A 141,347-nucleotide genomic window follows, 5' to 3' on the forward strand; every position below is an offset into this window, starting at 1 on the left:
TGTTTCTGGTCTTGCCCTCCTTCCACCATAACTTCTTGGTGTCCCTTTGCTTTTTGCTTAACAAGCCTTGGTGAGGCCAGGCGCGGTGGCTCACACCTGTAATCCCAGCACTTTGGGAGGCCAAGGCAGGCGGATCACCTGAGGTCAGGAGTTCGAGACCAGCCTGGCCAACATGGTGAAACCCCATCTCTACTAAAAATACAAAAATTAGCTGGGCGTAGTGGTGGGCACCTGTAATCCCAGCTACTTGGAAGGCTGAGGCAGGAGAATCACTTGAACAGGGAGGTGGAGGTTGCAGTGAACCGAGATCGCGCCACTGCACTCCAGCCTGGGTGACAAGAGTGAGACTCTATCTCAAAAAAAAGGAAGCCTTTTGGTGAAAGCTTCTTTCTTTAATTAATATTTTCAGAGATCTAGATTTTGAATTTTGTTGCCATTTCTGCTACTTTTGTGTTTGTTTTATTCCTGCTGTAGAGAGACAGCACAGTGCAGTGGTTAATACCCCAGGCTCTGCCACCCCCGGGGCGTGACCTCTCTATGCCTCTTCTATAAAATGAGGATAATTGCACCCATTTCATGGGTTACTGTGAAACAACAAAGTAGTGTGCACAAACATTGCAAGTATTCTTTCAACATTTAAAAAACAACTTAGCAAACTAAGGTGTAGTAGTCCGTTTTCACACTGCTATGAAGAACTACCTGAGACTGGGTAACTTACGAAGAAAAGAGGTTAACTGACTCACAGTTCCGCAGGCTTAACAGGAAACATGGCTGGGAGGCCTCAGGAAACTTACAATTATGGTGGAAGGGAGGGGGAAGCAGGTGCATCTTACCAGGGCAAAGCAGGAGAGAGAGAGCGCAAAGGGGGACGTCCCACACACTTTTAAACCATCAGATCTCCTGAAGACTCACTCCCTAGAGGGAAATCCACCCCATGATCCAATCTCCTCCAATTCAACATGAGATTGGGGTGAGGACACAGAACCAAACCATATCATAAGGATAGAAGAGAATTTAAATATTTACCAAATCTATGCAAATAATGTGCTTGAAGGTGAGCTATCAAAAACATTATTTTGCCAGGTGCAGCGGCTCATGCCTGTAATCCCAGCACTTTGGGAAGCCGAGGCGGGCAAGTTGCTTGAGCCATGGAGTTCGAGACCAGCCTGGGCAACATAGTGAAACCCCGTCTCTACAAAAAATACAAAAATTAGCCAGGCGTGGTGGTACACACCTGTAGTCCCAGCTGCTTGGGAGGCTGAGGTGGGAGGATCATCTGAGTCCAGGAGGTGGAAGTTGCAGTGAGCTGAGATTACACCACTGCACTCCAGCCTGGGTGACAGAGCAAAACCCTGTCTCAAAATAAATAAATAAATAAAACTCTTTTTAAAATTAGAAACAAGGCAAGTGTGTTTATCTCAAGTTTACATGACTAGGAGGTCCCAGCCAGCTCGGCAAGACAAGAAAAAAAATGAAGGAGACAGGTCGGATTTGGTGGCTCACGCCTGTAATCCCAGCACTTTGGGAGGCCAAGATGCGTGGATTACTTGAGGCCAGGAGTTCAAGACCAGCCTGGCCAATGTGGTGAAACCCCATCTCTACTAAAAATATGAAAATTAGCCAGGTGTAGTGGCAGGCACCTGAATCCCAGCTACTCAGGAGGCTGAGGCAGGAGAATCACTTGAACCAGGGAGGCAGAGCCTGCAATGAGCCAAGATCATGCCACTGCTCCCCAGACTGGGCAACAGAATGAGACTCCATCTCAGATAACAAACAAGAGAGAAAGAGAGAAAGAGAGAAAAAGAAGGGAAGGGAAGGGAAGGGAAGGGAAGGGAAGGGAAGGGAAGGGAAGGGAAAAGACAATGAATGATTAGGGCAGAAGAATCTAATTTGTCATTATTTTCATATGACATGATTGTTCTCTGTAGAAACCTGAAATAATCTATAAACTATTAGGATTAATAAGAGTTCAGCAAGGTTTTTCTTTTTCTTTTTGAGACAGGGTCTTGCTCTGTCACTCAGGCTGGAGTGCAGTGGCAAGATCATGGCTCACTGCAGCCTCAACTTCCTGGGATCCAGCAATCCTCCCACCTCAGCCTCCCAAGTAGCTGGGACCACTTGTACACACTCACCATGCTCAGCTAATTTTTGTATTTTTTGTAGAGAAAGGGTTTTGCCATGTTGCTCAGGCTGGTCTTGAACTCCTGAGCTCAAGTGATCCCACTGCCTGGGCCTCCCAAAGTGCTGTTATTACAGGTGTGAGCCACCATGCTGGGCCAAGAGATTAGAAAGGTTTCTAAATACTAGATCAATATTTTTTTTAATGCATTACTTTAAAAGCCAGCAACAAACAGAAAATCAAATTTTTATAATAGCAACAAGAAATATAAAACACCTGGCAATAAATCTAAAATAGGATCTGAAAGATCTCTGTGGAGAAAGCTATTAAATGTTACTGCCAGAAATTTTAGAAGACCTAAATAAATGCAGAAATAGACCATATTCCTGAAGACAGAGACCCATGAATTTAAAGATGTCAGTACTCCTAAACCCAATCTATAGACTCAATATAATTCCAGCTATGGCTGTGTGTGTGTGTGTGTGTGTGTGTGTGTGTGTATGTGTAACTTAATAATCTGATGCTAAAACATTTATGGGAAAGCAAAGACTCAAGAATTGCCCAGACACTCCTGAAAAACACCATCATGGGGGATTGTCTTATCAGATATCAGCATGACTTATAAAATTCCAGCAAACCAAACCCTGCTTCAGCAGTCCCACTCCCAGGCATCTACCCTAGAGAATGGTAAATCCACATCCACACACAAACGCGCACGCAGATCTTCAAAGCAGCTCTGTTTACAATAGCCAAAGAGTGGACACAGCCCAGATGTCTATCTGCTGATGAACAGATACACAGAATGTGGCCTATCCAGACGATGGAGTACTCTTTGACCACAAAAAGGAATGAAGCATGAACACAGGATACAGGATGGATGCGTCTTGAAAACCTTGCGCTAAGTGACCACATATTATGTGGTTCCACTCATAGGAAATGCCCAGGATAGGTGAATCCATAGAGTCAGAAAGTAGATTAGGGTTGCAGGGCGGCTTGAGGGAGGACTAACAGGGAGTGACTGTATGGTGTTTCTTGTTTGGGTGATTGAAACATTCTAGAATTGATTGTGGTGATGGTTGGATTCCTCTGTAAGCCACAGAATTACACACTTTAAATGGGTGAATCTTGTGGTGTGTGACCTGTATGTCCACTTTTGGGGAATGAGTCCTATCGGTGCAGAATTAGGCAAACAGACCGCAGCCTGCTCCAGAGGCCAGGTCCATGGTGGGCATGTTCACCAGGCCCAAGGCAGAGTGCAGTGTCTGGTTCTGCAGCAGACTCTGGGTAAATATTTGTTGCATGAATGCATGAATAAATGAACGAACAGGGCCGGTGGGTAAATGGAGAAACTGGGATCTGAGTTCTGGTTGTTATGCCCTCAAGCTGGCCTCCTCCAGCCCCAACTCAGAGGAGGCACACTGGGGTGAGGAGCTGGAGGAGGGAGGGAGGGGGGTAGGAGGTGCCCCGGTACCTGCACCGTCTCCATTGACCAAGGCCTGGGAGAGCAAGGGCCAGCGGGGAGGGCTGCGTGGTGCGGGCTGAAGCCAGTAAGTAGGGAGCAGCCTCAGGCTGAGGAAGAGAAGCAGCCGCCAGTGCCCCCTGGCAGTGCCTGAACAGCAGGTTAGGCTTTAGGCTGGGAGCAAGGGGGACACCGGAGATCAGGTGGCTCATGCCAACTGCTGTGGTCATTTGGAATGGCCCTCGAGAATAAGTGCCGAGACACAACCTGGGGACAGGGCCACAGGCCTCCCCGGTGGTCCTGGGTTCTCTCCAGTCCACGCTGGGGGTGGCAAGGCTGGGGGTCTTGGGGTCGAATGAGCCTCCCCCTTCAAACATCCCCCCAGTGAACTCCCAGGCGGAGAGAGCCCCCAGAACACACGCCTTCAGGGACCACGTGGCTAAGGAGGCCTCGGGGAGCAACAATTAGCCAGAAAACCTCGCCTCGGCATGGGGTAAGGTGAGGGGGCCCTGAGGTTCTCTTCTCCTCTTCCCTCACCCCCTCCCAGCTGGGACCCTCTGGCCAGGCCTCCTTCTATAGAAAACCACAGCTTAAAGATGATTATGGCCTCTGGTTTCTGCTGCAGCGGAGGTAGGGTGCCCAAGCTCGGGAAGCCCAGCTGCTGTGGGGAAGGAGGGTGCTGCCGCGGTGAGAGCCACCCACACAAGCCTGAATGCAGGTTATTTTTGGCAATGAAGGAGACGCACACATGCAGTAGACAGCAGGGACTCTGAGATCCCACAGACCTGGGTGCTGCCTCGACCGTGGCAGGGCTGTGGGGAGACCACGTGACTCTGTGCCTCAGTTTCCTCATCTCGGGCTCACCCAGCCCCTGCTCCTGCCTGGGGCTCCCTGCAGCTGGCCAGGCCACCTTTGGAGCCTGAACAGGGCCCAGCAGGGAAGACTCCCTGCTCCATGAGGAACTCACAGGCTTCCACCGGCCAGCCTCGAACCCCGAGATTCCCACTGTGATTTCTACCTGTGTGTCAGGAGCGGTGTCTGAGGCCAGGGGTGGATTTGAATCTGGAGCGTTTCAATTTAAAGCCTGGGCCAAGACAACATATAGATGGTAACGCGCGCAGGGCCCCTGTCCTCCCCTGACCCCACACACCTGTACACATCTCCACAGCAGACGCCCCAGCCTCTTTCAGAAGGGACTTGTCCTCACCTTAGAATCGCAGCCTCCCAGGGACCTCCAGGAACTTCTGAACCAACCTCTTCATGTAGAGAGAGAGGCAGGCCCTGCAGACACCCCTGGTTCTGCAACACACCTGGTTCTGCGAGGAGGCCAGGAACCCTGGCCCCATCCATCTGGGCTCGCAGCCAGGCCTGCTGGCTCCACTGCCCTGACCTGCAGGCTCTGCCTCTCAGCTCAATGTCCCCTGCTCCCACCCCCGTGTCCCCTGCAGGACTCCTGGCAGCCCCAGCGCTGGCTGCCATTTCTTGTTGGACTCCGGTCTGTGCTGATTGCTAGTGCATTGATAAAGCTTTCCCAAGCTCCCATCAATCTCTCCTCCATAAATGCTCATTACAAGATAGGCTCGCTCAGGGAGTCTCCACCTGGAGGGGTGCGTCCTTCCATCGATCGCCTTGGTCGGGCTTCAATTAACACTCCACAAGCAGCAGGCCCCTCCCGGGGAAGTGAGGAGACAGATCAGAGTCGGGCAGGGGCTGGGGTGCGGTCACTTCTCTGCAGAGACCACTGCCCTATTACAATTGGTTCACCCGTCCCTAGGGCTCTGCCAGCCGGGGGCCCTGGAAGGGGCATTCTGTGCAAATCCAGCCCTTGTCCCTTCCCGGACCTGCCCTGACCCAGGTAAGAAGGGAGTCTGCCTAGGCACCCAGCTCTGTCCTCATGAAGAAGAGTCTGGAAGAGTTTATCACTTTAAACAAAAAAGAGCAAGTTGTCTCCCCTGCATTTGCTGTATCGCCAGCCTCTGGCCCAGGTTATCGGGAGCTCGTGGAGGCAGAGAGCCCACGGGGGCCAGCACCAGCAGGGCCCAGGGACGAGGGTTCCTCCCACTTCCCTGTGCAGAGGCCGGTGATCTCTCTGCCGCTTCTCCAGGACGATTCGCCCGGTGTCTCCTCTGCCTTTCCTCCCCATCCCTGGAAGTCAGCTCGAAGAACCATGACCCTCCAACCTTGGGCACGCCATGCCTATCATCCTCTCTTCCTTTAACCCGATGGGAGCCCCATCCTGCTCAGGGTGGAAACATGCTCAGCTGAGAGGAAACGAACTCCACACCCCCACACAAGCCCTTACAGCTGGGGAGGAGCGCGGCAGGGTCCTGCCTGCCGGACAAAGAGTGGCGCCACAGCAGTGCCTCCCGGAGACTTGGCTTTCCTGATACTTGAGGAAGACCTAGTGATCTAGACAGACTTTTTTCTCTTCTTCCTTGTTATGGATGGAATTATGTCCCCCCAAATTCCTAATCCCCAGTATCGCAGAATGAGATCTTATTTGGAGGCAGCCCCTTTACAGAGAAGTTAAGATGAGGTCATCTGCTCCTCAAAAGAAGACACTCACGTGGCCAACAAACATGCAAAAAAGTTCAACATCACTGATCATTAGAGGAATGTAAATCAGAACCACAATGAGATGCCATCTCATGCCAGTCAGAATGGCAATTATTAAAAAGTCAAGAAACAACAGATGCTGGTGAGGCTGTGGAGGAATAGGAACACTTACTCTGTTGGTGGGAATGTGAATTAGTTCAACCGCTGTGGAAGACAGTGTAGTGATTCCTCAAAGACCTAGAACCACCGATTGATCTAGCAATCCCATTACTGGGCATATACCTGATATGGTTTGGCTGTGTCCCCACCTAAATCTCATCTTGAATTATTCTCCCATAATTCCCACATGTTGTGGGAGGGACCCAGCGGGAGATAATTGAGTCACAGGGGCGGTTTCCCCCATACTATTCTCGTGGTAGTGAATAAGTCTCATGAGATCTGATGGTTTTATAAGGGGTTTCCCCTTCCGCTTCTGTCTCACTCTCTCTTGCTGCTTGCCATGTAAGACGTGTCTTTCACCTTCCACCATGATTGTGAGGCCTCCCTAGCCACATGGAACTGTGAGTTCATTAAACCTCTTTTTCTTCCCAGTCTTGGGCATGTGTTTATCAGCAGCGTGAAAACGAACTAATATAATACCCAAAGGACTATAAATCATTCTATTACAAAGATACATGCTTGCATATGTTCATTGCAGCACTATTCACAATAGCAAAGACACGGAATCCACCCAAATGCCCATCAATGATAGACTGGATAAAGAAAATGTGATACATGTACACCATGGAATACTATACAGCCACAAAAAGGAACAAGATTGTGTCCTTTGCAGGGACATGGATGAAGCTGGAAGTCATTATCTTCAGCAAACCAACACAAGAACAGAAAACCAAACACCATACGTTCTCACTTATACAATGAGCTGAACAATGAGAACGCATGGACACAGGCAGGGGAACAATACACACCGGGGCCTGATGGGGGATATGGTGAGGGAGGGCACCAGGATGAATAGGTAATGCAGGCAGGGCTCAATGCCTAGGTGATGGGTTGATAGGGGCACCAAAGCACCATGGCACACGTCTAACTGTGGAACAAACTTGCGCATCCCGTGCATGTATCCCAGAACTTAAAATTAAATTTAATAAAATGAGGTCATCAGGTTGGGCCCTAATCCAACATGAATGGCATCCTTGCAGAAAGGGAAAATTTAGACACAGAGACACACGCACAAGCACAGCGCCTGGTGAAGATGAAGGCAGAGGTCAGGGCGGTGCTTCCCGGAACCAAGGAACGCCCAGGGCTGCCGGCTACCAGGAACCGGGGAGAGAATGGGACCCAATCTCCCGCACGGCCTCAGGAGGAGCCAGCCCCGCCCACACCCTGATTTCAGACTTCCGGCCTCCAGAATGTGAGATGACACACTTCCGCTGTTTAAGCCCTCCAGGCTGGAGTACTTTGTCATCATGGCTCTTAGGAAATCAACAGTTCTCCCCCGTCCCACCCCCACCACCTGCCCAGACCCCAGTGGCTGGAGGCATAGACACCATCATGAACAGGGCCACATGATCCCACACTTAGGTGGCGGGGAGGAGGAACTCCACCCCTACTGCAGCAGGGAGCCCCACGCCAGCCTGGGCACCAGCCTGGTTGTGTGAGAAAAGCACCGGGCTCGCTCTCAAGCGCCTGTGGTCAGCTGCCTGAGCATAACCTTAAGGGAAACATCGACCTGCGGGGCTGGGTGCTGAGTTCCCATAGCCACAGGATGCTCCTCTGTGATGCCCCCACTCCGGTGGTGGGCTTCCTCCCGGCCTTTCCTTACCTGGTACAGCATGGTCTGTCTCCACATCAGGTGTTCACTGCTGTGTCGCTGATGTCTTGGACAGTGATGGCACCTGGTGGTGATCAGTTAATACTTGTTGAAGGAATAGAGAAAAGTGGGTAGGAAGGAGGGATGGAGGGAGAGGGTAAGAGAGGGAAAAATAGAGGGAAAGAGGGGGAATAATGGGAGGAAGGGAGAGAAGGAAGGAAAGAGGAGAGAGAGAGGTAGAGGGAGAGAGGGAAGGGGAAGAGAAGGGCAAAAGGGAGGGAGGGAAGGATCAGAGGAGGGAGAGGGCCAGGGTGGGCCAGCCAGCAGCGACCATGACCAGAGCCTGCCCTGGGCTTGTTGATGACACAGGCAGACGTCAGGCTCTTCCCAGCTGGGGTCACACTCCTCATTCCAGCTTAACCTGAGACTTCTGCGTGGTGCATCCTGCGGCGAGCCTGAGATGAAGGAAGCCCAGCCTCCGCTTCCCCCTTGACAGGAGCCCTTCGTGCATCTGCTGAGATCTTGCTCTGCTGTGGGGACATATTGTTCTGGGCCAGGTCTGAGGGAGCAAAAGGGAGCCAGGCCAAGGGGCGGAGGCAACAGGGGTGGCAAAGTCCCTCCAGGAGAGGAACTCATCCTCACGATAGCCAGCTCGGAGGCTGTGACTGTTAGCCAGCCTGCTCTACAGCTCTACTGCCTGAGCCCGGCAGTCTGGCTTGGGGCAGAGGTGCTTTCCTCTTTTGGCCTTCTCATCCCAGGACCAGCTGAGGAGGTGCTCAGTCAACCCTGCCTGGGGACCCAGGCCCATGGTCACCTTCACGACGAGGACACCAAGGCTGGCAGAAGCTGGGAGCAGCCTTCATTGGCTGCCAGCCCGCAGGCTTTGTGCAAAGCTGGTGCCCCAGGTTCTAGCCCTCAAGCCCCTGGGAAGCCACAGGCCATGCTGGCCACGCCCGACCTGGGGCTTCCACCCAAAACAGCTGTCCTTCCCACTGGGCGAATCAGGCATCCTCACCCACATCTTCCTGGGAGCTGGGGTTTCTGTCCCTCTCTTTCTTGGAGGACAGCCCGCTTGGGTTTGAATCGCTGGATCTAGGGATGCAGAAGGATCTGCTTCCTATGTTGGCCACACCAGAGCTGGGTTGGGCAGGGGGCATTCTGCTCAGCAGCCAGGAGGAATCTACCCTGGGCCCTCAAGGCCAGACAGGCAGAGGACTCTGATGGACTGCCTGGGCAAGAAGGCAGCCGTCAGGGTGGAGGAATCCAGTGCAGGCATCAGAGTGGATGTCCTGGCCACAAAATACTCTCCTCCCAAGCCCCACCAGCCTCTTGCCCTGGGCTAGACCACGGGCTTCTCCCCGGCCTGACCGGGCCTAGCTGAGCCTGAGGGCTGGCTCACACGGGCTCATTCCCTGCAAGCTCCTCCCGTCCCCTCCTTCCTTTCCCAACTCTCCAGTGGTCGAGAAGCTCAGAGAAGCAGGTGTCCCTGAAGCATTCAAACCCTCACTGGGGCAGGCCTGGGTGGACGTCATCTCTGCTCCCACCCCAGCCTCCTCTCGTAGGGGAGGAGCGCTGGAGGTGCCGGATGGCTGCAGGCAGTGTTGTGAGTGACAACCATGCACAGATTGTACCATCAAGGCTGGTCACCAGCACCCGTGCACCCCACTATGTCCATCTACCAGGGGTCCCCTAGGTGCAAAAAGGGGTTCATGGTCAAATAAGCTGAGGGGCTCCGGATTAGAGTGAGCTTGTTTCCTTCCTGCAGGGCTTCTCAGAGGCTTTACCACCATGGGAACCTCCAAGATAATCCCGGAAAACTTACTTGACCGAGCGGCCCTCTTTGTTCTGTGGGGCATCTCAAAAGGCCTGCTCCTCCATAGCACTCCTTTCTGGGTGAAGAGATAAAGCCAGCCAGGTGTGACAACTCACACCTGTAACCCCAGAACTTTGAAAGGCCAAGGCAGAAGGATCCCTTGAGGTCAGGAGTTCAAGACCGGCCTGGGCAACATAGTGAGACCCTCCATCTCTACAGAAAAGTAAAAAAAATTAGCCAGGGGTGGTGGCATGTACCTGTGGTCCCAAGCTACTTGGGAGGCTGAGACAGGAGGATCAGTTGAGCCCAGGAATTTGAGGCTGCAGTGAGCTATGATCGCCACTATACTCCAGCCTGGGCAACAGAGCAAGACCCTGTTCAAAAAAATAAATATTTTAAAAAAGAGATACAGCCCAGACCCCTCGGGCCAGTTGAGCCAGGTCCATCTTGAAGACACTCTCCTTCCTCTGCCTTGTCCGCCTGGCCTGTGAGGAAAGAGCAGATCCAGGGAAGGCCGAATGAGGTACACCCAGGCACGTTGTCCATGAATGCTCTCCCCTGCTAGTGCCCTGGGGAGCTCCAAATGTGCCTTCAAGGTCCACTCTGTGCCTCCTCTTCCCAGAAGCCCTCCTTGAATGCTGCACTCCACCCGAGGCAGAGGAGCTCACTCTGCTGCTGTCCAGTGACGGCATTTGACCCCGTCCGCCACAATGCTCTTCATCCTCTCCTGCCCGTGACTGCCCTGACCCCCAGCTTAGTTATCACTGTGTCCTTAGTTGCCAGGGTGGTCCCTGGGACCACTCTGAGTGCTCAGCAGGTGTGTTTGACGAATGAGCACAGGAGTGGAAGGACAGATGGACATCTGGGGAAAGGAGGACATTCCCACAGTGGGGAGGGTGTTTAGTGATGACTGGCTCAGACGTCCCCCAGCTCACGGGGTTTTATTGGCATGAGACCTGGTTGTACATTTCCTTGTAAAAATATCGGAATGAATGTATGATTTCAAAGCCTTGCCTTGTTTTGCTCATTTCTAGTTTAAATCAGTCCCAACTTGACGGTGGGCACACAGATGGAGGGGTGGCTTCTGTCTCACTCTCTTGAGAAAGAGACTCTGAAACTTACAAAGAGTGATTTGAGCCAAGCCCAGTGGCAGCAGTGAGTGTTATCAGCAGCTGCTATTGTACCTAAGGCTAGGATGTGAAGAGGAAACGCCTGATGAGATTTTTATACCAGTCGAGGGTTAAGGGAAGAGGCCTTGCAATCCCAGCTGGAGCCATTGACCAAATAGCAAAGCCAAACCCTTCCCGCCACCTCCCGGGATGCGCGGGCCGGTGGACCTGCCTGCAGCGCGCCTCGCGGGCTTCCTGGATGAGGAACGGAACCCCAAGGCCGCACGGCTTGACCAAGTTCCTCAACCGTAAAACAGGGAGAGACACCCCACCCGGGCCTGCTCCCCGGTCACAGCAGGGGCCTGAGACTCTGGCCACACTCAGGAAAGCCTGATGAAAGTTGGTAAAACCTCAGTATTGTCACCGATGGTCAGATTCTCCAAAGTGCCCTGGGAAGCTGTGAGCTCCTCGTCCCGGGGCTGAGGGCCGCGTGTGCGGGGTGAGGCGCAGTGGACTGAGTCCTCCACCCCACGGCCCCAGCCCTCGGCGGTCAGCCCTCCCCTCCCTGGAACTGCGGCAGGTGGGGGGCTGGAATTGTGGGGCAGGCGGGCAGCGGGGCCCCGGGGGCCCCGGGCAGAGGCTGATGCTGATGTGCTCTGGCAGCCGAGAGCAGCTGCAGACAACTTTCTCGGGCTTTCGGAGTAATGAGTCCACTCTGACCGCTCCCCTTCCCCCAAGCACAGCCAGGGAGTCCCGCTGGCCTGGGGGAGGCCAGTAGCCAGCCCATTGTCAGCCTGTCTGGGCTGCAAATATTTGACCCTGGTCCTCCCTAAACCTTTTCTCACACCTAAAGAGCAGACCTCTGACCTGGGCCTGGAGAATGCAATCAGCGCCTCCAGGGGTCTGTTTATCTTACATATTAATTCTGGCATCATGGGCTTGGCCCGGAGACCGCCTGACCCCAGATTCTGGGCCGATGGGGCCACTGCTCTTTCTGTTCAAACTTCTCTGCCGTCAGTCACTCGGGACAGCCTCATGGGCCAAGCCCGACGCGAGGCTGTGACCAGCAGCCCCATCCTTCCCAGCTTCCTGACTGTTCTCATTGCGTATTCAAGGCCGCCTGCTCCAGGCTGGGCCTCGCGCAAGGAGCTTGCTCGTAAGAAATTCTGTGCAAAGAGGCTGGGTGGATCCAAGGCTTTGAAACCCACGCGTTCCGCCACTCACATTTTAGTCTTGAGCAGGGCAGGATCAGAGAAGCCGATCGGATTTCTTACCAGTAAGGTGAGACTGGCGATGCCTGCCACGTGGGCTGTGATCAGGTTGACAACAATGCATAGGTGAGCGGCACAGGGAACGTGGATTCCCCGCAGGCCCCACAGGCTGCTCATCCCTGAATCCCCAGCACAGGACACCTAGGAAGGTCCCCCATCCACATCTGCCAAATGCAGTCGGTCATCACCCACTCTCTCTTACCAGTTGCACTCGGCCAGAATGAGGAGGCCATCTTTCCTGTGCATAACTGAAGTTGCAGATGGGGGACTCTGGGACTCACACAAGGATCCTTTCTCCACCTGTGGTCTGAAGCCCACGTGCCTGTGTAGGGCTGTGGCCTCTACCTGGTTCTTACCTCCGACTTTCTCTTATTTTTCCCTTCATGTTTTCTCTTTGCCTGACTTCCATCACTTATTAATTACATCCTGCCTTATTGCAGTGTCTCTATAAGCTGTGTAGGACCTTTTGGGTTATGGGATCAGATACTTTCAAAAGCCCATGTATAAATTCTCTGTAGGCAAGCAGATCTCAACTGTAAACTTGAATTAAATGAAAAACGAATTTAAGCCAGGGCCTCTGGAGGGTGGCCTGCGGCTCCTCCTCAGCTCAGCAGTGCGTCTCACTGCGTCACAGTGCCTTCTGCTTATGGCGGAACCTGCCTAGCCTTGGCGCAGATTCTCCCCATGCATTGGATGCAATGCTGATTTCATAGATGAACACGCTGAGGTTCAGAGAAATCAAGCTCCTTCTCTGAGTTGCCCAAAAAGGAGGGGAGGGGCCGGGTTGTGAACTCCTTGGATAAGTCAGGTCTTGCCCACATCTAAACCATAGACTGCCGACGTCCAGCCAAGTTCTGACTTTTCCATGTGGGACACCTGGGCCAGCCGAGGACAGGCAGCTCCCTCAAGACCCCCTGAGGGTCCCCAGCTCAGGTTCCCCACTCAGAAATAAGCTGACTTTCTCCAAATCAATGCTGAGTCCACTCAACCATCTTTCTCCAGATTCAAACTATAACCAATGCTCACCACAGAAAATTTGAAAAAGACTAAACATTTAGAGAAATGAAATGAACACAGCCCATGTGATGACAGCCCAGGGACAAGTGTCAACAGCCCTCTGGGGTGGCTGTCCTGAGCGCCTCGTGCTGGCAGCCCTCTGGGGTGACTCTCCTGAGCACCTCTCCTGGCGGGTGTTTGCCGTGAGTCATTGGTGCTGCGTTTTGCTGCCACAGAACCCATGAAAAGGCACTTCCCCGGCACTAACCTTCTTCCCATGCACACCGGCTCACGGCTGTGTCTCATGGCATCCTAGAGGCTCCCTTGCGGGGAGTGACTGGGACTCGCCACTTGGGGATGGTGCAGAGGTGAGGCTGGATGAGACCCAGGAAGACCCCCGCCTGGCGGAGGTGAGCATTTCACAGACATCAGCTTCATTCTTCAGTATAGTGGCTGGGATTGTTGTCTCCTCTTGTGGAATACTAAGTTGTTGGGCTTTTAAAAAAAATAATTATTTAGGCTGGGCACAGTGGCTCCACCTATAATTATGGCAATTTGGGAAGCCAAGGTGAGAGGATCACTTGAGCCCGAAAGTTCGAGACCAGCCTGGGCAACCTAGGGAGACCCCATCTCTACAAAAATTGTAAAAAGTCGGGTGTGGCGGCGTGCACCTGTGGTCCCAGCTACTCGGGAGGCTGAGGTGGGAGAATTGGTTGAGCCTGGGAGGTGGAGGTTGCAGTGAGCGGAGATCACGCCACTGCACTGCAGTCTGGGTGACATCATAATAGTAATAATATGAATTTACAATTGTTATTTGCTAAACAATGCCCTGGCCTTCCTGTATGGCGGCTGTCATCACACAGTCTTTCAACATTTCCCTCAGCATCTGATGTCTCAGGAGGCCACAGCCCAGGGCAGGCCCGCTGTTCCCATGTTTTCCCTGCCTCTGTTGGCGCCACCAGGGTCCCTCTGTGTGAAGGAGATGTTCCGTAAACACATGGCCAGCAGCTGCACCCACAGACTCGTGGGGAGAGGCTAGGGACAGCACTGGGAGAGGCTCGGCACAGCCCGGCTCCACAGCAAACTCTCTGAGCAGTTTTAGTGTTCTGGGTCCTGGAGGGGCTCACCTGGGCACATTCTCACCAGCAGTGGGTGGGCTGTGGCCTGCCGGCCAGGACCAGCCCTTCCTGAAACCCGGCAAACTTTGCCCTCTCACAAGCCCGCCGCCTGCCAGCCACGGCCCATTTCCACGTATAAATCAATTTGTCTCCACTGAGGGGAGAGAATTGCAAAGCAAACAAATTATGCCCGCCCCATTGAGCTCCAGGCACTCTGGCCCGGGCTTAGAGCGTCGGAAGGGATTTTTTTTCCTCCACTTCTCTCATAAAATGACCACCCCCCGGGGAGAGAAACAGAATGCTGTGTAGCTCCTGAGGAACCACTCCCAAGTTCATCTCTCCTCAAACGGCCACCTTGGCAAAAACGCACAGAGGCCCAGCCGTCGCCTGGTAGGGTCTGTGTGTGTCTCTCACGGCTGCTGGAGGACGCCCCACCAATGGGGTGCCCTCAATGGCAGACATTTATTTTCACACAGTCCTGGAGGCCAGAGTCCAAAATCAAGGTGCTGGCAGGACCACAGCAAGATGTTCTTCCCGGCATCTCACAGATCCCAGCGTCGCTGGTAAGCCTTAACCTCCCTCGGCTTGTGGCCTTTCCCTCCAGGCTCAGCCTCAGCTATCACCTTCTCCTGACATCTGTGCGTCTTCTCTCCTCTTCCCATAATGACACCAGTCACTGGTTAGGGCCCACCCTAAATCCCAGGTGACCTCATTTAACTTCATTACATCTACAGTGGCCCCTCGTTCCAAATAAGGTCACAGTACCTGGGGCTGGACTTCAGTATTTTTTAGGACACCACAACCCAACCCACAGCAGGATCCAACCATCCTCATCAACAACACGGACTGCCTTTTCTGAGGCTCAGTGAGCGCCGGCCCTGCCTCACGTGGTCTCCGCCAGGAGGGGACATGCAATTTTGCCTCTTTCCCTGCAGACAAGGTGCTGCTGTGCACAGGAGCACCGGCCACACCGCGTGGCCATGCAGAGTCAGGGTTCGTACTGCAAAATTCCACTCTGACATCTGTGCCATACAGCTCTCGCTGGCACCCTGCTGGAGGGTGGCTGTCACCAGTGTGGAAGGGGGACACTGCGGCCCAGGAGCTGCGCCAGGCACACAGCACCACCCTGCCAGCCACACCACACTCCTCCCCAACACACCACATCACAGTGGGAGCCACCATCTCAGGGGCCTACCTGGAGCCTGGTGTTGACCCCAGAAGATATTTGGGGCACAGTACCCAACCAGTCACCAAGAGGCTGAGCCACTGTGGTGAGTCTCCAAGCCCAGGCCTCAGATTCCCCTCCCGTGATGTGAAGATCAGGAAGGACCAGGGATCTCCAAGGCCTCCCACCATCTCCACCTGGGCAGCCCCCATCCCAGCACAGTGAAGGCACTAACTTCTGCCTCCCTCCAGCACTGGGATATCCAGAGGTGTCCTGTTGATGGTGATTCACGCTGCACAGGGGCCGGTTGTCCCCACTTCCCTACACCCACACACGCAGAGGGGAGCTGCCCCTCCTTCTCTCCACCATGGCTGAAGACATGGGGGCTGCAGCACCAGCCTTACCTCTCAGTCCCCGTAGCAGCCCGGAAGGATGATCGTATCATCGTCCCACGTTCTGGATGAGTACACAGAGGCAAAGCATTTGAGTACCTGCCCCAGGGCTGGCAGCCAGGAGGCAGTGGAGCTGGATTCACACCCCAGAGTCTGGGGGGAACCTGGGAGCCCGAGGCCCGGCACCTCCTCCTCTTCTGTCCTCTAATCTCCCACTCAACAGAACTCAGTGAGCCGTGGTGCCACGCTGGCATTGCATGCAGCCTTGCCCATGATGCACACGGCTGCTTCTCTGGGAGACCGCAGCCAGTGTGCCAGGATCCTCAGAAACCCACCTCCTTCTTGGGGTTCAGGCCGCTGACAAGGAGCGCCCACCCCTTGGTGTAGAGTTAGCACGGATCAGGATAGGGGGTGGAAAGCCATCACCTGCTCCATTCCCTGCTGGGGACTTTTTCCTCGGCCATGTCCCAGGGAGAACTAGGAGGAAACGCCGGTAACCCTGGGGACAAAAGCAGGCACTAGGGGAGAGGCCCAGCAGCACCTGTTCCGGGGCCTCCAGGGGTGCTGCCCCAGGGAGGCTCTTGACTTATGTCCCTGCAAAAGATGTTAAAGTCCTAACCCACAGTGCCCAGGAATGTGGCCTTCTTTGGAAGTAGGGTCATTGCAGGTGTCATCAGTTAAGAGCAGGTCCTGCTGGAGCAAGGTGGGCCCTGATCCAGTGGAACTGGAAGAGGAGATGGGGACACACAGACTGACTCAGGAGGAGGAGGCCCGGGGGCCACCAGGAGCCTCCCCGGAGCCATAGGAGGGAGCCTGGCCCTGCTTGATGTGGCGCTGCCGGCCCCCTGGCCTGGGATGGAGCCATCTCTGCTGTTTTAGGCCCTGGTGAGCAGGGCTTTGTGACAGCAGCCACAGGAATCCGATGCAGGCCTGAGGCTTGGAAAGCCCCTTTGCAAGTTGCTAAGTCTCCGTTTTCCAGCTTGGAAGACTCCACGATTCTGACAGTGCCAGCACGCAGCCAGGCAGGAGCCTCGCCCACCCTCCCCGCCACTCCAGCCTGAGGCCCTGAGGAACGAGGGCCGGGCAGGGCGCAGGGCTTCCACGGCAGGCTTCAGGAGCCAGGGCCGAAACGCTCCTGTTCACAAGTCAGCAGCCGCCCTGTTGGGGGGTGAGACCAGGGGTCAGGTGGCCCCTCAGGACAGACGCCTTCAGCTGCACAGAGGCCGCCCCTACAGAGCCAGGGTGGACGCTGCTGCCAGTCACCGGGGTCAGCACTTGGTCAGGCTGGGATTTACCACTGCCTGTGCAGGTGGCACCTGCAGGGGGACATCAGATGCCCTCCGCCCTGCCTGTGCCTTACGGGCCAGGTTCGGCGCAGAGAACTCCAGTGCCAGATACCTTCCGTGTGGCCAGCGGTGCGAGGCCACCCCCCGGGGGTCACCTTGCTCTGTCACCCTCAGGAATCCAGGTCTCTTAGCTCAGGGCTGCCATCACAAAATGCCACAAACTGGGAGGTTAAGCGACAGACAGTTATTCCTCTCGGTTCTGGAAACCACAAAGTTCAACATCAAGGTTCCGGCCACGTTCTGTTCCTGGCGAGGCCTCCTTCTGGAGCACGGATAGCTGCCTTCTCCCTAAGGCCTTGGGTGGCCTTTCTTGGTGCCTGTGGGTAGACAGAGAGAGAGAGAGAGAGAGCGTGCTTATGTGTTCTGGATAGGCAGGGATCCTGTCAGGAGGACCCCACCCTCATGACCTCATCTAAACCTGCTCACCCTGCGGAGGCCTGGTCTCCAGACACCGTCACACTGGGGCTCAGGGGAGATACAGATGTTAAGTCCAACACACCAGAGACCGCAGAGGGCCGCGGAGGCATCTGCAGCCCAGGTGGGGCCCTCACCCTGGGTGCACCTCCGCCTCTAGCTGAAGCAATGTGGTAGCTGTGACACCATCTCAGCGTCTGCAAACAGGAGCTCACCATTCCTCCTCTTTGTCTTTACGGGGTTGAGGGGGGCTTTTTTGAGGCAAGTGCTTAGAAGTACGCTTTGCAACATAGGTGTGGTTCTTCTGATTCTGTCTCCAGGGACTGCTGGGGAACCAGCTCCTTGGAGGGGACTTTGCAGGAAGCCCGCAGAGAGAAGGCTTATGGAGGAGGGGCACCTGCACTTCTCACCTCCTGAGAACACTTTTAGAAACGGTGGTTACTGAGTGGGGAGCTCCATGGAGCCAGCCCTCCTGCTAAGCACTTCACATGGGTTATCTTATCTAATCTCACGGCAACTGGCTGCGGTAAGTACTCAAGAGTTGATTCAGTAATTTGGAAATGATTGGGGCACTAAGTGCCCAGTACTAAATGCTGAGGGTGCCTTGGGGACAACAAGAAGCAGTCCTTCCTCAGGGAGCTTGGAGTGTGACTGTGTGTGTGTGCGTGTGTGTACACAAGTGCACACACATGGGTGTATGTTATTTCTCTCTTTGTTCCAGAAAGGCTTTCAGAGAGCTCCTGGTCTGGGCGGGCAGGGGTGGGTGACAGACAAGAAGGCAAATGTAGGTGGCCCAGGAGAACACAGCACACCCACAGCAACGGCCTGGGAGGCTGCGGCTCCAGCTGACAGCGGCATGAGGGTGAAGAAGCCTTCCCAGCAGGCAGGAGAACTCGACGGTGGTTGTAGCCCTATAAGTGAATGTTCCCCTCCAGGGAGAGAGGAGAATAGCAGGACAGTGTTGGGGGGTACCCTGTGCCCCCAGCACATAAGACTTGAACATGAAGAAGACTAAGAAAAAGCAGCGAGAGAGCTGGGCAGGGGTCAGGAGGATGACGACCCAAGACCAACAGAGACCCCAATCCAAGGGAGGAGGCGTGGCCAGCAGCATCAACACATAAGACCCAGCAGGATAAGAACCAGGAGTGGAATGACTTGGTAAGAAGCCACACAGCGTTGGAGAAGCCAGATTGCAAGGCCTGGGGGCCAAAGGGCTTGGGTGAGGCACTCCACCGTGGCCCTGGTGGTCCTGCACATTCATGCTGGGGTGCCCGGAAGGCAAGACCCTAACCACCCTGTCCCCAGACCATCTCTCAGAGTTGGTTTGTAGCAGCAACCTTGAAGGATGCAGAGATACTTCTCTCCTGGACAAAGGGCAGGGCTGCTCTAAAAGCAGCAGACGCCCCAGCCCCGTGTTCCTCCGCAGCAAACCCGCTGCGTGTGTAGCGTCACCCTCTGAGTCACTCTTGTGGGACTCAGGGGCCAGGGAAATGGACGGGGCAGTGACACTCCTGTGCTTGCTGCGCTGGGAGTGGTGGCATTCTTTGTCTCTGACCCAGGAGCTTCATGTCTCCTGCCAGCAGGTGTGAAACCGGAACAGGCACTTGTTGGCTTGTCCTGAGGTCAAAGCCCAGACAGGGACGCATGCGAAGTGAGAAAGTGGATCATCAGCGAGGAATTCTCTTCTCGCCAAAGCCATCCTTTCCCAGCCTTTGAGTGTGACGAGACAGAGGAGAGGCAACGCCAGATAGACAGCACCACTGGCCTCCCAGGGTCCTTGAAGACAGTGACCCTGATGTGCTTTGTGAGGTGATGGGTGCAGGTTTCGCTATTTTCTCTTCTTCCTCGTGTTCTTCTCTTCCTGTCTGATAGAACTTAAAGAGAGGTATCAGCTCCATTCTGTGGGACTGGTGAGAAGGAGAAATTGATACTTGCCAGGGCAATGGTGAAGCTGACGTGGACGGGGAGCGTCTGCACGGGGCCTTGAGGGACACCGGGCTTCAAAGGAGCCCCTCTTTCTACTCTGTTTCTTCAGGAGTCTCAACCTGGCTGCAGACATGGCCAGCCTGCAGACACCTCCTAAGCCCCCAGTGTCGGGGCCTGCCGCCCACCTTTCTCCCAGGAAGCCAGAGAGGCACGGTTAGTGTCACTGCACAGGCTGAGCTCCAGCCTTCTGGCACAGGCCCTGCACTCCCAGGATCCTGCCTGCCCTGAGCCAACCACATCACCAGGCGGGAACTTGGAGATGGGCAGGCAGGTCAGCGGTGGAGAGAGGCACAAGCCCGGGTGCTGGGAGCCCCCGCTCTCTCCTGCACATGGGAGGCCACGGCATGCTGGGCTAGGGCCCGCGGTTCCCCGTGCTGCCGTGCTGGGCGCTGTCTGAGCATCGCTGCCATGTTGGTAAAACACCACGGGTTTGTTTCAGCCGAGAGAGATGCAGACTGGTCAAAACAGGCTCTGATTCTCTTTATTGAATTGGGGGATATTGGATTTGTGGAACTCAACTTTCTGATGACAAAAAATTATCTGCGTGGCCAAATAAAGATGAACGAAGCTGAGAGCCAGCGCAAAAGGCCATTTCAGCCGCGGGCCCGCCTCGCAGGCCACTTAGCAAAGCCAGGCTGGTGTCCTCTGCGGGGCTGGGCCGCAAAGTGCCCTTTTGGATTTTTCTTAAGCTAACGTTAGTAAATTGCATATAAATTGAATCTCAGCTAAAAGGTAAAGATAGCCCACGGCCAAAGGGCAGGGCCACCACCCACAGCAATGGCTGTGCTTTATAACCAGTCAGATACAAACTAAGAGGGGAAATACGGTTCTCTCGACTAATCAATTACATTTGGGTAATTGATCGTATATTATTATTGATGAAAGCCCATAATATGTGAGTTAGAAGGGAGAGGGTTCTCCAAAGATTAGATTTGTATACGAAAATGGAAGAGAAAAAACGACTCTCATAAAATCATTTGCGAGTGCTTTTTGGTGTCATGCCTGGTGGAACACGGGGCCTGGCCCTGATCATTCACTAGTGTTTTATGGTGTCATGCTTGGTGGAACACGGGACCCCGCCCTACATGGCTTCTCTCCGCTCCCTGTTCCCTGTCCACCTGGGAGGAGAGAACGGGGCGCTTAGCAGAGAGGAAAGTTGCAAGGCCACAGGATCTGCCCAGCGGTCAAAATGTTGTCACAGGGAAGAGAGAGGACGTGACCAGTGCAGCTGCCGAGGGCCACATTCGGTGGACAGTTCAAAGAAGAAATGGGTTCCATATAAGGAAGCGCTTTTTCACAACGAGAAAAATCCAGGAGCAACAGCTTCCCAAGGGGCTGATCACCCCATTTCACCCCATCCCGGAAGGCAGCCGGCAAGGGTGGTGAGAGGACATTGGGTGGGGTGCAGGTGTGTCTAGGTGAAGGCAGCTGGGAAGGGTGGCGAGAGCAGCCCCCGGGACTCCAGAGAGGGCATCAGGCTGGGTGCAGGTGTGTCTAGGTGAAGGTGGCTGGCAAAGGTGGTTGAGAGGCTCCCCCCGCCCAAGATGCCGGAGAGGACACTGGGCTGGGTGCAGGTGTCTCTAGGTGCCCTTCAAGGTGGTTTCAAAATCAAGGTGGTTTCTCACTGCTCAGAGAAAACAGAGGCCAGGAGGCAGCCAGGGTCTCCACTTCCCAGCCTCCAGCCACCACACCCATTTCACCTTCCTTCCTGCTGCTCCAGCCCCCCAGGCCCGGAGCCCCTGCAGAGGCCGAGGCCCACCTCTCCCCTCCCCCTTATCCACCCCCCACCTCCCTTTCCCAACTCAGACTGGGGGCTCCAGACACGTATGATTTAGAATCGTTTTGATCCCCCTTCCAGAGGATAAGCACCCTCCACACCCCAGTGAGGGCTGGTACCCTGTTTCCCTCACAGATGGCTCAGTCCACCCTCCACCACGCCCCAGAAACGTCTTTGACAAGTCTGTGTGACATCCACACCACCAACATCCACGGCCGGTTTCCAGTTTTCATCCTACTTCTTGTTCATTCATTCATTCATTCATTTCATTCATCCTCTCTTCTCTGCCCGGTGAGCATCAGGGTGGCCAGCTGTCTGCTTGGACCTGGGATGCAGAGGGTGTCAGATGGACATAGCTCACTGCTCCCTCCCGCACAGGCTCACAGGTCAGCAGGGACCCCAGACAGGGCAAGAACACTTTGTGAGCCAAGCCGAGCACCCAGTGACCGGGATGATGGGAAGCCCTGGGTGTGCGCCAGACCCCACATGCATGCTCTCCGCAAATCCCCTTGCCCTCGACGCCGCCGTCAACACTGTCACCTGGTTTCACTTCCTTCTCTCTGGAGACTCCTTCCTGGTCTCTTCCACAGAGACTTCTCCCTGACTCCTTTTTATAAATTGAAATAAAATTCACATAACATAGTATTCACCATTTTAACCATTTTAAAGTGCTATTCTTTGGGTTTTTGTATTTCACATTTGTACAACCATCACCACTCTCTAACTGCAGAACTTTTTCATCATCCCCCAAAACACTCCGTGCCCATCACAGTCACACACCCCCCAGTCCTGGCGACCATGTTCTCATCTCTTCTATGGTAATGAGATGCTCACATCATCTACTTTGTCTTAGGTCAATTTTACCCACTTATATTTATATTTTAGTATATGTTATATATTTAATTCATATTTTTCTAGGAAGTCATCTTTTTTTTTCTTGGTGTTCAACTTTATTGAAGAGTTATATGAAGTTTCTTTAAAAAATATTTTAAATTTCTTCCCATTTTTTAGTCACAACTCTTGTTTTTCATTGTGTCTCTTTTGCTTTCTTTATTTCTTAATCAGGTTTATGACAGATGTGTCTATTTTGTGGTGTCTTTAAAGAACCAACTCGGGGACTTCTGAGTAGTTTCTACCGTTTTCGTTTGCTTTCTATTTGTTTTATTTCATCTTTTCTCTCTGTCACTTTCATCTCTTTTTCTAATACTTTCTTTTTTTTTTTTTTTTTTTTCTTTTTGTTGAGATTGAGTCTCACTCTATAGCCCAGGCTGGAGTGCAGTGGCATGATCGTGGCTCGCTGCAACCTCCGCCTCCCCGTGTTCAAGAGATTCTCGTGTCTCAGCCTCCCAAATAGCTGGGATTACAGGCACCCACCATCACGCCCAGCTAATTTTTGTATTTTTGGTAGAGATGGGGTTTCACCATGTTGGCCAGGCTGGTCTCAAACTCCTGACCTCAAGTGATCTGGCCACCTCAGCCTCCCAAAGTGCTGGGATTACAGGCGTGAGCCACCGGGGGTGGTGCCTGGCCTCTAATACTTTCTTAAAGTGATACATCGATTCCTTTCTTGTAGTCCTTCTTCTTCAATACTGAATGTATTCAAGGCTTTCTTGCTTCTCACCGAGGAGCTTCCCTTTTCGTGGCTGTCAGATTAGTTTCTAATTCCAGCTTTCATTCTCTTTTAATTCCAAGAATGTCATACAGAGTGATTCCCTTCCCAAATCTCCTCTCCCCCCTGTAGTAACAGCAGCCTTGGTGTTTACTGGGTCCACTTCCACCCAGGATAAAAGCTGCATCTCCCAGCATCCCCTGAGTCAGGCATGGCCATGTGACCATGTCTGGCCAATGGGGTATGAGCAGAAGTGATGGCACCCTCCATGTCTTTCTGCTGGGGTATAGGTGTGGTGGTGAGCCACCTGGGACCATATGGAGGAGGACACCCCGTGAGACTGTGGACCAGCAGCATGGTGAAGCCTAGGTGCTCAGAGGGCACCCAGCTCCCCACCCACCACGTAGCCCAGACTTTTGTGTTAGAAATAACAAAAAAGTTATTTTTATTTCCATCATGGTGATCCACTCTTCTGGTTGTTCTCAGCCATGCAGCTAAACGTATTCTGTAACATAAAAAGTGCCGTTTAAGAGTATATTGCTTACTTTCCATGTAGTGAGGGTTTCTGGGGGTAGAGGAGCAAAAATTAATTATTTCTAATTTTTCTAGAAAAAAATCTACCTTTTCAATTTTCTTAAGGTTTTCTTTGCAACTACAAACATCATCAATGTTTATAAATGCTCAATGGGACTTTGACAAACTGTCTCTATGGGAAGTAGAGGATGTTTTACACATCTATTAAATCGAGATTGCTGATTATGTGGCTCAATTCTCTAAAATCTAATTTATTTATTTATCGTCTACGAAATTAGTCTGATTCTGAAGATGGTACCCAGCATGGGACCATCTGGGATCCTGCTTTTATTAAGTTCTTATATTTCTAAATAACTTGGCTTTTATAGAGTTAGCTGCTGAATTGATTCATGTATAATACAGATTTATTTTTTATCTTACTCACTACTTGTTCACAATGTCTTTCCCACTTCACGCTTTGCTCTTCACCTTGCCTCCTCTGTACTAAAGCGTGACTTGCTGTCCCACCTGCGGCTGCTTGGCACCACCATTTTTTTTTTTTTTTTTAGACAGAATCTCGCTCTGTCGGCCATGCTGGAGTGCAGTGGCGTGATCTCGGCTCGCTGCAACCTCTGCCTCCCGGGTTCAAGCGATTATCCTACCTCAGCCTCCCGAGTAGCTGGGATTACAGGTGCCCGCCACCACGCCCAGCTAATTTTTCTATTTTTAGTAGAGACGTGGTTTCACCATGTTGGCCAGGCTGGTCTCAATCTCCTGACCTCGTGATCCGCCCGCCTTGGCCTCCCAGAGCGCTGGGATTACAGGTGTGAGCCACTGAGCCCAGCCGGCATCACTTTATTCGAAGCCTTATCACCGGCCCTTAATCAAGCTTCTTTAAAACGCATGCAACGTGTTTTCAGCCCAGTCGGGTGGTCTTTGAACGAGGAGTGCAGCCTGCGTCCGATTCCCGCTCTGCCGGTTCCTGCTCCTCCCCATTCTTCCTCCTGCGGCCCTTCTGCGGTTGCCTGGGTTTGCAGCTGGCTCAGGCTTCTCTCCCGGTTTCCACCGAGGGCTCTCTCCTGCTCAGGCTCCCCGCGTGCTCCCGGTGTTCCGATGCCACCAGGCGGCGCTGTTCCCTCGCAGCCTCAGCATCAGATTCCCAGTCCTGCGGGACAGGAACCGGAACACCACCCTCCCCCAGGGACTGGGGGCACCTTCTCCCCACCGCGCCTGAGCCCCCGGGGGCTTCCGGCCACTTACACCCCCAGGCCTGGGAGGTCCGCCGTGGGATGCTTCTCTATCGCATGCTTCTGATTCCACACTCAAACCTCACTTTCCGGTGGCTCTCACGTGGCCTGGAATGTCTCACGGAGGTGGGTAGCCCTGCTTCCTCTTGCTCCTGCCGGCTCTGTGCTAAGTCCATGCTCGTCTGCTCAGAGGAGGGTCGGGAGGTCATCTTCCCTTCCTCCTTGCCAATCCGGACGTGTCTTCCTGTGTGACCCATGAATTCTATCTGCAGAGGCAGTGAGAGAGTGGCTGAGAACACAGACCCATCCCAAAGCCAGGTTTTCTGGTTTCCTTTTTTTTTTTTTTTTTTTTGAGGCGGAGTCTTGCTCTGTCGCCCAGGCTGGAGTGCAGTGGCGCGATCTCAGCTCACTGCAAGCTCTGCCTCCCGGGTTCACACCGTTCTCCTGCCTCAGCCTCCCGAGTAGCTGGGACTACAGGCGCCCGCCACCACGCCCGGCTAATTTTTTGTATTTTTTTTTAGTAGAGACGGGGTTTCACCGTGTTAGCCAGGATGGTCTCGATCTCCTGACCTCGTGATCAGCCCGCCTCGGCCTCCCAAAGTGCTGGGATTACAGGCGTGAGCCACTGCGCCCGGCCCGGTTTTCTGGTTTCTATCACTAGTTGTGTGATGGTGCACAAGTCACTTGACCTGTCTGTGCTTGTGAGATGGGCATAATTCTAATATGTTTCTCCTTAAGGAGAGGAAACAAATTAAACAAGCTCAGACAACATTTCAGCTGTGCCTGGATAGGGAAAACTGTCCATGGGCATCAGCTATTATTATATCATTTGTTATTATCATTATTATTATTATCCATGCTGGGGTATAGAGTGTCAGGGCAGAGCCCTTTCCTCTGAATGCTTTGTAAACATCAGTCTGTCTTATTTGTTTGTTTATTTATTTATTTTGGAGACAGGGTCTCACTATGTTGCCCAGGCTGGAGTGCAGTGGCACAATCTCAGCTCACTGCAACCTCTGCCTCCTGGGTTCAAGCGATTCTCCTGCCTCAGCCTCCTGAGTGTAGCTGGGATTACAGGTGCCTGCCACCACGCCTGGCTAATTTTTTGTATTTTCTTTTTTTAGTAGAGGTGGGATTTCTCCATGTTAGCCAGGCTGGTCTCGAACTCCTGACCTCAAGTGATCTGCCCGCCTCGACCTCCCAAAATGTGGGGATTACAGGCTTGAGCCATCGTGCCTGGCCTTTTTTCTATTATATTTTATTTCCCTATTATTTGCATATGGGGCTACTGGATCTGTTCTCAAAATCTCTTTTCCCACATAACTTCCTCGAGGCAGTATTTTTGCTTTATGTTTCAGGTAATTCCTCCATTTTTTCCTCCCCAACATGAATTCAGAACTCAGAGACACAAGCCTCTCCTCTGATTCAACTCGTAAATGGGTTTTTCCTTTACAAATAATGATTTCTAGTTCCAGAAATTGTTCATGCTGCTGTTGAACGTATCCATCTGTCTGTCTGTCTGTCTGTCATGTTTTAAGAGGCAGCACCTCTCTGGCCTGAGACCAGTCCCTTGGGGACCCACTCCTCAGGATCTCAGCTCTGGCTACACAGCCTCCTGGCCAGGTGCAGTTTCTGGAAGGCCTGTGGCTCTTCACGGCACCTTGGTCTTCTCAGCTGCCAGGAATATTAAAAGCCAATCATCGGAGCTTATATATAGCCCTAGTGGGTTATATCCCAGAACCAATGGAACTTGAGGAAACAACTGGAGCTGTTTGCAGTGATTGCACTGTGGGTGGCAGGTTGGCACTGGGCTGTGAGACTGTTGTGTATGCTTTGGATAAAGCAGGCACAGTTGTGTGACTTTCTACTTTGTCCTTCCCCTCCTTTGCCCTGAAATATGGGATTCTCTGCACAGGAGAAGGTCATTCTGGTTTGGAATTGGAAGTAGCAACGTGAACGCTTTGTGTTTTTTATTTTTCTTTTTGTTTTTGAGATAGAGTCTTGCTCTGTCGCCCAGGCTGTAGTCCAATGGTGTGATCTCAGCTCACTGCAACCTCCACCTTCTGAGTTCAAGCCATTCTCCTGCCTCAGCCTCCAGAGTAGCCTGCCACCATGCCCAGCTTTTTTTTTTTTTTTTTTTTTTGCATTTTTAGTAGAGATGGGGTTTCACCATATTGGCCAGGCTGGTCTTGAACTCCTGACCTCAGGTGATCCACCAGCCTCGGCTTCCCAAAGTGCTGGGATTTCAGGTGTGAGCCACCACGCCCGGCCTTGTGTTTTCCCTTTAAAAACAATTGGATATCTAGCTCTGTCCATGGACGGGCCTGGAAGCAGTGAGTACCCCTGGAGCAACAGGCAGCGCTGGTGCCCGGGCACTGTTTTCCCAATGCCATGTCCACACTAGCGTCCAACCGAACCACTGCCAGAGACGCTCTCCAGATGAAAATGAGGTTCGTTCAGGAGTCAGGCATTGCAGTGGAAATACATATGCTGGAGTCCGCTGTGCGTATTCAGGGAGGTAAAAGCACAGAAGCTTTAATGGGAAAGTGAGGAGAATCACATGATTGTTTTGGGATAATTATCGTTGCCACAGGAATCGAAAACATGGGTGGTAACAGCCTGAGGCTGGGCAGGCGTCCTCGCAGAAGTGTTTTTTGTGTGAGGTGGTGATGGACTTTGCTCACGATTGTGGTGTTTGCCGTCTTCTGTGATGGTTTTTTGGGGAATACCATCAGGGCTGTTCCCAGCTGTATTGGTTGGGGTTTTGTTTTGTTTTGTTTTTTAACACAAGTGTCTCCATTTTGATTCTGACAGCTTTCACACTGGAAACCAGGAACTGCGGAAAGTGAGAGGGGGCAGCAGGGCCCAGGCAGGGGGTCCTGCCAGAGGCAAGGACATCACTAAGGACTGCCCAGGTTCTAGCAAAATGACAAGGGGCCGGGTGTGGTGGCTCACTCCTGTAATCCCAGCATTTTGGGAGGCCGAGGCGGGTGGGTCACCTGAGGTCAGGAGTTTGAGACCAGCATAGTCAACATGTTGAAACTCTATCTCTACTAAAAAAAAAAATACAAAAATTAGCCGGGCGTGGTGGCAGGTACCTGTAATCTCAGCTACTTGGGTGGCTGAGGCACGAGAATCGCTTGAACTCAGGAGGTGGAGGTTGCAGTGAGCCAAGATCGTGCCACTGCACTCCAGCCTGGGTGACAGAGTGAGACTCGGTCTCAAAACAAACAAAAAAGGACATGGAAGTGCGGAAGGGCCCCCGCTGGCTGGATCCGGGGTGGTGTGTGAAGAGAATGCTATCTCCTCGTCTCCCCCTCCCCAGCCCCCACTCTTGCCATAGCCCCCACTGCAAAGCCTTCCCCAAGGCTCCCTGACTGACTCCTTATCCCAGTTTCTACACCGGGGGCCTGGCCCTTGGCCCCTGACATGAACTGGGCTCTGGAATGAGTCCTTCCACCCCACACACCCACTGCAGCAGGCTCTTCCCTAGGCAACGTGAATGGGTGGGGACAGAATGAAGTGCAGGGAAGGCCTTGTGCAGGTACCCCAAGGGGGGACTGAGACTGAGCGGCCACCTGCACACCCCGAGTCCTGGGCAACTTGTGCCCGCTTTTTCCACACCCACGTCAGCAAAGCAGGAAGCAGAGGTCTGCTCCACGGGCCTCCCGGGGTTTCAGAGGACCCCTGCACGGTGCCCTGTATGCACTGGAGCCAAATAAATGTAAACCTTCAAGTCACTAGGCGCATGGGTGAATGTAGGGTTCAGGGGCTCAGGAGGCTGTGAGATGTTCCCCCAAACACTCCAGATCATTCTTGCTCCGCAAACCAAGCGCTGCTGTGCCAGTGCAAGACTTGAGGGCTGTAGGCTGCCTGAGCCCTTCCCATGCCTTCCCCCTAGAGCACACCACGCAGCGTCGGGGTGTGCCCGCTCCTCTGGGCTTCAGCTGGGAACCCCAAGGCCTTCACCTCAGGGCATAGCTGCCAGGAGGCAATGGAACGAGGCTGAGGATGCTGGTGGGGACCACGCTGTCATTCAGTTGAGGTCAAGGCACTGCTCAGAGTGGATGCCCAGTTCCATGGAGGGACCTGCCCAGGCCTGGAGCTCTGGAAACCAGGGCGGCCGACAGCACAGCCAGGAGCACGTGAAGAGCCACTGCATGGAGATGCTGCCCTCTCCTAGGGGCTGAACCGTGTCCCTCCCACAAAATTCATCTGCTGAAGTCCTAGCCCCAGGTCCTCAGTGTGATCTTATTTGGAGGTAGCATCTTTGTAAAGGTAACTAAATTAAAATGAGGGTCGCTAGGGTCTTATATTAGGCCCTAGCTCAATATAAGAAGAGGAAATGGGGACAGAGACACACATAGCGGGACGATGATGGGAAGAGTGGGGGAAAGATGACTGCCAACGAGCCAGGGAGCATGCCAGAAGGAGCCCACTCTGCTGACATGGCTCTGACGTCAGCCCCCAGGGCTGCGGGAGGACACACTTCTGCTGTTGAAGCGCCAGGTCTCTGCTGCTTTTTGACGCAGCCCTGGCCGGCTCAGGCGCCTTCTCTGCTGCATTCTCTGCTCAGGCTATGGGACCCCTTCCTGGAAGATCCCGGGGATGACAGACTTTCTCGATGGTGAGAGAAGGGACAGGAGAGGGTCCCTGGACCCAAGTAGCATGATCAGGATGAGGGAGGGCCCAGGAATATCCGTGCCCATGGAGCCAGGCCCCCCTGGAAGCCTGTAAGCCTGAGTGTGGTCCCCCTGACCATGCCATGAGGCCCCAGGCTCTGGCCAGCTCTCCTGCCCTCGAGCTCTTGACCCTACCTTGGGGTCACCTGCTGCCCACCCCCATCCTCCCATTCAGCACCCCCCCTTCTCCTCTGCACTCCAGGACACATGAGCTTCAGCTGCAGGATCCAGAGCTCAGCTCCTACAGAGGCTCACACCCTTGGCCCACCTCAGTTTCCCATCTGAAGTCAGTTCAAGGCTTGGTGGTCTGGGAAAAGCCAGCTAGTCCACCTGGCCCAGTACAGATAGGCTGGAGTCTCGGGCCTGCATTCTGGACCTGTGGGCAGCAGGATAGCTGCCCAGGGTTGCCCCGTGGGGCCCAGGCCACAGCTGCCCTCAGGCAACAAGGGTCGGTCCCCAGCCTTCCCTGGAAAGTGCCTTACACAGATCCTCTCATTCCAGTGGAAAGTGGATAAAAACACTTTAATAAAACGGCAGCGGCTTTGTGGGATGTCTGTGGCAGACAAAATCAAGAGCCAGGAGCCCGGGACACGGAGGTGGGCCTGGGTCTCCACATCCGGGCGGGTGCTGGGTTAGGGGCTAGTACTTGAGCAGCCAGCGTGGCCTGTGCGTGCTCAGCGATGTGAAGTAGGACCACCACCAGGGCTTGCTCCCGTCGGCCGAGGGCTGCCTGCGCGCCCGGAGCGGGTCGGGCTCCGTGGCCTCCCCCAAAGAGCTGGCACCTCCCAGCGGGTCGTGGGGCCCAGTCCTCTGCAGCCCATGAAGAAAGTTCTTGGGTCCCATCCCCAGAGGCTGCAGGATGAAGTCCACACGGCCAGCCCTCTTCATCCGGGTGGGGATGATGACTTTCTTGATGACCTTGGCGTAGCCAGGGGCTTGGGCAATGACAATGTGGACACCTGGGGGCAGCAGTCTCCAGTAGTCGCCATCTGGGGCTGTGGACAAATAGATTAAAAATGATTCTCACGAGGACTGCAGACCCAGCCACAGGGTGATGGGCGATGGATATGAGTGGGGAGAGGTTAGCGTGGGAGGCAGGCGCCAAATGTGCACTTGCCTCTGCGTGGGCCTGGAATATCCTTCCCACCCCTTTTCTCTGTCAAACTCTTATTTATCCCTCAAAACCCTGCGTAGGCACCCCCTCTTCTCTGAAACCTTCGATGAGCACTCCCACCCCCCATACCCAACCCACAGTTAGCAAAAGTCCCCCTCTTCTCTGGACCACATCTCTGCCAGGTAACACATATCACAGCATACTGTCATTTTTCATCGGCTGTGAAATCCCTGTAAGGACAGCCAGAGCCCACACAGGGCTGGACACCCCAGCTTATCAATGGGGTATGAGCTTTGGGATAGAAACAAACAGGCTTATGGGTGGAGGTGGCTCTCCCCGGCAATCTTGGAGAAGGAGGCATTTTCCTAGGAATACAGAGCACACATCCACTGTCATTCAGTAGCCACGGCTGGGCAAGCTCTTCCCTCACCAAATGCTGTAAGGGGACACAGGCTGCAGCAGACGCAGACCCCGGTTCCTGCCCACCCTCCCCGACCCAGCCAGCCTGGGAGGAATGGAGCCAGCCTGCTGAGGGCTGGGCACACTGTGAGTGCCTGAGGGCGCCGGCTGCCACTGTGTGGCATTCTCTTGGCAGACGTGGGCCCCAGGGGACAGCCGGGGACGTGCTCACCGGTGGTGATGTCGTGGCGAATGCCTTTGACTAAGATCCGGGCGTTTTTGACTGGCTTGCCGAATTTGTCCGTCACCACACCTTTGATGCCCCGGTGCACCTGAAGAGACCAAGGAGAGGCCACAGAGATGGCGCGAGCTCTCCCGATGAGCGTGGAGGCCATCAGCTCGTTCCCCATATGCTCCTCAGAGCTCGGTATCTCAGGGGAACCACCCCACAGAGCCCCACTCCGCCAGCCCTCGCTCTGCCATCTTTAACGAGTCAGTCACTCCCCTCTCTGGGCCTCAGTTTCCTCCCTGGCAATTGACCCGAGCACGTTCTGGGCTTTCGAATGACCCTGCATCTCGCCCGAGGCCTGGCTGACTCCATCTCGACGGGCATTGAGCAGAGAACCCTTTCCTGCCAGTCTTCCGACTGATCAGCATTCCTTCCCGCCTTCCCAGACACAGCGGGACTCGCTGGTTCCCTCTGAGCTGAGGCTCCCAAAGGCAGCGTGGGCATCGGAGAGGACGAGGACTGAGTGCTCGGACCCTCGCTAGAGCATCGCAGTTTCTTCATCGTACACGCGGATACCACACCCTGCCTTGGTATCGCTCGCCTGGCCTTGGCACGAACTGGCCCTGAACACACAAGCTCCCTGCACGCCCACAGCTCCAGTGTTTTCACCCTGGAAAGCCCTCGCAGAGCTGCCTGATCCTGTCCACATTTCTTCTAAAACAGTTGATGACAAACCACCCACATGTCCCCTGCTCTAGTCAGCAGAAAACAACTTGGGGTACAAGGATGCTGAAGGTCACGTTGAGCGGGACTGGGATGCCTGTGGGGAGAGGAGTCCGTCCAGCGAGGCTGTCCCCTGCCCGGGCCCTGCACGGGGCTCAGCAGCAACAGATCCGCCAGGGAAAGGGCTCCCAGCCAGACCCTGCTGTGCTTCCAGAAACTATGAAAATGATCTTGCTCCTCTTAAAATCAGGATAAAAGCAAAACATTTTAGGTTGGAGAGACTATTTTCCTCTATATTCATCTTTACGTCGACAGTTGTAAAAGTGTAACTTTAAATACTCTATATGGAGGGAGGAGTCCACAGAAGCAAAGAGCCTGGGCTCACAGTGTCAGGACGCAGCCCTGGCAACAGGAGCGTCCTCCTTCCCCGGCCCAGGGACGTGAGCCCGAGAGGGGCTGGTTTTTCTCTGGACCAGAGAACCAGCTCTGCCCCAGTGACTCCTCACTTCAGATGAAGCTTTGCTTCTGGGTGCCTCAGTTTCCTCGGCTGTAAAATGTTCATGAGGCCAAAGCAGCTCTGGCTTCTGCAGGACCGATGATTTTAGCAAGCATGTGAACTCTAATCCCACCACAGCTACCCGCACCGTGACCGATGCAGAAACCGACTCGCCTGACACACTCGGCCGGTGAGCTCAGGCCCTGCGGCTCCTAACTGCTGTTCCAGGCTCACGCCCAGCCCTCAGTGGCGCAGGCGGCTTAAAGAGGGGGGTGGGCACCCAGTTTAGCTCCACAAAGCACATGCTAGCACTTATCTCTGTGCCGCAGGGATTTCGGGAACCCAGAGCACATGGAATCCATGATGAGCACATCACAGGGTCCCAGCCCTCCTGACGCGGTGGAGAGGGACTGATGGCCACTGCCCACTGCCCTCTGGGGCTCGTGACCCCCACCCTGGATGCTCTTGTCCACACTTTGCTGCTTAATGGAACCGCACTCCTGAAACAATGTCTCATGGACTCGCATTTAGCGAGAGGGAGAGCGTAAAAAGCAAGGTTTTCCTGTGTGAGAGGTGATGAGGAGAAACTGGACAGCTTGAGAAGCCACCGTGCCCCTCAGCCACCCCACCCTGTGGCTCCTCCTCACCCCCAGATAGCATCTGAGCCCTCTCTGCTTAGAATACCCTCACCAGCCCCTCACCGGGACAATTCCTTCCCTCCCTTCAAAACACAGCTCACACTCCTCCTCCTCCAGGAAGCCCTCCCTGATGACCAGCCACACTGGGGGCCTACCCCAGGGTCCCACAGCCCCAGGCTTCCTCTCTGCCAGCCCTGGTCTCACTTCTGCCTCCCCCAACCCCACCTGAGAGCAGGGGCTCTCCCAGGAGGGTCTCTTACAGGAGGCCCTCACTCAGCATCGGCCTGCATTGGATGGATTTTTTTTTTCTGTCCCTGCTCTTGGGCCCAAGGGTCACCTTCACGAAACACGGGGCACATGCGGTTCTCTGGTGAGGAAGGAGAGCTGCCACGCCGCCCCTCCCCTCGCCCCGGGTGATGTAGACTCCCACCCGAGGCCTGGCCAGGATCACTATGAAAAAAGCCTCAATTGGCCACGACAGGCTTGATCCTTATCAGGAGGCTGCGCCCGGCTCTCCTGCAAGACGTCCGTCTCAAGAGCCGGCCAGCGAGCTGCCCAGCCTTCCAAGGTCCACGCTTGCTGTAAATCTTCATATCCCAAGACTTCATGTGTAATATCCAGGAGCAATGCCAGCTACATTCGAGGCTCCTTCAACCTCACGTTCACCAGACAGCCACAAAACGCAGTGTGCACAGGCCTGGTGCGAGAGCTCATAGAAGAATGGGACTCGCCAGCAGCACAACCATCAGAAAGAAACTCAAATGGCAGAATGTTCCATTATTACTTTGTGTGGGGCTTTGTTTCTTACCTATCTCGGCGGCTGCTGCCCCAGGGAGTTCGCTCGATTCTTACTTGGAGGAAGGTTCCTGATTTTTCTAGAAAGGAGGGTGCTCATGGACAGAGGGCTTGGGAACAAGCAGATCTGGGTGACACCAGACAGGCCATGTCACTCTCTGACCCTCTGTCTCCTCCTCTGGCTGTCTCACAGACACTGGGAGCCTGGAGCACGAGCCTATGTGTGGCCCAGAGACCCCAGGCCAGAACCTCAACTCCATCTATAAAATGGGACGGCCCCGTCTGCCGCCCGGCCTGGTGTCGGAACCGTCTGCCCTGTGTGGGTGGGCGCCAACTGTACGGTGCTGCGCCCTCACCCCTCCTTGCTGCTACAGCTCAACCCTCCTTCTGAGGCCTGCTTCTCACTGGGCATCTGTGCTCATATGCAATTTACATGATTCTTGAAAACTCTTGGGAAAAAAATAGCAGAAGTTTCTTCAGAACACAGACTCTCTTCCGTGTGACGTCCCAGGCCCTTCTTGGGGTCCCCAGCACCCTCGGTGTGAGCCGTGCTGGAAGGGGGGCAGACACGGGCACAGAGTCCCCACTCTGACACTGAGTGCTAGGGAGACCTTGGCTCTCTGGGGCAGCGAGGGGGTCGTTTTAGACACGTTCTCGGCCATCCCCGCTCACCTCCCACTCTGCCTGCTTCTGGGTGACCTCAGCCTCATGATAGTAGTCACCCCTCCGTCAGGATGCCCTGCCCCGCCCCCAGCCTCTGCCAGCCACTTCCTGCCTGTACCCTTCCCTCTGAGGCCCCAAAGCCCTGCCTGAGCCACACAGCTACCCCACTGCCCAGAGCCCTCACTCCCGCGCCTCCTGGAGCACAGAGCCCGCCCCATCCCACAGCTCGAGTCCTCACCACAGCCCCAGCAGCTCTCGAGGGTTTCATAGGCCCCTTGGGGTTCTAGCATGCTCCCCTCTGCTGGGAGCTCTCCCTGTCCTGTGGTTTGATTTCTCCTACCCTTCTTCAAGATGAAGCCCTGCAGCCGCCTCCTCCAGGAAGCCCCCCGGCTTCCGAGGCTGGGTCAGACGCCTCGCCGGGATGCCCAGGCCCGTGCTCCCTTGTTTAATTGTGCTGCTTTAGGCCCTGACGTCCTTGCTAACAGGGACTCCAACACATGGCACTGCCGCCCCAGCACCCACAGGGCACGCAGAGGAGAGCCGGCTGCTGTATCTCAAGTTGCGCATGGTGGACAGTTAACCCCAAAACAAGTGGTGGCAAGAGGAGCATGTGTGTATGGGGCAGTGAGGCTGCGGGGGCTGCCCTGGGGGCCTGAATTGACCCACCCCACCCAGGCCACAGCTGGACCAGAGCCCTGGACCTTTGGAACTCACCATCTCCACGAAATTCAGGAGTGACTCCTTGTTGTGCTGCCAGAGCGTGTACAGGGCCTCCTCGGGGGGGAACTTCACACAACCCAGCTCTACCGTGATCTCAAAGCAGTTGGTGTGCAGGTAGTTGAAGTCGGACATGCCTGCGGCACAGAGACAGCCAGGACATCAGGGATGTCAGTGGCACAGAGACAGCCAGGACTTCAGGGGTGTCAGTGGCACAGAGACAGCCAGGACTTCAGGGGCGTCAGCCAAGCGCCCAGCAGGCAGGTGAGTGCAGCAGGTACTCGCCACAGACGCCCCTCCTGCAGCTGAGGAGCTGAACAACTGCGAGGTGGGCCGTATGATCCCCACTTTGCAGATGCACAGATGGAGGCATGAGGCATTTTTAAGGGTCCCGCGACGGGAAGAGGCAGAGCTGCATCTTGAGCTCAGACCGCTTGGTGGCGAAGTCCACAGGCTTCCCCACCCCCATGCTGTCTCTGGTGAGGTCAGGGATGAATCGGTTTCTAACAGAGAAGCCCACAGCATGGGGCAGCTGCACAGGCCCCTGGCATCCCAGCTGCTGGCCTGGAGACCCCATGGTGACAATGTCCATTTACCCAGACGCTGTCCTGACCAGAGTCTAGGAGGGTGGTCCTATTAGCTCCATCTCCCAGGGAGACCATGGGCCGGGCTAGGGTGGACAACCAGCCACCTGGCCAGCTGAGAAGGCCTCAAAGCAAGCTGGGTAGACCCCAGCCATACCCACTTCTGCCCTCTGTGCCATCTGCTCTTGGAGCTTCTTGTTCAGCAGAAGCCATGACCATCTCCAAGGCAGGCCTAGGACGATGGCACCCACAGGGCTGGCTGTGTCGGGGGTCGCAGGGAGCCCACGCCCTTCTGAAGTTCAAGGCTCCTGAGCTGCAGAGCCTGCAGCTGCTGTTGACAGTCCCTGCCCAGACCCCAGTGTAGCCACAGTCACCGTCTCTCTGGTCCAGCTAGCTCTGGTCCCCGGCGTCATGCTTTCCCAGGGCCGTGTCACGTACAAGAGGGACAGAGGCCAGTTGCAGTGGCTCACGCCTATAATCCCAGCACTCTGGGAGGCCGAGGCGGGCGGATCATGAGGTCAGGAGATCGAGACCATCCTGGCCAACACGGTGAAACCCCGTCTCTACTAAAAATACAAAAATTAGCTGGGTGTGGTGGTGGGTGCCTGTAATCCCAGCTACTCGGGAGGCTGAGGCAGGAGAATCGCTTGAACCCGGGAGGCAGAGATTGCAGTGAGCTGAGATCGTGCCACTGCAATTCAGCCTGGTGACAGAGCGAGACTCCGTCTCAAAAAAAAAAAAAAAGAGAACAGAGAGGGGCCTCTCCCAGCTCTGCTCCTGGGTGTCTGTTGCAGACCCCAGTCACAGGGCTATGACCGGGGCTGAGGGCCCTCTGCCTGGGTTCTGGAAGGGAGAGAGGCTGCGCCGCACCAGGGAAAGACCACAGGTGCCAACCGTTGTGCAGGAGAGAAAAGTTTTCAGAGCGGGCTGCGAAGGTGGCTTCAGAGTGTGCAAGAAGTGCCACTTTCTCTGCCCACCTGCACGGGAGGAGGGGTCAGAAGGGGATGCCATGTGGGTCCTGGCTCTGCCACCTGTGGCCCTGGGCCTCCAGCAAGTCCTTCTCTCAGCTGAGCCCAGCGCTCTCATCTGTGTTGTGCCAGCATGGAGGGGTGCAGGCAGGGCCCAGAGCGTGTGTGCCCGGTCTGGCGGGTGCCCCTGAGGACACACAGTGGCATGTGCCCATTATATTGCTCCTGTGCAGCCTCCCCAGGGCAAATTTAGCAGATAAAGATGTACACGCTTAAAGTTGGGCTCCAGAGAAACCACAGATACAATTGTAGTATCAGTCCACCCCATGCGGGTTCTCGTAAGCATATCCCACACATTGGAACATCCTTACGTTGCCCTAAAAACAATTCCTCACTGTCTCTCTGGAATTCCGATTTAACTGGAAGTCCAGCATTTCATCTGGCAACTCCACTTCCCTAAATGTCACAAAAGGATTGGTCATGGGTAGAACCATCAAATGTAAGTGTTCATAAAATAAACTACAGAAGCCATAGGCCTGGGTCCTCCACAACAGTCACACAACAGCTTTTCATCAAGACAGAAACCAAAACTCAAGCCAGCCTCCTCTCCACCAGGTGAGGCATTGCCCTGTCTTCTGATCTCTCCAGCTGGATCCCAGCAGCAGACTGTGGAGTTACGCCTTGCCCCTGCCCCACCCAGCCCCCGTACCCCCCACCCCTACCCCAGTCCCGCCCTGCAGAAGCCGCACCTCCCGTGAAGCTGTACCAGTCCGCCCCGTTGATGATGCTCCCCCTCTTCAGGAAATTGCCTCCACACCTATTCTCCGACCTGTCCATCATCATGGGGTGGACGTCAGCGTAGGCTCTGGACAGCAGCTTGAACATCTGGAAAGAGACCTGGCTCAGATAAGGAAAGGGTCCCCTGCAGGACGTCCTGTGAGCTGGGGTCAATGAGGGGAGGAGCTGTGCGTGCAAACACCTGCATTGCAGATAGGAGAGGGGAATGGTGTCTGCAGGTAGGAGAGGGGAACGGTGTCCTGCAGAGGACACAGTGTATGTGAAGGCCCGAAGGGTCACAGGCAGTCTGGCACTGCTGGAGTTCGGGGCCAGGTCCCGTGGGTACCTGGGGTAATCACCGAGCCTCTGCACAGCTGGCCGGGTAGTGTGGGCTTTCTCTCCTGAGGTTACACACAGACATGGTGTCCACAGGGTGTGTGTAGCTTGGCTTGACAGTTTATAAAGCCCAGGCTGTTGGAGCAGTGAAGGCAAGGGTGGGCTGCATTTTCCCCGACTTCATCTCCAAAGCCGACTTCTTCTATTAATAATCACTGCTTCATTCCCCACCCCGCTCCACCTCCAGGCTGACCAGCATCATCAGAGGCTGGGACTCAGCCTGCAGGAAGCCCCTCCCTGACCGGCCCACCCTCCAGCTTCCACTGCAGTTGGTAGAGGGATAGAACACAGCTCACGGGATCTGCCACCCTTGACATCTTTGGATGTGTGGCTGGGATACTGGGTCCCTCCCCACAGGCTTCCCTCCCCAGCCCAGAGCTTTCCTGCATTGTGCCCATCCCCCAGGCAGAGTCCACAGGTCCTCCTTTGTGGGGGTTCTCGGCCATCTGTAAGTCCCAGGCTGACCCTGGGCAGAGGCTCCTGGTGGGTCAGGCAGGCGAAGGGCTCCCCCTGCATGGAGTTCATCAGGGCCCCACCAAGCAGGACAAGTCTGTGCTGAGGAGGGGGCTCCCTCTGTCTGAAAGGAGGAGTGGAGGACACTGGAGGGTGGACAGGTGGGGCCCAGTGAATGAGTGAGTGAATGAATGAGTGAATGAGCAAGTAAATGAGTGAATGAGTGAGTGAATTAGTGAGTGGATGAGTGAGCAATTGAAAGAGTGAGGGACTGAGTGAATGAGTGAAAGAGTGAGTGAGTGAAAGAGTGAGGGAATGAGTGAGTGAGTGAAAGAGTGAGGGAATGAGTGAGTGAGTGAAAGAGTGAGTGACTGAGTGAATGAGTGAAAGAGTGAGTGATTGAGTGAATGAGTGAGTGAGTGAGTGAAAGAGTGAGGGAATGAGTGAGTGAGTGAAAGAGTGAGGGAATGAGTGAATGAGTGAAAGAGTGAGTGACTGAGTGAATGAGTGAGTGAATGAGTGAATAAGTGAGTGAATGAGTGACTGAGTGAATAAGTGAATGAATGAGTGAGTGAATCAGTGAGTGAATGAGTGAGTGAATAAGTGAGTGAAGGAGTGAGTGAATGAGTGAGTGAATAAGTGAGTGAAGGAGTGAGTGAATGAGTGAGTGAGTGAGTGAAGGAGTGAGTGAATGAGTGAAGGAGTGAGTGACTGAGTGAGTGAATAAGTGAGTGAATGAGTGAGTGACTGAGTGAATGAGTGAATGAATGAGTGAGTGAATGAGTGAGTGAATGAGTGAGTGAATGAGTGAGTGAATGAGTGAGTGAGTGAGTGAGTGAGTGAGTGAATAAGTGAGTGAATGAGTGAGTGACTGAGTGAGTGAATAAGTGAGTGAATGAGTGAGTGAGTGAGTGAATGAGTGAGTGAATAAGTGAGTGAAGGAGTGAGTGACTGAGTGAGTGAATAAGTGAGTGAATGAATGAGTGAGTGAGTGAATGAGTGAGTGAATAAGTGAGTGAAGGAGTGAGTGACTGAGTGAGTGAATAAGTGAGTGAATGAGTGAGTGAGTGAGTGAATGAGTGAGTGAATAAGTGAGTGAAGGAGTGAGTGACTGAGTGAGTGAATAAGTGAGTGAATGAATGAGTGAGTGAGTGACTGAGTGAGTGAATAAGTGAGTGAATGAGTGAGTGAGTGAATGAATGAGTGAGTGAATAAGTGAGTGAAGGAGTGAGTGACTGAGTGAGTGAACAAGCGAATGAGTGAATGAGTGAGTGCTCCAGGCCAGAGTGAAGATCTCTCCCTGGTGGGGGTCATGAGACTCGGACTCCCAGACGTGAGGTTTGGGGTTGGTGAGGAATGGGTCCAGCTCAGAAGTGAGGCTGTACCATCTGGACTCAGTCCCACAGACACAAACCACGGGCCCAAACACAACCCCACTCAGGCCCTGTGGTTCCACTATCTTGTGGACCACTATCTTGCCAGCAGCCCCTGCACCTGTGGGTGGGGCAGCATCAGCTCAGGAGTGGCCTGCCCCACCTCATAGCAGGAAGCCTCACCGGACTTTCCCATCAAGAATGAATCATGCCCAACAAAGGGTCCATCTGCCCAGGCCACATCTGCTACATTCTACCTGTGTTCTACCTCTGACCTGCCTTTATCCATCAGCTTGACAGGGTGTAGGCTTGGAGGATAGGAGGGTGGGACCAGACTGTCTCCAAAGTTTGCTCCTGACCCAACACACCATGTCACCCTTTCTACCCACAAGGCTTCCCTGCCCTACAGTCCCTCCTCCCCGCCCTACAGTCCCTCCTCCCTGCCCTTGCCCTGGGGCCTCCGTCCCATCACTGGTCAGTCTCTAGGGCTAAGGCATGGAAGGTGGCTGCCGACCACCAGTCCCCAAAACCCTGGGGTGCAGGAGCCCAGGTCTGGCTAGGACAGGCCTGACCTGGGAGGACAGGTGCAGGACAAGGACATCAGAGGAGCTGTCAGTCCAGAGGCTGGGCACACATGGGCAAGGAAGAGACACAGATAAATGAAACCAGGTGGGAGCAGGGAAGCTGGGACTGAATGGGGACCCAGGAACACAGGCTGAGGACCGTGGGAAACCCAGCCCACCCAGCTCCTGCCCCAGGAAGCCCTTGGGAAACTGGCTATGCTCATTCCCACAGCGAGCGTGGGCAGAGCCAGAAAGGGCTTGGCAGGCAGCACAGAGCATGAGCAGGATTCGGGCAGAGGGGCAGATGTGGAGCAGCGAGAGGCAGCCATGGCCAGCCTGCAGGGCCTTGAACACTGCCCCCAGGCACTGGCTCTCATCTGTAGGGCACCATGGAAGTTTGGCAAGAGGGTACCTTGGCACACCCCAGCCAGCCCCTCTCATGCTCCCCCGCCAACCCCAGGCCCCTCCTGGGACCCCGATTTCCAGAGATCACTGCCGGCCACAGGGCTGCATGATCACTGCCAGATGATTGATGGCTTGGGAACAGTGTTATTTTCTCTGGCTCTGATGGGACTCATTGGGGTAAACATCCCCCTTGGGGACATCTTCTCACATCTGGTTCTGAGGCTGAGAGACACTGGGCCAGTGCAGAGGGGACGCCTGCCCTACCCTGACAGCTCTGAGGCTGAGACACACTGGGCCTGTGCAGAGGGGGACACCTGCCCTGTCCAGCCATTGCCCCCAAGAGCACAGGGGTGCAAGGACAGGCCAGAAGTGGAGGCCACCCAGTCACCCCTGGGGGCACTTGCAGAGGTCTGAGCAGAGAACCAGACACCTCACTCCTTGCACCCTTGGTGTGCACTACCTGTAAGAGTCAATGAATGAATGAGTGAGGGACGGAGTGCAGGGATAAACAAATGAGTGAAAGAATAAGAGTGAGTGAATGAGTGTGTGAGTGAATGAATGAGAGAATGAGTGAGTGACGAGTGAGTAAATGCGTGAATGAGTGATGAGTAAATGAGTGAGTGAATGAGTGAATAAGTGAGTAAATGAGTGAGTGAATGAGTGAATAAATGAGTGACAGAATGAGTGAGTGAATGAATGAGAAAATTAGTGAGTGTGTGAATGAGTGAATGAATAAGAGAATGAATGAGTGATAAGTAAATAAGTGAATAAGTGAGTGAATGAGTGAGTGACTGAATGAATGAGAGAGAATGAGTAAGTGAATGAGTGAGTGAATGAATGAATGAGTGAATGAGTAAATGAGTGAGGGAGTGAGTCAGTGGGTGAGTGAATGAGTGAGTTAATGAGTGAATGAGTGAGTGAATGAGTGAATAAGTAAGTGAATGAGTGAGGGAGTGAGTGAGCAAATGGGTGAGTGAGTGAATGGGTGAGTTAATGAGTGAGTGAATTAATGAGAAAGTAAGTGAGTGAATGGGTGAGTGAATGAGTGAGTGAATGAGGGAGTGAGTGAATGGGTGAGTGAATGAGTGAGTGAATGAATGGGTGAGTGAATGAGTGAGGGAATGAGTGAGTGAGTGAATGGGTGAATGAGTGAGTGAGTAATGAGTGAGTGAGTGAATGAGGGAGTGAGGGAGTGAGTGAATAGGTGAGTGAATGAGTGAGGGAATGAGTGAGTGAGTGAATGAGGGAGTGAGGGAGTGAGTGAATGGGTGAGTGAATGAGTGAGGGAATGAGTGAGTGAGTGAATGGGTGAAGGAGTGAGTGAGTAATGAGTGAGTGAGTGAATGAGGGAGTGAGGGAGTGAGTGAATAGGTGAGTGAATGAGTGAGTGAATGAGTGAGGGAGTGAGGGAGTGAGTGAGTGAATGGGTGAGTGAATGAGTGAGTGAGTGAGGGAGTGAGTGAATGGGTGAGGGAATGGGTGAGTGAGTGAGGGAGTGAGGGAGGGAGTGAGTGCGTGAGTGAATGGGTGAGTGTATGAGTGAGTGAGTGAATGGGTGAGTGAATGAGTGAGGGAGTGAGCGCGTGAGTGAATCAGTGAGTGAGTGAGTGAATGGGTGAGTGAAGGAGTTAGTGAACGATGAACAAGTGAAGGAGTGAATGGGTGGAAGAATGAGCAAATGCAGGACGAATGCACCGGTGGCCCAGGTGTTGCTGTCACCACCCCTGGTCAAGCAGGGTGCTCAGCTTGCTCTCCCCATTCCCGCTGGGCCACAGCACCCGGCTCCCTGGGGCTCCTCTGGGTCTCTGCCTCCACTTTCTCATCCATAGTGTGGGAAGGGACCAACTCCACGCCGTCCCCCAGGAGGTCGTCCTTAGGTTAGGGTGGGTTGGGAGGGTCCCAGCATCATCACGGGTCTCATCGCCGGCTGCTCTACGAACAGTAGGAGAAACTGAGGCCCGGAAAAGGGAGGGCCTCACCTAAGGGCCCAGTGGACGGTGGAGCCAGAACTCCTTCCCCATCCGGAGGAGCCCAGCACGTGAGAAGCAAGCACTACCCCCGGGAAGCAGGACGGGTGGGCAGCATGCGCGCTGCAGCACTGCCCTCTGCCGGCCCCTCCCGGAAACGCACCCCTCTGCGATGGGAGCACTGGGGACCCCGCCAGGTGCGGGGCGGAGCTCAAAGGAACAGCAGCGCTGAGCCAGGGTCCCCACCCCGGGAGCTCCCAGATGGGGACATGTGAAAGGCAGTGCAGCTAGCCTTGGGGAGATCAGGGGAGCGACGGCTCCTGAGGCCGCAGACTTCCAGGAGGAAGGGGCTTCTCTGCAGAGCTGGGCCTGGAGCAGGCGGTGGTGACCGGCTCTGAGTAGAGGTTCCTAGGAGCTTTGTCTTCACTGAGCTCAGGACTGGAGGGGCACCAGCTCCAAGGGGACCGCGCACACCGTCTCCCTCCCCTGCACACACCCCGCAGCCCTCTCACCTTCTCATCGGGTGTGGGAGAAAACATCTTCTCCTCCTGGGGGTGCTTGGAGAAGTCGAAGGGGTAAGACACCACCAGGTCGCCCCCATGAAGGCTGGCCGAGAGCACAAAGGGTATGGTCTGCATCCACTTCATGATTGCCTTCGTCTCCGGGGCCACCTGCCCAGGACAGACGAGGCCGCCCTCAGGGCTGGGCTTCCCCGCCGGCCCCCAGCCATGCCCTGGGCTTCGGCAGCCCTCTGGGCTCCGATGGTGCAGACCATTAACGGTCTCTACATCAACGCACCAGCTGAACTCGGCCCCCATCACTGGGCCCCTGCGGAGATCTAGGCGTTTCCAACGTGAATCTCTGAATCTCACCAACACCCCAGCAAGGAGGTGTTCCCATTTCACAGACAGGTAACTGAGGCAGGGAGGGAGCACCAGGCTCTCCTGTCCTCAGGGAAGGACAACCCCAGAGAGCCTGGAATAACCAGGGACCCCTGGATGCCTTGGTGGAGACCGGCATGGGCAGCAGCGGCTCCTACCTTACCCCACCAGTAGTGCTGGGGGATGGGGATGTGGTCGCTGCGTGCGCCGCGGGTCTCCGCCAGCCGGTAGTACTCGGACGTCAGGTCCGGGAAATTTCGGTTCAGATCCAGATTCTGCGCGTTCTGCCTCCCGCTCGTCCACCCATTGTAGCCGGCACCCTGAAAACACGGCCAACCCCCGACTGGGTGGGGTCAGCACACCCCACCCTTCACCTTCCAGATGGGTCTCACGCTCGGCTGAGGGTCAAAGCCAGGGGCTTCGGTTTCCCCCGGCTTTATGTGATGAGCTCGGGGGCATGCCTGACCCTTCACCTCCTCTCCACCCCGGGGCTCCTTGCTGACGCCACAGCCTTGGGGCCTTCCCTGGCTGCTCCCCATGAGTGGGGCGCCCTCGACAGTCACCTGCTCTGCTCATTGCCCACCTCCCCGAGAGCTCCCCTGACCCCCCGCTGACACACACAGACACCATCGACTCCCTTTCCATCATTTTCCTCTATCACATGCATCACCTTTTTAATACACCTAGAATCCTCAGTGCCTCTCAGTGCCTCTCCCCAGCCCCTGAAGCAGGGGTTTGCCAGTATCGACATCTGCTGAATGCTCCTCTCCTAGAGAGGCAGGAACAAGGCACCGCTAGGATAAACTACCTGTAAATTAATGAATGAGGGGGTGGTTCAGGCAGTGGCCCACAGGATCCAGGCATGTGGGCGCTCACCTCGGCAGCTGCCACCTCGTAGCCGTCAGGGTTCATGGAGGGCAGCAGGTGGATGCGGGTGGTGTTCAGCAGGCGCTGGATGCGGGGGTTACCCAGCAGGTATTCAGAGCACAGGTACTGGGCTAGATAGATGAGCATCTCCCGGCCCGCCACCTCGTTGCCGTGAATGTTGCCAATGAGCTTCACCTCGGGCTCCACTGGGGGCAAATATAGAGACTTGGGGCATCATCTCAAAGCCTGGGGTCCCCAAAGGCATGAGCCCCCCCCCCCCACACTCAGCAAGGACGACCAGATGGGCTGGGACCAATTCATACTTGTTTTGACTCAAGAATCTCTGTATATAATGAGGTCTCATCAAGGTCATCACTTTCATTAAGCTCATTTTTTATGCCTAGCCAGAATTCTTAGTTAGCATAGCTCAAGAATATGAATAATATATGTTATCATTGATTCATGCAAATTTAACTGACGGTCTCTCTTCATGTTTGTGTAATAAGGCAAGGTGTACATTGGTACTTAGCTGGGAAGGTGGTTGGCCCTTGAGTGGATGAATGGATGGGTGAATGGATGGATGGGTGATGGATGGATGGATGGATGGATGGAAGGATGAATGGATGGATATATCGATGATGGATGGATGGATGGATGGATAAATATATCAATAATGGATGGATGGATGAATGGATAGATGAATCACGGCTGGCTGGCTGGATGGATGAATAGATGATGGATAGATGGCTGGATGGATAGATATATCAATGATGGATAAATGGCTAGATGGATAAATCAACGATGGATGGATGAGTGAATAATGGCTGGATGAAATAATGGATAAATTGATGCATGAATGGATGGATGGATGATGGATGGATGGATGGGTGTGTAATGGTTGAATAAATAAATGGATGGATGGTGGATGGATGCATGGATGTATGAATGAATGGGTGGATGATGGATGGATGTGTAATGGCTGAATGAATAAATGGATGGATGGATGGATAGATGCATAAATAATGGATGGATAGATGGATAAATGAATGGACTATAGGAAGAAGAGTGGACCAGGCCCCATGGCCTTACTAGCTGTGTGACTGCAGGCAAGTCACTCCTCCTCTCTAAGCCTCACATTGCTCCCCTGGAAAAATGATGTCTCCCTCCCCAGCTGCGTGTGGCCCAGGGACATCCAGGGATGAGAGGAAACATCCGTGTTCCTCGGATGCCACATCCCGGGGTATAAATGACCTGGGAGCTTTCTGCGCTGGTTACCTCCCTTGGCCTTCTGCACAGGGGCACCTCTTGCCCTCAAATTCCAGTGCTGTAGGGAAAGCCTCTGCCTCCTGCCCAGAGCATGTTACAGTTGGAGAGGGAACATAGTGAGCCTTGGGGTCCAGGGTGTGGCCAGGTGGCCTCTGGGCCCTGGTAAGAGATAGAGCCTTTGGGCTCACGGTATCCATGCTGCCCAGACCAGTAGGATGAAGACTGGCTGAGGCTGCCAGCCCTGAAAAGGCCCTGAGTCCATAAACAAAGAGCAGGTGCATTTTTCAGTAACTGGTGAGGACCAAGGGTCAAATGGAGGCTGCTTCTAAAATGATGGATCTGTTTGAGTAATGTGCTCATGGGACAGGTGGGGCTGGGGGCTGAGGCCCAGGCAGGACTCAGACGGACTCACTGACCCCCAGGAAGCCCTGGACTCCAACCCTGAATGCCCTCAGTGACCTGGGGGAGAGGAACTTCCCCACGTGGGAAACAGAGGCCACCCATCCAGAAGGTCTGGGTGTTTGCTAGAACATCCTGGATTCTTAGACACTACCAGCCTGCGTGGCTCTTTGCAACTTAGGGTAGCAAATCATGACAGCAATAACATTTGATTTCCTAATTTGCCCTGCAGGAAGACCCCTCTAAAGGAACAGGAATGCCTAGCATTTTCCATACTGCCCGATCCCACCTCAGAACAGGATCAATCCAAAGCCCGACGGAATGAAAATGGACTTGGAGTTTTAAAATAGAAAAATCTCTTTATTCATAGCATTTTGTGGTGTCACACTCCTGGAACAGTTTGGAAAAGGAGAGGCCGGTGCCCAGGGACAAGGGCTGTACAGACCTGCCTGGGGTCCAGTGTGCCAGGACAAGGTCTTCAAATGGCAAAATGCAGTGCATGGCCACACACTCCTTCTAAGTGCAGAAGGGCCCAGCACTCCTATAGCCTTTGTTTTGCTCCTCCCTGACTTATGCCTGTGATATGCAGGGATGGTGCCCTCCTCCCTCCAGCATCCCAGGCGACTCCCAGACAACCTTACGATCTCCCTGAAAGCCACATCCCAACATCATCTTTTCTGTCTAAAATTTCTTGTTGGGCCAGGCACGGCGGCTCACATCTGTAATCCCAGCACTTTGGGAGGCCGAGCTGGGTGGATCACTTGAGGTCAGGAGTTCGAGACCAGCCTGGCCAACATGGTGAAACCCCTGTCTCTACTAAAAATACAAAAATTGGCCTGGTGTTGGTGGTGCATGCCTGGAGTCCCGGCTACTCAGGAGGCTGAGGCAGGAGAATTGCTTGAACCCGGGAGGCGGAGGTTGCAGTGAGCCGAGATCGCGCCACTGCACTCCAGCCTGGGCAACAAGAGCGAAACTCCGTCTCAAAAAAATTAAATAAAATTTCTTGTTTATGTCTTTTCAGCCACTAGATCAATGTCTCCATTATTATGAAATAACCTAGTCTGCCACCCTAAATTTTGAAGGAAGATGGATATCTGGAGAAATTCTCCTTTATACATACAGTGGTTGCACATGCCCAGCGGGACGTGGCCTGCACCAAGCAGCTCCCTGAGGCCCCCAGCCGTGCCCAGAACCCCAAACACCCCGCCAACTTGTGCACCCCAAGGTGGAGCGGCCCAAGCCCTTTCCCGAAGCGGGGCCAGGCCAGGCCCTCCCAAGGGCACTCACTCAGCTCGTGCTGGCCGGGGCGGCTGGAGAACTCGATGACCAGCAGCTCCCTGCCGTCGAAGCTGCGCCCGATGCTGTAGGTCCTGGCCACGTGGGCGCAGCGGGAGGCCGTCCGCCTCAGCACACGCACCATCTGGGCGTAGGAGTGGTGGCTGAAGCGGATGAAGGTGGGCGGCAGCCCTGAGGGCAGTGCCTCGTCAGCCTCCAGGCCTCCTGGGGGAGCAGTGAGGGGGCTCAGTCAGTGTCAGGCCCCGAGGCTTCCTACCACTGCCTGGGAACGCTGACCATGCACAGCACCCTTAGCCCCCTCTGCACGACAGCCATGCTTGGACATCTCTATCTTTAATTAGAGTTCCCTCCGCAGTGCCTACAGCGATATCTAAGCCAAATGGCACCTGAGGTATGTACACGGCACAGCACCATGGTTCCTAATGTGACTGTGAATAGACATACTATGGGGCCACTGTGGGAAATTCCTAAAATACGGAGCAGGACAACAGAAAGGAAAAGAGATCTGTGGGGTCCTGGACCCCCCAAGGCAAACCCCTGCTGGGTGTGCAGAGGGGATTTTCCTGGGTGTGTTTTCCATGACAGTGGCGCTCAGGCGGTTCAGTATTCTGCTCCGTTTGCTTGGCTAATGGTGGAAACAGGGGGGCTCCTTGTGGTGCCCCCTCCGGCTGCTGTGAGGCTTCCCAGTGTTTCTGTTACAACCTCATCAGTACAACAGTGAGCGCCTGTCCAGGAAGGAAACAGAAAGGGGGATTCTGGGAAGGACTTGGGGGAGGAAGAAAAAAGGGGGCGGGAAGAAGAGGGAGGGGTTCTGGATCTAGAATACGAATGTCTACACCACATACGCACCAGCTTCCCCACCATCCTGTCATCCACTAGAACAGAGGCACCCTGAGGGCCGCCCCAGTGACCCTCAGCTCCCTCCACCCCACCAGGGGCTTTGCAGCAGCCAGACCCACAGAAGCAGGACGCAGGTGCCCGCAGGCTGTTCCTGGGTCCACAAAGAGTTAATGTGTTCCTCTAAGCTTCTCCTCGCCCTGTGGTTTTGCTTCTGCTCAAAACAGTTCTCCAGGGGAAAGACTAGCAGTGGAAGCCAGCAATTTGGCAGTAGAGATGCCCAAAATAATCTCAAACCGACTCCTTGGGCTTTCCCAGGGCTGTGGGCTTGGCTTCCTTCCTCACCTCCCTGGCCTCCCACGGTCACCTCTACCGCCTCTACAGGGACTGAGCTCTGCAGACAGATGGCTCCCACCTGCTGGCAAAGGGCACCCCCCTACCGCTGCATCACATAAGAGCCCAGGGTCCACACTTCTCAGATTGGAAGCCAGAGGCTGCAAGACATGCCAGGATCAGCCCTGAGCACCTGACATAGCCCGGAACCCGGGGCTTGCTGGAGCCCGGCCCGGGTGTTTGTCTGCATTCCTTCTCTTGCCCTCCTGAATGTCCCAGCACAGAGCCACATGTACAGTGGGTGCTCGGTAGCTGTTTGACGAATGGCCAAATCCATCCCTCCATCCGCGATGGCTTGGGCCACTCCAGCTAAAGACCCCACCGCTGTCACCCTTCCCGAGGCTCCCCTTCCTCTTCCATGGAGCAAGGCTGTCGTGAGACTCGCGTGAGCTAGCACATGTGTGGCACCAGCAGTCAGATCCTCTGAACCCAACCACGAGCGGACGCTGCCCTGCACAGCTGAATGTGGCACACACTGGCCCTAGGCTCTTCAAAGACAGGTTCAGACTCGTTCAAATGCGATGAAACGCCCACATCCAGGCCTCAGTGGCAAGAGCCACATCCCAAGCCTTGGGGGCCACATGCGGCCAGTGGTGACTGTGTTGGAAAGCAGAGAATAGAACATTTCTTTCACACAGGAAGGTCTAATGGGCCAGGACTGCTGCGGATCATGCAGGGTCTCTGGTAGACCCTGACTCGTGAGACAACAGACACAGGGGACTCCATGCAGGGCCCCCAATCAGCCCTGCTGCCAAGTGGCCCTCTGGGACCTCTTTGCACACCTCAGAGACAAGTGGCCCATGGTGGCCCAGGCTTGCCTACTCCTACTGCCCCTCCACTGTTTTATCTGCAAGAGACACCAGAGTGTTTCTCCACAGCTCTTCTCCCTCCTTGAGCTCACAGGGCAGTACAGACCCTGCTTGGAGGAGTCACTCCAGGCCAAACCCTCTGTGTGATCTTCCGGGCCCAGCGATGAGCAATTGTGAAGCTTTGCCCGCCAGGACTCCCGGGGGACGTAAATGTCCCGCCCACCCTTGACCATGGGTAAGCACTGTGGTTCTAGAGGGTCTGTGTCTGAGGACTGGACCCCCAGGGCCAGCCCTGCACTCTGAGCCTAGGCTCCCCCACACGAGGCCTCCTCATTGCACCCTGGGCGGGGGCACTGCCCCCACTTGGACTCAGCACCCTTCCACCCCAGCCTGCCCCTAAGGGGCTGGAGGCTTCTGCTAGGGGGGCCTGGGCAGCGAGAGGATCCTCCATCTGCACTGAGCCCCCAACCCTTCCTGGCACCCTTTTGTGGGGGAACATGCTGCCTCGGGAAGCAGCCCCGCCCTCTACCAATGCCTGCACTGTCACCGTCGACGGAAAAGGCTTCAAGTTCCTTCCAGTGTGGCTCTTGGTCCTCCATCACCATCTGGACCCCGTGACCACACAGGCCCCCGCCACTTTCCCTTACCCCGAAGCTTCTCCAGCGGGTCGTAGCAGCCCTCGTCCTCTCTCGTGAAGTAGCGGTGGCAGTTGAGGAAGTAGGGCCAGGCCATGTCAATGGCGTCAAAGGCGGGCTGGCAGGCCTCCCGCAGGCCCTCGCAGATGTGCCGGCAGGGTCTGCGCACCCAGCCGCCCTCACACCGGGGGGCCAGCACAGCACAGCCCAGCAGCCGCAGGTCCGGGTTGCACTGGCCCTCCAGGAGCTGGTGTAGAACGCTCAGCAGGATGTACTCGGAGCTGGCCTCCACCACCTCCCGCGACCGGTGCTGAAGCATGTTGGGGAAGGTGGTGTGGTTGTAGGCGGCATCGCTGCAGGTCCTGAGCTGCAGGTCCACGCAGGTGGCTGGGGAGGCAGGGTCGGCAGGTCAGTCCCTTCCGCAGTGGCCCTGACCGGCACACATCAGACATTTACAAAGGGGACCCCACGCAGGGCCAGGGCCTGCAGGGAGGGGGCACCCACAGTCTGGCAGGGGAGGACCAGGACAACAGCTACTGTGCAGGAATCAGAGTCTGTGAGAGACCAGAGAAGGAGCCTAAGACCAACTAGATTCAACTACCCACTAGCAAGCGAGCCACAGTTGGCTGCCCTGAGCCTCAGCGTCTCCATCTGCAAAGCAGCTGTGCCACACAAGGGCCCATGAAGGCAGCCAGGTGATGCTGCGCTAGGCAGGGACAGGCACAAACCACCCGGGAGCCACAGCCACAGCACAAAGACGTCCCAAAGGACACATCCTGCTTTGGGCGTCTAGTGTCTTTGGGGACCCTAATGGGTCAGTTGGGGCTCAGGACTTGGATGAGAAATGGATAACGACAGATGCGGCTCAGCCGGCTCATCTTTGCTCTGCAGCTCGCAGGGATGCCGTAAGCCCAGGCATGGGGTAGGGTCCTCACTGTCGCTGGGCACCTTCCTGCTTCCTCATCACAGCTGTTTGTTTAGCTCCAAATGCCCCATCTCTAAGGACCTCATCGGCCTAGCAGGGCCCTCCAGCCCCCTCGGGAGCGGACTGTGTCCCCACAGCTGCTGGCTCCACGCTCGCACCCCCAGATGGCCTTCTCCTCTTTTCCTCAGTTGGACTTTCCCGATGTGGCATCGCATGGGACAAATCGTGACATTTTGCCACTTCTCATGTCAAAGTCTAGAAATGACTGGATTCTTTCTGCCTCACATTGCCCTGCTCACCACATTTTACAGCCGGGCAAGGTGGCTCACCCCTGTAATCCCAGCAGTTTGGGAGGTCGAGATGGGAGGATCGCCTGAGGCCAGGAGTTTGAGACCAGCCTGGGTAACATAGCAAGACCTCCATCTCTAAAAATAAAAATAAATAAAATAAATAAAAAATAAAATAAAATAAACATTTTACATATGTCACTGACTTTGTACCCGGAATTTTTTTTCTGATTTTTTTAAAAGCCTCCACTTAGAATACACCAGATGCCCAAATCCGTCAGGAGGCGACAATGAAATGTTTGCCCCTTTCAGGGTATAAGCCCTGTCCTCAGCCCTGACCTGAGCACTTCACATTGGTTGGCTCCCACGTCACTTTTGAAACCATCCCACAAGATTCGTTTGGTATTCCTCCTTTCACAAGGAGGAAATCGGGGCCCAGCGGGGGAGGTGACTCCCCCAAACCCCAGACTCAGCAGGGGCCCAGCACAGAGCCAGTGACCACGAAATGCACGTGGACAAGGCCCAAACGCAGGATGTGTGACTGCAGTGGGGACTGGAGAGGGATGGAGAAGACATCTCTGCAGGGGCTGGGGTGGCCATAGCCCGGTGGGAAGCTAGTGCACCTTTTTCCTGGCTGGTCTTTTTTTGTTGTGTCTAATTTTTCTCTGGCTGTTTATAAGGGGGTTCTGGTTTGATTAATGGGCTGTGTTATCCATTACCCACTTCTGAAATCACGGGCTCAGCTGCCTAAAGTGCTCTGACAGTGTGGGGGCTGCAGCCCTCCTACAGAACAGAAGCCAGGGAGGTCCCGGTACTGTACCGCTGTCTGCAGCTGGCGGCCTGTGGCATTCACCTGGAAAGAGAGACATGGCACTGTTAGGGACCTGCCTCGCCGTCCTTCACTCACCGGGCAACACATGGCCAGGGCCCTGAGTGCAGGTAGGGACCAGCCCGGGCCACCCTCCGCCAGCTCCATCTCATGGAGTCTTCACAGCAGCCCCTGAGGCAGACGCCACAGTCACCCCCATTTCCCAGGTGTGAAGGCTGCGTCTGAGAGGTCACATGACCTGCCTAAGGACAGACAGTTGGGCGGCAGCGGGGGTCAGTGGCATCCATCTGGCTCGAAGCCCGGGGCTGAGCCGTGGTGCCCACAAGCCTGATGTCCAGGACAGAAGAGCCCTGAGGTGGCATCTGTGAGTGCCGTGGCACAAGTACCTCTACTGCGGCCAACCTCAAGCTTCCCACCGTAAGCCGCTGGGTCCTCAGAAGATTCCGAAAGTTTTAATAGTCAGCCCCCCAGAGCCCTCACCAGCAGTCACTGCTGCACCCGGACCCAGGCCCCTCCCAGAGTCAGCCATGCAGGCTCCGTGCCCCCAAGGACACCGCCAGGGTGTGGCCTCTCCCCATTTCCTGAATCAGGGGCCCTCTTCCAAGAAAAAAGGATCAACACACAAAACCATCCTCGCAATAGTGGGGTTTCAAGGGCCCTTTCTGAAGCCCAGACATGTGAACCCAACAGTAAGGCCTCTGAGAAGGCCAAACACAGCCAACCCTAAGCAATGCTGGCTGCTAAGGGCCCTGTATGAAGAGGGACCCAAGGCTCTGTGTGCATCAAGCAGGGAGAACACATCCAAGGCGGGGAACCCGGCATCAGGTTTAAAGCATCAAGCGGGGAGAGAATGCGTCTGAGGCGGGGAACCCGGCATCAGATTTAAAACCCGGCTAGTGCCGGGACGGGCCCATGCCGGAGTCCACCTGGCCAAAGAGGGGGCAGGCTGGGCAGTGGGAGCAGCAGGAACCTGGAGAAGGGGACGTGACCCACAGGCAGGACGTGTGGAGTGGGTGCGGGGGGCCAGGGAGAAGGGGGCAAGCAGGCTGGAGCAGAGGAAAAGGCCTGCCTGGCTGTGACTTCACCTCCAGCCAAAACCTGGGACAGAACCTTGAGGCCGGGAGAGTGCAGGCCGCTTTTCGGAGCTCACCCTAGGATCTGGGGGCTCACCCTAGGGTCTGGGGGCTCTCCAAAGGTCAGAGAGACCTGGGCTGCTCTGTGGCCAGGCAGCTCCCACCCTCGGGAACCTCCTGGGACTCGGTTTCCCCACTGGGGACTGGGCAACCACAGTCCTGGATCCCTACACCATTCAGCTCACGAAGCTCTTGTGGGATGGGGACATTTAGGGCACTAGTCCTCCACCAAGCACTCTTAGGAGAGCTCCCGTTTCCACCCTCATCACAGACGACAAAAGAGGTCCACACAGTGCTCTCCGGGCGTGGAACAGGCGTGTGCGGGCGGCCCTGGGGAAGACGCAGCTGCCCTTGGGCTCGCTCTCCCTCCCTGTCCAAGCTGGCGGGGGACATGGACTACGAACCACAAGGGCTGTGGAGGGCAACGAAGATGCCCAGCCCCAGACCACCAGGCCCAGGTGCCAACCCCCACATCACAGCAGGGGGCCCCAGGCAAGTGGCTCTTTTGTGTCTCCATTTCCCCCATTTTACATGTGTTCATTATAATCACTTTGCAGGGATACTGTGAGATGAGATGACCTATGGTCCGAGCCCAGCACAGGATCTTCCGGGGGGAAGAGGCTCCATCAGCTACAGTGTGCATCATTCCTGCGACAGTTTCAGAACAACCCGGAGACAAGATGCAGGAGCCCGTGCTGTGCTAAGTGTGGGAGAGCAACAGGCAAGAGCACTGTTTTCCTAAAGCATCTGGGAGTGGGGCGGCCCTAACCCAAGAGGGGTGCTGCAGTGTGCCCACCTGCCCATCCATGCCCGTAGATGCCCACAACGTGCGCTGGGATGAGCACAGAGGAGCTTGAGTCCCCCTGGATGGCTGTCACGGGCCTGTGGGCATGAGGCTGTCCAGACACCCTCCCTGGCACCCTCACGTGACTCCCAGGCCTTCATGGTCCAGAGCGTCCCCAGACTCCACCAATCTGCAGCATAAATGAGGCATGACACCTTGAACTTTAGGAAAAAAGGAACAAAAAAAAAGCTGGTCCAGGATTCTGCTTGAAATACTGTGCCCTCGCCCGCCTGTCTGTGTGGCTAAAGACAACTGGGTGATGTTGGGAAGAGCAGATAGAAGGCTTGCATGCACACAGGGCCCTGTGTGAGCACCCATCCTGTGCAGGGCCCTGTGTGAGCACCCATCCTGTGCAGGGCCCTGAGTGAGCACCCATCCTGTGCAGGGCCCTGAGTGAGCACCCATCCTGTGCAGGGCCCTGAGTGAGCACCCATCCTGTGCAGGGCCCTGAGTGAGCACCCATCCTGTGCAGGGCCCTGAGTGAGCACTAGGGTGCAAAGCTGGCCGCCAGTGGGGCCACTCTGGCAGCAGGGTTTGCACTCAGCTGACCCGTGGTCTCATCTTGCACTGAGCTTGGACTGAGGCAGGTGCTGCAGCACAGTCAGCTCAAGCGTCAAGGTGATCTCAGCCCAGCACCCCTGCTCCACTCCCTGGGTACCCATCACAGGGCTCTGACGGTGCCCGGCTGGCACTGAGCGTGGCCTGGCCCTGAGCTGGCGAGCCTGGGTGAACCTGGAACTTTGTTTATTCACTCAGCAGACATGAGCGAGTGGAAGAACTAACTTTGACTTGACCCTGGGGCCTCTGCTGGCCTCAGGGAGCTGCAAGGTGAGGTGTCCATCCCTGCACCTGCTCCTCCAAAGCCACCAAGTGCCCACACGAGTGACTAGACCATCACACAGGGACTGGACAGGTGATCCTTCCTGGCTTCCTGTGGCTTCGAGTCTCCCTTATTCACAGATGAGGGCACTAAGACTCCAGGATGAACCACTGCCCGTGCCTCAGTTTCCTCATGTGTAAATTGGGATAATGATCACGTCTACCTCACAGGGCTGTTGGAGGATCCATCAAGATTAATACAACAGCAGGGTGAGGTGCCCAGTGAATGCTCAACACACAGAGGCTCGGGGCACATGGTGGGCAGAGCAGGACCATCCCCTGTGACCCCCCAACAAGCCGTGCAGCTCCATCGGGGTTTCCCAAGGGGCAGGAAGAGTGTCTGCTGGCTGGGTCACCCCCACTTCCACTGGCCGCCATGTGCAAGGCACAGAGCGGGGTGGGTTTGTTTGCCAGGGCTGCCCTAGCAAAGCGCCCACCATGATTGGGTTAAATCAACAACAGCCGGGTTCAGTGGCCCACACCTGTAATCCCAGCACTTTGGGAGGCCAAGGCAGGCGGATCACGAGGTCAGGAGTTCAAGACCAACCTAGCCAACATGGTGAAACCCCGTCTCTACTAAAAATACAAAAATTAGCCGGGCATGGTGGCACACACCTGTAGTCCCAGCTACTCGGGAGGCCGAGGTGGGAGAATCACTTGAACCTGGGAGGTGGAGGTTTCAGTGAGCCAAGATCGTACCACTGCACTCCAGCCTGGGTGACAGAGAGAGACTCTGTCTTGAAAAAAAAAAGCAACAACAGTTCAGAGTCCTGGAGGCTGGAAGTCTGCAGGTCTGCAGGGCCGCACTCCCTCTGAAGGCTCTAAGGGAAGAACTCTCCCGCCCCTCCCAGTGGCCCCAGGTGCTCTTTGGCTCGTGGCTGTAGCACTCCGGTCCCTGCCTCTGTTGTCATGTGTGAACTTTGTTCCTGTGTCTGTCTCTGCCCAAATCTCCCTCTTCTTCTAGGGATACCAGTTATTGGCTTAGGGCCTGCCCTAATCCCGTGTGGCCTCATCTGAATCAGATTTCATCCACAAAGGCCCTGTTTCCAAGTAAGCTCCCGTTCACAGGTGCCAGGGATTACGTCATCAGTATGTCTTTTCTGGAAGACACAATTCTTCCCCCAACAATCAGCAAGCCCCAGTGGGTGCTGCTGTGGTGACAAGAGAGTCAGGATGGTCTGGGAGGAGTCCTCAGGGGCTGCAACTGCCCCAAGACCACACAGCTAGTCCCATGATGTGGCTGGGCCTTTGCCAGCTGGCTTGGCCTCCGTAGGCCTCTGGTTTTAGCCCTTACCACACAGGGGTGGGCCTGCTGACCCAAAGCCCACTCTCTGCCTCTCCCAGGCCCCACCTGCCCTGGCAGCCACAGAGCAAAGCCAGGACGACTGTGGCTGGTTAGACTATTCACCATTGCTTCCCCACCCCACCTACCGTGGGACACAGACATCCCCGCATCCCCCTGCAGACTTGCAAACGCACAGCGAGGTGAAAGGCTGTGCCCCTAGAAGTCTCTCAAGCCACGCTCTCCAGTACAGCAGCCATGAGCCACACGTGGCCACTGAGCCCGTCACATGTGGCAAGATCAAACCAATGTGTGCGATGTGTAAAATGCACACCAAATTTCAGACTTAGTACTAAAAACAGTATAAATGTTTCATTAATAATTTTTATATGAATGCCAAAATGCTGGAATATTTTGGACATATTGGGTTAAATAGAATTTGTTATAGGCCAGGCGCGGTGGCTCACGCCTGTAATCCCAGCACTTTGGGAGGCCAAGGCAGGTGGATCACGAGGTCAGGAGATCGAGACCAGCCTGGCCAACACGGTGAAACCCCGTCTCTACTAAAAATACAAAAAATTAGCTGGGCGTGGTGGTGGGCGCCTGTAGTCCCAGCTACTCGGGAGGCTGAGGCAGGAGAATGGCGTGAACCTGGGAGGTGGAGCTTGCAGTGAACCGAGATCGTGCCAGTGTATTCCAGCCTGGGCGACAGAGCGAGACTCCGTCTCAAAAAAAAAAAAAAGAATTTGTTATTAAAATCAATTTCACCTGTTTTTGTTACCTCTTTAGTGTGACTACTAGAAAATATAAAATTCCGTGTGTGGATGGCTTTGTGTTTCTGTCGGACGGCGCTGGTCTGAAAGCTGCTTTTGAAACAGTTCTAAGCCTCTTAACCACGAGGTGGCAGCATTTCTTCAACAGGGGAGTGAGAGCCCGTCAGTCCTCCGCCTCCTAAACTGACCAGCGGCTGTGCCTGGGTGAGGGATGAGACCTGAATGAGGTCAGAGAGGTCAGGCCATCTGCCCAGGTCACACAGCAGAGTCGAGGAGTCAGAATCTGAATCCCAGACCCTAGGACATGAAAATTACCTCTGTCCCCAGGCTCCAGTGAGGACAGGGAATCCTCCACCAGGGAAGGGTGAGGCAGAGGGGAGAGAGCACCAGGCTTGCTCTGAGCAAGACCCAGATGGCCAGACAGGGACATGGCAGCCCGGGGTGTGGGGCCTGCACTGCAGCTGACCAGCTCTGCTCACTTCTGCCTGTGGGCTGGAAAGGTCCTTGACTTCCACGCTCATCCGTAAGAGGGGAGACTGGACTGGAGGATGAGTGATTTCTCCCAGAAACACTTGCTGATGCCATGGCTGTGCTCAGCACCTGCCAGGGACGGAGACCAGCCCATGCATCCTGCTGGGTGAGGACAGGGCGGTCTGTGCTGCCTGCGTGCGGAGGAGGAGGCCGCATTTCTTCCTGGGAAAGGGCAGGTCAGGAGAGCTTCCTGGAGGAGGGGGCTGTGGTCTCCAACAAGCCTATGATTCTAGATACTGTCTGGGCTCTCAGGGGCCGAGGGGAGGCCCACCCACAACACGGCACAAGCTCCAGCAGCACCCCACTTGCACACCTGCATGAGCATACACGCAGCGGGTAGAAAAGAGCCCAGAGGTAAGGGGAGGAGCAGAGGTGGGGGGAAAATCCAGGCATCAACAGGACGGAAAGGAAAAGCATCGACACCGCGCACTAGGGTGGGGTAACGTGGTCCTGGCACATCCACTCGCAGGGCTCAGGCAGTTCTCAGGTATCCACAAACCCCAGAGAACAAGCGATTCAGAACCTGACACCCTGCACCCTTGAACCCACACAGGGCCCCACTCCTGCAGGAGCCCAGATGTCTGCTCCTGATGAGAGTCCTGAGCACGGTTGGCTAGATGCACCCCCACACCTGGAGAGGCCGTGAGGCCAGGCGGGAGCCCAGGATCCAGCCTCCAGCCTCTACCTACCTGCTCCCCACCCCCGCTGCACACCCCTTGGGTGAGGTCGTGCAGGCAGACCTCCCAGAGGGTCCCTGCGTCCCTTCCCTCTCCGGGCCCCAGATCCCTCCAGGGGACCCACGCCCCCTCCCAGCCCTCAGGGCCACTTCCGGAGACGCAGCCCCAGCTGGGAGAGAGGGAGGGGTCAAAAGTTTGCCACAGCCCAGAGAGACTGCCCCGTTCCTGGAAGGACCCGCGGACCTTGGATGGCCTCTCGCCCTGCAAAGTCCTGGCACCTGCTCCCTCGGACCCACCTGCAGGGCGCCCCTGCTGCTGTGTCCGACAGGAGAAAGACCTCACCCCCGGCCCAGGCACAGGGACCCTCTGCTGCCTGGGGTCCCAGCCTGGATGCCGTAGAGAGCCTCCCTGGTGTCCCCGTGCAGGGGAGAGGTCACCCTACCAGTCCCAGGCCACATGCTGCCCACTTTGGAGACGTTCTCGCCAGGGCCATAGGCGCGTAACCAACTGGAAGAAAGCTCCCGGGCCCCTGGGAAGCGACGGGTCACAGTCCCCGGAGGTTGCAGGGTGGAGGGTGGAGGGTGGGGGCAGGGGACGGCCTTACCGGCGGGGTTCCGCTCAAACTCGCACCCCGGCCGGGCAGCGGCGACGACCAGGACTGTAAGGAGCAGCAGCGGCGGCGGGGGCGGCATGGTGGGGCGGCGGGCCTTGGACGGCCGGCGCAGTGATGTGGCACTCGGGCCGCGCGGGCCGGGGCTCTGCGCTCGCTGGGCTCCCGCCCCCGGCGCAGGGAGGGCGCCCCAAACGCAAATGCCGGAGTCGGGTTACAGTGGGCAGCGCCAGAAGCTAGAGAGGATGCCGCTGGGGGAGGAGAAGGGGCAGGACAGCAGATAAAGGCCTCTGCCTGCCCCGGGCGGAGTGCCCCGCCCCGTCCAAAGGGCTCCCCGCCCCTCCTTGGGCCTCAGTTTCCCCATCTGCCACCTGAGTGCACTGTGGAGCTGATCTGCAGATTCTCTACTGATCCTGCCTAAAACCCCTGGTCGCCTGCACAGGATGCATCTGCCGGTGGAGGGGGCTCTGGCTGCAGCGCTGACCCCAGCAGACCAGGGCCTGTCAGGTGAGGAAAGTGAAGGCATGTCCCCACCTTTTGACCCTTGTCCCTGGTGTGGATGCAGGGGAGGGGGCTTTGCTGGGTGGCTGGACCTTTAGGAGCCATGTGCCTCATGGGTTCCTTTGCCCGCTATACCAGTGCACCAGTAGCAGGCCCCGGAGCCAGCTGCCACTCAACCCTGAGACTTAGGACAAGCCCCTTTGCCCAGAGGCTGGGGTAATGGAGACAGTACTCACTGTGGCCCCAACTCATTGCTGGCACCCAGCGGGTGCTGCTTCCTGCAGGTCATCTGCTCAAAGATGCCTATTTCAACACCCCCCGGGATCTGGGGTGTCTGATGCTCAACCCTGCCCTCTGTCTGCCTGGACTCAGCTGGGTCCTTCCGGAAGCACTTCTGACTGCCCCGGCCAGCCTCCGGCGCCACGGTTTTTGACTTCCCTGTCTGAGCTTTCCAGCCCAGGTCTGAGGGTGAATTCAAACTCCATGCTTTCCCAAGCCCCAGCTGGCAGTACACAGTCCCGGGGAGGGTTTTCCTCCTCCTCCCTGAGAGCTGGGGTGGGGACACGGCGCCTCCTTGTTGTCCCCTGCCGTGGCAAGCTTCGTTCTCACGGACGCTGAGCGTTCAGTCGTGAGTGGCCCACCTGTGAGGGTGTCTCCTAGCACAGCCCTTATTTTGGGCTTTTCCTTCTCAGTGGTACATAAAACAGTGAGACAGTTTAAAATCAATGGCATTTTAGATTTGAGGAAATTGAATGCTAGCTTGTGTCACTTTTTAAGACTCGGGGGGGAGAATTTGGTCATCTTTCCTGGAACCAGCTTCTCTCCTCCACAATTAAGTTGGAAGGGACAGCCTCTAATCCACAGCGTCTCACCCACGAGGGCCCAACCCACCAAATGGTTCCTCAGGGGCAAATCACAAGACAGGGTTAATTGTTCCCAGGGGTAAAGAGGCATCCAAGTCGTCCCCATCACGCCAAATCCCCAGACACTGTCCAGCCAGCCCAGTGCGCAATGGGCCATGGGGACAGGACCCAGCCACACCTGTGCAGTCAAGGTGGGGCCAGTAAACCAGCAGGTGCGGCCAGAGCCAAGTCTGCAATAACACAGCCCCCGGGGCCAGGTGTGTGGGCCCATGGGGGGCGACCTGCAGGACAAGCTTCTAGGAGAGAAGCCACTTTGTGTCATCAAAAGAGCACAGACTCACCGCTCAAAAGATCTTGAGCCAGTGGCCTGGCCTCCTCGAGCCTGGCAGCTCTCCACTGAGAAACAGCATCACGCCCACCTTGGGGCTCATGAGGATGGGGTGGGGGCAGCATGGCAGCCGGAGGAGCCCGTCAGTGGTTGGAAGCCTGCTCCCCAGCTGGACATGATGTGCGCATGCCGGCATCCCCAGCACTTGCTGCACAGCGGGTACTGGGGATAAAAGTGGGTCCAACCCTGTTCGTGCCCACTCTATCACTGGACGCTTGAGAGAGGGGCGCTGGGGCTGTGAGCGCCTGAGGAGGGAGGGTTGTGTCTGCCTCGGTCAGGTGGAAGGACTTGGCTAAGCAGAGGAGGAGGAAGTAGTAAGAGAAGGCCCAGAAAGGATGCAGGCCCCCTGGGGAGGGGCCAGTAAACTAGGGCACCCAGCACTGTGGCCCAAGACCACGTGGATAGGAGTGGGGAGCAGTGAGGACAGGGAACAGAAAGGGCCAGCAATGCCAGGCTCAGGAGCAGAGACCACAGCCTGGGGACTTCTCAGGGCTTCCGGCAGGAACACAACCTGCTCTTGGCTGCATTTCCAGGAGCTCGCTCTGCTTGGTGGAGGGTGGGTGAGAGGAAGGGCTGCTTCACCAGGGACCAGGAAGGGTTCTGGAGGCTTGGCCATGGATGGGTGCCCAGGTGAGGCAGGAGGAGGGCGAGGGTCAAGCACAGAGGGGATGGAGAGAGGGCTCCTGGCTCAGAACCCCTTCTGGCTGAGTTTTACACCCCATAAGAGCAGGGGGGAGGCTTGGGAGAACCAGATCATGGTCTCAAAAGGACAAGAAGGCAAGCTGAGAGAGAGGACTGTCACTCTGGGCTCCCACAGGGCCTCCCTCTGCCTCACCCATCATGGAATGCTGCAGCCCTCTGACAGATGGAATCAATAAAAAAAACTCCGGTCCCCCAAATAAAATAAATGAGCAGTTATGTCCCGCAAGCTCCCTGCCAGCCTCACAGCCCCCATGGCTCTCTGCTTCCCGCCCACCCATGGGAAAGCCTCCCAAGCTTGCAGCTCCACCGTCAAAACAACAGGAGAAGGCTCCCTCGCTCACCGCACACGGCACAGGGCCTAGCCTGGAGGTCTTGGAAGCCCAGCAGGGGATTGCATGCAAGCCCAGGCATCTAGAAAGCTCTGCTATCCCGGTGATTGGACTGTGGCTAATGCACGGCAGAATTCCCCCCTTTCCATGGAAATGAGACACCCTCTGAATAAAATGTTTATTGATTCACAGCATTCTTGAGACCCAGCATCATTCTGCAACACGTCTAAGTGCACATGAAAAATATTTTTCAAATTAAAAAAAAAAAAAAGGCCACAAGCCTAAGGCAAGGGACAGCCCAGTGTGGGAGCCACATGGGCTGGCAGAGAAGTGCGGAGGGAATGCCCTAAGATGCCTGCTCCAGAACATTCCATGGAGCTTCCGAGGAAGCTTTCCGAGGTGAAACATGACAGCAAGCAGTGCCTGTCTCTAAGAAACAGTGTGCCTCCCTCTAACCATGGTGCCTTCCAGCAGGGCAGGGTGCACGCGTTTCCTTGAGTGGCTCTAAAGTAGTGACCAAGGATTTTAGCCTGGCAGAGACGCAATAACAGAGAGTGTAGGCCCCACTGGCTGGCAGGCTCCTCGCACCTGGGGACCTCCCAGGGACAGGAGAGGGCTCAGCCAAGGAGCTCACAGCCTGGGCTCTGGAGCTTTAAATGGGGACCAACCTGCTTCTGCTGTGCAAGTGCCATCCCTTGTAAGCACAGGGGCACAGGGGCACAGGGGCACCGGGGTGCAGCAGGGTCTCGAGTTCATGTGCCCTCTGTGAACCAGGGCATGACGCCCACCTGTGCCACCTCCTGCCTGGAACTCCTGGGCTTGATTGAACTGGCCAGGTCTGTATTTTAATGTTTTTAACTGCTTCCTGACCACATACCTATAGTTGCTATTATTCCAAAAGATAATTTGTTTTATTTGAATTACACTTCGTGTAATTCACACACTTTTAAATTGAATTACACACACTTTTAAATTTATCCTTTTGGGGGAGGCATTGGCGAGTCAGCAAATAACACCTGGTTTTGGCTGGGTGCGGTGGCTCACACCTGTAATCCCAGCACTTTGGGAGGCTGAGGTGGGCGGACCACTTAAGATCAGAAATTCAAGACCAGCCTGGGCCACAAAGTGAGGCCTCCATCTCTACAAAAAAATACAAAAATTAGCCAGGCATGGTGTCCCGTGCCTGTGTCCTCAGCTACTCAGGAGGCTGAGGTGGGAGGATGCCTTGAGCATGGGAGGCAGAGGCTGCAGTGAGCTGAGACTGCACCACTGCACTCTAGCCTGGGCAGCAGAGTTAGACCCTGCCTCAAAAAGTTTTTTAAAAGCATAATAATAACACCTGTGTTTTTGGGGAAGAATCTGTGAAGCCACTTCAGCTGGGTTCTCCACTGTTAATGCCAAGAGCAAGTGACAGCCGCATGTGTCTTTGAAGAATTCAGCCTCTGGAAGGAAAGAATTTGATGTCCACACTCTCCCTGCATTGCTGGCCTTGGGAGTAGGGTGTCATGATACAAGTTCCACGCCTGCAAGAGCCCATGGGTGAAGCCCATCAGAGAGTCCCATGAGGCAGGGGCCTGAGGTCTTGCAGCCCACCCTACCTCTGCAGGGGATGGCCCTGGGCCTTGAAGAAAATAGCAATGACAGAGGCTGAAGAGAGAATCGTGTCCATTCATTCACTCGCTCACTCATTCACACACACACCTCTCCACCGGGTGCCCGTGTGCACTGTGCACCTTTCCCTGAGCTGGGAAATAGGACAGATGTGCACAAAAGTCCTCAACACTGTCCCATGGGGACATTCAATGACATTGATGGTGGGTGCCCCCACCGGGGAATGGCACCCCGTGATTACTAAACTGGGGGTGATGCACACCGCTACTCAGGGATGCTCCACCTTCTCTTGGCTCCCCCAGCACTGCTGTTGGGGAACAAGGGCCCTCCCCATCCCAGGCCACCCTCTCTGGACACCTGGGCCCTGGCTACTACTTCAATCTCTTGACCGTCTCATGTCTAGGATCCAGAGGCCCAGCAGTGGCCTTCGGGGGGAAACAGAGGTCACATGCTCTGATGATATCTTCACCAGAAAAGGCTCTGAGCACACAGACTCCACATCCTCTGCAGTTAAGATGCCAAACCCTTGGCAAACCACGGAAAGGGAGGCAGGAGACAGGCTCCATCTGCGTGCCCACATAGGCAGTCACAGCGGACAGACCTGGAGCTGGGGACCTCTAGGCTTCCAGAGATGGGCACGTCCCAGGAACTGCCCGTGCCTGCTGGGCCCTGACCACAGACTATCAGATGTGAACTCTGGGAGCCCCCAACCAGACTCCGCCCCGGCATTTATCTCCCAAACCTGGGCAATGCCGAGAACAAATCAAAACAATGCTAATAACCAGGTTGGAGAAACAGGTGTCCACCTGGGCTGCAGAACAGACCCTGAGCAAGAGTGACCACCTCACCCACATGAACAGCAGTCACTCACAGGATGCCCACGGGTACCAGATGCCACACAGGGCACTTCCCTACCCACTGTCTCGAAGCATCGCCATGACTCCAGAACAGGGGTGAGGAAGCTGAGGCTCAGAGAGGAAAAGCCACTGTCCTGGGGCTACCCAGTGGCCAGGTGGCCGAGCCCGGAGCTCTCCTCTGCCGCTCCTTCTGTTCACACCCACATCCGGCTCTCTCCTCCTCCTCCTCCTCCTCCTCCTCCTGTACTTCAGCCTCAGCTCAAAGTCAAGCCGCCAGTGTCTGGGGATCCCCAGTGGCATCTCTGTGGCAGGGCCAGTGCCCTTTCCACAGGGCTTCTTAGAAGGTGGGGGTGATGAGCCCTGCCAGGCCCTCAGTGTGTCTGCTGCAGGCAGGAATCATTCTCTGTGTCCAGAGAGCTGTTGTGGGTGGACGCTGGGTGCGGGGTTCTCTTCAGCAGCTGATGCACCATGCCGGCCACATCCAGAGAGCTGTTATGGGTGGACGCTGGGCGCGGGGTTCTCTTCAGCAGCCGGTGCACCATGCCGGCCAGGACTTGGCGGAACGGCCGGCGGAGCAGAAAGTATGTGAACGGGTCAGCCGCCGCCTTGCTGTAGGTCAGGCACTTGCTGAGGATGCCCCAGTGGGCGTTCACGGTGACGAAGGGCACGAGCTCCGCCAGCCTGTTGGGGAAGCGGAGCAGCTGACTCAGCCACAGTGACAGCACCTGCCACGCACTCACACTCCGGGGGAAGGTGCTAGAACCACACTCAAGTACATACCGCAGCCCTGACGCTCACTAGCCAGGGGGCTCTGCACCAGCACCCTGAGCCTCGGGCTCCTCTTCCTAAAATGGGATTACAAGGCCCAGTCCTGGGACTGCGGTGCAAGCCAACATCAGCCCGCACACCACACAGCAGGTGCTCAGTAGGTGGCAGCACCACCACCATCACCAAGGCCTTCTCCCACCATCCTCACACTCAGCTCAGTCCACCCACCTGCACGCACACCTGCCGCGGATACCTGCACACAGAACCAGCTACCGAGGGAGCCATTACCACTACCAGGCTGCAGACCAAGACACCCCAGATGTGAGCTCTGGGAGCCCCCAACCAGACTCCCCTCTGGCATTTATCTCCCAAACCTGGGCAATGTTGAGAACAAATTAGAACAATGCTAATAACCAGGCTGGAGTAACAGGTGTCAACCTGGGCTGCAGAACAGACCCTGAGCAAGCATGACCACCTCACCCACATGAATAGCAGTCACTCACAGGATGTCCACGGGCACCACACACCACGCAGGGTGCTTCCCTACCCACCGTCTCAAAGCATCACTCAGAGAAGCTCGAGGGTGTCTCTAGGACCACCAGGCACACAACTCCCAGAGGAAAGGCTCAGTCTCATATTCTGTGTCTGAGCTCAGTGCTTTTCTGAAATCAGATTAGAACTCAGAGTAGAAGGGACTGGGCTCCGCGTGGGGGAAAGCAGCAGGGGGATGGGCCTCTGGGGACTCTGATGGACCCCTCTGCTCTCAGCACAGCCTAGAGTAGGGGCCACGGAGTCAGGACAAGGCTCCTGACCAGAGGCAGCAGCCTGAGGTGGGGGCCACGGAGTCAGGACAAGGCTTCTGACAGCTGTCCCAAGCGCACATGCTGACCAATGACAGCTGTTCCACCTCCCCATTCCTGGCTTTGAACCAGGGCCCCCAAAGGCCAGGGCTTTCCCCAACAGCCTGGTGATCTCCCAGGCAGTGAATTTCCCAGGATGTCCCACCCCCACTCAGAAGGACTGCAGCCCTGTGATTTACAAGTTTGGCTGGATCACTCATTAGTTTGGACCACCCACAAACATAGCAGCTGCTGGGGTGCAGCAATGGACCAGACTGACTCCCTCCCTCCAGGGCACCCAGTCCAGCGGGATGGGGATGAGGAGGCAGGCAGGCAGGCAGGCAGCCACCTCAAGCTGAGGGGCAGGGCCAGAATGTGAGGACAGAGAGAAGCTGAGGGGCACAGTCAGAGCGGAGGCATCCAGAATCCAAAAATCAGGGCAGGGACACAGATCCAAGGCAGTCATGGCTCTAACCACCTACCCCAGGCTGCGGTGAGGATCCAGTTACAGTAAGTGATAGTCCGGAAAGGGCTTTGCCACCGGCCAGCACATGCACATCAGGTACACTGTCACCCCCACATCCAGGGAGCCCACCATCAGGCATGGACTGGAGACTGGTCACAGCCAACCATCAGACAAGTGGGAAGGAGGGTCCTCCTGAAGGATCTGAGGAGCCTGGCACTTCTTTCAGCCACTAGGAGACTGGGCTGCAGGTGAGTAAGAAAGCCACACACATGCTAGAGTGTCTATCCCGTAGTTAAGCCACGGTGCAGGTGGAAGTCTTCAGAAACACCCAGCTGAGGCTGTGTCTGGAGCCACACTGGGACCAGAACTCATGTGCCAACTACCAGCATTCCAACCAGCCACGACCCTGCGGAGAAGAGGGCTCGCTCACGTGTCCGCTGCTGCTCAACACCTGGTGACCGTATCCATCTGCCCTCCCCCCTCTCCAGTAGACCACAGACTCCACAAGTGAGGCTCTGTATCCCCGCCCTCCTGGTCTCACTGCAGCACACCCCACGGGCTTCATCTGCACCGTGGATTAAGTCAGTAAAACTCAAGAGTGACAACCAAGGAACAAAATAAAAATCCCATGTCCCCCATCTCCTTTACCTACTTTATCCACATGAAGTGGCTCAAGGTGACTTTATTTCTAACCAGATTAAATTCACCTTCTAGATGTCCACAGAAGAGTCTAACAATGCATCCCAGTTCTGAAAACAATTCCCAGGAGAAGAGCTCTGAACTATTTTTAGCAATTGCAGGACAATTGGAATGAGTGCACTACCTTCTAAGGGGCAGCAGGGACAACACGCTTCTGGATCTCTGACTTCCTGTGAGTTAAGCCACCAACTGCATTAGAACCTCGTCCACACACTCAGGATTGAGGTTCTGATTCGGTTCACTCCTATGATGTGAGAGGCACCTGTCAGGCAGGTCTGTCCAAACTGATCCAGCTGTGCTGCTCCCAGGCTCCAGCCCTCAAGACCCCTCCCCCACTGAAACACCTGCCTGGTCTTGCTGACCTGCATCTCCCGCCATCAGAACTGAGAGGAGCCTGTGTTCCATTTGCTTTTGTAACTGCATGACCAGGCACAAAGCCCAGCACAGAGTAGGTGCTCATCAAATGCTTAGTGAGTGCATGAAAAAATATATAACCTCATTAGTGCTATATTGTACCCACATTTTTCACAGAGAAGAGATCCTCAGCTGCACAGATCCCAGAGTTGGTAACAACATTGTGGAAACAATGCTGCAAAGGCAGGCTTCATGACTTTGTTTGGGATTCTTCCTCTTACACTCATGTGTACACTCATAGCTATGCATGCTCACACACATGCTCAGGGCATTGTAAACATGCAGGAAAATAACAGTTACACCCATGAATCAACATAATATCATGGCTGAGTGAGCCAGTCTCACTCATCATTCATTTAAAATTTCAAAACTAAATGCTGGAGCTCTTGAAATTTTAGCACTCACCTTCTAAACGTATGTACATACATGTGCATGTATGAACACACACATGCACATGTGCGTACACACATGAACCCTCACAACATACACATGCATGCATGCACGGGCACGTGGCCACACATACACACAAACATGATAATCAGATAAATAGCTGGTTCCCGGGAGAAGGACGCCACAGTTTCCCCATCCACACTTGCACCCATGAAGTTTCCTAAGAACCAGAGTCCTTTGCTAGGTTTTATGTGAGGAAGGAGGATGCCGTGATCCACAAGAAACCTGGCTCCCTGTCCCTAAGCCAGATGGGATCAGTGGCGCCAAGAGCTCGTGTCCCAAGTGCTGATTCTGAAGAGCTCAGAGGGAACCTGGCAGGCAGAAGAGAGCTGGTGCCACTCAGCATGGGCACTCTGGGGCCTCCCGGGTTCCTGGGACACAATTGTTGCCCCCCCACCCCCCCCCAACAACATATCTAAGCCACCCAGTAACCTGGGAAGACAGGCAGTCATCCTGGACAGGCTGGCAGAGCTTGTAGGGCATTAGATAGCAACCCCAGGAGGACCCTACACAAACAGAGCCAGAATCCTGGTACTATACTCCCTGCTGGCTCCCTCCCCTGGGGTGGGGACCTGGGCCCCTTGAGGATGAGGGCCATGGACCCCTCCCAGGAGTGTCTTCCTTCAGGGCATCCTCCTGCTGCAGCTCAACACATAGGGTGGAGACCTCCCAGACAGCCTGAGTGCTGCAGGGGCCTGGCCAGAAATTCCATGGAGATTCCAAGAAAGGCAAAACATGATAGCAAGCAGTCACCATCTCTAATAAACAACGTGCCTCCCTCTAACCATGGTGCCTTCCAGCAAGGCAGGGTGCACACATTTCCCTGAGTGGAGCTAAGGTAGTAACCAAGTGGCCGAGTGGTGACCCAGGAACCCTGGAGGCAAAAACTGCAGACTCCCCTGCCCCTTAGCACAACACTGTGATGATGGTACCAGCAGGCCCTTTACACACACTCTTTCCCAAATTACCTGTGACTCCAGATAATTCTGACCTGACAAGCACTCAGGCCAAGGTCTCCAGGAAAGAGAGGAGTAAAGAGAACACTCACATGGCGGTGTTACTGGCCCGCGGCTCCAGCTGGAGCTTCCACCCAGACTCCCGACTCCACGCCCAGGAGATGCGGAGTCTAAGGCCTGAGTTAGTCCCAGGTTGCCTGATTTTGAAAGCTTTCTAGGTTTAAAGAGCCAGGTGCTGATTCACAGACCCCATATCTTCCTGTGCCTGGACAAGGAGAGTCTCCTCATTTATAGGACAGGTTGGGGGCCAGTGCCACCTCCCTCTCAGGGTCTTTCCCAGGAGCTGAAGCACAGCCCTGAGCCTGTCAGATGTGGAGGAGGGTCCTCTGGTGGTGGCAGCCCTCCAGATATCTGGCTGGGAGACCTCAGAGGCCTACTCAGCTGAGGCCAAGCCTACCCAGCTGTTCCCACGACAGGAGCCGGACTGCCAGGACCCACCTGGTCACGACATACGGGGCAAAGCAGATGAGGAAGGTCGCAATAGCGATGCCAATCTTCCTGGTAGCGCGGTGGCGGCGCCGCTTCTGCTGGATGAGGCAGCGCTGCCGCACACTGTGGAGACAAAGGACGGTGGTCAGGATGATGGCAGGGTGGGGACAGAACCCAGGCCCAGAGCCCAGGGGCTGAAGTGAGGGCAGACAGGAGGGTTTCAGGAGGATGTTTAGCCTGGAACCTGAGGAGGACAGAGGAATGGGGGAGAGAGAAAGAACAATGGAAAGGGGTAGGCTTGCTTTTTTGTAGGTGAAATAAAGGAAGTCTGGAAAGAAGCGCCAGCTCCTCCTCCTTTCCCTCCGGCTCATCCTTCTCCACACAGAGGCAACTGAGGCAGGCCTGCTGCTGGAGGGGCAAGGCTGGGGCCCTCAGGGAGGGAGAAGTCACCTGGCCTGCCCGCCCCAGAAGCAGGAGAGCCTCTTGGGTGTTCTGTAGGGGGCCGAGGGGGAAAGGGGAACACCTACAGGAGGTAATTTGGAACAATGGCGACACCAGCTAGAGATTCAGGAGACAAATCCTGCCAAGTAGTGAGCAGAAAGCATGGGGGATGGACCCTGCTCAAGACTTGAAGCCCAAGTCCATGCAAGGGCACTGGGTCAGCAGTGGGCAGAAACAAGCAGATGCCTCAGACTCACAGCCACGCACAGAAGGGGTGTGTCTGGCCGCCCACAGCAGAGCCCGCGGAACCCCTCCCGGAGACGCACACCCCACCGCTCTGTGCAAAGCTACCTGTGCACTGTGAGCACATATCCCAGGAGGCAGAGGCCCCTGCAGTGTCTGCACCAATGAACCAACAGGAAACCCCTGCAAGCAACGCACAGGGGCAGTGCTATGGCTGGTGAGCTCTGGGCGGAGTAACGGTGGTGATGCCCACAAGCTCCTCAAACCAACTGCCCAGGGAGCGCCCAAGTCCCTGGCCTGGGTCGGTCGGCATGCACTGGGCCAATACCTGGGGTGCAGGTCGGCGAGCAGCACGAGCGCCTTCATGGTGACGGTGTCCATGCGCTGGCAGTGGCTGCGTGCCACCCGGTGCACCTGGAGCGAGGTGAGGCAGAGCACCGCCAGCGGCAGCACGAAGCCCACGGCATGGAGCGTGGCGGTGAAGGCTGCGAAGCGCTGACGCTCAGGCTCAGGCGGCAGGCGCAGCGTGCAGGACGCGAAGGCGCTGCTGTAGCCAAGCCACGAGCAGCCAAGTGCAGCGCCTGAGAAGGCCAGCGACTGTCCCCAGGCACAGCCCAGCAGCAGGCCAGCATAGCGCGGTCGCAGGCGTCCGGCGTAGCGCAGTGGGAAGCCCACGGCCAGCCACTGGTCTGCGCTCAGCGCCGCCACGCTCAGCGCCGCGTTGGACGCCAGGAAGGTGTCCAGGAAGCCAATGGCTTGGCATGCGCCGGGCGCCGACGGTGTCCGCCCGCGCATCACACCGAGCAGCGTGAAGGGCATGTCCAGCGCCGCCAGCAGCAGGTGGCCCAGCGACAGATTCACCAGGAGGACGCCCGAGGCGCGAGTGCGGAGCTCAGCGCTGTAGGCGCAACAAAGCAGCACCAGTGCGTTGGATAGCAGCGCCACGGCCAGTACCATCACCAGCAGACCCGCCAGCAGCGCCTCGCCGGGGTCCATGGCGCTAGCAGCTCTCCAGGCACCCTAGGGTTCTCATGGCTCTGCTTCGGGCGCGAGCCTGGGAAAGTGCGGCGATGGAGTGGCTGAGCGGCGCGCCCACGGCTTCCGGGAGGTGCAGAGCCGGCCGGCAAGGCCCAGAGCAGCGCGAAGAAAGAGGCGGCAAGTGCAGGGTCCAGGGCACATGGTGGAGGTGGGGGGGGTGGGGGTGAGGGCGTCGCTCTGCGGAGCAAGAGCAGCCCGGGGCCGCCCTGGAGGCAGCGCAACCGCGGTGCTGTCCAGGGTGCTGAATGAGCTCACCGTCCCGGCAGGACCGTCCTGAGGCTGAAGCGAGGCGCGGGGACGCGGGGGCGCGGGGGCGCGGGGGCGCAGGGGCGCAGGGGCTAGGGAGGTCTCTTTGCTAACACTGTATCTTTCCTTCTTCTCTTCTCGTGGCGTGGCAGGATGGGACTCTGCGCGCTTCTGTTCTGGGCCAGGTCGGTCCCTGCCCTGGTCACACCTCCAGCCGAGCCTCCCAGCTCTGGTTCGTGCGCAGTTGAGACACCAGCGAGAGCCACTCAGTGGATCCTAGGCTGCACAGCCCTCGCCACGCCTCTCCCTCCAGGCGCTGGCACCAAACTGGAGCGACCTGGTGGCTTATACGGGCTGTAGGGGCGGTGGGGGCGGGAATGAAGTGGCGAGAAGCTGTGCAGGCGGGGCAGAGGGAGTGACGGGGCAGGGGAGGGGGCGGGGGCTACCCTCAGGACTTCCTCCCATCCCCCAGCCTCAGCCCAGGAACTGACTGCCTCGACATTTGCTGAAGAAGAGCGACAAGAAGTGGAAACAAGGTTGAGAAAGGCATGGGGGAAGGAAAGAGAGGAAGAAGAAAAAGTGAAGAGGAAGTGGGGGGAAGAAGAGGGAAGAGGAGAGAAAAGCAACAGAGGGAGACAAAGAAGGGGGCACCTTGGGAGGACCCACCCAATGCCTGTCCTTCGCCTGGCTCCTGGAGCCCTGCGGTGCGAGGTGCATGCCTCTCCCACCTCCGCCATCCCCTGTGGTGGCTTCTGAGCCTTCTCACTCAGTGGGAATCTTTCAATCCGTTCGTGGCCAGTTGGCAGGACAAGGATATGGTGAAGCCTCCTGGAAGCTGCTTCTTCCAGGAAGCTTTTTGGCATTTTCTCCCCAGTGGCAGCCACAACATGACAGAAATGAAGGGCAGACCATTGCCCACCCGTCCCCACATTCACCCTCACCTGCAGGCTCTGCCAGCCCTTTCTGAGGGACAAAGGGTGGCTGGTGGTGTGGAGGCTCACCCCGTGGGCCTCTCTTGTGCCAGTGCTGCAAAGTGGCCAAGGCAAAAGCCACAGGTGCACAAGTGGCCTGCTGGGGCACCCCCGGCTCTGTGCCTTGGGCACACTACTTAAACCCCTTGGGCCTCACATTCTCATCTGTCACGTGGGGATATTAATAGCCAGCAATAGCATCTGCCTCTGGTGGTTGCTGTTAGGGTTAAATTGGCCAACATGCACAAAATGCTGAGAACATCCCAGCAGGCAGTGAAGGATCAGAACAAAGTCAACCTTTTTTAGGGGGTCCGTCTTATAGCTGGGCAAAGGAAGTTTCATTCAAGTGTCTGTGCCAAGTCCCCATAACTACAAACCAGGAATGCCGAGATTCATACCTCAGTCCTTCTGGCTCTAACTCCAATGTCCTTGTCATCCAGAGAGGCCATCACACCAGCTCCAAGCCATTGCCATCCATCAAATGCAGCGGCTTTCTCTCTCCCCATTTCTCCCTGGCACCCCCACAAACCTGCTTTCAAATTTTCACCAAATTAGACCTTGCCTGAAGCCAGAGCAGCCACGTCAAAGTTTTTCTGACATGCCCAGGAAGAGTGGGCCACTCGGCAGCTTCTGCAGGTCAGGCAAGGTCGCAGGGGAATAGCTTGGACAAAGTGATTGTGATAGTGGGGGCTTGAGAGCAGGGGCCTCCCCCAACCCCTCCAAGGCTTCTGAGAGACCGTGTGCAGCTCTGGGGAGCAGTGGAGTTGTCACGTGGCTTCACAGGGAGACTTTGGTCTAGACACTCACAGCAGCCTCTGTCACCTCTCAACTACTCCAAAGGGAGACAATTCCACTGGCAGGGGAGCAGAGAGCATCTCTTCTGAGACATGAGTGTAGGGAAGCTCCACCAGCCTGTATTATGAAAGGCAGGCCATTCGCTCATCTGCAAGGATGTACTGGACAAACTGCATGAATGAGAAAATGTGTGCGGTGAGATCTCTGGACTCTGGTGAGAGCACCTTGATAGGTCTAGATCTGTTCTGTTTGCTGCTGTCCCCACAGCCCTAGCACTTCTGGCCTCAGATCTTGCCAGCCTGGCTGCCCCCCTTCCCTGGGTTGTAGGGGGTGGTTTTGAACCCTGTGGTCTTATCACCATAATATCAGTTAATCTTCTTACACTCAAATCTCATTCCTGATGAAAAATTTAAATCCTCTGTAGAGTGAAATGCTGGACCTAATCCTTTTATCTTCCAAAAAGAAAAAGTATATTTAAATATTAAATATTTTCACCACTTCTTTAAAAAGTAAAGCAGTACTCCTAATTATGTAATCCTGCCCATTCTTGCTGAGATACGCATTGCAATGATAAAGTTCAGGATTAGTTCCCGAAGGCTCCTCCCCTGCCTAGTGATAGTTCATGGTTCCCCACTGCCTATGAAATTCCTTAGCAGCCCCTCCAAGTCTACCTAAATCTGGTCTCAGCCACTCATGCTGGGCCCTTTGCTGTTGCTGTCACTCACACACACAGACACACACACAGACACACACACACACATGCACACATGCAAGCACGCACACACTCACACCATTTAGCCACATCTCCATTACTCATCACCCAGCCACTTAACCCACATTACCTGACTTGTCTGTGTTGCTGACTTGGCCTGAATGCCCTCTCTGTACTTTCCTTTTCATCTACTCCTCCTCTAAGACAAAGCTCTGCTAAGCCTTCCCATGTCAGCCAGGGAGAGTCACACCTCCTCAGAGCACCTTCCGAGACTTTCACCTCAGCCCCAACAGAAGTGCTGGGCTGAGATGAAGTGCAGAGGCTGAGATGCCGCTGCTGCTTAATTAAAGTGAATGGCTTGTTTCCTTATCTGAAAAATAGGGGCAGGAAGACCCATCTTCGAGGGGTGTGGTGAGAATTAAATAAGGTTACATTCAATAGGTGTAAAAGAAATAAGCTTAGTACTAAAACAAGTTTAAATAATATCAAATGAGCTCAGTTAACCATTATTCTTTTCCCTCTTTTCTCATTTTTCCTCCCCAGTTGCATGTAACAAGCTGTCAGTGTATATCTGTGGAAATGAATTTGTCATTAGTGATAGCACTTCAATATGATGTAACTGATACAATTCACTTATCTTGCAAAATAAGCTTGCTATTTCTCCTGGGGAGCCAGGGTGGTTGTGTTGATCAGATCTGACTTTGTCCACATCTTCTCTCTGCTCAACAAAGTGAAGGAATCAAGCCTCATGTGATCACCACAGTCTGCTGTATCCAGCACGTTCTCTTGTACACACTGGGTGCCTAGTACATCCTTGCAGATGAGTGAATGGCCTGCCTTTCCATAATGCAGGCTGGCAAAGCTTCCCTGCGCTCATGTCTCAGAAGAGATGCTCTCTGCTCCCCTGCAAGTGAAATCGTCTCCCTGTGGAGTCATTGAGAGGTGACAGGGGCTGCTGTGAGTGGCTACACCAAAGTCTCCTTGTGAAGCCACCTGCCACCTCCACCACTCCCCAGAGCTGACACACATGGTCTCTTAGAAGCCTTGGAGGGGCTGGGGGAGCCCACAGCTATCAAGCCCTGGCTGCAGGAAAGCATCTGGAAGGAACAATCTGGCACGTTAACAAAAATGATTGTTCATAGACAGGCGGAAAATGGAAAGGAGGAAGATGGAAAGACAGGGAAATGAATGAAACTCCAAAAAACAGGAAGGCAGAAAGTGTGTGATTCTATTCCCCTACAGCATAGCGCTGTGCGGCCATTAAAAAGCAGGTGTCAGCTGGGCACCATGGCTCATGCCTGCAATCTCAGCACTTTGGGAGGCCAAGGCAGGTGGATCAGGAGTTTGAGACCAGCCTGACCAATATGTTGAAACCCCGTCTCTACTAAAAAAAAAAAAAATAAAATAAATAAATAAATAAATAAATAAAATACAAAAATTAGCCAGGCATGGTGGTGTGCACCTGTAGTCCTAGCTACTCGGGAGGCTGAGACAGGAGAATCGCTTGAGCCCAGGAGGCAGAGGTTTCAGTGAGCTGAGATCGTGCCACTGTACTCCAGCCTGGGCAACAGAGTGGGATTCCATCTAAGAAAGAAAAGAAAAGAGAAAAGACAAGACAAAAAGGAGAGAAGGAGAGAGAGAGGGAGGGAGGGAGGGAGAGAGACAGAGAGAGAGAGAGAAAGAAAAGCAGATGTCCCGAGGAAAAATCCCACTGTGGATTGTTTAGTGGAAACCACTGAGAACACTGGGGCCTCTGAACAAGGCGTGGAAGCACCGGGTGCTGATGTCAGGCCGCCAGTCATGGTCACCAATGGCTGATGGAGCTAGGAGTGGTTGGTTGTTTTTCTGTGTCTTTACACTTTCCTGTCACTTTTACATTTTCTGTGAGAGCATGAAATGCTTTGAAAATCAGAAAATCACTCAGGAAGAAGAGCCTAGATCAAGCGCTCCATCTGGAGGCCTCACCATCATGACTGGATTTAATTTTGTTTTCCTGCTTTGGAGCATCTTAGTTTTGTAAAATCCCAGTAGAAATTATCTTCCCAGGAGGAGGGAGGAAATGTGGAGGGGGGAAGAGAGAGAGAGAGAAAAGGAGAGAGAGAAAAGGGGAGGGAGAGAGGGAGGAAGAGAGGGAGGGAGGGAGGGAGGGAGGAAGAGAGGGAGGGAGGGAGGGAGAGAGGGAGGGAGGGAGAGAGAGAGAGAGAGAGAGAGATCACGAGCATGGAATTCCTTAGAATAGCAGAGAGGTAGGAAAGTATTACAGCTGGCAATATTATCCACACACTTAGAAATCACACTTGCCCTCAGCAGCAACACATTCCCACTAATTCCTCAATGAAACACGGAAGGGTCCCTCAGTGCCATGGAGCTGGGACCTGTGACTGCAGGGCAAATCAGATCTGTCCCTGTCTTCTGGGAGTTCACAGGCCAGGGGCCGAGGGCAGGCCAGAAACTGGGCATGACTCCTCCAGGTATGACTGAGGCTGGGGGAGGCTCCAGGCTCTGGGGGACCCTTGGGTGGCACCTGACCCAACCTGGGTCTCCCCAGAGCAAGAGAATTTTGAAGGACAGCAGAGTTTGACAACAGGGGACGAGTAAGAGATTATCAGACAGTAAGAAGGAGGAAGGAGTCGGCGGGAAGCAAAATTAAAGGTTGTGGACTACAGCCAGGGCAACCCCTAAAAAACCCAGAATGTCAGGCTAAGTGAGTTGGAATTTGTCCCAGAGGCTGTGGGACGTCAGCAAAGACTCCTGGCAGGGGCTGTGTCCCGATCTTTCAGTCTGGCAGCCCTGGAGGTCTTTGGGGTCTTGGTCAGTGCAGCCTGAGCTCCTGCTGCTAAGAAGCTCTTAGCTGGGAAGGACCAGCTCTGCACTGGCCCCACGCTGTGTGAAGAACCCTCCAGAGGAGAAAGGGGTTTGTGGGGGCTGGTCCTAGAGTCTCAGCTGAAGGTCATGAAGCCGCCCGGAGCCCTGCCTACTTGATCACCTGGACAGGGTCCCTTTATCCTCAGAGAAAACCCTGCAGCCGGGGCATCATGCTGGGCCACTCACCTGGCTCCTCTCCTCCTGAAGCACCTGCAACTCTGGAAAGCTGTTCCCAGAGGCAGCCCCAGTGCAGGGAGCCAGCCGGGCCCCTTGGGCTGCTCTGGCCCCAGGGGTGGCCCACCCTGGCAGGCCTCCTGCAACAGGAGGCTGAGAAGGGAGGCCCCAGCCGCAGCCAGATGGAGGACATCAGGATGGAAAGAATCTGCAGCCAAGGTAAGAGTGTCTCCTGATGCTTGGAAGAAAACTCTAGCGCTAGGAAGGAAAAGGGTTCTGGCTGAGGAGCCATTCAGGCCTGGGTTGATTCTGCACCTTCTCTTCTGAGCAGTATGGCCTCATCCTCCCTGAGCCTCAGTTCCCTCATCTACAGCATGGGAACTCAGGAGCTTCCCCACAGGGTTGGTATGAGGATTAAAAGAGGCATGAATTGCTGGGCACAGTGGCTCACGCCTGCAATCCCAGCACTTTAGGAGACTGAGACAGGCGGATCACTTAAGCCCAGCAATTTGAGACCAGCCTGGGCAACATGATGAAACTCCATCTCCAGAAAATCATATAAAAATTAGCCAGGCATGGTGGTGCACAGCTGTAATCCCAGCTACTCAGGGAAGTGAGGTGGGAAGATCACTTGAGCCCAGGATGTAGAGGCCGCAGTGAGCCAAGATCACACCACTGCACTCCAGCCTGCGCAACTGAGCAAGACTGTCTCAAAAAAAGAATTTTTTTTTTTTTTTTGAGACAGTCTCTTTCACCCAGGCTAGAGTATAGTGGCGTGATCTTGGCTCACTGCAACCTCCGCCTCCTGGGTTCAAGCAATTCTCCTGCCTCAGCCTCCTGAGTAGCTAGGATTACAGGCATGCACCACCACGCCTGGCTAATTTTTGTATTTTTAGTAGAGACAGGGTTTCGCCGTGTTGGTCAGGCTGGTCTCGAACTCCTGACCTCAAGTGATCCGCCTGCCTCAGCCTCCCAGTGCTGGGATTACAGGCATGGGCCACAGCACCTGGCCCCAAAAAACATTTTTTTAATAAATAAAAGAGGCATAAGTGTCACCACCTCGTGAGTGTCACAACCGCCCCCACAGAGGTCACCCGGAAACGCTGATGCACAGACGATGCCACCCATGGTGCACTCACAGAGGGGCTGCAGCCAGGACAAAGGAGACCCACGGGCATCCTTTCATCCACTTATTCCACAAGTGCATGCCCCTCTTATGCGCCAGGGCTGAGCCAGGAACCGGGAGGTTGATGGCTGCCTCCACACCCAGGGTGGAGCAGAGGCCTGGAGAGAGGGGTGCAGGTAAGGCGCAGCAAGCCACAGAGGAGAGACTGTCAGCTCTCACTGGGCAGTCAGAACGGCCTAAGAGACAGGCTCTCCCCTGGGTTCAAATCCTTCCCCTCTTCCCCTCCCCCGCTGCCTCCTGGACGTGTGTGGCCTCAGGCAGGGAAGGTGACCATCTTTCTGCCATCTTATTATCTTTAGTGTGGGAAGAAACTTCTCCTGTCTCTTATGGACCCCTAGGCACAGTAAGTGTGACATTTACCATGAGAACAGTCAGGATTCTCACTAGGTGGAAGGTAAGGGAAACCATGGTGTGTCTTTAAGTAGGAATCAAGACATGGAGGGGGCCCTCCATGGCCACAAGGGCCCACTGCTTGCTTGGGGCTGAGGCTGTGGGTCCCCACAAGGTGCAGCCCCTCCACCTAGGACATGGCAGGCCCTGTCAGAGCAGAAACCACCTGCGTCATGGTTCCAGGGAAGAAGCTGGATGGTGGACCTAGGTGGCACACACCTGTGGTCCCAGCTACTCTGGAAGGCAGGAGGATTGCTTGAGTCCAAGAGTTCAAGGCTGCAGTGAGCTATGATTGCACCTCTGCACTCCAGCCTGGGAGACAGAGCGAGACTGTGGCTCAAAAAGAAGAAAAGAAACTTGGTTGAAAATGTGAAGAAAGAGGTTGGGGAGAGCATGTGTGAAGCTTCCCAGGAAGGCTTCAACCTGAGTTTAGTCTTCATGGGAATAAAATTTTAAATAAACAGTCCAATTGTTCATTTGTTCATTCAGGAAATGTTGGTTCTAGGTCTGAAGACAAGATGGATAAAACCAGCGCTTGTCACATGACATAAACATGTGAAATGCACCTCTGAGGAGCCTAGAAGGAGCCCATCACACACCTGGTCTGGACAGGACACACAGCTTGGGCACAGGCAGTGCCACCTTTGGCAAAAATGTTTCCAGACATCGCAGGTAACGGTAACACAGTTATGACCTCCACCGGGAATCATTCTTGTGATACTGGGAGCAGCCAACACTTACCGGGGAGGTCTTCCCATGCGTCACCTCCTCCATCTTCCCAGCAACCCGGTGAGGTGTGGATTCCACCTGCCCAGTTCCTGTGAGCCGTATCTACTCACTATGGCTTATATGCAATGACTGGATGAAGACGCAAGGCAAACACTGTCAACAGCTCTTAGAGTGCATTGGACATTTCACCTGCTTAACCCCATCTGATAAGCACCCAAACAATGAGGCAGGTTTTTTTCTTCTCAATTTGCCACTGGAGAAACTTGCCCCCAGAGAGACCAGGGGGCTGGCCTGGGGCCACAGAGCTGAAAGGAGCCTGAACCACCCCCACTGTTGGACTCCAAGCCCTGGACCCTGCCCTCTGGCGCCAGCTGGAATCCAAGCAGTCATTAGGCGGGCCCTGCCCACCCTCCATGCTGGTGGCCAAACTGGGAATTCCAGTTGCTGAATTGCAGCTAAGTTTCCTGGAGAGAACTCAAGCTCTCCCTGTCACTCTGCCCAGCACCCATTATTTCTGTTTCAGCCACTGTTGGGCATGTCCCCCACAGTTTTTCAATTCTTTGCCTGACAGATAGAAGGAGACACCCCAGCCAGAAGGCCTGTCCCATGGCCTCCATAACTGGCCCAAAGAGGACACTAGGACAAGGAGGCGGATAATTAAAACCTAGAGTAAAATGACTGCATGAGTCAGGCCTAATTACACTCTGCACTGTGGCTGGTGACTCAGGGGTGCCTATGGGAGACAGAGCACCAGCTTCTGCAGCCAGCATCTGGCAAAGCGGTCCCGACCCTGGCTCAGACACTGGGTCACTTCATGACCTTAGACAAGTCACTTCATCCCTCTGCACCTCAGTTTCCTCTTCTGCAAGACAGCAGGAGCCATCTGCTTAGATTGTCGGAGGTGGCAGGAAGAGATAAAACAAGTTGGAAGCAGCCCAGGCTAAGCATACAGCAGGTGCTTATTAAGTGTCCCATGGTATGGAGCTGCAGCCAAGCATACAGCAGGTGCTTACTAAGTGTCCCATGGTATGGAGCTGCAGCTGGGCTGCCTCAGTCACTGAAGGTCAAAGTCACCAGTGGAATTTGGAGATGGGTCACACTGTTGAGATGGTTCACTGGATGCATAAAGCAACATACTCAGCCCCTTGGTTACTGTTATCTGTAATAGCTAAACTAAAAGTCAAATGAAATGTTGGGCCTGGGGTGGGGAGCCTTGAGGCTGGACCAAACTCAGATATGGTCTGTCTGGGCTCAGATCACCAGCCTCAAAGCTATCCACAAAAGGAAAAATTAAGCCAGGGCAGCAGAAAGTACCTCTGAGACCTGTGGGTACCAAGAAGACAGTCCATGTGGAGAAAGGGAAAAACCAACTAACTATGAAACCCAGAGGGTGTGGTGTCAAGGAATTGTTCCATTTTGCAGATTGGTATCATCAGCTTCCTGTGAAACTTTTACTAAAACGGGTTGTGAGAGTAACTACTTCATGGACAGTATCTTTCATTTTAAATGCTACAGAATGAAAGGGCACGTTTGGGTTGATGCAGGACCCACAGCTCACTATTGAACACTCCCTGATCAGTATATGTGATCCAGCTACACAGGAGGTTATGCCTGAGGGAACGGCCGTCCTGTCCGACTAGATGAAAGCCACCATGCAGTCTGTTTACCCTGAGAAGGGGACTGCCCAACTCTTCCTATAAATGCCAAGTGGAGCACCCCAGATGAAGCAACTGATATGCTTTGTATGCAGGCCATGTAGGATTGGCTTTATGATGACCAGGATATCCACCCATAGAATATACTCATTACCCAGGTCATGGTAAATGTTGTGGTTAAAGGGGTCCCTTCTATGTGGGTACCCCAAGTGACATTACTCTTGCAGAATCAAACAATTTAAGAAGTTCTCTGAAATTTGTTGTTGTAGAGCCAGGTGTGGTGGATCACACCTGTTATCCCAGCACTTTGGGAGGCCAAGGCGGTTGGATCACTTGAGGTCAGGAGTTCAAGACCAGCCTGGGCAACATGGTGAAACCCTGTCTCTACAAAAGATAATTTTTTTAAATGTTGTTGCAGCTTTCTTTCAGATCCTAATAAAATATGAGGATAATTAAGGTTTAAAAAATGGAAAAGTCAAAAGCATGCCAAGTTTTCTAGTACTCCAGCTGGTTACATATGATGGTCTGTTCTTGTGCAGATTTTAAACTGATAGGCAAATTTCATCAAGAAAAATTCAGAGCACAAAGTTGGACCTGCGACTATAGGGTTCCTAAGTTCTCTGCTTACTGCTCTATTTTCTTTTTCTGCCTGCTTTAAATCTGCCTTTACCTTTCTACTGGTATTGAGATAACAACAAGTTGGCATCTTTTTTTTTTTTTTTTTTTTTTTTGCATACTGGTGAGTTTGTATTGATATCTCATGGCTAGAGTTCTGAAGTAAAAGCTACAGGATCTTTGTATATATGTATGCGTATGCTTAGATGTGTTTATGTGTATGTATGTGTGTTATGGCCACAAGTTACCAAATTGGCTTAAAAATAAAAGTACTCATAAATTAAGTAATAAGCCCTAGTGCTTTTCAAGTTAATGTGACTTAAGTAAATCTTTTATAAATAAGCTGGCTTTAAAATTATTAGTAAAATAAAATTAGAGATGTCTTCATAATTATCAGCATACCTTATTGTTTAAATTCATTGATCAAACAGTTTTATATTTATCTCTGCTAGATACTATAAGGTGTCAAGGTTTGGCGTGAAGATTATAAAACTATAAATCCAGCCTGAAGCCAAATGACCCTTGAATAATTGTTGATAAGTAAAGTATTTAATATTATTTATTTAATGAAAACAGCTAAATCCTGAGTTATTGGCAAAAATTCCATTTATTTAACCTTAAGATTCACATTTAAGTAAACACCTGATATTCACAGGCTATAAAAATGGTTAAAACAGGAAAATAACTTTAAATAATGACCATCCCAGTTTTCATAAGTAATCTAAGTAAACTATTAAAAATAATAACTAATTAGGTAAATGTAATAGAATAAATACCTATAAGTAAGCTGGGTGCGGTGGCTCATGCCTACAATCCCAGCACTTTGGGAGGCCGAGGTGGGTGGATCACCTGAGGGCAGGAGTTCGAGACCAGCCTGACGAACATGGTGAAACACTGTCTCTACTAAAAATGCAAAAAATTAGTCAGGCGTGGTGGTGCATGCCTGTAATCCAGCTATTTGGGAGACTGAGGCAGGAGAATCGCTTGAACCAGGGAGGAAGAGGTTGCAGTGAGCCAAGAATGTGCTACTGCTCTCCAGCCTGGGCAATAGAGTGAGATTGGATCTCCAAAAAAAAAAAAAAAAAAAACACAAACTTATAAATAAATTTACATATAATTAAAACTCTACAGTCATATTAAATATTCATTAAAGTTTTTTAAAAAATTATATTACAGTAAAACATTTTTCAAAAAAACGTGTTATTAAAAGGAAAATAATTTTTGTTTAATTCAAAGGTTATTTATGAGATGAAGTAAAAATAACCAGTAAAAAAGAGAGATGTAAAGAAAGTTATACATATATGGAGGCATTTTTGTCAAGAAAGGTTAAAAGAAAAATAATTTTATACGAGAAAAAAATTTTGTATGATAAATTTTTGTCCTGAAATAAAATGACTGTTTAAGAAAAAGAATGTTTAGGATAAAATGGGAGGTCCAAGCATATCATAAATGTTTGTGCAAGTCCTAATAAGGTTTATAAAAAGAGAACTTACATATATGTGTGTGTGTGTGTACATATATATATATATAAAAACTTTGTGTGATTAAATTGGCTATAATTAAAAGGAGATTATGTATAATAGTGTTTCTACAGATTAGGCCTTGATATTAAAAGTGCACTAATGCACAGTGGCCAATGTGGTGAAACCCCGTCTCTACCAAAAATACAAAAATTAGCCGAGTCTGGTGGCAGGCCCCTGTAATCCCAGCTACTCAGGAGGCTGAGGCAGGAGAACTGCTTTAACCTGGGAGGCAGAGTTTACAGTGAGCTGAGATCCTGCACTGCACTCCAGCCTGGATGCCAGGAGCAAAACTCTGTCTCAGAAAATAAAAAAATGCACTAATACACTAAAGAATTGGCTAGAACAAAATTTTCTTAAAGTATTGATTTATTCTTAATAAAATTGCAAGATATTTTAATTTTTAACCCAAAAGTTCAACTTTTATTGCATGTTGCTCATAAACCAAAAATAAAATTCTAAGCCCCCCAGCTGATGGACCCCCGACCCCTAGTCAGTGAAGGGCATTCCAAAGAAACCTGAAAAACTAGCACAGGCCATGATGAAAAGCGGGTTGGACATGCCTCATAATACTCTCCTCCCTTTGGAATTCAAGCACTGCTAACCAGCGTTAACATTAAAACAGAGACTTAAGGAAGACAAAACAGACTCTTTATAGCAATAAGACACCAAATTCCAACCTGACTCTAGCCTAGCATCACATGAGAAATAGCAGGCCCTGGAAGAAACTCAAGTATTTTACCACAAAATGCATTCCTTTGACATATTTTGAAATCGCCCTACAAAGCTGTCTCTGGTGGAGAAAATCTGCATCCTGCAGAGAATCCCCTCCCTTCCCAGATCTTTTCCCTGATCCAGGAGAGAATTAGCTAAGAGTCTGGCACCTTTTCATGTCTGATCAGAGCTCTGGAGCCTGCTACCTGGAGGCTTCATCTGCACCATAAAAATACCTTGGTCTCCACAATCCCTTAGCTTAACACAGACACTCCTTTCTATTGATTCTAGATCTTTAAATCATAATCCTAGCTGTTTAAACCAATTGCCAATCAGAAAATCGCTGAATCCATCTAGGATCTGAAAGCCCCCACTTCCAGTGCTCCTGCCTTTCCAGACTGAACCAATGTATACCTTCTATGTATTGACTGACATCTGCCTATAACTTCAGCTTCCCCTGTGAAAGGAAATTAAATTTTGGGACCCCCAAGCTCATTTAGCTAAAGGGAAGACTCAAGCTGGGAACTTGGTCACGCAAACCTGCCTCCATTTTTTGGTTCCTGAATAAGATGGCTACAAGATGAAAAGCTACCAGCCTCCCCCATATTTTGCCCACAAGTAAATTCCTAGTGAGCCGTTAAAACTTCATCATGGCAATGCAAATTGATAGCTTATCTTTACAGGTGTAGTCACTCTGGCCCCAACCCCACCGCCAGACCAAATGCATATCTGATTGCTCCCCTACCCCATTTTGTCGGCGTTCTCTTATGTAAAATGCACGTTCCCCACATTTTTCCTTCACCCCTTTTTTTAATGTGAAAACTGTGCTTCTCAATATCCCACCCTTTCTTCTTTAAATTTGGAGCCCTCAAAATCATCTTCAGAGAAAGGCGTAGACCTGTCTCCCAGGCACATCCTTAATGTTGGCAAATAAATCTACTAAAATGATTGAAACTCGTCTCGTCATTTTCTTCGATTGACACCCTAAAATGCATAAAATCAGACTGTAACCCAGCCACTTCGGGCACTTGTTCTCGGTGCCTCCTGGGGCTGTGCCAGGGATCATGATCCTCACATTTGGTTCACAATAAATCTCTTTAAATATTTTACAGAGTTTGACCCTTCGTTGACATGCTATTTTCAGCTTTCTCTCCCCTTCAACTTTTTTCTCAACTCCTCTCATTTTTTTACTCAGATTCTAACTATTGTTGTGATCTGATGCTAAAGATGTTTTATCTTAAAGGTCTAAAGGGAATTTTTTTCTTTTTTTTTTTAAGACCAAGTCTCGCTCTGTTACCAGGCTGGAGTGCAGTGGGGCGATCTTGGCTCACTGCAACCTCCAACTCCCTGGTTTAAGCGATTCTCCTGCCTCAGCCCCCCAAGTAGCTGGGATTACAGGCATGCGCCATCACGCCCAGCTAATTTTTGTATTTTTAGTAGAGACGGGTTTCACCATGTTGGCCAGGATGGTCTCGATCTCCTGACCTTGTTATCCAGTCCGTCCGCCTCAGCCTCCCAAAGTGCTGGGATTACAGGTGTGAGCCACAGTGCCCGGCCCTAAAGGGTATTTTCTTCTACTATAACATTCTGTACTCTTTGCTGTTCCTGTCTAAATCATTCTATGAAACCCAACACCTTCTCTTATGACCCAGGACACACTCTTCCTGTGTCTAAATTAATTCAAGTACCATTTTCAGTTTTGACTTGCAAGGCCATCTAACTGGATTTCCCATAGGGAAAAAAGTCACACTGCAGAAGGTGGGGTTTTTGTTTTGGCTTCTGGTAACTGGCCTAACAAACATATTTTATGTTTTGGGGTTTGTTTCTCTGTCACCCAGGCTGGAGTGCAGTGTTGCAATGAGGACTCACTGCAACCTCCACCTCCCAGGTTCAAATGATCCTCCCACCTCAGCCTCCCAAGTAGATGGCATGACAGGCACATGCCACAACACCCAGCTAATTTTTGTGTTTTTTGTAGATGTGGGGTTTTGACATGTTGGCCAGGCTGGTCTCAAACTCCTGGGCTCAAGTGATCTGCCCGCCTTGGCTTCCCAAAGCTCTGGGATTACAGGCATGAGCTACCACGCCTGGCCATATTTTATGTTTTATTGAAATAATTCCTATGTCATCATGAGTAAGTTTTTTATTTGCTTACTAAAACTGAGATTTTAAAAAAATTATTATATCCGTGTAACTTTCTGTATTGCTTATTTATTTTGAGACAGAGTTTCACTCTTGTTGCCCAGGCTGGAGTACAATGACCAATCTTGGCTCACTGCAACTTCTGCCTCCCGGGTTCAAGCAATTCTGTTGCCTCAGCTTCCCAAGTAGCTGGGATTGCTGACACGTGCCACCACGCCTGGCTAATTTTGTATTTTTAGTAGAGATGGGGTTTCACTATGCTGGTCAGGCTGGTCTCGAACTCCTGACCTCAGGTGATCCACCCACCTCGGCCTCCCAAAATGCTGGGATTACAGGCATGAGCCACCAAGCCCGGCCTTGTATTGCTTTTAAAGTCCTTGTGCTGTTAAGTTACAAGGATTTGATGGCTGGGTCCACCAAGACCTGCTAAATCTTAAACAGTGACAGCAGTTAAAGTCTCATCTTCAGACCCAGGAGAAGATGATAATCAAAATAAGCTACATTTATGAGACACAGGGCCAGAAATTAAAACCGTTCAACCTCTCAAGGCCAAGGGACTATCATGGAAGAGGTGGACGCGTGAGATTGTAAAGACAAATTTTGAGAGATAAAATTTAGTTTAGAGTTTCTCTACAAATTAAACATTAACATCAAAGGCACACTGATATAAGACCAGTATCTGGGCCTCTGTGTCAGATTAACAAGGTTTCTGGGAGCATTAACTCACATTTTAATAATAATAATAATAATAATTGTATAAATAGTGGGGATTAGTTTTTTAAAATTAAAAAGTAAAAAATTATAAAAGATTATAAAAAGGTTTATAGAAGGCTGGGCATGGTGGCTCACGTCTGTAATCCCAGCACTTTGGGAGGCCGAGGCAGGTGGATCACGAGGTCAGGAGACTGAGACCATGGTGAAACCCTGTCTCTACTAAAAATACAAAAAATTAGCTGGGCGTGGTGGTGGGCGCCTGCAGTCCCAGCTACTTGGGAGGCTGAGGCAGGAGAATGGCGTGAACCCGGGAGGCGGAGCTTGCAGTGAGCTGAGATCGCACCACTGCACTCCAGCCTGGATGACAGAGCGAGACTCCATCTCAAAAAAGAAAGATATAAAAAAAAGATTTATAGAAATTATATCTTATGGAGAAAATAAATAAAAGATTTGTTTATTTGATTAAATTTGGCAGGATAAGTGATATATTCATGTAGAGGTAAAATTTGTTTTTCTCTCTTCTGAACCAGATTTCTGTGTAACTGTCCTTTGAGAAAAATAATAAAAAATAAAACAAACAAACAAACAAAAAAAGGGGGTGGGGGGGCCAGGAGAGAAAGAGAGAGACATATTTAATTGACCTCATGCTGTCTTCATCAGGTTGTATTGTTTGGGAAAGTAAGGCTCCTCTCAAAGAGTAAAAGTTTTTGCCTGTTTAAAAAAAAAATATTTGAGTCAGCACTATATCTAAATAAATGAATGATACAATGACCTGTGACCCTGTTTTGTGTTATCAAGAGTTTTAAACCTTTGCTGTTTGACAAGCTTTCCAGAATTAAATGATTAGTTCAGTCTTTGTGGTCTCATTAATTATTTTGATATTAGGTCCTGAAGTTCAAAAGGGACATATTCAGCTGATTTGGTATGTTAAAATCATACAGGAAGCATTGTTGAGTATGAAATGGTATTTAACTTTCTTTGGATTATATATACATATATATGTGTTATTAGTATGTGTTCCAAAATTGTACCAGATTCCTGTGATTCTGGTATATCTTAATATATGTTATCAGTAGCTATTATGATTATTATGTTAAATTGTTGTATGCCACAGAAATAACCAAATTTCCTTGTCAATTGTGTCTTTAACTATGGCTGTTCTAACACTTTTGACATCCACAATTGTTTTACTTTAATCCTTTCGTAGCGTGGTTTATAATCAGCTATAGAATTCTGAGAGGTTCTCTGATAACTTTAAAGATTGTGCCATTGGAATAGAGAGAAAAACTTCCAGGGTTCTCATGGAGAGCTGATGTATTCATGAGGTTTCCTGACCCAATACCGAGCAGAACAGGAGTTAATTGCATGGACTGAACTAACAGTAGATTGAAATAATCCTTTTTTTTTTTTTTTTTGAGATGGAGTCTCACTCTGTTGCCCAGGCTGGAGTGCAGTGGTGCGGTCTTGGCTCACTGCAACCTCCGCCTCCCAGGTTCAAGCAGTTCTTCTGCCTCAGCCTCCCGAGTAGCTGGGATTACAGGCGTGTGCCACCAGACCCGGCTAATTTTTGTACTTTTAGTACAGGTGGGGTTTCACTATGTTGGCCAGGCTGGTCTTGAACTCCTGACCTTACGATCCGCCCGCCTCAGCCTCCCAAAGTGCTGGAATTACAGGCATGAGCCACCATGCCTGGCCTGAAATAATCTTTTATTTATTTTTTTTTACACTGAATCTCACTCTGTCACCCAGGCAGAAGTTCAGTGGCAGAGTGGCTCACTGCAACCTCCTGGGTTCAAGTGATTCTTCTGCCTCAGCCTCCAAAGTAGCTGGGATTAAAGGCACCTGCCACCACACCCTGCTAATTTTTTTTCTTTTTTCTTTTTTATTCTTACTAGAGTGGTTTCACCATGTTGGTCAGGCTGTTCTGGCACTCTCAACCTCAGGTGATCCGCCTGCCTCGGCCTCTCAAAATGCTTGGATTACAGATGTGAGCCACTGTGCCTGGCCTGAAATAATCTTTTATGACTCTTTGTTTAAAACATTTGATTATTTTTGTTTTGTTTTTCTTCTTTTAAGCTATTTACACCTTTAAACAATTAAGGTAAACTTTTATGAGCAAAATTTAAAACATAATTCCTTTTTCTCTACTTAATTTCTCCGAAATTTGAAAACTATCTGTCGGTATTCTTAATCTATGGCAATATAGTTATTTGCATAGGTTCAATCAGAATTTATCTTATAGCAGGACACAATTGGAGACACTGGTTATTTTATCAAGGCTTTGCTTAGAATGGCATCTTCAGATTGCCTTGAGAAAATGAAGCTGACCTACAGAGCCAATAAAAGCCCCTTGGAAAAACTGGCCTCATACCTTGTCCTTTACAGGGTCCTGACCTGTGGTGGGTAAGAATGTCACTTTCTGACAGGCCCAGGATCGTTTTCTTGGGACCTTGAAAAGAGAGGAAGTCACCCAATTCATACAGGTATCAGCAGGCACAGATAAATCCTTGGCTGGGCTCAAGCCTTTTGGAAAGGTCTAATCTTAGATTCCTTATGAAAAAGTTTCCAGCCAAGCAAAAATTTTTTAAAGCCTATACGGCAGATAATTCTTGCTGCACTTTATGCAAATAATCAAGCTAAGTATAATAAAACTAAAATGTAATTTTACAAATAAATTGGTCCTACTATGATTTTGTCTCTAACAAAATTGGGGAATTGGAAAGAGAAAAATTATGTTTCAAGAAAAACTACAGTAGACTTGTTATTGGATTGTAGTCTTGTCCAGGATTTTTCAATTTTTATTATTTTTCTACAATTTGGACTGAATCCTAAAACTTTTCCTGGCTACAAGTCTCCAGAATAATATTTTCAATTTTTTTATTTCTTTTCATTGTTTTCCTTTCCATTTTTTCCTGATTTAGAATCACAAAAAATTAAAGCTGTGCCTTTAAGCCCTGTGAACTGAAGCTAGACAAACATTGGAAGAAAATAACAGCAACCTATTTATATATTAATACCTAAGCTACTTTTATCCCTGCATACTGACTGACATATGGACTTCAGAGGGGTATGGCATGGCCTATGTCAGTTTTCCAGGATTGTTTTCCTTTTTGTTGTTATTCCTCCCATTGTTTTTCTCTTTTCCTCCCGTATTTTTCTTTGTGAGACTCGAGACTACACAACCTACTAAAAGTCAGCTTTCCTAACCACCTGGGACCTAAGCCATCTCGGAATAAACCATCCTAGCCACAAGAGACCTCAGACAAAACCCAAGACCACAGACTCAGTTTTCTTCTAAGATGCTTTCTTTGAAAGATTTTTTTTAATGGGGGTGGGAGGAGAAAAGTGAAAGGAAAATAAAATCTTGGAGCACAATTCATTCTGTCAACTGGAAGAACATTAGTCTGAAAGCTCTCTTGTTCCTAAGCAGATAGAGAGCTACAGATAAAAAGTTATTTACACAGAGAGCAACTCTATGAGCACAAGACAAATACCTAATTGACTATTTCCATACCTGCTCCCTTTCTCTTGCAACATAAGGATTCACTAATGCAACCACACCCTCTCTTTTTCCCCTCCAGCCTGCTTCTCCCTTTTAAATATTGAAGCCCTCAAAATCATTTTTGGAGAATGGCACAGACCGCCCACTGTTTTTGTGAATCTGTGTTCTTTTCTTCTGAGCATGTCCTTAACCCTGGCAAAATAAAATTCTAAATTGATTGAGACTTGTCTCAGATACTTCTTGGTTTTCGAGGATGATAGCAACAATGGTGAGGGTGGCGGTGCTGATAATGGTGGTGGTGCTGGTAGTGCTGATGGTGGTCACTAAGGTGCTGCTGGTGCTGGTGGTGATGATGATATGCAATAATAACGAGGGCGATATGCACATTTAATTGTCCTCACCGTGTCCCAAGCCCCATGTTAGGAGCTTTTTTTTTTTTTTTTTTTTCTCTGTCACCCAGGCTGAGTGCAGTGGCGCAATCTCAGCTCACTGCAAGCTCCGCCTCCCAAGTTCAAGCAATTCTCCTGCCTTAGCCTCCCAAGTAGCTGGGATTACAGGCGACTGCCCCTATGCCTGGCTAATTTTTGTATTTTTAGGAGAGACGGGGTTTCGTCATGTTGGCCAAGCTGGTCTCAAACTCCTGACCTCGTGATCTGCCCGCCTCGGCCTCCCAAGTGCTGGGATTACAGGCGTGAGCCACCGCGCCCAGCCTAGGCACTTTCCTGTATTACCCCATGCAGTCCTCTCGCCAAGCCTATGCAGTAGATATTGTTACTACCTCTATTTTGGAAGAGAGGAAACCAATGCCTAGGGAGGATGAAAACCTCACCCAAGGCCCTGCCTGTGGCCACTGGTGGAACTGAGAGACACGGCTGTTTACCTCCACGGGCTGTTGCAAGAACGCCTGAGGTTAGGTGGGAAAGAGGCTGTGTGAAACGCCAAGCCCAGAGGCCTTTCCTGAGGACTGTCCCAGAGAAGGGGAGGAGGGTGAGAGCAGGAGGCCCCAGGAGGGGTTCAGATGCTTCCAGCAAACAGAGCAGAAAAGCTGGTTCTTTCACACCAAACAGACTGACTCAGAGGTCAGAGCAAGATTTGATTCATTGTCTTAACATCCATCATGCATCACTCAATAAACATATACTGAGAGCCCCACACAGAGTGGTGAGTCTTAGGGAAATCTTCCCGGCTGTGCCAGCGAGCCAGGCTGGCTGCAGAGTCCTGGGCTCAGTGGGCCCCTCTTCGCCCCCAGACAGCTCCTTCCCCGGCAGCCCAGCCCCTTCCCAGGGGCAGCTCACTCACCTCCAGCCTCGAACCTGAGAGAAGCCCGGGCCCGGTGGAGAAGCGATTGCACTTACCTCTCTCCAGCTCCATGCACAGTACCCCGTGTTGGTAACTGGACATGGGCTGCGGTGGAAGTATTCACACTGTGGAACTGACAAACATTTCAAACCAAGGCTTCTGTCCTGCGGGGCTGGTTATTCAACATTTACCAGCACAACACTGTCCAGGCCCTGATCCTCCTCCTAGCTGTGGCCTCTGCAAGGCCAAGTCTGGGGACCCTGAGGCATGGAGGAGGGGTGTACGAATGGCCTGCCTTAAGCTGCTGACGGTGTTGAGGCCCCACATGGCCCTGCAGCCAGCAGGCCAGTAGGAAAGACAAGACCCCAAACCAGATCCGTTTCCAGAACTAAGGCTTTGCTGTTGATTGTCCTCCATCTGATGCCACAAAGCCAAACCCAGGTCAGGAATGGATGCTTGTCTATGGGAGCGAGGGAGGGAGGCCGCCTCTCAGCCCCTAGCACAGACAGAAACTAACCATCTACCAAGCATGGCTCAGGTGCCATCTATTCAGATGGTGGGGAGGAATGCTGAGGCTCAGAGAGAGTGAAAGGGTGAAAGGGTTTGGGGAGGGCCTGCCTGAATAACTCCCGCCTGTCTGACACCTGTGCCCTCGGAGAGCCTCCCTAGATAAAGCTAGAGACGACCTCACCTCCTCAAATACAATGCAATGGCACCTGGTCCACCCTTGACCTCTGTCTGGGCTTGTTTAATCATGGGCCTCCCACTTTAGAGGCAGGGATAAGGGTTTGAACTTTGGGGTCTCTGCTAGACTCTGAGCCTTTCCAGAGACTGCACATAGTAGGTGCTCAACAAATAATTGTGGAATGAAAGAATAGTTGAAAAAGCCTAGTTCTCACAGCTGGATTATGACAATGGTATCAGTCAGGGTTCAACCAGAGAAGCAGAGCCAGTGGGAGGTTTATCATAAGGGATTTATTGCAAGGAATTGGCTTAGAGGATCACAGAGCCAGTTAGGCGAGTCTGAAGTCTATGGGGCAGGTCATCAGCAAGGCTGGCTGGAAGTTCAGATGGGCTGCAGCTGCTGCCCCCAGGATTGATTCTACTCTTAGGCCTTTCAACTGGCTGCATCAGGCCCACCTGGGTGATCTAGGACAATTTCCTTTAAAGGCAGCTGATTATGGGATTTAATCACACACACAAATACCTTCAGAGCAACACCTGGGTTCATGTTCCACTGGATACCTGGGCTCATCGCCTGACCAAGCTGACAGCTAAGACTGACCCTCCTAATGCCCATCAGAGTGAGCTGAAGGCACAGCTCCTCAGCATCACCACTGCCCCTCACTGGGTGCCTGTTTGCCTGCCTGTCTCCTCTCACGCTCCTCGAGGCTGGGGTCTGTGCCTTGGTCTTCCCTCGATCCCAGGAAGTGAGCAGGTGCCAGGGAAATTTGCTGCCCCAAAACATGCAGGATGGTGACTGCCTCGCCCAGGGCCCTGCTGCGGGAACTTACAGCCTGGGAGAGACAGAGTGCGGGTCTCTAATTTGGGTGATCCTGTGGTCGGTCGGCACCCCTTCCTGCTGAGGCTGAACGGGCATTTCCGGGGGCCCTGCCATCCACGCCACCAGAGATCTCCCTGAACTACATCAGTTTCTCCTTCCTCTCTTCCCACCCAAACTCACCTGTCCAGGATCTCATCCCTGAGGCCTGGCTCTCTGCCGGTCGACGAGGGGTGCAATGTACACCTTCACGGAGAGCTTCAAGGACTGACCCACGGCATGAGGTGTGCAGCGTGCTCCCGACTTGGGGCCAGAAGACCCAGCTTTGGGCAGGCTCTGTAACCTGGTTGAGCCCTCACCCTCACTGAGCCTCAGCGTCCCTGTCTGCAAAATGGGGGAAGCAGCACACCCCCCCGGCACAGCCCGACTCTGGAACAACAAACGTATGCCAAGATGCCAAAGATTCTCATCCGCCCTGTGGCTTGGTGCTGGCCAGGGAAATGGGGGCCGAGCTGCGGCCAGTCAGGGCTGGGCCTGGCTCCACACTCAGGATGATTGAATTCTGCATGGTGGCTCTGGCCGGGCTTCCCGGACAAGCCTGGGTGAGTCAGGGACAAGACAGGCCTGGGTGGGGCTGGGGGAGGGCAAGAGTGTACAGCAGCTGCCACCATGGCCATTCTAACAACACCTCCCCGGCGTGGCGCCCCACCTTTCCACTGCCCCCAGATCCCAACTCCCACCCTGGAAACGTGGAACAATGGGAAACTTCATCCCCTTCCTTGGGGCACAACTGAGGCTAAGGTAGAGAAGGCGACCCGTGACTTCGTGGAAGGCCGGGAAGCAGAGAGCCCAGCTGACCCTCACTGCCCTTCCACGAGTCCCAGCACTGTCCCTGGGCCATTCTTCATCACTGCCACCTCTCAGTGGGGGAGCCAGCCAAATTCTGTGCCAAGCCAGGGGTGGGCGAGCTAACAGGTAGGTGGCACCGAACATGCCCTGCTTAATCAGTGCCCCCGCACCGCCCCCCAAGCACACCTGAGCCAGCTCCCAGGGTCCTCAGGCAGGTGCTGGCTCACAGCAATGATCAAGGAGGGGTGGCCTCTGGGGTGGACAGAGAGACAGACCCGGGCACAGGGAGGTGAGGGATCAGGAGGGGCAGATGGGAGGCCCCCAGCCCAGCCTTGAGCATCAGGGCAAGCTTTCAATGGGTGGCGCCTGTGCCAAGAGCTGTGGGCCATGGTGGGAGCTGGGAGCAGGCTGGAAGAGTGATCCTGGCAGAGGCAGCGGCATGGGTGCCAAACACTGCCGTGGTGGGCTGGGGGCAGCCGGAAGCCTCTTGTTGGAGCTGGATTCCCAAAGCAGCGGGTCCGCGGGGGCAGATGCTTTAAAGGGTCCTGTGCTGAGCGGAGGGTGTGTGGGAGGGGCACAGGGGTCCCAGAGCTGGGGAAGGGCTGCCCCACTTGTCCCAAGGAGAAGACACCAAGGGCCCGAGCCCGGATGTGGCAGGGAAGGAGGCTCACAGCACCCACTTCACAGATGAGAAAACTGAGGCTGCCAATGGCCCCCGCCCACTTTGGCTGCCTTGTGATCATGTTGCCTTTGGGGTAAGTAACCTCTCTTTCCACGTGCCATGAAGGGTTGGCACTCTGAGAACCTTCTTCTTTTCACTAAAAATTCCCTCCCAGAACCCACTTTCCACTTCTCCACAGGACCCGCTGGCCGGGCCTCCCACCACAGTGAGGAGCCACAAGGGTTCCCTAGTTGGATGCTCAGGTCACACTGCCTTCAGACTTTCTGCACAAAGTGCTCAGGCCCCTCCCCACCTCCAGGCCTCGGGACCAGTCACACAAGAACTCTCCGGGTTTGTTTGTTTTTATAAGAGGGAAAAAATACCCAACAGAAAACTGACAAAGTAAATGAACAGGAAATTCACCAGAAACAAAACAAAACAAAAAAACGTAAATACTGTATACAGATGGGCCATAGCAAAACTGTGTGAAAAGTGGTCCCGGACAGGCGGGGTGGCTCACGTCTGTAATCCCAGCACTTTGGGAGGCCGAGGCGGGCGGATCACGTGAGGTCAGGAGTTTGAGACCAGCCTGACTACCATGGTGAAACCCCTTCTCTACTAAAAAATACAGAATTAGCCGGGCGTGGTGGCGCATGCCTGTAATCCCAGCTCCTCGGGAGGCTGAGGCAGGAGAATAGCTTGAACCCAGGAGGCAGAGGTTGCAGTGAGATGAGATCGCGCCACTGCATTTCAGCCTGGTGACAAAAGTAAAACTGTCTCAAAAAAAAAAAAGTGGTCTCAATGTCCTAGTCCTTAAAGATAGGGAAAGAAGAGATGGAGCTCTTCACCATGAGGTTGGTAAAAATTGCCTCCCGATGGTGATGGGGAAAATGGACACAGGTTTTTCACTCGCCCTGCCGGCAGGGAGGGGCAGTCTGGGCATTGATACTAAAAACAGGCTTATCCTTATGCACAGACAATTTTAAATCCATTCCGCAATCATTTATTGAGTGCCTGTAAAGTCTGACAGCTGTTCGTCCAGGCATTTAATGCCGAAGAGCCTAGCATAAGAGTCCAATGCTTTGGATGTGCAGAGGTCGGCAGTGTTTATGTAACACACACCTGGAGAGTGGATTCCCTGCCAAGGAAACACCAGGAGCTGTGAGATCCGCGAGCCAGTTCCATATTCATGGGTACAGGAATCTGCCTAGGCTTATGGAGTTGATTTAAAAAATAACACAGGAGATCATACATGGCATATATGATCTCACTATGCGTCCACATCTGGGTGTGCACGGGAGGGCTTGGGATGTGGAGGGGTGTGTGTGTGTAAAGGGGGGTGACCTTCATGTGCCCAGAGAAGACCCTGAAATCATGTTCATCAAAAGACCAGCGTCCATCTCTCTGGTCATGGGCCTCCATCGATCTCTTTTTCCTCTAATTTTCCGTGTATTTCTTTTTACTTCTTTGATATCCCTTCTTTATGATATCCCTATGCCATGTTTTAAAATAAAAATGCTATTTTCAAAACAATTTTTCTGTTTAGTTACCCCCAGAGAATTCATGGAAAAATACACATCAGCCCTCTTAGGTGTTTTCAGTCTTGAAGAACAGCTTGAAATGATTTCCTCTGCAGGCTGGTGACAGGGCTGGATTGCCCACGTCAGGCCCTGCCAGCCTCCCCTTGCCAAGGGACACTGGAGAGCAGGGAGGCAGTCCCAGGTGGCCACTCCCAGCAGCCTCCCTCCTGGGTGCAGGCCTGCCCTGGGGGAGCCCAGGGCCTCCAAGCACCAGAGCAATCCTTAGGAATTACAGTTGCCCCTTGAATAATGTGGGGTTAGGGGCACCAACCTCCTGGGCAGCCAAAAATCTGTGTATGACTTTTGACTCCCCCAAAACTTTGTCTGTGTGTGTGTCTGTGTGTGTGTGTGTGTGTGTGGTTTGTTTTTGTTTTTGTTTTTGAGACAGTCTTACTCTGTTGCCCAGGTTGAAGTTCATTGGCCCAATCTCAGCTCACTGCAACCTCAGCCTCCCAGGTTCAAGTGATTCTCCTGCCTCCCTCCCGAGTGGCTGGGAGTATTGGTGCACACCACCATGCCCAGCTAATTTTTGTATTTTTAGTAGAGACGGGGTTTTGCCATGTTGGTCAGGCTGGTCTTGAACTCCTGACCTTAGGTGATCTGTCTGTCTTGGCCTCCCAAAGTGCTGGGATTACAGGCGTGAGCCAGTGTGCCTGACTGACACCCCCAAAACTTAACTAAGAGCCTACGGTAGGCCAGAAGCCTTACCAATAACATCAACAGTCCCTGAACACAAATATATACTGTATTCTAACAATGAAGGAAGAATCTGACAATCTAGCCTTAGCAAAAACATTAAGAAAATCATAAGGAAGAAGAGATGTATTCACTGTGGAAGTGGGCTATCATGAAGGTCTTCGTCCTCATCATCGTCACCGTGAGCAGGCTGAGGAGGAAGAGGAAGAGGGCTGATCTTGCTGGCTCAGGGGTGGCAGAGGTAGGCGGAAATCCATGTATAAGTGGACCCACACTGTTCAACCTGTGGTGTTCAAGGGTCAACTGTAGTTAAAAATCCATTCATTCAACACACATTGTAGAGGCAGAGCCTGTGCTGAAGTGAGGCTGGCCCAGGAATTGGCAGTGCCCTGGGGGTTGCTGGGGTCGGGGAAGGCTCCTCCAAGCCTGGTCGAACACAGCCTCGCAGGATGCATGGGGCTTTACGGATGGGCACAAGGAGCAGGGGAAGGCCTCGCACGAAAGCAGATAGCACCAGACAGCAAGGGACACCAGGGTGCCACCGAGGACGTGGAAGGCCAGAGGAAGGAGTCAGAGGCACCCCTTTTACTTAGGTGTTAGTTTCCTATGCTGTGTAAGGAATGATCACCTTCACCCACCCCACATCCACGTATTCATTTCTGCAGGGCAAAATCCGGGCAGGGCTCAGTTAGGTCCTCTGCTTAGCATCTCGAGAGGCTGCAGTGATGGTGTCCGCTGGGTTGTGTTCTTATCTGAAACGTGGGGGCCTCCTCCAAGCTCTCAGGTTCGGTGGAATTTGGTTTCCCAGGGTTGTTGGCAGGGCTTGTTCTCGGCAGCTAGAATTCCCACCTAGGTCCCTGCCAGGGGCAGCCCCATCTTCAGAGCAGCAAAAACAGTCTCTCCTGTAAATTCCCTCCCTCCTGGAGGAGCCCCATTGGTTTGAAGGCTCTGATGATTAGCCAGGCCCACCCAGGATAATCCCCCGTTCTTAAAGTCCAAAGTACCAGGAGATAACCTAATCACAGGCGCCAAATCCCAGCAGATTCACAGCGGCCCACATCCCCCGAGGGGATTCTACTGGGCAGTACGCTAGGGGGCGGGATCTTGGGGCCATCTCGGAATTCCTCCTGTCACAGTCATGGCTCGCTCTTGCAGCCCTCGCTCCCTGCCAGGTGGCATCCTGAGCTTGCCCTCCTAATGGCACTTTGAGCACTTGCCCAGGCTTTTAATCCTCTAGTCATTATTTGTAGAACTAGTCAGAACTGCCAGCCGGGCCCAGTGGCTCACACCTGTAATCCCAGTACTTAGGGAGGCTGAGGCAGGCGGATCACCTGAGGTCAGGAGTTTGAGACCAGCCTGGCAAACAGGGGGAAACCCTGTCTCTACTAAAAATAGAACAATTAGCCAGGTGTGGTGGTGGGTACCTATAATCTCCGCTACTCAGGAGGCTGAGGCAGCGGAATCACTTGAACCCGGGAGGTGAAGGTTACAGTGAGCTGAGATGGCAATATACTCCAGCCTGGGTGACAGAGTGAGATTCCATCTCAAAAAAAAAGAGAACTCTCAGTATTTCTCTCTGGCTGCCCCTCTCCTTCACAGCCACATCAGGAACAGGGAAAGCTCCTGCCATTGCCATTGGCCTAGCCAGCCTGCCAGAGCTCCAGGGCCAGGAGCCAGGATCAGAGGGGATACAGTTCCAAGGAACCTGGCCCCTGGGATCCGCTGATGAAGACGCTATCCTGTACCCTCCCTTCTAGCCACCTGCAGCCCCAAGACCACGCTGGCTGCCTGGCAAGGTCCCCAGAGCTCTCCTCCCACCTTTCAAGAGCTGGAGACCTCCCGGGTGGGGCGGCTGATGCGGGAAACACCTGGTCTGTGCTGGGCACCAACGCTGAGGTAGCAGCTCTGGCTGCATGGGCAGCCTAGCCTGGGGCTCTGGCCTTTGGGGCTCACCCCTGGCCCTGCAGCTCCAGAATCTAGTCCAGGCCCAGCCCTGCAATTCTTGATGCTATAGCTCATGTGCACTTGGAGATGGCAGATGCCATCGCTTGTTTTACAGGTGGGGAAACTGAGGCCCCACAGGCTGTTTATTTTCTCATTTAGGACTCACAACCACCCTGGGAGATGGCACATGCCCCTTTTACATGTGGGAAGCAGAGCCCGTGCTGGAAGAGAACTATGGAGGCCACAGGTGAGTTATTAGGACGAGGACCAGGGTCATCCTTGCATTCACTCAACAGACATGTACTGATGAGCATCAGCTCTGGGCTGGCACCTGCTGGGCCTGGGGGCATAGAAGCAGATGCAGCACAGTCCCCAGCCTCAGGTTACCCACAGCAGCGATGCTGGCATGTGTGAGGCAACAGAGGCCAGGCAAGCTCCTTGACCAGCAGCCTAGCAGCACCTGCCAAAATTCCAATTATCACCTGGAGTCCCTGCATACCTGGCACCAGGCAGGAGGGTAAGAAGGCCCCTCCTTGGGTCATTTAAAGGCACCATGCCCAGAGAGACCTTACTGCTCACAGGCCTGAGGCTGTCAGGACCCAGCGGGAGCACGTGCCCCAGATTGAGGAAGGGTCTGCAATGGTTCCCTAGAGGTGAGGCCTGGTGGAGAGTCAGAGGCAGTGGTGAGCGGAGGCTGGGGTGGAGTTGGGAGAGCACTCCAGCTGAGGGAATGGCATGCACAAAGACCTGAGGTTAAGAGGAAGAAATTTAAGGCTATTAGAATGAAGGAATGAATTATTTTACCAGTAAGTGAGTTCCCCATTCCTGGAGGTATCTAAGCAAAGGCTGATGTCCAAGAACAAGGACAGGACCAGCAGCTGGACTGAGAAGCAAGTGGACGGAGCAACAGAAGCCACAGAAGCCTCTGAGGGTTTGAGTTGGACAGTCGGGAGGATGGGGATGCCCTTGGCAGGGAGAGAACTCCAGGAGAGTTGCGGGCATGAGAGGGACTTAAGTCATGGGCAGCTGAGATAAAGCAGCGAAGATGCTGGAGGAGGCTGGGAAGCATTTGGAAAGAAGTACAGCCGATTAGAGCCACACCCCCAGGAAAGGGGCCCTGTGGTCCAGCCAGCTGGTGGTGCAAGCAGGAGTAAACCCACAGCCTTCACTGTCCCTTCTCCTACTGCATTGCAATCACCAACTCATGTGGGCCACCACACTGAACTCTGGGGACCAGGGACTGTCTTAACACCACCATGCCCCATCCCAGGCCTGAGCTGCTTCCTTGGAAACCCCAACACTAATTCACAGTGATTAGTGTGAGCCCAGAAGCCACAACAAAAATCTCATTCTTCATTCCCAATCAGGAAATAGACAGCTTCCCAGGCTGCACACTCCCACTCCCTTCCCAGGGCAACTGGCATTCTTGTCAGGTCCTAGGCCATGGTTGGCCACCCATGGTGCAGTCCTTCCAACAGACTGATAGACATTTCTTACCCCCATCTTATGCAGGGGGTACTTGCATGTCAGTCCTGTAAGGTGACAGCTAAAATCAACACACCAATCAGGATTTGGCTCTGCTGCCTATGAAGAGAAAACCCAAATAAGATAGAGGTTTTGTCTGTTGCATATGGGAGTCCAGAAGGAAGAAATCCAGGACCAGTAGGCAGCTCCATGGTCATCAGAGACTCAGGCTCCATCCTTCTGTTCCACTATCCTTAAAGAGTCTCTTACAACTTCAAAGTCACCTCCTGCCACAATACGGCTGCTGGAGCTCCAGCCATCACATTCCAAGTTCCAGGCAGAAAGCAGAAAGAAAGGGAAGGCAGAAGGAAAGGATATATACAAAAAACCTGTCAATGGCTGGGCACAGTGGCTCATAATCCCAGTGGCTTGTAATCCCAGCACTTTGGGAGGCCAAGGCAGGCAGACCAACTGAGGCCAGGAGTTTGAGACCAGCCTGGCCAAAATAGCCAAACCCCATCTCTACTAGAAATACAGAAATTAGCTGGGTGTTGTGATGCATGCCTGTAATCCCAGATACTTGGGAGGCGGAGGCACGAGAATCGCTTGAACCCAGCAGGGGGAGGTTGCAGTGAGCCGAGATCATGCCACTGCACTCCAGCCTGGGCAACAGAGTGAGAGTCAGTCTCAAACAAACAAACAAACAAAAACAAATAGACTGTGCTCCTTTGAAGATTTCCCAGTAGCCATATTCAGTGACTCCCGTTACATCTCTTTGACCATCCTGGGTGACCAGGGAAGATGAGGACACAGTCTCTTAAGTGAGCGCATCACCACTGGGCTGGTCACTTGCTGCTTTGCTCTCTGCCTCATTCCTGCCATGAATGATCAGAACCTGTGCATCCCTCAGCCTCCCAGGCCAGCTGGCCTCCGGTTAGGGTCCTGCAGTAGGACGGGGAAGGAGACAGGGGAACTCTCCTGCTCTTTCCAGTTCTTCACGATGTCTCTACACACCTGCAATGGCAGCAGCGATGTCCTTGAAAGTGGCTGCTACTGGCCAAGGTAGCAGCTTTTCGGTGGACCCTGAACTGGGCCTGACAGCATCTCCACCAGCAGGCCCAGACTCGGGGTCAGCCCTGCTGCCTCAGCAGCCTCTGATGTTGGAGCATTCCTTGCGTTTCCTCTCACTCTGCAGCCCTTCCAAATGCTCTGACCACTGCACTGGACTAAATCCCACCTGCTTGAAATTCCTGGATGGGTTTCTGCTTTCCAGGCTGACAGTGGGGCAGCATAAAATCAGGATTCTGTCAGAAAGAAAGAAGGGGGGCCAGGCAACGAGGGAGCAGCTCCCAGTCTCTGCCAGTCCAGCTCAAAATACAACTCACTCTATGAAAATAGAAGACCCAGGCCCACAGCCCACAGTTCTCACTGACTCACTTGCTTATTAGGAATGAGAGGCTGTACCTTGAAAGGAGGTTAACCCAATTTACCGGCAAAACTTAAGGCATGCAATTTCCCTACTGTAGAAATCTCTGGAACGTGCCTTCACAGAATGGCAGGGTTCTTCCCCTTGCCATGAAAAATAGGAATAGAAAAAGAAATGTTTTTCCCATGCTAGTCAGCAGGGAAGGTGGCATTAGACTTGGGAACATGTCATTCCTCCAAATAAATCGGGCAATAATGGGGAAGTTAATTTCTTCAAACAGGCATGCTGTCTTCGTCCATTTTCTGCAGCTATAGCAGAATACTGCAGCCTGAATGACTTATAAAGAGCAGAAGTGTATTTGGTTCCAGAGGCTGCGAAGTCTAAGGGCGTGGCCCTGGCGTCTGGTGAAGGGTCATCCCATGGTGGAAGGCAGAAGGTGGAAGGGAATGCAGGAGACAGAGCGGGAAACGGGGCCAAACTCATGCTAACTCCTAGAAAGCTCAGGCCAAAAGGCTGAAACCACCAACCAGGGTCCCCAGTGAAGGCAGCTGGCAAAGAGAGAAGCATGCAGTGTGGTTAGGGTGGGGGGGGTGTCCAGCCACGCTCAGCCCAGGAACAGGAACAGGGCAGATAGAGCCCACTCCTAGACCCTGGGCCTACACTCCCGGCCTCAGCCCCCCTGCAGGGTGTCCCAACTTGGCTTCTTTATCGTTGTCACAGCAAAGTGTTGGCAGCAGGTAGGGAAGGGACAAGGGAGGCGAAGGAGGAGGTCGCAGCAGGGAGGCTGCAGAGCCCCTGGCTCACTGCTCACGGGAGCTAAGGCCACTGTCAGGTTCCGGGGCAGCCACTGACAAGGGCTAGGCTGTGATCTGAAAACTCCATGCACCTCCCTGACCCTGGCCTCCCACCCCCACATGCAGAGGTGGCCACGGGCTTTCTGCCTCCCAAGGCGAACCATCCCAGAGCAAGACTGCTGCTGCCGACGGGCCCAGAATCCTGCCACCTTCTGGGTGGTGCCGATTCCAGAACCAGGAGCTCTTCAGTGAGAGGCTGTGTCCTCCAGGTTCCAGTAAAGAGTGTCTGGGGACACTTCCTGGAAGGCAGCAGGCCCAGAAGCAAAGAAGCTTAGGCAGGAAGGGCCTGCAAGGTGCTTTCATTCAGCCCTGCGTGTTTTCTCACTCAGCAAACACTGTGTTTGGGCTCTGGGGGCAGGACAGAGAGCCAGTAGGTCATGGGTTCTGCCTTCTCCTGTCCAGCCCTGATGACTGCCAGCTGTGGGGTTCAGGCAGCCACCCTATGGCACTGTCATGGGAAAAAGGAGGTACAAGCTGCTCATGTATTAGCAGAAGCTACCAAGCTCCCCAACACACCGGGGACGCGGGAGATGCGACCACTCCCTGGGCCCGTCAGTCAGCAGTGCGCAAGATGCATCCGCTGGATGGCAGCGCATCGGAAAAGAGCAGGTGTAATGCGGGCTTCTGAGAGGGGAAGCAGTTTCTCTTGGGAGGAAAAGAAGGTGCTGGGCACAGGTGAGTCACCTGCATCTCCTCCCTGCGCGGTGTGGGGGCTGGTAAGGACAGGAATTGTGGATGGCCCTGCTCTGTAATTCCTGCCAATTTTCATGGTGTAAACACTCTCATCCTGGTCGACTCCAAGCTTCCAACCATGACACAACTGCCTCCCCAGAGGTCTGAGTCAGGGGTCTCCAGAGAAACGGAACCAATACGAGAGAGGAGAGAGGAGAGGAGAGAGGAGAGAGGAGAGCGGAGAGAGGAGAGAGGAGAGAAGAGACAGATTTTTTTATGGGAATTTGTTCCTGCAGTTATGGAGACCAAGAAGCCCCACAATCTGCTGTCTGCAACCTGCAGACCCAGGAAAGCAGGTTGTATGACTCAATCAAGTCCCACAGCCTGAGAACTGGGAGCACCAGGTGCCAAGGACCGCGGGCAGGAGGTGTGCACGTCTCAGCTCTGGGAGGCAGAGAACCACTGCCTCCCTCCTCCGTTGCCTTGTTCCATCTGCACCCGTAGTAGATGGGATGATGCCGCCTACACTGGGGAGGGCCATCTTCTTTCCTCAGTTTCCTCATTCTAATGCTAATCCCTTCCAGAAACACCTCTTAGGCACCCAGAAATAATGTTGCACCAGCAGCTACCTGGGCACCCCCAAGCCCCAGTGAGTTGATGCATAGCATCAGCCCGCACAAGACATTCCTGAGCGTGTAACAATCTGCTCTAAGGCAGTGGCTGACCCCAGCAACCACTGCCTGTGGGAGACAGAAGACAAACACCAAGCCTTGTTGGGCCCACCCCAGACAGCCCCAGGGTGTGTGTCCAGATGCACCCTCTGCCCCCATCTCCATGTGTGGGGCCTAACGTGTCTGCAGCACCAGGCATGCAGCTGCCTCTAGGGAGCCTGTCTAAACCATGGCATGTCCTAGGCACCTCCAGGGGCCATGCAGCTAGAGGACAAGGAAGCTCACAGGGCAGGTCCCGCTGCCCCCAGAGAGAGTCCCTGCTTTTCCTTGTCCTCCTCCTGATCTCGTGGGAATGAGACTCCCCTGCTCTGAGAGTCTGCAGGCTCTGCTAGGCCCTGGGCCAGACACTAGCCTCAACGCCACCTCATTGGCCATCTCAGCCCAAGAAAAGGCACAAGCCCATTTCACAGGTGAGGAAGTAGGGGCTTTCAGTGTAACCGCCCAAGGGGTTCACCTTGCCTGCTGCCTACACAGAGCTGATTCATCAAGACAGGGGAATTACAAGAGAAAGAGTATTTCATGCAGGGCCGGCTGTGTGGGAAACCAGAGTTTTATTACTCAGATCAGTCTCCCTGAGCATTCAGGGACAAGAGTTTTTAAGGATAACTCGGTGAGTTGGGGGAAGCCAGTGAGCCAGGAGTGCTGACTGGTCAGAGGTGAAGTCATCGGGAGCGGAGCCTGTCTTGTTGTGCTGAGTCAGTTCCTGGGTGGGGACCACAAGATCAGATGAGCTAGTTTATTGAACTGGGTGGTGCCAGTTGATTCATCAAGTGCAGGGTCTGCGAAATATCTCAAGTGCAGATCTTAGGAGTGGTTCAGGCAAGGTACAATGAGGCACGTTCGACCCCCACTTCCTGTCATGGCCTGAACCAGTCTTTCAGGTTAAACTTTAGAGCACCCTGGCCAAGGAGGAAGTCCAGATGGTTGGGGGATCTTGGAATTTTATTTTGGTTTGCAACAGGCTACCAAATCCTCAAAATGGCCAAAGAGGGCGCCATTCACCCATTTTACAGGTAAGGAAAGTGAGATGCAGTGAACCTGAGGTCGCAGGACCCGTCGATGGAGTCCCAGCCTCCATGTCCTCGTGGAAGCTCAGAGGCCCCCGCTCTGTGCCCTTTCCGGGGTCTTTGCCTGGCCTCCTCTTCCACACCCTGGGTTCCCAAACAACTCACCCCAAGAGGGGGTGTGAGAGATGGTTAAAACCACCATCCTCTCACAGCTCGGGAAGTCAGGAGTCAGAAATCAAGGTATGACAGGGCTGGCTCCCCCGAAGCCTCTGAGGGCAGGCTCCTTCCCGCCTCTCCTTACTCCTGGTAGTCCCAGACGTCTCTTGGCTGTGGCCACGCGACTCCACTCCCTGCCTCCGACTCCGTGTGTGGCCTCCTCCTCCCTCTGTGTTGGTCTTCTCTTCTGTCTCTCATGAGAACACTTGCCATAGGATTTAGGGTTCACCAGATCATCCTGAAAATCTGAGACAGGTCTCAGTTACTTCAGAAGGTTTATTATGCCAAGGTTGAGGATGCGTGCCTGTGACACAGCCTCAGGAAGTCCTGATGATATGTGTCCAAAGTGATCAGAGCAGTTTGGTTTTATAGATTTTAGGGAGACACAAGACATTGATCAACATCTGCAAGATGAATATTGGTTCAGTCTGGAAAGGCGGGAGGACTCCAAATGGGAAGGACGCTTCTAGGTTGTAGGTGGATAAGAGAAAAATGGCTGCATTCTTTTGAGTTTCTGATCAGCCTCTCCAAAGGAGGACTCAGATCTGCATTTATCTCAGTGAGCAGAGGGGTGACTTTGAATAGAGTGGGAGGCAGGTTGGCCCCAAGTAGTTCCCAGCTTGACTTCTCCTTTTAACTTAGCAATTTTGGGGCCCCAAATCACAGTCTCATCTCAAGCTACTCAATCACATCTGCAAAGATCCTTTTCCAAATGAGGTCACAGCCACAGGTTCTGGGTTGTGGACGTATCTTTAGGAGGCCACTGTTCAGCCTATGGATTGCAAGCATATCTTCCCAGGTACAGAAGGACAAGATCAGAAGTCACCTCTCCGCCTGTCCCAAGCCAGATGCACGGCTGTCCCCTCTCCCCCTTCTCTTCACTTGTTCACCTTATCTTACATAAAATGTACATTTACTCAAAGTCTCACGAGAATGTCAGCATCTGCCTCACTGCCTACCCCTGCCACTTTCCCTTCCCCTTAAATACTGAGTTCCCAAAACCTTCTTTGGAAAGCGCAGGTCACAGATGCTCCTGGGATGTGTGTTTTCCTTGGGCGCATCCTCACACTTTGGCTTGTGAGCCTCTACTGATTGAGACACCTGCCCCCTTCACTTTTTGGCTAAACGAGGACTCAGCTTCAGCACACGGGGGTGGGAGGAGTCCACTAAGGTGTGTTATCCCATTAGCCACAGAGTCCTGCTCTTATCCCACCCCTGGAAGGGAAGATTAGGCTGGAAAAATAAATATTCCTGGAAGGAAAGGCATGTTGGGCAGGCCAAAAGGAAGGTGGGGAACACAAGGGGAGGACAGAAAGCATTCCATGAGGGGTGGCTGTGTCTCCTGCCAGGAATGCCCAGCAAGTCCTGGCTGCCTGGGGGACAAGGCAGAGTTCCGGTGGGGAGGGCGGGGCAGTTGTGTGGTCCTCAAGGAAGCAGGTAGAGTGAGTAGGGGGGTGTTCTAAAAGGGAGATCTGGGACGGCTTTGCTGAGAAGGTGACGTTGAACAGAGAACAGAGGAATTTAGAGACAGCACGGGGCTGTCCGGGGAGGAGAAGGACCCCCGTTGGGGACACCCTGCGGTGGCCATGTGCCGGGCTAGGGCAAGGAATAGCAAGTGGCCAGTGGCGGGCAGGCCGGAGAGGGGGCGCCCCAGGAAGCGAGGTCACGGAGTTTTAGTTCTTCCTCCAGAGTTGCAAAGCCTCGGGGTGCTTTAACAAAGCAGGGGAGGCTCAGAGGACCTCAGCGAAGCCGTTGCCGTAGTCCTGGGAGGCACAGGAGACGCGGGGACGGTCAAGACCCTGGTGGAGTCCGGATGTGGCCAATCCCGCAAGCAGCTAGGAAAAGTCCTAAGGGAGCAGCGATCACAGGAAGCCGCTGGGCCGCGGTTTGCTCTCTAGACGTTCGAGGAATCTCCAGAAGCTCTTTGGGAAGCAGTTATTGCTCTTTGCCACTGACCTGGGGTTGCAAGGACCAATTCCAACCCCATGTCCTGCAGACCCTGGTGCCCCCACTGCCGGGGACATGCTCAGCTCCACCCCCATGTAAGTAGGGCAGGAAGTGCAAGCCAACTGCCCTGGGAAAAATAACACTGCCCTGGGAAAAATAACAACTGCCCTGGGAAAAATAACACTGGCAGAGCAGCGTCATCGCCAGGCAGCCTAGCCAAGGCGGTGCTGACCAGGATCTGGGAGCGAGAAGTCCCCCAGCCCCCACCATGACTGCGCACCTCCACCCACCTAGGCACCCAGAGTCCAACCCGGAGAATCGCCCTGAACACTCCCTCCCCAGTGCCCCCAAACAGCACCAGGCCCTTCCTGTGTTAAATGCCTCAGGTTCCGTCCCCCACGCCTCCCAGGAATTTCTCTAGATATGCACCTGGCCTCACTCCTTCTATTCTTAAATCCCATCAAGGATTCTCTGTGGCTTTTATAAGATCCAAACCCCACCACGGGGCTTATGAGGCTCTATCTGACCAGGCCCTGTTACCCTCTCTGCCCCCACCCCCATTCCTGGAATCCGCCACAGCCCCCCAGCCACAGGACCTTTGCACTTGCTGTCCCCATCATGAGCCTACTAACTGCTCCCTGCCTAGCTATGCTGGGTCTCCTTCCAGGCCTCAGGTGACACCCCACTTCCTGACCCTCCAGGCCTGTTGGAGCCCCAGCACAGGCTCTCCAGAGACGTCTTCCTTTGCCCCCTCCAGCACATGGCCTGTGTGGTGTGGGCTGTCGGCAGCACAATTCACAATGGCGGGTTTAGCTCTCCTCTTACTGCCAGACTCCAGGAGGACAGGGGCCACACCTGCTTTCTCAGGTCAGGAACGGAGCCTGAGATGTGTTAAGGCTGAGACTGTTTATTTTAAACCATGGAAGCAGCAGCTGCTTCTGGGCAGAAAGGGACGGAAAGTCACCTTGAAGCTTTGCCCTCTCAAGTCACCTGAGCAGGCTTCCTGGCTCATGCAGAGGTGGGTGCGCTGTTTACCTCCTGCCCTGTGGGAAGGGTGCAATAGAATCTTTTAGGTTCCTGTATTAGTCCATTTTCACACTGCTATAAAGAACTGCCCGAGACTGCGTAATTTATAAAGAAAGAGGCTTAATTGACTCACAGTTCAGCATGGGTGGGGAGGCCTCAGGAAACAATCACAGTGGGAGGCGAAGAGGGGGAATAAACGCAACTTCCTCACAAGGTGGCAGGAGGAAGTGCTGAGCAAAGGGGGAAGAGCCCCTTATAAAACCATCAGATCTCACAAGAACTCACTCAATATCATGAGAACTCAATATCACGAGAACTCACTCAGTATCACGAGAACTCACTCAATATCATGAGAACTCACTCAATATCACGAGAACTCAATATCACGAGAACTCACTCAATATCATGAGAACTCACTCAATATCACGAGAACAGCATGGGGGAAACCGCCCCCGTGATCCAACCACCTCCACCTGGTCTGTCCCTTGACATGTGGGGATTATAGGAATTAATTATGGGGATTATAATTCAAGATGAGATTTGGGTGGGGACACAAAGCCTAACCCTATCAGTCCCCCAAGGTAGACCCCAATACTATCCCTTGCCAAGCTGGGGGCTCGCAAAGGGGATGCGGGAGGATCACTTGAGCCCAGGATGTCAAGGCTGCAGTGAGCCAAGATTGCACCACTGCACTCCAGCCTGGGTGACAGAGCAAAACCCTATCTCAAAAAAATAAAATAAGAGAAGAAAATCTGCTATTGGTGGTTTTTCTGTCGTTCGGACACTGGTTTATGCTCAGTGCTTCCAGGAATGTCCCGCCTGCCCCTTTCACCTTCATGTCTGCACCTGCCCTCGTTATTTAAGGTTCTGCCTCTGGATTTTCACTTTTTATTCTTGTTATTGCTCTCTCATGCTTTTTACATTCATGGAATCATTGATTTTTACCCAAAATTTTGTGTGGTTATCTCCTTTTTTCAGTTTATCACTTCGATATGTGGATTTCAAATTTATTTCAGCACATTGAGCTGATTTAACATTAACACACATTGAGCTGATTTAACATTAACACAACATTTCCCTTATTTTATCCTAATAGCTTTTTTTTTTTTTTTTTTTTTGAGACAGGATCTCGCTACATTACCCAGACTGGACTATAGTGGCGTGACCTTGGTTCACTCCAACCTCCACCTCCCGGGTTCAAGCAATTCTCCTGCCTCAGCCTCCTGAATAGCTGGGATGACAGGCATGTGCCACCACGCCCAGCTAATTTTTTGTATTTTTAGTAGAGACAGGGTTTTGCCATGTTCCCCAGGCTGGTCTCGAACTCCTGACCTCAGGTGATCCACCGTCCTCAGCCCCCAAAGTGCTGGGATTTCAGATGTGCACCCCTGTGCCCGGCCACTAAAATCTTTATTTCAATGTCTGTTCCTGACAGATTACCTAAAAGATTAACTAAGGCTTACTTTACTTTTTTCTTCTTCCTTCCTTTTCATATTTTATTCTTTCTTTATAAATGTTTTTTGTAATGAATGGCCAGTGACTTGGTTGGAATAATATAACAAAAAATACCCCAAACTTCAGCTGCTTCATGTGATGAACACTTATCTCCCACCTCCCCTCACCCCCACCCCAGTGCTGATGTTCCTGGTGGTGGGGGCAGGGTGCTCTGCTCCACTCAGTCATTTAGGGATTCAGTTTGTGGGGACTCTACCGTCTTGTGGTGTGGCCCTAGGTCACACTGGATGACGTAAACTAAAAATTAAATGTTAAGCCCCTCAACTGACTGAATGGGCCTCTCCTCTCTGCCAAGAGAGGACAGGGCATTCCAAAGTTAACCTGAAAAACCGGTTCAGGCCGTGATGGGAAGCGGGGTCAGACATGCCTCATTTTACCCTCCCCCCTTTGGAATTCAGGAACAGCTGACCAGCATTAACATTAAAACAGAGGAGACCTTCAGACTTTTTGTAGCAACAAGGCATCAAATTCCAGCCTGACTCTAGTACAGCATCACAGGACAGATAGCAGGCCCTGAAAGAAATTGAAGCATTTTACCCCAAAATATATTTATTTGACATATTTTGAAATAGCCTTGCAAAGCTGCCTCTTGCGGGGAAAAGTCTACATTCTGTAAAGAATCCCTTCCCTTTCCAGGTCTTTTCCTGACTCAGGAGAGATTTAAGTAAGGGATTTAACTAAGTCAGGCACCTTTTTTTTTTTTTTTTTTTTTTTTTTGAGATGGAATCTCACCTTTTCGCCCAGGCTGGAGCACAGTGGCGCAATCTTGGCTCACTGTGACCTCTGCCTTCTGGGTTCAAGCAATTCTCCTGCCTCAGCCTCCCAAGTAGCTGGGATTACAGGTGCCCACCACAACTCTCAGCTAATTTTTGTATTTTTTTTTTTTTTTAGTAGAGATGGGTTTTCATCATGTTGGCCAGGCTGGTCTCAAACTCCTGACCTCAAGTGATCCACCAGCCTTGGCCTCCCAAAGTGCTGGGATTACAGCTGTGAGCCACCATGCCCAGCCACCTTTTTTAGTCTGATAAGAAACATTTACCATCTATTCTCTCTGAAGCCAGCTACCTGGAGGTTTCATCTGCTTAACAAGAACCTTGGTCTCCCCAACCCCTTATCTTAAGCCAAACATTTCCTTCTAAAAACCTTCTAAAAACTAGGATTCCTGGTTTTTAGATAAACTCTTTCAACCAATTGAAAATCTTTGAATCCACCCACCACATGGAACCCCAACCCCCCATTTTCTTCTAATTGGCTGCCTTTCCAGACTGAATCAATGTACATATCACATGTATTGATTGATGTCTTATGTCTTCCTAAAACGTATAAAACTAAGCTGTAGCCTGACCACCTTGGGCGCACGTTCTCAAAACCTTGTGGAGCTGTGTCATGTCATGCCCTTAACCCTGGCAAAATAAACTTCTAAACTGATTGAGACCTGTCTCAGGTACTTTTTGGTTTACAATGTCAGCATCCAGGTGGTGGAATGGGAGGAAAGGGCTAAAACACAACCCTTCCCACCCGCCCAGGCCCTGAGGTGAAACATCGCTCCGGCTCCCAAGGGGGAGAACTTGTCACATGGCCCTACCGACATGCCAAGCTGAGTGGTTCAGGGGTCTAGTTAGTGGGGGTGTTGCTGTTGTTTATTTATCAGAGGCTCCCAGGAACCAGAGCAGGGCAGACCCTCAAGATTCTGTGAGCCCGGACCTCCCAACTCCATGGAGACACAAGGCCATGCAGGGAAGGGGCTGGGGTAGGGCTACCTGATGACCGAGAGCAGGAACCGCCATGACAGGCAAGGCCTAATTACCTCAACGAGGCGCCTGTGCTAGCAGTAAGCTCTCATTTTCCTGTCTTACTTTTCCCTAAGGGAGGACTTAATGTGCATTCTTGGAAGGCAGAACAATCACTAAACCCTCTCCTCCTCCTCAGCTGAGGGAATTAAAATAATAACTTCAGTTGAGGAAAATTGGATTAAACCCCGCCCCTGTGGGATTCTTCTGTGAGTAATCTTCTCCCTGATCCAGGAGAGAATTAACTAAGAGTCTAGCACCTTTTTTTTTTTTTTTTTTTGAGGCAAAGTCTGGCTCTATCACCCAGGGTGGAGTGCAGTGGCTCGATCTCGGCTCACTGCAACCTCTGCCTTCTGGGCTAAAGCTGTCCTACCACCTTGTCCTCCCGAGTAGCTGAGACTACAGGTATGCGCCACCACACCTGGCTAAGTTGTGTTCTTTTTCTTTTTTTGTTGTTGTTGTTGTTTAGAGATGGTGTTTCACCATGTTGCCCAGACTGGTCTCCAACTCATGAGCTCAAACAATCTGCCCACCGTGGTCTCCCAAAGTGCTGGGATTACACAAGTGAGCCACCACACCTGGCCAAGAGTCTGGCACTTTTTTAAGTCTGATAAGAAACATTTACAATCTATTCTCTCTGAAGCCACCTACCTGGAGGTTTCATCTGCATAATAAGAACCTTGGTCCCCACCACCTTCTGTCTTAACCCAGACGCTCCCTTCTATGGGTTCAAGGTTTTTAGATAACCTCCTTCAACCAATTGCCAATCAGAAAATCTTTGAATCTGCTGGGCACGGTGGCTCACGCCTGTAATCCCAGCAATTTGGGAGGCCGAGGCCAGTGGATCTCTTGAAGTCAGGAGTTCGAGACCAGCCTGGCCAACATCACGAAACCCCATCTCTACTAAAAATACAAAAATTAGCTGGGTGTGGTGTTGGATGCCTGTCATCCTAGCTACTTGGGAGACTGAGGCAGGAGAATTCCTTGAACCTGGGAGGGGGAGGTTGCAGTGAGCCAAGATTGCGCCACTGCACTCCAGCCTGGGCAACAGATGGAGACACCGTCTCAAAAAAAAAAAAGACTTTGAATCCACCTACAGCCTAGAAGCCCCTCCTCCTTCCTTCGAGTTGCCCCCCCCGCCGTCTGGACCAAACCAATGTGCATCTTACATGTATTGACTGATGTCTTATGTTCACCTGCAGTATGGATATGACACCTGTAAGAGTGCTGTGACACCCGCAAGTCAGACATGACACCCGTAAGTCTGCTAAAACATAAGACTGCTATGATACCTGCAATGCTTATATGACACCCGCAAGATTGATATGACACCCACAAGTCTGATATGACACCCACAAGACTGATATGTCACCCAAAATAGTGATATGACACCCACAAGGCTGATATGACACCTACAATACTACTATGACACCCACAAGATTGATATGACACCTGCAAGACTGCTATGACAGCCGTAATACTGATATGACACCCACAGTACTGCTATGACACCCACAAGGCTGATATGACACCCGCAAGGCTGATATGACACTCACAATACTGCTATGACACCCACAAGACTGATATGACACCCTCAATATAGATATGACACCCGTAATAGTGCTAGGACACCTGTAATACTGATATGACACCCACAATACAGATATGACACTGCAGATATGACACAGATGTCTTATCAGACTTGCAAGTGTTGTATCTGTATTACATAGCAGTCTTGCAAGTGTCATTTCAGTCTTGCGGGTGTCATTTCAGTCTTGCGGGTGTCATATCTGTATTGTGGGTGTCATAGTAGTATTGTGGGTGTCATATCAGTCTTGTAGGTGTCATATCAGTATTGTAGGTGTTATTTCAGCCTTGCAGGTGTCATATCACTATTGTGGATGTCATTTCAGCCTTGCTGGTGTCATATCACTATTGTGGGTGTCATATCTGTATTGTGGGTGTCATTTCAGTCCTGCAGGTGTCATTTCAGTCTTGCGGGTGTTGTTTCAATCTTGCGGGTGTCATTTCTGTATTGTGGGTGTCATAGCAGTATTGTGGGTGTCATTTCAGTTTCACAGGTGTCATTTCAATCTTGTGGGTGTCATATCAATGTTGTGGGTGTCATACAGTCTTGTGGGTGTCATATCTGTATTGTGGGTGTCATATCAGTCTTGTGGGTGTCTTATCTGTATTATGGGTGTCATAGTAGTTTTGTGGGTGTCATATCAGTCTTGTGGGTGTCATTTCAATCTTGTGGGTGTCATTTCAATCTTGTGGGTGTCATATCAGTCTTGCGGGTGTCATATCTGCATTGTGGGTGTCATAGCAGTATTGTGGGTGTCATATCAGTCTGGTGGGTGTCATTTCAATCTTGTGGGTGTCATATCAGTGTTGTGGGTGTCATATCTGTATTGTGGGTGTCATAGCAGTATTGTGGGTGTCATATCAGTGTTGTGGGCGTCATATCTGTATTGTGGGTGTCATAGCAGTATTGTGGGTGTCATATCAGTGTTGTGGGTGTCATTTCAGTCTTGTGGTTGTCATATCAGTGTTGTGGGTGTAATTTCAGTTTTGTGGGTGTCATATCTGTATTGTGGGTGTCATAGCAGCATTGTGGGTGTCATTTCAGTCTTGCAGGTGTCATTTCAGTCTTGTGGGTGTCATTTCAATCTTGTGGGTGTCATATCAGTGTTGTGGGTGTCATTTCAGTCTTGAGCATGTCATTTCAGTTTTGTGGGTATCATATCTGTATTGTGGGTGTCATTTCTGTCTTGAGGGTGTCATATCTGTATTGTGGATGTCATAGCAGTATTGTGATATCCTGATATACGCAAAGACTCTGGGCTGTGAATAGTTCATCAGAAATGCAGAAGACCCCCGTCCTCTGGGCATCTACAAGGTCCCCGAGCCTTCCTGGGGCTCCTCTCACAGCTGACCTGCACTGAAGGCGCCGGTGATTCTGACAGCGAGAACAAGGCACCTGAAGGCAGCCTCAGGGAGGATTGTGTTTGCAGCGGGAAGAATCTTCTGACGCTGCTGCAGGCTGAGTTGTGTCCCCAGTAAAGACACGTCCAAGTCCTAAGCACCTGTGAATGCAACCTGATTTGGAAACAAGATCTTTGCTGATATCATCAAGTTAAGATGAGGTCCTTAGGGTGGGCCTTACTCCAACGGGACTGGTGTTCTTGTAAGAAAACGAGACACGGACACATGGGAGGAGCTGTGGGAAGATGCGGGCAGGGGTCAGAGGGCCACAGCTACAGGACAGGGAGCACCCGGAGACACCAGAAGATGGAAGGGGCAGGAAGGGGCCTCCCGAGAGCCTCCAGGGGGGCTGTGGCCCTGCTGACCGCCTTGATTGCAGACTCCTGGCTCCCGGGACGGGGAGAGAATCGGTGTCTGTTTTTTAAGCCCCGAATCTGTGGCACTTTGTTACAGCAGCCCAGGGACACCAGCACAGACAGTGGGAAGACTCAGGCCTGGCTGGGGCAGGGGTGGAATATGAGGACCACAAGGTGACCTGGAAAAGCAGGATCTTGGGGAACAAGCAGGCTGGATGAGGATGGGGGCTTGGCTGCGGGAGACCTCAGGTTCACCCTCACTTGAGTCTTGGCCTGGGGCAAGAAAAGCAGTGGGAGGCACTAAAAGGAAGGCCGGGGCTGTATGTGTCGTGCGGTCAAGGTGTAAGTGAATGCCCTGTGGCGTGGGGCAGGGGTGGAAAGAGGAGACATGGTAGGCAAGTAGAAGGGACCCAGAGGAGGTGTGGAGGGGAGGGGGTTCTCAGGGGGTGCTGGAGAAGGGGAAAGAGGGAGAAAAGGAGGAAAGAGGGAGGAGGGGGAGGGACGAGAGGGAGAGGAAAGGGTGTGTGCAGAGAACATCTCTCTCGAGAAAGAGTCAGCCAGCAAAGGCCCCACCGTGGAGCTGGGCCTGGCCTGTCTCAGAAGCAACAGGCGGCTGCAGGGCCAAGATGGAAGTTATGGGGTAGGAAGAGCTTTCAGGCGGGAAAGGGAACTGCCCCCAGGGTTGGGCGTCCCAGCTGAGCAGCGAAGGGACCAGGCAGGAGGCTGCACTGAGAGTGGAGCCTCCAACCCTCGCTGGATCCAGGGCAGGAGACTGAGGCCAGGGTCTGCAGCCAGCATTTGGCACCAGCAGCGATGGGGAGCCCACAGGTGCCTTACAGAGCAGGGAGAGGAGCCTTCCTCTCCCATCAGAGGAGCTGGAGCCCCAAGAGGGTGGAATGAACCCTGGCGTGTCCTTCTGCTGTCTCCCCACTGCTTCTTCTCCTGTCCCCCCCACTGCTTGGCTCTAGACTCAGGTGTAGTCCCAGGAAGTGTGCAGCAAACTGAGTGCCTAACGCCCCAGGCTTTGGGCAAAAGACACAATAGGTGATGTCTGAAGACCCAGAAAGTACCAGAGACACCCTAAACAGAGAGGGAGGGGAACTGGGGAAACCTACCCCATGAAGCTGAGCCCCTGGACTCACGTCCTGGTGGGTGTATGGATGTGATCCTAACCAGCACGCCAAAGACATTGGGAACGCAGCCAAGGGAAGGCCCCTTTCAGGGCCCAGACTGGCCACTGGGTGGTGCCCACACAGGGCAAATCTCAATGCCACTGCAGGTGAAATCATTTCAAAAAATGGAGCTGATATTGAAACCAAAACTCAGAGAAAGCTGATCAAAACCTGTGAGCTAGACTCAGCTGGATCAAATGCCTACAGAAACAGAAATATCACCATTCTCCATAGGATTTATGGAGACCTAGAGTCTCATAGTGTAAATTTTTTTTTTTTTTTTTTTTGAGACAGTCTTGCTCTATCACCCAGGCTAGAGTACAGTGGCACAATCTTGGCTCACTGCAACCTCCACCTCCCAGGTTCAAGCGATTCTCTTGCCTCAGTCTCCTGAGTAGCTGGGATGACAGGCGTGCACCACCACACCTGGCTAATTTTTGTATTTTTAGTAGAGATGGGGTTTCACCATGTTGGCCAGGCTGGTCTCAAACTCCTGACCTCAGGTTATCCACCCATGTTGGCCTCCCAAGATCCCAAAATGCTGGGATTACAGGCATGAGCCACTGCCCAGCTTTACAACATAAAATTTTAAATGTCCACCATGTAATCCATAATGATGTGGCTCTGGAAGACCCAGGAAACCCTCAGCTCATGTGGAAAAGTCAATCAACAGCCGCCAATGCCTAGATGACCCAGATGTTGGAATTCGCTCACGAAAACTTTAAAGCAAGTGTTGCAGAAGTAATCCAAGAGGAAGAGGTGACCACTATTGAGTTCAGAGGAAAGATAGGAGATGTCAGCAAAGAAACAGAAGCTACAAAGAACCACATGAAAAATTCAGAACTTTCAAATGAAGTAATCAGAAATGTGAAAGCCCACTGTATGGGCTCAATAGTAGAAGAGAAATGACACAGGAACGTGTGAGTGAACTTGAAGATAGAGCAATGGGCCAGGCATGATGGTTCATGCCTGCAGTCCCAACACGTCAAGAGGCTGAGGTGGGAGGATGCTTAAGGCCAGGAGTTTAAGACCAGCCTGGGCAACACAGCAAGACCCTATCTCTACAAAATAAAAATAAAAATAAAAAAATTAGCCTGGTGTAATGGTGTATACCTGTAGACCCAGCTACTCTGGAGGCTGAGGCAGGAGAATCGCTTGAGCCCAGGAGTTCAAGGCTGTAGTGAGCTATGATTGTGCCACCGTGCTCTAGCCTGGGCCACAGAGCAGGGCACTGTCCCTTAAAAGAAAAGAAAAGAAAAGAAAGCTAAAGCAATGTAATTATTCAACATGAACAGCAATGAAGAAAATATTTAAAAATGAACACAAAATCCAATTCTTTTTTATTATTATTATTTTTTGAGATAGAGTTTTGCTCTTGTTGCCCAAACTGGAGTGCAATGGTGCAATCTCAGTTCACTGAAACCTCTGCCTACCAGGTTCAAGCAATTCTCCCATCTCAGCCTCTCGAGTAGGTGGGATTACAGGCGCACACCACCACACCCGGCTAATTTTTTGTATTTTTAGTAGAGACAGGGTTTCACCATGTTGGCCAGGCTGGTTTCAAACTCCTGATTTCAAGTGATCCACCCACCTCAGCCTCCCAAAGTGCTGGGATTACAGGCGTGAGCCACTGCACCCAGCCACCAATGCCCATTCTTGATAAAAATACTTAACAAACTAGGGATAGAAGGCAGCATCCCCAACCTGACAGAGTGTCTGCAAAACATCCACAAGTAACTTGTACTCTATGGTGAAAGACTGGGTGCTCTCCCAGTGAGAGCAAGTAGAAAGCAAGGCACCCATTCTCAGTTTGGTTTACACTGACTAGAGGTCCTAGCCAGGGTAATTAGGCAAGAAAAAGAATTAGAAGACATGCAGATTGTAAAGGAAGAAGTAAAACTCTCAATTTGGAGATGACACAATCTTATATGTAGAAAATCCTAAAAAATCTACAAAAAATCGTGTTAGAGCCAATAAAAAGCTGAACAATTTTGCAGGATGCAAGATCAATATATGAAGTCAGTAGGATTCCTGTACACAAGCAACGGACAACCTAAAAGTGGAATTGAGAAAAAAAATTGCATCAATACCATCAAAAAGAATAAAATACTCAATAAATTTAACCAAAGAAGTGCAAGACTTATTCACTGAAAACTACAAAACACTGTTGAAAGAAATTAAAGGAGATCTAAATAAATGGAAAGTTATTCTGTATTCATAGATTAGAAGACTAGACTTATTAGGATGCCCATACTCCTCAAATCAGCCTACAGAGTCAGTGTGGTTCCTATCAAAATTCCAGTGATGTGTTGCACAGAATGAATAAGCTGATGCTAAAATTCATGTGAAATTGCAATGAAGCCCAATAGCCAAACAATCTTTAAAAAAGAACAACATTGGGGCCATGTGTGGTGGCTCACGCCTGTAATCCTAGCACTTTGGGAGGCTAAGGCAGGTGGACTGCTTGAGCTCAGGAGTTTGAGACCAGCCTGGGCAACATGGTGAAACTCTGTCTCTACAAAAAATACAAAAATTAGCCAACATGGTGATGCACACCTGTAATCCCAGCTACTCGGGAGGCTGAGGTAGGAGAATCACTTGAACCCAGGAGGTGGAGGTTGCAGTGAGCTGAGATGATACCACTTCACTCCAACCTGGGCAACAGAGCAAGACTGTCTCAAAAAAAAAATTAGCTGGGTATGGTGGTGCACATCTGTAGTTCCAGCTCCTCAGGAGGCTGAGGTGGGAGGACTGCTTGAGCCTTGGAGGTTGAGCCACTGCACTCCAGCCTGGGCAACAAAATTGAGAGTCCAGAAAGAAACCCATACAGCTATGCCCAAGTGATTCTGACAAGGGTAACAAGATCATTTCATAAGGAAAAACTCTTTTTTTAACAAATGGTGATGGAACAATAGGACATTCACATGCAAAGAAGAATGAATGCAGATCCCTACCTCACATCACATACAAAGATGAACTCAAAACTCTCAAGTCCTAAATGTAACAGCTAAAACTATAAAACTCTTAGAAAGAAATATAGGTGTAATCTTTGTGACCTTAGATCAGGCAAGTTTCTCGGATATTAAACCAAAAGCAACAAAAGAAAAATTTAAATTGAACTTTATCAAAATGTAAAACTTTTGCTGCAAAGGACATTCTCAAGAAAGTGAAACAAGAACACACAGAATGGGATAAAATGTTTACAAATCATATATCTGATAAGAGTCTAGTGTCCAGAATATATAAAGAGCTTTCACAAGTAACAAAAAAAGGACGAATAACTCAATTAAAACATGAGGAAAGGATCTGAGTAGACATTTCCCTAAAGATCTGCAAATGCCCAGTAAGCATACACTATGGCCTGAATGTTGAGGTCCCTGCCAAATTCATATGTGGGAATTTAACCTCCAAGATTGTGGTCTTAAGAGATGGGCTCTTTGGGGGGCCCTCTGTTCCCATGAATGGGATTAATTTCCTTATAAAAAGGGTTTGAGTGGCAGATTTGTTCCATCCACTTCTTCTGCCATGTGAGGACACAGCAAGAAGGTACCATCTTTGATGCAGACAGTGGGCCCTCACCAGACACCAACTCTCCCAGTACCCTGATTATATTCCTCATTCCCTAGAACTGTGAGAAATACATTTCTATTGTTTGTGAATTACCCAGTCTTAGGTATTCTGTTGTAGCCACAGGAACAGACTAAGACAGCACATGAAAAGATGTTCATGGTCATGAGTCATTAGGGAAACACAAATCAAGACCACAGTGAGATACCACTTCACATCTATTAAGACAGCTATAACCAAAACCAGAAAACAAGTGTTGTCAAGGATATGGAGAGGTTGGAACTCTCATACACTGCTGGTGGGAATTTAAAATGATGCACCTAGTATGGAAAACAGACTGGTAGTTCCTCAACAATTTAAACATAGAGTCGTGTGATGTCCTAGCAATTCTACTCCTAGGTGTTCAAGAGAATCGAAAACATGTTTACACAAAAACTTGTGTACAAATATTCATAGTCAAAATAGCCAAAAAATGGAAACAAATGTCCACCAACTAATGAACAGATAAAAAATTGTTGTATGTGGCTGGGCACAGTGGACCACACCTGTAATCCCAGCACTTTGGGAGGCTAATGTGAGAAGATTGCTTGAGATCAGGAGTTTGAGAACAGCCTGGGCAACATGGTAAGACCCTGTCTCTACAAAAATACAAAAATTAGCCAGGCATGGTGGTGCATGCCTGTAGTCCCAGCACTTTGGGAGGCTAAGGTGGGCAGATCACTTGAGGCCAGGTATTCAAGACAAGCCTGACCACCATGGCAAAACTCCATCTCTACTAAAAATACAAAACTTAGCTGGGTGTGGTGGTATGTGCCTGTAGTCCCAGCTACTCGAGAGGCTGAGGCAGGAAGATCCTGGGAGCCCAGGAAGTGGAGGCTGCGTGAGCTATGATCGTGCCACTGCACTCCAGCCTAGGTGACAAAGCAAGACCCAGTCTCAATAAAATAAAATAAAAATAAAAATTATGGCATGTTCATATTCATACAATGGAACATTATTCAGCCATAAAAAGAAAGAAGTACTGAGACATTTCACAGCATGGATGAACGTGTGAAAGCATGTTAAGTGACAGAAACCAGACACAAAAGGCCACATCTATGATTCCATTTATATGAAATGTCCAGAAAAAGCAAATCCACAGAGACGGAAATAGTTGAGTGGTTGCCGGGGGTGGGATGGGGGAGGAAGGCCTGGGGAGGACCGATGATTGGCACAGGCTTTCCCTTTGGGGTGGTGGAGCTGCCTGGGAACTGGAGAGTGATGATGGTTGCACAACACTGAGAATTTACCAAAACCCGTGGACACTCCAAAATGGATAAAAGGGTGACTTTGATGTTAGGAGAACTACATCTCAATTAAAAATACAATTAAAAAATAAACAAAGACGTATGGGATCACAATAAAACATCTAAAATTTGTGCTCATCAGAGTCTCAGAAGCTGAAGAGGAAGTGGGTGATGCAGAAAAAAAGATACTGAAAGAAATAATGGCTGAAAATGTCCCATATGTGGCAAAAGACATAAATTGGAAACAAATCAAACAGGTAAGTAAATGGATGAACAAAGTAGGCAACACCTACAGCCCACACAGATGCTGCTTAGCATGGAAAAGGAAGCGCCCTTGGCATGGGCAGCAACACCAAGCGCACAGCCCTGCTACCTGGAGCACTCCTGTAACAGCGGCCCTAAAGTCTCTGTCAGAGGATTTCCATGTACACAGCATTCTCTTGTTCTTTTTTGTTTTCACTGAGACAGGGGCTCACTATGTTGCCCAGGCTGATCTCAATCTCCTGGGCTTAAGGGATCCACCTGCTTCGGCCTCCCAAAGCACTGGGACTACAGGTGTAAGCCTCCCTGCCCGGCCATGTGGCATTCTCAATAAGGCAAAGCTAAAGTGACAGAGAGCAGGTCACCGGTTGCTGGATGATGAGCGGTGGCATGGGGAGTTTCTTTGGGGCGACTAAGCGGTTGTGTCCTCACTGCGGTGGGGGAGGGGTCACACAAATCATACACCTGTTAAAATTCATAACACTGTGCACTGAAAAAGATAAGTTGACGGCATGAGAATCTAGAAAGTAAAATATACAAATTTTAAAAAATTTTCAACCTCGGCTCAGGAAAAGACATCCTGGGGACCCCGGATTGAGAGAAGGTGGAAGATCATCATGGCTAGGATGCTACGATTTTGTTTTCACAAAGCACACTCCATACGCGGAGGACTTTGCCGCTCATAAAGCCCAGTTCCACTATTTCCCAGTGCATCCTTCACATCCACTGGGTGAATAGGTGAGCAGAACTCTGCTCCCTGGTGAGGGCAGAGGGGCCCCTGGAGGCACAAAGAGGAGAGTGCCCAATATGCAACCATGTGTGGCTGTCCGTGGCAGGGCAGGTTCTCTGCCTCCCACACTCAGCTTTTCCTGCACACACCTCATCTGCCTGGACAACCTCGCTTTACCCCTGAGGCCTGGGCTGCGGGAGGGCCTTGCCTGAGCTGAATAAGGAGGCCGGAGGGAGCATGGGTCCCTTTCCCGAGGGCACCGCCAAGGAGCTGGGTTCCCAAGGGAGGCCCAGTCTCTCCAAATACCACCCTGGATCCATGATGTGTGGGCACCACACTGGGGCCCGGGAGGGAGCTCACACCCAAGCATTTCCCCCTCAAGCTAGTGACCTACAGCAGCCACAGGCTCTCTTCGTGCCTCGGTTTCCTTAGCTACAAAAGTAGAAACAAGACATGAAGATACAGAAATAAGGAGACGTAAAGATCCCAGCTCATCGACTGACTCTCCCACTTCCCGTCTCTGAGATGGGCGGCACCCCGCACCCTCACACTTGAGCCTGTCATTGGTCGGCAAGTCCCATGCACTGTTGGCAACGCATGAGTGATGGTTCATTGCCATTTACAATGTCCTCAGATTGTCAGCTGGTGCCAGAAGGAAAAGCACCACACATGCTTTACTTGGCAGCAGTTTTTCCTCTTAGTGATGTGGAGATGATGCTGCCACGTCTTGCAATGGGTGGTGTCCAGGAGTGGAGGGCGTGTGGTATTTATTTATTCTTGCAGCCTCCTGCGAGCCACCCACTATGCTGGCCTGGGGTGTAGAGAAGAAGAAAGGCCACCCCCAGCCAGCCAGGAGATGGCAGCCCAGCAGGATGGCCACACAGAGATGATGCAATTCTGCCCAAGCAGCGGGGACGGGGAGCGACGCCCACGGAACCTGTCCCAAATGCTTCCCGTCTTGAGGCTCGGCTCCAGCTTCCACACCACTGGGAGCCTGGTTCTGCCGCAGCCCCCTTCATCCCCCCACACCGGCCCACGTGCTCCCCAGAAGTGCCCAGGCTCACCGCCTCACTGCAGAGCTGCCCCTCTGGAGCCGGCAGTTTTGCCCCTAAAACGAGAGCCTAGGCAAGCCGATCTCCAGAGACCTCCTCGGCCCTTGTGGCCCAGGAACATAAATTTTCATTTCTTGTAAACTTGAAATATTTGGAATTCCACAAGTTGCCCCATTGAACTTTTCCAGAAATATTTCCCAAGCTGCAAATTCTTGGGCCTCCTTTGAAATGCATCTTCCTTCAATCGTGCTTCTCTACCCAGTTTCCCCTGAGGCCCAGAAACTCCTGAGGTTCACTGGGAGGTCTTTTGAGTGGGTCTCCCTGAGGGGTCTCCATGAGAAGCTGTGAGCTTTCAACTCCCACGCCAGGGAGACCAGGGGGATGGGGCTCCAGGAGGTGGAACCTGAAGCTCATCCTCTTCCAGAAAGGCCCCCTGACCACCACCCCTTCTCCCAGCAGGGTTACTTGGGCCAGCACATGTCCAGCCGTCTGTGGGAAGAACTAACCTACCCTAGGCCGTCTGCAGTCCTTCTGAGTGTGACTAGCACACGAGACTCGCCGCGTGAACAGGTGTGTGCACATGCTCCAACCAGGTGAGCCATCTCCCAAGGACGCGCCTGGGTGATACCGCAAGGCCAGGCCACAAGAAAGACTCCAAATACTCTGATTTCTGTACTTCTTGTGGGCCTGGAACAAACATTTTGCAGACAGACCCCAATCTGTCAACTGTGCTGTGTCACCCTGTAGGGGCCCCTTAGCTCTGTGGCCAAAGGGCCCACTCCAGCAAGGCCACCACATCCCATTCAACCCCACATACCCAGCACCCCAGGACAGGGTGTCCTGGAAAGGAAATGGCAGGAGGAATCAGCGCCTGAGAGCGTGAGCCAGGAGTAAGTCCACGGAGGGGCGAGTACAGGGATGGAGTTGTCTTTTCCTCGCTGATCTCTGGAAGTGTGGTGTGGGTTTGGATGCCAGTCCTCCGGTTCCTGTGTGGGAAGCGTTCTCCCATCTGTGGTTTGTCTTTGCACCTTCTTTGTGGCACGATTCTGCACGCAGAGTATATAAAATCCTTTATGGCTTGAACTCTTCATGTCCCAGTTGAGAAATCATTCTCTTCTTTTTTTTTTTTTTTTTTGAGATGGAGTCTCACTCTGTTACCCACTGCACACTGCACAGGCTGGAGTGCAGTGGTGTGATCTCGGCTCACTGCAGCCTCTGCCTCCTGGGTTCAAGCAATTCTCCTATCTCAGCCTCCCGAGTCGCCAGGACTACAGGTGCGCACCACCACACCTGGCTGATTTTGTATTTTTAGTAGAGACAGGGTTTCACCATGTTGGCCAGGCTGGTCTTGAACTCCTGGGCTCAAGTGACCTGCCTGCCTTGGCCCTTCAAAGTGTTAGGATTACAGGCGTGAGCCACGCACCCGACCCTTCTTAACATTTTTGAGTTTTGCTTTTCACATTTAGATCCCTGATCCACCTCAGGTTTGTTTTTGTGCATGGCGTAAAATAGAGCTGAAACGTTTTCATTGTCCTTACAGATAGGCAGTGACTCCAGACCTGTTTGTCAAAGTAACTGCCCTTTCTACACCAAATGACATGGAAAAGCCACAGCCACTGTCTGGCGAGGAACCTGGTGTGCTCTCCCTCACCTTCTCTGCTGGCCAACTCCTGTTCATTCCTCAGTACCCAGTGGTGTGCTCAGGCCTCCAGGAATGCCCAAGTTTGATGCCTCCTCTGGGCTCCCCTTAGCTCTCTGTTCCCATCTGTCAACAGCAGAAAATAAGTGGACGAGCCATCCAACCCCCTGGGATCAGCCATCAGAGGCTGGAGCTGCTTCTCTTATAGCCGTGTGACTTCGGGCACGTTCCTTGACTCCTCCAAGCTCAGTTTCCTTGTCAACAAAGACAAAACAAAGATTTTAATGTGTGTCACAAAGTTCGTGGCAAACATTAAGTAAAATCATCTTTATAAGCTTTCTGGCCTATCAGGAGGTCTTTAGAAATTGTTGTTATTATGGCTCCAGTGCTGCTTGCAGATGTGAGAGCCACCTCTTTCCTTGGCTGCTTCCCCACAAGACTGAGCACTGCCTGGGCATAGGAGCTGGGGCTGCCCCGAGGCCTGCCTGTGGGGCGTTTTGTTTGCTGAACTGGGTGTACACAGCCCTGGACGAAGGCGGGAAGAAGGGAGGGTGCCATTATGGCCATCGATGGGGAGAGGAACATCGAGAAGACAGAGTAGCCTCAGGTTTGGCAGGGAAAGGGGGTTCCAGTCCACGTGGCCACCTCGTCCCTTCCAGGCGTTCCTTTCACTGTGGAAAATCAGCCCTGGCACCCTCCCGGCTGAAGGCACAAAGCCCTGGCAAGTTCTGCGAGGACTTCTCCAGATGGCCCGGGAAGGCCTTGGTCCCATTCTGGCTGAACACTCTCCAGTCACCCTCAGCAACCCTGAGCCGGGCACAGAGTGGGGAATGGCTCAGCGCAGTTCCTGGGAACAGGAGTCCTCCCCTCGGCACCACCCTGGCCTCCCCCTAATCCCTGCCTGCCTGTCACCCCACCAGGGACAAAGCTGAGCAGGCTCAGCATTGAGATCTCAGCCTTCGATGTCCTCTCCCCAACTAAAAGTCAAAACGAGCAACTTGAAATGTTTAAAAGGCATCAGTTTTCTCAACAAGGCTTCCCCGGGCCCTCTCAGCATCCAGCCCTGTGATAAAAGCAGGAGGTGGGAGAGGATGGAGACCCCACCCTGCCCTGCACTCGGAGGCAGCAACCCAAGTCCTGGGCCATGATCTCATTGTGAGAAAGGAGCTGGCGAGGCCGACAGAGCCAGCCAGTCACAGTGTCAGGGCCGCTGGCTCTCCTGTCCAAGGGTCTGTCCTCACCACCGAGCACATTCACAACCAAGCCAGGCCCAGCTCCTGCCTGGCTCCCTCCGGCCAAACCTGGCTCTTCCTGTCAAAAGTAGTCCCTCATTTCAAAGAGCCTGGGCTTTGGGGCCAAATTGTCCATTCATTCATTCATTCATCTCTCTGCACTTCAATGTCCCCATCTGCAAAATGAGCATAACCTCAGCACCCACCCCACAGGAATGCGATGTGCATTTCCTTTGTGGGTGAAATCTCAGTTAATCATACTCTCTCTTTTACCCTGCCTATGATTGGAACCTAGAGATGAAGACATCAGGCATACAGGAATGAATATAAAATATCACCTTTATCATTTGGAAAAAAAAAAAAAAAAGGCTGGGTTCAGAACATTTGCAGATGTGCAGCAATGACTTCCTAATGCCACCAGGGTTAGGTCACCGCCCGTCCATAAGCAGCACAGGCCACACAACCTCCCCAGGTGGGCTCCCCGAGGCCTGGCGGCTAGAAGGAGCTGACCACACCCAGAGCTGGGGCAAAGAAGGGAGCAAGACTCAGTGTCCTCCCCGCAGGCAACTCCCTCCCAACCGAAAGGCAGGGCAAGGAGCAGGGCAAGGGCCGCCCAGTGCCCTGGAAGGTTTAGGAAAGGTAAGGAAACCAGGCAGAGGAAGATGCATTCTATGACCACACCCACCCACATTCCATCCAAACAGTGTCAGGATATCAATAAAGTGCTTAGAACAGCGCCGGGAAGAGAAAGTGCACAAGGACCATTAGCTATCACCATTATTACGACTAGTGCTTTTCAAGCCCTTGCTATGTGCCCAGCACCAAGTGAGAAGCTGAGGATGCAGAAGTGCGCAGGGCGAGCACGGCCCTGCTCTCCCGAGCCTCAGCCCCCGGCACTCACTCCTGTGTGATGTTGAGTAAATCAGTCACTTTCCCGAACGTGTTTCCTACTCTGTCAAAAACCGGCTACCCTTTAGAGCTGTTGAAAGGATGTCATGAGATAAAGGTGTTATAACACCTGCCTTCTTCAAGTCATGTTAACCCTGCAACTTTGTTATTTTTCAACATGTTTTAGACACTTTAGGTCCATTGCACTTTCATATGAATTTTATTTTAGTTTACTTTAGTTTAGTTTTTATTCTGTTTATTTTTTCTGAGATGGAGTCTTGCTCTGTCACCCAGGCTGGAGTGCAGTGGGGTGATCTTGGCTCACTGCAACCTCTGCCTCCTGGGTTCAAGTAATTCTCCTGTCTCAGCCTCCTGAGTAGCTGGGATCACAGGTGCACACCATCATGCCTGGCTAATTTTTGTATTTTTAGTAGAAATGGGGTTTTACCATGTTGGCCAGGCTGGTCTCAAACTCCTTACCTCAAGTGATCTGCCCGCCTTAGCTTCCCAAAGTGCTGGGATTACAGGTGGAAGCCACCGTGCCTGGCCTCATATGATTGTTAGAAGTGATTTATTGATTTTTACAAAAAAGCCTGCTGAGGCTGGGCACGGTGGCTCAGCATAGAAGTTCTCTTCTATTCCTAGTAAGCTGAGAGTTTTTATCAAGCATAGATGTCAGATTTTGTCAAAGCTTTCTTGCATCTATGGAGATGATCAGGTGGTTTTTCATTATTAGTTTGTGAATGTAGTAAATTATATTGATTGCTTTTAAAACGTTAAACCAACCTTGCATTCCTGGGGTAAAAATGCCTTGGTTATAACTTACTATCCTATTTTTATATTATTAGATTCAACTCGATAAAATTTTATTAAAATTTTTGCACTATGTTCTTAAGAGGTATTCGCTTATTTTCTTGTAACGTCTTTGTCAGGTTTATGTATCAGAGTAATGCTGGCCTTACAGAATGAGTTGAGAAATATCCTTTCCTTTTCCATTTTCTAGAAAGCTTGGGTATAACTGGGGTTATTTCCTTCTTAGATTTTTGGTAGAACTTGGTAGTGAAACCACCTGGACTTCAATTTTTTTATGGGGAAGTTTTTAACAACAAATTCAATTTCTCTAATACATGTAGAGCTATTCAGGTTACATTTTTCTTCTTGCGTGATCTTTGGTATTTTATCTTTCAAGAAATTTGTCCATCACAGCTGTCGTTGAATTTGTTGGCATGGAGTTGTTCATATTATTTCCATTTTCTTTTCAATATCTATAGGGCCTGTAGTGATGTCATCCCTCTCATTCTTGATTTTGATATTGTTGGGCTTTGCCCGAACAGGATCTCCCACAAAACAGTAATAATCTTTCAAGCAGACATGCTCCATTAGCTTTTCCAATAGTTATTTCACTTTCTTCCTGGAATCTCCCAAACATATTCTCACTGCCTTCACCTCTATTTGTACCATCAGGTCCTGCATGGAGTTTTGCCCCATGGGATGGTAGTGTAAGGTAGGGCTAGGTACAACTGTATACAACAGAGGGCAGAATTAAGTGGCTTAAGCAGATGAAAGGTTTACTCTCTCAGGTAAAATAAAAGATATCAGGAGATGGGCAGTCTGGGGCCAGCATGACAACCCCACACTGGCTCCTTCTCTCTTTCTGCTTCAACATATTTGGTATGTGGTGCCCATCTTCAAAGTCACAATCTGGCTGCCAGAGCTCCAATAACCACATCTGCATCCCAGGCAAGAAGAAGGGAATTTTCCTGGAGTCTGCTCAGGTAAATTCCACTTGCACCCCATGGGTCCCACACTGCAGATTAAACTGCCTGCCTCTGCCTTCAGCCTGGGGCCTCTCCCATGCCACACCATCCCTAATACCTCCCTTTGCCCCTAGTACAACCCCACACCCAATGAAGCCAGGGCACCTTCCCTAACTAAGGCCCAGAGGATGGTCTTCATTCCTCTGTTCTACAGATGGGGAAACTGAGGCCCAGAGAAAAGGTGTTTGGCCCAAGGTCACTCACAAATTTGGTGGCCAAGCAGGGCAACCACACCAGCCACTCTTCCTAGCCAGAGCTCCTTCCATTGCATTCCTTCTGGTTCTTTGAAGATGACGTTCAGTGAGATTGCCCAGGTGGACCCAAGACCACCCAGTAGGCGGCTGAATGAGTCGTCTCAGGGTAAGTGTGCCAGGTGCCACTGAGTCCCCCAGAACATGGCTAGGTGTGGTCTTACTTATCACGAGTGATCTCTCATTCACCTCCACAGGTTTGCTCCACCCTGACCCAGACCAGAGCAGAGCTGCAGGTGGGGTACCCCGAGAAGGTTCCTTTTGTCTTCCTAGAGCAGGGCTTCTGTACCTGACACTGCTGACTCATGTTCCTGTCTCCCAGAGTGAGGGATCTCACACACACAAGCACATGCATGCACAAACACAGACACACGTGCACACTCTGGAAGAAGCAGGGCTGTGCGATTTTGCAGAGGCATCTTGCACCTGGGAATGAACGACTCTAATTCCACAGGCACTCACTGAGTGCCTCCTGGGCTTAGACCCCTGGGCCCTTGGCAGCATGAGTGTTGGCCACAGGGCTGCCCCAATGGCACCACTGACCAGGAGGGAATTGACAGCCCCTGGGACGGCAGCCAGTTTGCCCTTCTCCTCAACTGAGCTAATACTGGGACAGAAAAGATTTCGAGGCAAATGACACCCCATGCATGGCACATCCCACCCCACTTTCAGATGATCAGAGTCGGAGAGAATGGGAGAAAATATTAGATGAAGCTGCAGCTGTCTCCCTGTCTCCCTGCACCCCTGCCCATTTGACAGGGGCAGCCCAGGAGTCCCAGTCACACCTCTGCTGGGCTGGTGCAGCTAGAAGAGGGGAGGCAGCTCCCAGAGGGGCTGTGAGCAGATAAGGGCCTGTATCGAAGGCCATTCTTTTTTTTTTTTCGAGATGAAGTCTCGCTCTGTCACTCAGGCTGGAGTGCAGTGGCGAGATCTCGACTCACTGCAAGCTCTGCCTCCCGGGTTCATGCCATTCTCCTGCCTCAGCCTCCTGAGTAGCTGGGACTACAGGCGCCTGCCACCACACCCGGCTAATTTTTTGTATTTTTAGTAGAGATGGGGTTTCACCGTGTTAGCCAGGATGGTCTTGATTTCCTGACCTCGTGATCCGCCCGCCTCGGCCTCCCAGAGTGCTGGGATTATAGGCGTGAGCCACTGCGCCCGGCTCGAAGGCCATTCTTTACCCAGGATGTGGGGACACCCTCTGACATTTCCCAGCCACCCCGCATGGTGAGGGCTACTTTCTCATTTTGCAGAGGACGGCTTAAGTTAAATTGCCTGAAATTAGCCGGGAGCACATGACACCTGGTACCCAATTGTCCAGGCCAGAGCCCACACTCCCCAAATCCCAGCAACTCCACTGCTGCTTCTCTCTGGGGCAAGGAGAAGCCCAGCAGCTTCCCACCCTCCCTTCTGCTCTAATGCCCAGCTGCAGCCTGGATGGACAGAATCAGTTCCTTCTAGGAGTGCCGGCTCAGAGAAGGGTCACTTTCAAAATAGATTCTAGAATGCGCCTCAGTTCTTGGAAGTCACTGTTTCCTTCTCAGCCAAAAGAGCGAAAGCAGTTGCCCAGGCCCCCGCCCTCTCTTGTCCACGCCAGAAGTTTGTGCCTCGTGCAAACTCGAGAGAAATGGGCGCCTCCCAGCCATGGCCCACTGCTGACGTGGCCTCAAGTCTGGGCCACCACAGGGAGAAATGGGACCTTCCAGAGCTTGTGCAGGAAGAAGCTGGTCATGCCAAAGTGTCAGGCCCTGGCCTGGCCAGAGGGACTGGGCTCTGGCAGGCATGCCTTTGCCGAGGGACTGGGCTCTGGCAGGCATGCCTTTGGGGGGCTGTCTGAGTGAGGGGCTGGAGGTGGAGCAGGAGAGGCCCTCGGCTGGGCTGGTGACCCTCTCATGCTGTCACTCAGCTCCAGGGGTACACAGACCCCACAGGGCCCCACCCAAAGCTACCCCACTGGCCCCACCCCACCCTCCCTCCCTGAAAGCCAGGAGGTGCCATCCGAGCACCCACCCTGTGTAGGCAAGGACAGGAAGGGCCTAGCGCAGGTTACTCAGGTGCATGGGCAAGGCCGGGTACCAAGCCACGTGTGTCTGACCCCAGAGCTGGTGCCTTCTCTCCTGCGTGCCCTACCCTCCCCCGAGCCACAGCCTCATGGGGCCAAAGACAGACTCCTTGAAAGGGCATAACATCCAGCCAGTCGTCAAGGTCAGGGGACTCAGGACAACTAACCTGGAAGGACCCTAGAGCCACGTGGCCTGTGTGCAGGTCTCAGATGAGGATCCAGAGGCCCAGAGAGGACAGGACACCCCCAGCCTCACACGGCAGGTTGAGGAACAGAGTCGGGACACACCTGCTGCCCGCTCCTGAACCCTGGAGACCTCAAGCTCCCTACCAGATGGCTGTTGCTTCCTCTGCCCCTCCCTCTTCTGCTCCCTGGCACTGAAGGCGGGGCAGGAAACTCAGGAGGGCCCTGTCTTGACATGCCATGATCATCATTAGATACAAATGAATTTTTCAAATAAATTTCTGGATGAATCATTATACCAGGAAACCTTGAAAACTGCCTGTGTCTCCTGGAGGCTTCTGTCCTCTGTCTGGTCCAACAGCTGCCTGCGGTTTCCTTTCCTGAAAACTTGTAAATAATTCATTTGGCTGACAGGGCTGTCGACGACTATGCCAGTGCCTGCTGCAGCCCCAGCAGCTGGAACCCCAAGTCCAGCGAAGGCCTCTGGCTGTTAAAATCAGCACTGAGTCCTTAGCTCCTCTTTCAAGTCCATTCTCTCCCAAGACACTCATGAACTGGGCAACAGAGCATGGCCCTCATGAGGCTCCATCTGCACACCAATCCTTCATTGGGGTTTCTCCACACAGCACTTGCAGGCATCTGCCTGGAGGGTTTTGGGTACCCTGGTGGGTGTGTAGTGATCTGGCATCGTGGTCTCAATCCTCATTTCCCTGATGGCTGATCAAGATGAGACACCTTTCCATGTTTATTGATGATCTGAATATGCTCATTGTGATGTGTCTTTTTAAAAACCCATTATCCATTTTTATGTTTGATCTACCATTTTCTTATTGATTTGTAGTGATTCTTGATATATTCTAGGTTCCAATTCTTTGTGAGGTCTATGTGCTGTTAAGATCTTCTCCTGCTCTTTGACATCTGTTCATTCTCCATGGTGGCTTTTGATGAGCTGACATTTTTCATTCTATTATGGTCTGAGTTATCCATTTTCACCTTTATGATTAGACTTCATGTTTCCTGGTTGATATGGTTTGGCTGTGTCCCCATCCAAATCTCATCTTGATTTGTAACTCCCACATTTCCCATTTGTCGTGGGAGGAACCCAGTGGGAGGTGATTGAATTATGGGGGCCAGTCTTTCCTGCGCTGTTCTTGTGATAGTGAATGAGTTCACGAGATCTGATGGTTCTAAAAAATGGGAGTTTCTCCGCACAAGCTCTCTTTCTGCCTGCTGCCAGCCATGTAAGATGTGACTTGCTCCCCCCTTGCCTTCTGACATGATTGTGAGGTCTCCATAGCCATGTGGAACTGTAAGTCCAATAAACCTCTTTGTTTTGTAAATTGCCAAGTCTCAGGTATTTCTTTATCCTGAGGTCAGGAGTTCGAGACCAGCCTGACCAACATGGTAAAACCCCATCTCTAAAATGCAAAAATTATCTGGGTGTGGTGGTGGGCACCTGTAATCCCAGCTACTGAGATTACAGTCTGAGACAGAAGAATTGTTTGAACCCAGGAGGTGGAGGTTGCAGTGAGCTGAGATTGTGGCACTGCACTCCAGCCTGGGCGAGAGAGTGACACTCTGTCTCAAATAAAATACATTTATTTACATTTTTAAAGGAGATTTATTTAAGAAACATGAAAACACAATGGAACACCTCACAGGCTACTTTACACAATAAAATAGGCAGTAATAACAGACATTTTTGCAAGCATAGACAGTTGGTGATGAGCAGACAAACCATATTCATAAAGAAATTCCTGAGATAACAGCTGTCATTTGAAAACCCATGAAGGACACCCTACGTCTGGTGACGTGATCGATCAGACACTGATGGGTCAGCACTGCACACGCAGCTGCCCAGAGAAACAAGATCTCAAGAAATTTACCTTTCGTAAATGCAGGCGTACAAAAAGGACATCTCTTCATTTATTGAGGAAGTTTCATGATTTTATGTACACACACACACACACACAATGCTTACACATAAAGTCGATGTTGTGATCATGCATTTTCATGGAGTCACATTTGTAAAAAATGCATACAACAAATTAGAACTCTCAAAGTCTTTACACAGTCTATACCTCCCATACTGGAAATTATGCAAAGATGAAATACATAGAATAACAAGTTGTAAAAAATAATGTTGATAATTAAAAACAATGGGGCTGGATGTGGTGGCTCACACCTGTAATCCCAACACTTTGGGACCGAGGTGGGCGGATCACTTGAGGTCAGGAGTTTGAGACCAGCCTGGCCAACATGGTGAAACCCTGTCTCTACTAAAAATACAAAATTTAGCCAGACATAATGGTGGGTGCCTGTAGCCCCAGCTACTCAGGGGGCTGAGGCAGGAGAATTGCTTGAACCTGGGAGGCAGAGGGTGCAGTGAACCGAGATCGCACCACTGCACTCCAGCCTGGGTGACAGAGTGAGACTCTGTCTCCAAAATAATAATAATTTTAAAAAATGGGAAAACAACAACAACAACAAAAGAAAAGTAAAAACTAAAAAGAAAATTCAACATATGACAAAGCGTATTAAAAGGATCTATTACAGGGATAGATTAGAGCAATTGCACGAGATGGTCCAGAAAGGCTTGCCAACTTTCACGATCATTGACTATCTTTGAAGTCTCTCATCTCAATGAATAGTTGCTTTTTATCCTCTAGGACATGACTCTCCTAGAATTTCATCAGCTGGAAGAAATGCCAGTGCAGGCAAATAATGCAGTTTTAAACCGAAGTTTTTGTCACTACCGTACTGCCTGGCCAATCCACTCATCTGGATTTTTTTTTTGCCAAATGCATTGGGCTGAATGGAAAAAAACAAACTTTATTGCTAACACTTGAAATGTGCTTTTAGAAGCCTTGATTGAACCTAATTCCAAATCTGTCATTATGGTTTAGGGATTCAATCAGATGTTAGGGATTTCAGACTTTACGGATGTTGATCTTTCAGGATTTTGACATTCCAGATCCTGGCTTTTGGGATTGTGTCTTTTGGGGTAATGACCAGCACCAAGCCAGGATAACCTCCCCATCTCAAGATCCAAAATCACTTCTGCAAAGCCTCCGTTCCATGTAACGTCCTAGGTACAGGTTTCAGAGATTAAGAGATGGGCATTTTGCGGGGGGGGGACATTATTCTGACTCCCAGTCAGTGAAACTGCAAGTGCAGACCACCACGGAGAAGGGAAGCATCCCCATAACCAACCCCCAGGATCGAAGTGCTCTTAACATTTCCAGGCCTGTCCCTCTGGACGTTTTTCAGACTGTGTGTGTTTTCAGGAATGGGCCCACACACTTCTGTAACTCGCTGTTATTAAAGCTCACGGTACTCTGGGCATCTGCCGCATCGCTAAGCATAGACACTCCCCTCAACGCTGCCACGAGGCTGCCTCGGGTTCTTCTGGACCAGACTGGAGTAACCAGTCTCCCACGGGGCCGTCAGGCCGTTGCTGACCTTCTGTGCCATGCACAATTACAGAGAGCATGCTCCTGGCCCATCCATGCTTACCCTTCACCTGTGGGACTCCGGTGCCAGCTCATTCCCCAGGACACCTCAGGCCAGCCTCAGTTTCTCTCTGTCCTCATTGGGTGATGATGGTCACTGCTGGTCACTGCCATGGGTGCTCAGGCATGGGAGGAGGAGTGCGAAGCAGCAGCGGCCCTGAGGCAGACCCAGGACCTTGGGGAGCCCCGTGACCCCTCCACCCCACGACTCCCTCCTTGGCTTCCATGTGCTAGAACCCCACGGCAGCCCCCCAGCTTCCCCCACCAGCTCCATCCTACTGTCCCATGGGCACCTCACACCCAACACGTCTAAACCAAACGCTTTCTCCCTCCCGGGCCCTCTTCCCCTGACATCCCCTGAGGTCCACGCTTCTCTCTCTGAACACATCCTGGTGTTCTCTTCCCCTCCCACCACTCCAGTTGCCATCGGGGGTCAGCAGAATAATTCCCCTCACCCAAGATATCCCAGTGCAAATCTCCAGGACCTGTGACTATGTTAGGTTGCGTGGCCAAGGGTCAGAGACACCATGCACGCATGAAGGCAGATCACCGGCTGACCTTGGAGGGAGGCCACCTGGATTGGTGGGTGGGCCATGTGATCACAGGGCCCTTCAGTGTGGAGTGAGGGCCAGAAGCAGAGCCCCATCAAAGAGGGATATGGCTGCGGAAGGTCAGGGGACACACCATGGCCGGCTCTGAGATGGAGGAAGGGCCCCTAGCCCAGGAACGCGAGAGGCATCCAGGAGCTGGAAAAGGCAGGGAACGAATTCTTCCCTGGAGCCTCCAGGATGACCCAGCCCTGCCGACACCTTGACTTCAGCCCACAGGACCTGGATAACCAAGTCCAGTGAGAACCGATCACATGTCTGGGCATTCCCACCACTGAGTTCCTCGGGATTTGTTGTAGCTGCAAACAGAAGCAGGCCACCTCCACTGCGTGGCTCCCCATGTCTATGTCCAGCCCAGATCTCACTCTGGAGCTGCAGACACAGGTACCCATTCTCCCTAACATCTCCACAGGGATGCCGAATCACTCAAACTCACACTCCACCCCACCTGGCCAACCCCTCGGGTGCCACACCCAGGGACCCACAACCTTAATGCCTGGCTCAGAGTCCCGTGTGCGGCAGAAGCAGGTGAGCGCCTTTGACATCCAGACGGCAACACCGCTGCTCTCGCTTCTCCTTGAGGCCTCACTCGTGGCTCACACCCAGCTGTGTTCTCCTGCCTGCAGCGTGGAGATGGGGTCGCTGGACATAGCAAACAAAGGCCTCCTCCTGGTGAGAACAGCAACGTGGTGCAGGACTCCAGCACCGCCCCTCCTGGGTGTGGTGTGGGGCCTGGGCAAGGCCCTGGGTCTCTCCAAGCCTCAGTTTCCTCGTCTGTGAAATGGGGACAAACACACCACTGCAAAGAAAACTGCTGGTCCTGACCAGGCCCCTTCAGGGCCACTGCCCCTCCCCGGCAGCTGGGAGTGCCCCCTGCAAGGGAAAGTTGCCCATGGTCAGTGCCGCCCTGGCTCGGAGTTGGGGCAGGGAGCAACTTCTTAGGAAGCACCCCCAATCGCATGATCAGGAATCCCCATCTCAGCTCTGCTTCTAGGGAACCTGGCCCAAGGCTGCCTGCTTTACACAGGGCTGCCCACATGCTCCTGCCCAGGCACCTTACACAGCCACTCACTTGCCACTGCCACTCCGGGGCAGCTGGCATCTTACAAATGAGGCCAGGGAGGCTCAGAGGGATTAGTGCCACTTTCTGTAGTGGACTCCCTCCCTCCCTCCCCACTCCCTTCTCCCTCCCTCCCTCCCTCCTCAGGGCTGCAAAGGAACTCTTTGGTTCCTTCAAACCCTCAGCGTTGCATTTGCAATGAATGTCCTGGTGTTTTTTGGTTAGCAGAGAAGAGTTGCAACTACAAAATCTCAGATGCATCTGTGTTCTATTTTCCAGTGTCCATAGTAACTCCCAGTGTTATCTGTCATCTGCTCAAGAGAGGGGTGACGGCTGGGCCCTCTTCAGGTCCTGCCAGCTGCCAGCCCTCCAGGGCAGCGGCCGGGATGGTGCATGAGGCTGGGCTGGTCAGTGGCACGGCCGAGAAGAGGAAGGGGCCCCAAAGTAGGTGGCAGGAGAAGGAGGAGGAAGGCAGCCAAGGACAGAGAAGAGACACTTGCTCAGACAGGGGCGTTCTCCCTCTTCACAGGTGAGCATCTGTAAAGGAAGGGAAGGGTCTCACCCCAAACCCAACAGACCAAAGCCTCAGGATGTATCAGTGAACACGGGGTTGTGTTTGTGTGTCTGTGGGCTCATGGGAGGTGCAGACGCCAGCGCCTCACACTCACAGGGGATCTGCAGCCCAAGGCGCCGCAACCCCATGGCCACAGTCGGTCAGCCAGATCCCGGCCATGAAGGCTGAGGATGAGGTCCCTTCCATCCAGTCCCACGGACACTTCCAAATGTCTGCACCACTCAGAGGTGACTCCAAGCAGACATCAGGTTCAACTCTGCAGCCCGGCAGAGGGGGCGAAGTGGCCAGGCCTGGCTGGGGGTCACTGGGGAGGGGGCTTGGAGACTCCCGTGGGCTCGGGCCCAACCAATAAGCCACACAACAGACACAACCTATGGCACCCAGACCCACCCGCAGGGCCCCAGCAGGCCAAGCTCCAGCCGCAGCCCCTGCTAATACCAAGGTCACGTCCTTAAAGTCCCTCCTCACCCTCCCACAGCCATAACAAATTGCCCAGGGGCTGCCTCGGGACCCCACACAGAAACCTGAGCTGCAAAACCTGCCAGATGTGAGGCTGGACGTGGTGTCTCATGCCTGTAATCCCAGCACTCTGGGAGGCCAAGGCGGGCAGATCACCTGAGGTCAGGAGTTTGAGACCAGTCTGGCCAACATGGTGAAACCCCATCTCTACTACAAATACAAAAATTAGCTGGGCATGGTGGTGGACACCTGTAATCCCAGCTACTTGGGAGGCTGAGGCAGGAGAATCACTGAACCTGGAAGCTGGAGGTTGCAGTGAGCCGAGATTGCACCATCACACTCCAGCCTGGACGACAAAAGTGAAACTCCATCTCAAAACAAAACAAAACAAAAACGGCCAGATGTGAGGCCACACCTAAGCTTCCCAGGGGGCCTGGACTTTCTGGGCTCAAGGCTCTGCCTGCTGCCGGATCCATCACTGGGGGACGGGGCAGGGGTGAAGGAGCGGGGGCCGGAACACGCCGTGGCTCCTCAGGCTTTTCCTGGACTCCTTTCTGTCATGGAGCGACAGCCCTGCCTCCAGGTGACCAGGGGCCGGACCCAGGATCCCAGCAAGCTTGCTCGTTTGAACTCTTTTTGGATGCAAGTAACAGAAATGAATTCTGGCTTCAGCCAGGAAAGAAGAAAACAGAAAGAAGGAGAAAGAGGAGAAAGGAAAGGAGGGGAAAGGGGAAGGAAAAAGGAGGGAGATGGCAGGATGGTCCCAGAACCCACAGGCAAGGATGCATGCTGAGTTCCGGAACACCCAGAGCAGGCGCTGGGGGAGGATGGGAGTGTTCTGGCACGCAGCCTCCCCTCCCGGGGTTTTCAGCCACGTCCCTCTGGGTACAGTGTTACTCAGTAGAGTAATTCACTGCCAGGCGATTCTGGGCTTCTAAACTATCAGCCAGTCCCTCAAACAGACTTGTCCTTCTTCGTTCACTTCCCCATTGTGGACACAGCCTGGCCCCGCCTGGTCGGGGCCCCCCATGGTGTGAGCACGTCCTCTGCTGTGCCCACACAGGCCAGGGCTGAGGTGGAAGGAAAGAGCCCCCAGTGCCTGCTCGGAGCCGGCCATGCTTCTGCAGGGAACACAGCTCCATCCAGCTGTGGGGGCTGAGCTGGGAAGCCCTGAAAGGTGCCTGCTGGCCTCCAGGCCCAGGCCAGGTGGGAACCTGCTGTGGTCGCAGGCCTCCTTGTCCCATCAGGCAGCAGCTGACTCCCTGTCCACAGCCAGCTGCGTTCCAGTGGGGAAGCTCCATCCCAGGCCTGTCTGATGACAATTCCACAATTCCACCCGCGCTGCCTCCAGGAAGCTCTGCTGATGAGGTTCCCATGGCCCTGCCTGTTGCAGGCGGCTGACCGAGGGCCGGCAGCCCGGCCAGCCCAGCTCACCAAGCAACATTTCTCACTTGGAGCACGGGAGAGCTGGAGTTGTGTTTTATATTTGTGCCAAGAAATGGCTCCAAGCACTGCAGACGTGGGCTCTGGCGGAGCCTCCAACAGGGCAGGCCACGCGGGGCCAGCAGCCTCCTTCCGCCCAGGGGCTGGCCCAGGAGGTGAGAATTCCACAGAGGAAGTGCACACGTAGCACTTGGCCCGCTCCCCCTGGGGCAGAGCCATCGCCTCCCCGCCCCAGAGGACCCCAGGCTGAGGGGGGAAGGGGCTGCCGGGGTCACACAGGGACCCTGGAATGCGGCAGAGCCCAGCACCAAAGGTTAAGTGAGGCCAAATCAGCACTGAGGGTGGAGCAGTGCCCGGGCTGGAAGGACAGTCACTACCTCCCACCCCAGCAGGCGGCTGAGGGCTTCTTTGTTTTTGGTGGAGTCAGGATCTGGCTAAACAGACTGTTAAAGAAATGCGGAATTCCAGTCCATGCCGTTTTCTGGGTAACAGAGGGTTTAGGAGAAATCCCTTCTGCTCCACTTCTGTTGAAAATATTTCTGCACTCCAAGCGCCCTCAGCAGTGTCAGCAGGGCACAGCCCCTCAGGAGCTTGTGACGCCCATGTGCCCTGGTCTCAAAGAGGTCCCCAGACGTTGCACTGAGCACCAGGTCTCCTTGTGAACATCCCCATGAGAGCAGGGAGTGCCCCTTCTCTAGCTGGTGTCCCATGTCCTCATCAGGAGCACATACTCTGGGCCAGACAGCCATCTATGGTCCCCAACTATGGTACTGCGATTTGCTGTGTGTATTCGTCCATTTTCACACTGCTATGAAGAAATACCCAAGGCTGGATAATTTATAAAGGAAAGAGGTTTACTTGACTCACAGTTCTACATGGTTGGGGAGGCCTCAGGAAACTTACAATCATGATGGAAGGGGAAGCGGGCACATCTCACATGGCGGCAGGAGAGAGAAGTGCAAGAAAGAGGAAGAGCCCCTTACAAAACCATCAAACCTCATGAGAACTCCCTCACCATCACCAGAACAGCATGGGGGAAACCGCCCCCGTGATCCAATCACCTCCCGCCAGGTCCTTCCCTCCGCACCTGCAGATTACAATTCAAGATGAGATTTGGGTGGGGACACAGAGCCCAACCATATCAGTGGCCTTGGGCAAGTGTCTCAGCCTCTCTGTCTCTGCTTCCTCATCTGAATGAGAGGGTGACAGTGAGGACTCCCATCTCTTAGCGTTGTGTGGGCATGAAACAGTGCAGCTGGTGCAGCTGAGGGCAGGCACATTTGCTGCTCCCCTTCCCCCACAGGGCATGAATCATGCCCTCCACACCGGGTGCCTGTCCAGGGCCACAGGGGAACCCTGGGGATCTCCATCCACCTACCACATCTTGCAGATGAGGATGCCCAGGTTGCAGAAGTGCTGGGAGGTCAAGGTGGCAGAGCTGGGGCTGAGCGCTGGCCTCCCAGGGCAGGAGGCTCCTCCTACACCCTTGAGCCTGGAGCACCCTCCCTGCATCTGGCCTCAGTGCATCTGACTTCCCACAGGCAGAGATGCCACTTCCTCAGGGACTGCGGGCTCCTGTTTGCAGATGGAAGATGCGGCTCTGAGGGGTGAGGAGTCACAGCCGGACCAGCACCCAGTCAGAAGCCTGCTCCAGCCACAGTTTCTGCTATCTCTGTCCTATCTCTCCTTTGAAAGGTGGGGGACAGGGACCTAGAGAGGCTGCCAGGGCCCTCAGTGTAGCACAGCCTCTTCCTGAGAGGTCACGCAGCCAGGAGAAAGGACAGATCAGCTGTTGTTGGTGGAGGGAGTGGGACATGGAGGGGGCATTCCTCTGCAGCTGGGGGCAGCACGCAGGGGAGGTTGGGTTGAGCAGAAGGTGAGTAATGACCAGAATCAGCAGGACCCAGACCAGGAGGCTGGGGGAAGTGGTAGATGCAGCAACAGGTACCCTGCGGGGGCCTATTTAGAATCCAGAGAAGTGGCATTCAGCCCCAGGGAGCTCAGGGATTAGGGTGGTGAGGCAGAGGGGGCTGGCACTGGCAGGGCAGGGCTGCCACCACGGAGTGCAGTTTGCAGGTGCGGCCAGGGTGCCTGAAGTGTGACAGGGGCGAGAGCAAGGGTTTGGAGCAGACCCTTGAGACCCCAGGAAGAGCTCTGCCAAGCCTCAGTGCCCTCTTCCCCACAGGGAGGATGATGGGACCTTCCTCCTGGGTGGAAGAGATGAGCTATTGCAGGTGGATACAGATTTGGCGCAGGTCCACACCCAAGGACTGGCAGGACCTGTGTACACTAGACTCGGCACAGGTCCACACCCAAGGAATGGCAGGAGCTCCGTACACGCTGGGGGTCAGCATGGAGCCCAGGTCTGGACACAACGAGCGGGGCGGGGCAGGAGCTGCTGGCTGAAAGGCTGGAGCTGGCACAGCTCCAGGGGAGGAGGGCAGCAGCGCAGGCCCAGGAGGAAGAGGGAAGGCGGGGGGACCTGGCGGGAAAGGGAGCAGGCACGGGCAGAGGGGATTCCGTGCCTCAGTGAATGGGGGCCATTGCTCAGCCCTGCGAGAGCTGCAGGAGACTCAGGTGGGCCATGGGGAAAGCCTAGGAGGTGGGGGCATGAGCAGAATGGAAATGGCGCTGAATGTCAGGCTGAGGGGCTTACACCACGCCATGTCCTTTCCATGCAGTGCGGACCCATGATGCAGCCCCTGCCCAGCCCTGAGACCCGCCCAGCAGCCACCACCAAGATGTCCACCAACCTCAGAGGCTCAGAGGCTGGAGGGGGAGCAGGAGAGAGCAGGTGTGGACGGGTGCGGGGACTGCAGAGGGCACCGCAGGCTCGGGAGGCTCAGGGGAGACGCCCTGTCTCCTAGCTTGGGAGTGAGGCCAGGACAGGCTGAGGTTTGCAAGCCTTGGCACCGAGGTGCGTGTGAGGGTTTGCTGGAGATGAAGCTAGCCAGGAGGATAAGAACAAGACGGGCTCAGAGCCTCCCAGAACTCCAAAATTTAGGAGGGTGGAGGGGAAGCAACCAGGGCACTGAAGAACAGCCAGAGATGCAGGGACATAGGACGGAACTGGGAGCCAGGGCCCAGGCCAAAGCAAGAGAAGAGGAAGCTTCTGGAAGCCTCGGGAAGCCCAAGGGGCCCCTAGCAAGCGCTGTGGAAGTCGACAAAGGTGAGGCCTGGGAAGTGGCCCTTGAATTTAAAACAGGGAGGAGGTCCCTGTGTTTTGGGCCTCGGGCTTGGGAATTACATG

General features: G+C 52.9%; 2 protein-coding genes across 8 annotated transcripts; both read right to left on the minus strand.

Moving 5' to 3' along the window:
* Window positions 1–29,885: 29,885 nt before the first annotated feature.
* On the minus strand, window positions 29,886–59,800 carry CPZ (carboxypeptidase Z). 3 transcript variants are annotated; one of them, XM_024246351.3, is made up of 12 exons: window positions 59,533–59,800; window positions 58,790–59,046; window positions 52,058–52,090; window positions 50,038–50,412; window positions 47,343–47,555; window positions 44,400–44,596; window positions 43,682–43,843; window positions 43,155–43,313; window positions 37,458–37,593; window positions 35,154–35,293; window positions 31,128–31,227; window positions 29,886–30,377 (listed from the first exon to the last, which is right to left on the minus strand). In XM_024246351.3, the coding sequence occupies exons 2-12, from the start codon at window positions 58,875–58,877 to the stop codon at window positions 30,022–30,024; spliced, it is 1,959 nt and encodes a 652-aa protein (XP_024102119.2). In that variant the 5' UTR covers window positions 58,878–59,046; window positions 59,533–59,800; the 3' UTR covers window positions 29,886–30,021. The 3 variants fall into 3 exon arrangements, with proteins under 3 accessions (XP_024102119.2, XP_054410952.1, XP_024102120.2); XM_054554977.2 differs by lacking the exon at window positions 43,682–43,843 and having other exon boundaries at window positions 59,533–59,665; XM_024246352.3 differs by lacking the exons at window positions 52,058–52,090; window positions 58,790–59,046; window positions 59,533–59,800 and adding an exon at window positions 51,957–51,977.
* A 1,942-nt stretch (window positions 59,801–61,742) lies between these two features.
* On the minus strand, window positions 61,743–93,136 carry GPR78 (G protein-coupled receptor 78). 5 transcript variants are annotated; one of them, XM_063723303.1, is made up of 5 exons: window positions 92,763–93,112; window positions 76,625–78,518; window positions 70,140–71,449; window positions 69,137–69,250; window positions 61,743–64,727 (listed from the first exon to the last, which is right to left on the minus strand). In XM_063723303.1, the coding sequence occupies exons 3-5, from the start codon at window positions 70,805–70,807 to the stop codon at window positions 64,418–64,420; spliced, it is 1,092 nt and encodes a 363-aa protein (XP_063579373.1). In that variant the 5' UTR covers window positions 70,808–71,449; window positions 76,625–78,518; window positions 92,763–93,112; the 3' UTR covers window positions 61,743–64,417. The 5 variants fall into 5 exon arrangements, 4 of the variants coding, with proteins under 4 accessions (XP_063579373.1, XP_063579371.1, XP_063579374.1 ...); XR_010139592.1 differs by lacking the exons at window positions 76,625–78,518; window positions 92,763–93,112 and having other exon boundaries at window positions 61,743–63,020; window positions 64,105–64,727; window positions 70,140–76,614; XM_063723301.1 differs by lacking the exon at window positions 76,625–78,518 and having other exon boundaries at window positions 70,140–74,291; window positions 92,763–93,136.
* Window positions 93,137–141,347: the final 48,211 nt, after the last annotated feature.

Source organism: Pongo abelii, chromosome 3 (assembly GCF_028885655.2).
Source record: "Pongo abelii isolate AG06213 chromosome 3, NHGRI_mPonAbe1-v2.0_pri, whole genome shotgun sequence".
In the NCBI taxonomy this organism is placed as follows: Eukaryota; Metazoa; Chordata; class Mammalia; order Primates; family Hominidae; genus Pongo; species Pongo abelii.

Bases quoted from the DNA above. Each gene is read 5' to 3' on its own strand.
- CPZ (XM_024246351.3), bottom strand. From the start codon at position 58,877: ATGCCGCCCCCGCCGCCGCTGCTGCTCCTTACAGTCCTGGTCGTCGCC. The intron at 37,594-43,154 runs GTGAGAGGGCTG...GTCTCTTTCCAG, and splicing joins CTCCCACACCCGATGAGAAG to ATGTTCAAGCTGCTGTCCAG. The intron at 30,378-31,127 runs GTGAGCACGTCC...ATTTGTCCACAG, and splicing joins TCGCCACGACATCACCACCG to CCCCAGATGGCGACTACTGG.
- GPR78 (XM_063723301.1), bottom strand. From the start codon at position 70,807: ATGGACCCCGGCGAGGCGCTGCTGGCGGGTCTGCTGGTGATGGTACTG. The intron at 69,251-70,139 runs GTATTGGCCCAG...TTGTCTCCACAG, and splicing joins CTCGCCGACCTGCACCCCAG to TGTGCGGCAGCGCTGCCTCA. The intron at 64,728-69,136 runs GTGGGTCCTGGC...CTTCCCCAACAG, and splicing joins GCCCCGTATGTCGTGACCAG to GCTGGCGGAGCTCGTGCCCT.